At 47.0% G+C, this 130,394-nt stretch overlaps 1 protein-coding gene across 1 annotated transcript; it reads right to left on the bottom strand.

The window, feature by feature from the left end:
* Window positions 1–63,619: 63,619 nt before the first annotated feature.
* Window positions 63,620–126,984, bottom strand: Kcnj6 (potassium inwardly rectifying channel subfamily J member 6). Its single transcript, XM_038346227.1, has 2 exons — window positions 126,072–126,984; window positions 63,620–63,945 (listed from the first exon to the last, which is right to left on the bottom strand). The coding sequence occupies exons 1-2, from the start codon at window positions 126,967–126,969 to the stop codon at window positions 63,620–63,622; spliced, it is 1,224 nt and encodes a 407-aa protein (XP_038202155.1). The 5' UTR covers window positions 126,970–126,984.
* Window positions 126,985–130,394: the final 3,410 nt, after the last annotated feature.

Genomic DNA, 130,394 nt, shown 5'->3' with positions numbered 1-130,394 from the left:
CGCTGCCCTGCTCCGGCTTACTAAATGCACTGTGTGCTCTGACAGTGGGAAGTACACGAAGAGACAGTCAGCACTTCATTTCAATCAGTCCCCAGCTTTCTTCTCACTGGCTGCTTTTATTTTACCTGTCCAGGTTCCCACTTTGCTCTGTCTCTGTTCTTTTCTTTTCTTTTCTTTCTTTCTTTCTTTTTTTTTTTTTTTTTTGTTTTTCCAAGACAGGGTTTCTCTGTGGCTTTGGAGCCTGTCCTAGAACTAGCTCTTGTAGACCAGGCTGGTCTCGAACTCACAGAGATCCGCCTGCCTCTGCCTCCCGAGTGCTGGGATTAAAGGCGTGCGCCACCACCGCCCGGCTCTGTCTCTGTTCTTGTTCTGCTGACCATGAGCAGTAGGTTGCAGACACAGGACTGGGCCTCGGTGCCCTGTGTGAGGAGCGTGGAGATGCCTGAGAATATATAAGCTGTGGGACTTTGGTGTCCTGAGACCAGAGTTCTTAGAGTCTGGGGTCTCTGCAGGGCAGACATCCCCACACTGAGCAGAATCTGGCCTGTTTCCAAGCGTGTGCGCAGTCCTTGGCAGCGTGTGCACACTAGCTGTGAAGACCCATGCGGCCATCCATGCTTCTCTTCATACATTGCCTTCAGGTCCTAGGTCCCAGCTGCCGTCAGCAGGAGAAGGTAAGGAACCAAGCTGCCCACATCAGGACTGGGCTTGTAGCAATGTCAACACTGGCTGAGCACAAGCACTTACTTTGTCACTTTCAAAAATACTCTTGTCTTGATCGTGAGACAGAGCTCTCTCTCCAGCTAGACACTAATGTAAGCACAAAGTAATTGCCTAGATCAGACCCTTCAGGGATCAGATGACCCTTTCTCAGGGATTGCACATATGCTGCATAGCCGATATTTACATTGTGATTGATAACAGTAGCAAAATTACAGTTATGAAGTAGCAATGAAACTTATGGTTGGGGTCACCACAACATGAGGTACTGTATTAAAGGGTCGCAGCATTAGGAAGACTGTGACCCTTTGACCTAGATTTTTCCAGTATAGAGCTGTGTAGCAGCTTCTTCCTCCCCAGGTTCTCTCCTGCACCCCCTCTCCACAACCCCGCTGGGAGGACGTCACGCAGGGTAGAGCAGCTCTCTGGTTGGGTTCTGAAAGGAGTCACACTGTAATAGCACACATGTTCATACCTCAGGATGGGGCCAAGGCAAGCTCACAGTGTGGATGCTGAAAGCTGCTACAGACAGGGCTCTGGACATGGGAGGAGATGGTGGTGTCCACTGTGGTTCGCCAAGCCTTCTTGTAGCTAGGAAAACACTGGCATCCTTCAGGGCACAGTGTTCTAAAAGACAAAAGTAGGTGTTGCTGCTTATACCCTGAGGAAGAAGGAAGCTGATTTGATTATCTTTCCGATTAAACTAAGATTGTCACCTTTGGGTTTCTATCTTATACTTGTACTCATAATCCTACAGTTGTCCCTGCTTCCTTGGCTGAAACCAGTAGAGAGGAGCAGAGTCGGGTGTCAGGCACTGAGTCGTGAGTGGGCAGCAGCCTAGCCGCTGGGGCCTGACCAGGGTTGGAAACAGCCTTTGGGAGATGAAGTGGTCGTTTATCTGCCACCAGCCATTGTAGAGAATGGCTTTGTTTAAGGCCAAGGTCTGATGCAGAGAAGTAGCCTAAGGAGACAGTGGACAGTGAGGTCACTCCCACTTTGGGTGTCCATGGGCAGGAAGCAAACCAGGGGAAAGGGTGGTTTTGATAAACTAGTGAGCACCTACTGGTTAAAAAGCAGGCAGGTCTGGGATCTGTAGAATCACACATGCCCTGCCCAGTGTTTGACTCAGGAAGTTGGAATGGGGTCAGGTCATCTTTTGAGAAAGATTTGGCTAAGATGCTGAACCTGCATCCAGGAATGACTAGAGCAAGGAGAGATGTGAGCGTCCTAAAAAGGGTATGTTACTGTTATTTACATCCAGGGGAGTATTGGGTTTGACTTGTGTTACACAGTGTCCCAGCGAGACGGTGCAGTGCACAGAGCACTCGTCCTTTATGGAAGTGGGTGGCTGTGGCGGAGCTTCCTGTCGTGCTCCGAAGACCCGTGAGAAGGCATGTGTTCAATGCCTTTCCCAATAGTGATCTGGAATTTGCTTCCTTAAACACGAGTCCTGTGTTGGCCTTTGGAAGACAGTGGACTTCCCTCTCCCAGGGCCTGGGCTGGAGGTTTGTGTAGTATTTGCAGGTTTTAGTTTAGAATCCTAGATGGGTTCAAATCCTGACTGGTTTGCCCGTTGCCTCTGCCTCCTGGCAGATCCCTTCTTCAGCCTCACACCTGCATTACGACTGTCTGCCGTATACATGTGCAACATCTTGTTCAGTTCAGTGAGTGGATGCAGATCAAAGTCTAGCACATGCTTCCTGTATGGCTGGCTCTGTAGCATGAGTGGAACCTGCATTTTCCACATGAGCATAACCGGATTAGTTGAGTACTAAGCAGTTTGCAGCTACTTTTGGAGCCTGACCGGGTATTATCTTTATTAATTGCCTTTGCTACCACACAGTGCCACTGTCACAATTGGGAAGATCATTGGGTTTGGGGTTTTTGTAGTTCCTTAGGTCCTTCACAATCTGTGTGACTATAATAAGGGCCAGCAACGAGGTATTGTCATTCAGGAAGCGAGGGAAGGACGGGAGGAAGAAGGTAAGGAAGGAAGGAAGGAAGGAAGGGAGGGAAGGAAGGAGGAAGGAAGGAAGGAAGGAGGGAACGGAAGGAAGAAAGAAAGCACCGAAAGAGAGACAAGAAGGAAGGAAGGAAGTGAAGGAAGGGAAGGACGGAAGGAAGGAAGGAAGGAAGGAAAGGAAGAAAGAACCTCTTCCTCCCTCCCTCCTTCCTTCCTTCCTTCCCTTCTTCCTTCCTTCCCTTCTTCCTTCCTTCTCTCCTTCCTTCCTTTTTTTCATTAGAGTCTCACTACATAGCTCTGGCTGTCCTGGAACTTGTTATGTAGACTAAGCTGGCCTCAAACTCACAAAGGTCTGCCTCCCAAGTGGTGGAATTAAAGATGCATGCTACCATGCTAGGCCAGCACTGTTTTTTTTTTTTTTTTTTAAACCAGCACTGTTATCAGACCCTGGGAGTTCTGTGTCCAGTGACTTCTTACTGCCCTTCACTTGGTGCAGTCCAAGCCTTTTGTAATCTTCAGAGAGATAGGCCTAAGAGTGTGATCATGTCTGTGTGAGTATGGGATGTATGTGCACACACATCTGTGTGCAGGTATTAGTGTCTGTGCCTGCACAGGTGGAGAACTGAGGTCGGCAGTATTTTCTGTCTATTGCTGTACACCATATATTTGAGAAGGTGCCTTCCTCTGAATATGGGACTTGCTTTTCCAGGTAGGGTAGCTGGCCAGCCAGTTCGGTGATGCAGCTGTCTGTGACCCTACCCGTGAGAGTTGTGCAGACACCACTCTGCAGCTGGGGCTCACTGTATCTGGGCTTCAGGGCTCAGGTGCTCACGCTTGCACAGCAAGCACCTAACCCCCAAGTCCTCTCAGCCCTGTAGGTTTTTAAGTTAATGAACAGTGATATCAGGCAAGTTTTGGGGACTCCAAAGGCTATAACACAAACTTTAAAAGCAGTAAGGCAGCTGCTGCCATTTTCCATTCTGAAGAGTTTGCTGTGGAGACGTGTCCAGCTTCCCACAGGGTCATTTCCCTTCTTATTCTAAAAGTATCTTCCCTCTTAGAAATTGTGAGGACAAAGATGTCAGGATGAAAGGCTGCCCTCTGTTAGGAAACACAATTTCCAGTGGCCTGGGTGCATTGAGACCATCCTGGACTGATGATATGGTTAAGATGGGAGAGCTGCTTCCAGGACCAAGTTCTCATTCCAAGTCCAAACCACACTGACAGTTGTCTGTCTGAAAAGGCACCTAGACCTGTGCCCATAACATCTCCAATTGCCTCAGGGGGTTTGCACATCTCTGCTCTCTGGAGGAGCCTTTCATAGTGTGGATCTGGCCTAAGGAGTGCCAGGGCCAACTGTGGACTGGGGTGCAGCGGAGTGCAGGCCTGGAGGTGGCCCTCCAGGATCCTGGGTTACCCAGAACTAGGGCATTTTCACCTGGATAAGGTACACCGTCTATCTTCTGTGGGGTGTGGGCACTAGGAGAATAGGCCTCCTCTACAACTCATGGAATCACAGCGGTCCTTATATTTACAGAGACTGAAGGAACTTGATGTGTAGGGGTGAGCTAGGGGTTGTGTGGGTGGGGGTGTGGTGCTCCCATGTGGGCCACCAGCAAGCTGTGGTGGAAATCCCTGCCGAATGCTGGCTGTGTTAGAATTCCACCTGCTTTTTAACTGGAATCCATACAGCAAGACCACAGCTCACCTTTACTGGCAAGATTAAAAGGGAGTGAACTTGAAATATCTGTCACACTTAACTGCAGAAGACACTGGGAAGCAGAGAAAGCAGTGAGGGTTTAGACTGCCAGCAGAATCGTAAAGTGGAAGGGGAGACATGGCTTGAAAACCATAATCTTCCAGGCAAGAGCTCAAGGCCAGAGAAGCGGTCAGCAACAGCCCACAGCATGGGAGGCTCCAGGGCCTAGAGGGAGCCAAGTGCATCATCACTGTTGCCATGATTGGGGGTGGGGGACAGAAGTGAGTGTCTGTGTGTGCAGGGACCTGAGCAGCTGCGGGGTAAGCTGACACCAGGTGCCTGCAGAGTGCAGTTGCTGCCATGTTGCCAGGGGTTAAGCGCTGCTTAAGGGGTTAACAGACCGGGGAAAATGAGTGGGGGCAAGGCAAGGGGCCTCTCGGTGTCCAGCCCAAGCCGTGGAGGGAGACATCTGAGAGAGGGTGTGCTGCTGATCAGTTCAGCTTTAATGTTAGGACTTGAAGGGCGTTGAAGAGCAATTTTGGTACAAAAGAATGGAATAAAGAAAGGGGTTGGGCCCGACAGTAGAATTATGGATTTTCTTAAGGACAAAGGATGGAGGGCAGGAAGATTGGGGGGATATACTAGCTGAGAAGTCTTGATAGAGAAACTGTGTGCTCCAAACATGCTAACCTGGTACTTCCTCAACCCACGGAGGGACAGTGAATACCCAAGTCCACTGCCTTGGTTTCCCTGTATTCCCAAAGAGTCATGAAGCCAAACCAGAAAAGGAAAATGAGTGTATTTATGGTTGGACTAAACTTGGGAGAGAGAACCCAGTTCCTCTCCTCTGTGCTTGTGGCGAGTGTCGTGACTTACAGAAAACACCGGACAAAGGCCAGGAGATGTGTACCAGCTGTGAGGCCTCCACTGTGTGCCCCCATGGCCTCTTTACACAGTGGGACATCACCGTCATGTGAACGACTGTCCAGCTCCCGCTGCCACCCCAGGCAGAGCCTGCCAGCATGCATAGCTGCCAGCCACGGCCAAGTCTCAATGATATTTTACTGAACAGGGTCCCTTGTGTTTCTATAAACTGTTAGTTTTGTTTTTAAGGTTCTTTGTTTGTTTTGCTTTAAAGTTTTTATTGATTGATTGATTGATTGATTGAGACAGGGTACCCCTGGCTGTCCTGGAACTCTCTCTGTAGACCAGGCTGACCTTGAATTCATAGAGATCATCCTGCCTCTGCATCCCAAGTGCTGGAATTAAAGGGGTGCACCACACCTGGCTAAAGTTTAAAATTTTTATTATGTGTGCATCTAAGTGAGGACACAGGTACCATGGCATGTGGGGTCAGGGGACCCCAATGAGTTTCAGGGATTAGATTCAGGTCTTTAGGCTTGGTGGCAAGTGCCTTTACCCACCCAGCAGTCTCACGGGCCTTTGCATGTGGTTGAGAAACTGGCTGGTACCTTTCTTTAGATTCGTGGAAAGCTAAGAGTCGAGTTGTGGATGCCTTTTAGTCTCTGCTCATCTCCATGCACGCATTGACCTTGAAGAGCACAAAGCAAGCCCTTCAGGTGGACATTGCTTCCAGCTGCAGAGTTTGGGGTGAGAATGACCATGCCCATTAGCACAGGCTTTCCCATACGGGTAAAGAATGATATACAGGGTTCCTGCAAGGTTTCAATTTTGGAAAATCTACTGTAAAGTAGAATTATTGGAGAAATTTATCTCTGATGCTGTCTTCGTTTTATCTGTGATGTGAAAAGCACCTCCAGAAAGCTCTGAAGAACCCACACCAAGAGTCTCTGTCCCCTTTCCTTCTCCATTCTCTCCCTTTCCAGGGCCCTTGACTCAGGAGCGGCTGAGTCTGGCAGCAGCTCTAGGCCTCAGGCAGAGAGGCCTTTCATTGCTACATCTCCACCACAGCCCTCCTGCCTCCCTTCTCTTCCTCCCTGTGCTCCTTCTCCCTGCATTCCTCCTCCCTGTGCTCCTCCCTGCCCCTGCCTCCCTGAGCTCCTCCCTGTACTCCTCCCTTTGCTCCTCCTCGCACTTCTCCCTGCACTCCTGCTTCCTGCGCTCCTCCTCCCTGTTCTCCTCCTTGCTCTCCTCTCTGCTCTCCTCCCTGCACTCCTCCTCCCTGCACTCCTCCTCCCTTCACTCCTCCTCCCTGCACTCCTCCTCCCTTCACTCCTCCTCCCTGCACTCCTCCCTGCTCTCCTCCTCTCTGCTCTCCTCCCTGCTCTCCTCCTCCCTGCATTCCCACCTTTATCTCTTGTTTCTCATCCATGTGAATTTTCCCATAGGCCCTAATTGAGAGTGAGCTGAGGGCTGAGCCTCTGGGAATTCAGGGAGAAGGGGCACTGGATTCTAGATGAAGGTGAGACCAAGGGAGACTTTTTTATGCCCAAGCAGCCATCAAAGACCCTTTCCTTTTTTGTCTCCTTAGCATATCCTTGTAGGGTGGTGGGTCCTTTAAGAGTGGGAAAGTTCTGAAGGCCTAGGATGTGAACTGGCTTCAGCTTGCTTTTCCTGGCAACAGACTTAGAATCAGCAAACTATAGCACACCTTCCTGCTTTTGTATGGCCTACCAAAGTAAGAATGGGTTTTCTTCTGGATATGGTGGTACACGCCTTTAACTCCAGCAGTTAGGAGACAGAGGTAGGTGGATCTCTATGAGTTCAAGGCCAGCCTGGTCTACAGAGTGAATTCCAGGACAGCCAGGGCTACCCTGTCTCAACCCCCCTCAAATGGATTTTATATTTCTAAATGGTTGAAAAAAATACCAGAACAAATACTAGTTTAAACCTCACTGAGCAAAATTTTGTTGAAATTTAGTCGCTCTAGCTTGTACATTGTCTGTTCATTTTGGTGCTGATGCGGGATTCCCCTCTGTATGCTATAAATATGTTTTATTACCATTGGTTAATAAGGAATCTGCTTTGGCCTATGTCAGGGCAGAATATAAGTAGGCAGGAAAATGAAAACCGAATGCAGGGAGAAAGAATACAGAGTCAGAGACACCATGAAGCTGATGAAGGAGAAAGACTCCAGAGCCTTACCTGTAAGACACAGCCTCATGGTAATCCACAGATGAATAGAAATGGGTTGTTATGTGTGGTTGGGAAACACAGTCTCTGCTGCCATGGTGCTGCAGTTGTCACTGTGTGGTTGCTACAGAACCTGTGCCATCCTCTTGTTCAGCTGGACCTGCAGTGATACAGCTGTAGCCCAATGGCATCCAGTTGCCCGTGAGCGATACTACAACATGGCATTTGCATAAGCCCAGTTACGTGAGTTTTTCCTGGGGATACGTGAACAAATGTCTGGTCACCCCAGATGGGGCATCATGGTGGACCAAGCTCCACCCTACCCAGCTTACTGAGCCAGTGAGTTATTGGACCTAGAACATGGTGAGGGATCACCCACCTGAGTGCTCATCATCTTAAAACAGGTATGCCACAGCAGCCGTTCACTCCAGCATGGAGCCAGCCCTTTAGTTAGCTTTGTACATTCTTTATGGTCTAGACCCTTCCCACGTGGTCTTATGAGAGAACATTAAGAGGTCTACTCTTGAGGATGCTTGTGGGTAGTCATAGATGATCTGACAGGTGGCAATTGCCGTTATACTCAGGGCGTGGGGTTCTTCAAAATCAGAATGCTCACATAGCTTCCAGGAGTTGAACTGAATGTCACTATGCTTTGAAGTACAGTGCAGTATGGATTCTTAGTTACTGAGGTAGGTCACAAAGTCAGAGACATGTCAGCTATCATCTTAAACACTTGTCAAAATATTTTCAGTTTGGGGGCTGGAGAGATGTCTCAGTGGTTAAGAGCACTTGCTTCTCTTGCAGAGAAGCCAGGTTCAGTTCCCAGCACCCACATGGCAGCTGTTATGTGATATTTTGATTGTTTTCTGGCAAAGTTTTCTTAGAGTCAGAGGGCGGAGCTAGCCACTAGCCGACTAAAATTAACCACAGAGGCTTTGGAGGACTGAGGACAGGTAGGACAGGGAGTAGTAAGGCAGGGTAGAGAGGGATCTCAGCCTTTTGGAGGAAGGAGCAGAGAAGGTAGGAGAGGAGTGTTGGCGTCTCTGATCCTTCAGGTTCTTACCCTGATATCTGGCTCCTGATTTTGTTTATTGATAAAAGAATAATTAGAACAGTTCTTCATCCAACTTTTGGGCATGAAAGCACAAGGTAGCTGTTCACCCCTGGCTTTGCAGCTGCAGCTGTCAGAATTGGCTGGTTCTTCTTCTCTTACCTCTGAGCAAGTCTGGAGTTTTCCTGTTGCAGCCTTCCTGCAACAGTTTCCATAGGTTCCAGTCTCCACAGATGTCTGGACTCCAAACACCGCCAGAGTTAGGGGCCCACTACCAGCTGGCTCTGCCTCCAGGCAGCTCTATGCCTTTACTTCCTGGCTGACCCCTTGGCTCCTTTTCCCCACTGGTTGTGGGCTTCACCTGGACCCCCTTCTCAGGATGCTGCCTCACTAGGTCAGCAGCCTTGACACGTGCTCTGGCTTCTCTTGTTGCGACTGCCACCCACTCTCCGTTCACAACTCGCGAGCAGCTGCAGGTGCCCTCAGCCAGGCTGTCACTGCCTGTGTTCTCCACCCAGGTTTGCTACACAGCTTCCGGCAGCCTCACGCTTCACTGTCATCGTCAGCAGATCTGGGGAGTCACCTTGGAGTTCTTAAAGGGGGAGTTAGTTAAAAGGAAAAAGAGAAGAGTCTTCCCCCCACATTAAAAACGGAAAACCTTACAATGCACAGAATTAGGTCTCTGTATACTTCCACAATGGATGGTTTGAAAATAGGGCAATTAAATGAAGGGATAATAAACTTAGCTGGGATTGACATAATGTCAACTACCATTTTGGTAATTCTTATTTTATCCCTAAAAAAGTTATTTGATATCAGTGTCAACTATGAAATATTGACTGATAAAATCTTTAGAGAGACTAATGAAACTATGAAAAATATTCATACACAGAGGAGTCTAGAGCAGAAGCTACTGCACCATTGCATATGAAATAAAGAGGAGCAACCCAAGGTTATTAGAAAACCAACCTCAATTTATCCAGTTACCATTCAAGAATCCAATGCCAGAAGATAGGCCTCACCAGGGCCATTCAGTCTTTCCCTGTCAGCATTGGGGAAACTATTCCATGGAGCAGTTAAAAGGCTTAACACCTGTTAAGGAAATCCATACTGCTCTGGATAACAGAGCAGCTTTATAAGACAAATCAAAATTTTCAGGAGAAACCTTAAAGCAAATACTTTGGCAAACTTCTATAAATGATCAAAGACCAAAGTTAAAAATATGATTAAATGACAGTGTAATTGAGGATTAGGTAGACACAGGGGAAGATGTAACAATAATTGCACCAAGGTCATGGCATCCAAATTAGTCTCTTCGGGGGTAGATGTTCAACTTTTAGAGACTGAAGCTTTATCTCAAGTAAAAGAAAGCTCAAGATGGGCCAGGAGGACAGAGAGGAAAATTAAAATTCTATGTGGCTAATGTAGCAATGAATTTTTGGAAATGTGATTTGTTACAGCAGTGCAATACCCAGATTAGCATTCCTCCAATCTCAGAAATAAATCATAAACAAATGTAAGTTTATTGGAGAAATATTAAAAGGTATTATAAAGAGCAGTCACCACACATTCAGGTTGTGCATAAACAGGGCACAACAGCTGCTGATCTTTCAAAGGTACCAGCAGCCCTACCTTTAAAATGGTTGATTGACAAACCTGTCTGGCTTTTGACTTCAGAAAAATTACACACCTTAGAACAGCTGGTACATGAGCAGCAAAATGCTCAATACATTGAAGAATTGACCAGTCCTTGGAATTCTCCTGTATTTGTTATTAGAAAGAAATCTGGGAACTAGAGAATGGTAGCAGATCTAAGAGCTGTTAATACGGTGACTCAGTCAATGGGCCCTTTACAGCTTGGAAATCCCATGCCTTTTCTATTAGCTAAAGGATAGTCTGTTATAGTAATCTATTTAAAAGATTGCTTTTCTTTTTTTAACTATACCGTAGCAAAAACAGGATAGAGAAAATTTTGCCTTCACAATGCTGATTTATACTGATTCCCAGCCTGTTAAAAGATATTGATAGAAAGTCCTTCCACAAGGAATGTTAAACAGCCCTACCTTGTGTCAATATTTTGTAAACAGCCATTGGAAATAGTTTATAATCAGTTTTCTCAACCTATAATTGACCATTATATAGATGATATCTTATTAGCTGATTCAGATGCAGATGCCTTGGAGAAAATGTTTGAAGAATTAAAGAAAATTTTGCCTTGTGAGGGATTACATATTGCTCCTAAAAAAATACAAAGAGGAGATTCTATTAATTAACCTAGGATATAAGATAGGTTTATTCTGGGCTATGATGTATACCTTTAATCCCAGCACTTGGAAGGCAGAGGCAGGCGGATCTATGTGAGTTCAAGGCCAGCCTGGTCTACAAGAGCTAGTTTCAGGACATGCACCAAAACTACACAGAGAAACCCTATCTCAAAAAACAGAGAGAGAGAGTGGGGGAAGAGAGAAAGAGAGAGAGGAAAGAGAGAGAGGAGAGGCTTATTAAAAATTTAATAACAGAAAGTATAAATAGGAAGATATCAATTATGAACTCTTAATGATTGCTGGGAGACATTAACTGGCTATGACCCAAACTTGAATTGACAACTCAGGAACTAATTTACTTCAAACCTTACAAGTCCAAGAAAATTATCAGCTGAGGTTGAGAGAATTGCTTTTGGTAGAAAAGTAATTACAGGATGCACATGTGGATTATTTGGAACCCCAGCTTGCTTATATTCTCTCTATTTTTACCTTCTATGCATTTTCTACTGGAATTCTCATGCAGAGAGAAGATAATATCTAAGAATGGATATTTTTACCACACAGACAAAGTAAGAAATTAAAGACCTTATAAAAAAGGTTTTTGAGTTGATTCTGAAAGGAAAATTAAGACTTTACCAATTAGCGGGAATAGATCCAGCAGAAATTGTAGTACTTTTTATGAAGGCTGAAATTTTCTCATTATGGGCAGAAAATGAACATTGGCAAAGACCTTACAGTAATTTTTTCAGAGACATTAACAAATATCACCAAAGCAGGAGACTTCAGTTTATACAGAGAAATAATTGAATTCTTTCTTACATTGTAGCATAACTTCAATTGCTGGTGCCCCTATATTCTATACTGATGCAAACAAATCAGGAAAGGGAGTTTATAAGTCAGGAAATTTAAGAAAAGAGGCTCAAAACTCTTATGATTGGGTTTAAAAGTCAGAATTTTATACTATCTTCATGGTATTATTAGATTTTCCAGAACTTCTTAATATAAGTAATGACTCTCAATATGCAGAAAGAATTGCTGTACTTATTGAAACCCCTGAACTTATTCCAGATTATTCAGAATTATTTTTTGTTATTTATTCAATTACAAGAAATAATTAGAAATAGAACATCCCTTGTATATAACACATATCAGATCCCATACAGGTCTATCAGCCCTCAGGCACATGGTAATGAAGAAATTGATCAGATATTGGAAGGGAATGTATTAGAACCCTCAGAATCTCATATGAAGCACTGTGTTAATAGAAAGGGTTTGAGAAAAGATATTTCCATCACTTTGCAACAAGACAAGGAAATTATAAGAAAATATTCTACTTGTTCTTATTATAACCAAACTCTACTGCCTTCAGGAAGTAATCCAAGCATACTCAAAGAAATGAAGTTTGGAAAATGAATGTATTTCATTTTGTAGAGTTTGGAAAATTAGAATATATACACCATAACATAGATACATATTCAGGATTTCAATGGGCAACTGCTCTAGGTTCTGAAAAAGTGATTCTGTAATTATACATTTATTATAAGTTATGGCCATCATGGATATTCCTGTACAAATTAAGACTGGCAATACTCCAGCATATGTCTCTAATAAAATGAAATAGTTTCTTGCTTATTACAACATAAATCCTGGGCTGGGCAGTGGTGGCACATGCCTTTAATCCCAGCACTCAGGAGGCTAAGGCAGGTAGATTTCTATGAGTTCAAGATCATCCTGGTCTACAAGAGCTAGTCCAAAACTACAGGGAAACCCTGTCTCCAAAAACCAAACCCAAACAATATAAATCACATTACATGTATACTACACAATCCTACAAGGCAAACAGATATAGAAAGGTATAATTGCACTCTAAAATATGTGCTTAATAAACAGAAAGGGGTAATTAAGACCCCCCAGAGATAGATTGCACAGTGCTTTTATTAATTTAATTTTAAAATGCTAATGATTAAGTAATGACAGTTGTGGAGCAACATTGGACAATAGGAAAAAAACGGCTGAATTAAATCAACCTGTACACACTAAGGATGTATGGACCTAAGAATGGAAACCAGGATATATGTTATGTTGGGGAAGAGGTTTTGCTTTTGTTTCCACAGGAGAAGAAAAACTATGGATACCATCAAATTGATAAAGATTAGATTCGAATAGGAGAGAGCTCTTTATTAAAAGAGGTGACCAGAGTGACCATCCAGTTTAAACTAACTTATCAGACTAACAAATGCCTTTCATTGATCAGATATAATTTGCCCAAAGGGAACCTCCCCAAAGATAACCAAAGATAGAGGGTTTTTTTTTTGTCTTTCCAGGAGAAGGAAGTCATCCAAGTAAGGAATCTTAGGACCACTGGACAACTGAGACATTTGAAGAAAAAGGGCAAATCATCCAGAGAAAATTTCTCAAGGAAAAAGAGTGAATTGGCCTATGTCACATTTCCAACAGGGTAAAAATCTCATAAATCTTCCCAAATATTTCTTGTTGTTTTTCTCTACAGATTTATAATGCCAGTGGACTTTTTGGAATCCCAATTCAATTAAATTGTTGGAGGAGGCCATTTGTTGGTTCCTGGCTCCTTAGCCCCGAAATAATCACACAGAAACTGTTAATTAAATCACTACTTGGCCCATTAGCTCTAGCTTGTTATTGGTTAACTCTTAATTTAACCCATTTCTATTAATCTGTATATCACCACGAGGTCACGGCCTACAAGCAAAGTTTTAGCACATCTATCTTTGGTGGCTCCATGGTGTCTCTCTGACTCTGCCCTTCTTCCTCCCAACATTCAGCTTAGCTTTTTCTGCCTTGCTATAGGTCCAAAGCAGTTTATTTATTCATTATTGGTAATCAAAGCACACAGAGGGGACTCCCACATCAAAAATTAAAGCTGGCTTTGGGTTGGAATGGTGCTCTTCTCCTTCTCTAGACCCAATCATGTTTACTAAAGTAAAATCCAAAATCTCTGTCTCATATCAGAAGAGCCACCTATTATGGGATAGAAGAAAATCCAAAATTAAAGGACTACTCTGTTGTCACCAATCTCATAATTCTTTGGTTTTCTTTTGACTCTAAAGCTTTTCTTAAGGTATAAATATTATCTCAAAATTTATATGATTATTATATATCTATTTTAAACTTTTTGTCATGATATTAATCGTAATATAGAGTATGAACTAATTCTAGGAAAAGGCTTCATCTAGATTCTTGTACATGATCCCGGGTTTGAGTCTATATCAGGTAACTAGGAATTAAGTTTTTAAACTCTGGATGTGCGTAACAAATTGTGGTCCTTTAACCTCTTTGAGATCTGTTGCATATGGCATTTAAAATGTTTTAGTTTTCTGCAGTTTACTGTGACCATGCCTAACAGTGACCTTTGACATCTCCAAAAGGAGAATGGGGCCCCACGAGGACAATTCCGCCTGGATTGTGGTAATGACCCCAAGTTGACAAACAACCCCCAAAGATCAGCTTTGGACACAAACTGCTCAGGACAATTTCAAAGTGACTAGCTGAGGTGGTTCAGCCTTACAGACTACTCTAGCCAGGACTTTAGACAAGTCCTGCATGTTCCCATTACACAGAGATTGGACAACAAGTGATATAATAACAAATTGTGATAATTGTCAAGTCCTGGGAGAGGAATTGTCAGTTATCACAATTTCTCTTTCTGGTCCCATAAAGATGTTGCCCCCAGACTGCAGAAAGTAATTTGAAGAATATAATGCCCACATTTGTAAGCGGTGGGTTGGGTGGTTTTTGATCATTCAATGAGTTATAGATATTTGTCATCATTAAGGGGTTTGGTTACAAGTTGTTATTGGTAATGGTCAGGAAAAAAAGCTGAACAAAGGAGATTAGATTCAGGGATCTCATTCTCAAAAGAAAAAGGGAGATAAGGAAATGATAGGATAAAAGGGTAGATTATTGAATATACTTTTAAACACCAAAGCAACTATTCATCTTAAATATTTTACATTGGCATGAATTTTTGTGCATTTAAACAAATTTGAGATAATTTTTATTATACTGTATGTATGTTTCTACTCAAGATATTTTTGTATAGTAATATAAATTTAAGGGTTTTTTTAGAACCTACTGTACCAACGTTGTTTAAGGTATTGTCCCTGTGCAGCTTATTTAACAATATAATGTAAACTTCGAGTCCTTGAAAGTTATTAGTACAAACTATTTAGGGTAATGGTGATAATAAAGAAATTCAGGTTAGTAGTCAGTCACTTATGACAATCAAAGTTGTAGTCATGTTAAGTTATTCTCAAGTTCAAGCAAAGGTATATTTTAGATAAACAAGTGACTTTCAGATACTTCAGAGATCTACAGAATAGGCATTTAAGATGTTTTAAATAACATAAGGTTTTTGATGAGAGTGAAATATGTCTGTTTCTGCCAGCACCAGTATACTTCAGAGAAGATGGTAGGCATCGAAGAAACTTCATACTGAGCTTACTTTCTTTGTGGTAAAAGTAAACCATTGGGCAAGAAAGTGCCCTTGCCTCGACTGCTGACAGTGTGCTGTCCTAATGAGACAAGCAGGACACAAAAGAGAGTAACCGCTGAACTTTTCCAAGACAAGACAGGACAGTCTTTCAAAAATCCTGCTTCATAGAAAAGTCTGTCAGATATTCTAGGCCTGTAAGCCAAAGATGAATGTCCCAGTGTTATAGAGAATCCTTGGGTGACTGTCCAGGCAGCCAGCTGTCTCTGTTCTTTCTATAGTTTTGGAAGTTGTTTGCTCTGGACTTTCTGTTTACTCAGGTAATATTATAATCCTTCACACATCTCTGAGGGAGTTGAAGACTAGATATTTATAGTTTTTCTTGTTACCAAATTCGGAAAAGAAACTCACAAAAGAGGTATAGAGTGTATAAGGCCGAGAGACATAAAAACATAGTTTTTGGTTGGTAGTAAAAGTTAGGATAGAAAGTGAATTAGATACAACACTTTGGATTCATCAAGGTAGGATAGATAATGGAGTTTTTTCTCTGAATTTGTTAAATGCATATGGATTGGACATTGTTAATATAATTCTTACCTGTATATATTTGTATAGTTATTGTACTTATTGTATATAGTTTTACTATGTTAGTAAAATCTTCCTTTTTTTAGACAAAAAAAGTGGAAATGTTGTGTGATATTTTGATCATCGTCTAACAAAGCTTGCTTAGAGTCAGAGGGCAGAGCTAGTCACTACCAACTAAAATTAACCACAGAGACTTTGGAGGACTGAGGGCAGCTAGGACAGGAATAAAGCAGGGCAGAGAGGCTCTCAGCCTTTTGGAGGAAGCAGCAGAGAAGGTAGGAGAGGAGTATTGGCGTCTCTAATCCTTCAGGTTCTTACCCCATAGCTGACTCCTGAGTTTTTATTGATAAAGAATAATTGGAGAAGTGTTTCAGGTGGTTCTCACAGCCACCTACCACCCCAGCTCCAGGGAATCCAGTCCCACTTCTGGCTGCCTTGGGATTCTACATATACATGGCACACGGATATACATGTAGGAAAACATAAATAAATCTTTGTAGCAAAAAAATTATTTTCAATTCATAAAGCAATTGCCAGTAAAATTGGGAAATAAAATTATAGAATATAATTCTGCGGAGATAGTTCAATGGTTAGAACTCTTGTTGCTCTTAAAGAGAGCCTGGGTTTGGTTCCCAGCATGCACATGGCAGCTCACAACCATTTATAGCTACATTCCAAGGATAAGATTCCTCTGCCTTCCAAAGTCACCGCCATACATACCTACATTGCATAGACATACATGCAGTCAAAACACACGTAAAATAAAATGAATGAATCTTCAAATATTTTTTTAAATTAAAAAGGAACAGCCAAATAGACATTTGGTTTGTGTGTTATTGTTAAATTGTTAAGCCTGCACGTTGGGGAGCCAGAGCTAAGCTGAAAGGAGCTGAAGCCCCGGTCTCTACCAGGATTTAGTTTTCAAACCTGTGATCCATTTGGACATTGTCTTACTGTACACCAAGAGGCCCAGACTTGATCTTACTTTTCCTTGCAGTTGGCTGGCAGGTTTCTCAGTACTGATATTAAAGGAAGTCCATATTCGCCCTGGCAACAGCAGGCATTGCTGTCATGAGGCAGGTGTCATCATACTGAATTCTTCTGACTTCTTCGTGGATGATTCTTAAACCACAGCGACTCGTGCCAGCTCCAGGGATCAGGCAGGGGTGTAATACCTATCTGCCCAGCGCTCCCACGTTCACTTTTCCTGAGTTTCTGTAGTTCAGTGGGCTTTTCCGTATGAACCTGAGAACAAATACATCATTTCAGAAGGGTAATCCATAATGTGTCTTGATTTCTGTTCGACTCTGGAAAGCCACATACTCTGCACCTGCTAAGTTTGCTTCTGTGTCTCGGATGTTCGGAAGGGCTCTTACTTACCTCATTAAGGTTGCTCTGGGGTTTGGCTTTGTGTTTTTACCATATGAGGCACTTTCTCCCCACTGTGTCTTCTGTGCGGCTGTGATATGGATACACGAAAGCCATTGCTTTTTGCATCCTGTTTTCTTACCAAGTGCGCTCATTGTTTTCAGCCATCTGTCCCCTGAGCCTCTGGGTCTTTCTAGTAAACAATGATACTACTTGCCAACAGAATATGCTATGCTTCTTCCCAGCACTTCCTGCTCTGTCACCTGCCCTTGTCTGCTGACATTGGCTGATAAATCTGTGCAGTATTACGTGTAGTGAACTTGCTAGTAGATTAATCCTCTGAAGATATCAGCATCCCCCAAACCCTTTCACCTTCCCAAAGTCTCTGACACTGTTGCCTCAGTAACCTATGAGTCTTCTGGGGAGACCACTTCATATAGAACCATTACTGGGTGCTCATGAGGCAGAAGCAGAGGCATGGGGAGGGTGACTACAGGCGGGAGAGATGAAGACCTCAGTGTGTCCACACATGTGTCATCAAATGTCACCGTTCTTCATAGGACACACATAGAAGCCATGTGATGGAGGAGGGTCATCTGTCTATGTGTTACTTTCATTGGTTAATAAAGAAACTGCCTTGGCCCTTTAATAGGACAGAAAATTAGGTAGGCGGAGTAGACAGAACAGAATTTGTGGGAGAGAGAAAGTAGAGTCAGGCAGACGCCTCAGGCAGATGCCATAGCTCTCCTCTCCGAGATGGACGCAGGCTAAGATCCTTCCCGGTAAGACACCACCTCATGGTGCTACACAGATTACTAAATATGGGTTAAAGCAAGATATGAGAATTAGCCAATAAGAGGCTGAAACTAATGGGGCAGGCAGTGTTTAAATGAGTACAGTTTCCATGTAATTATTTCGGGTAAAGCTAGCCGGGTGGTGGGAAGCGGCCCACTGCCTCAGCACTACAGCCATGGTGAGCCACAAAGGGGTCTTTTCATTCAATCTCGTGTGGTCAAGAAGTCACCTACTGGATATCCACACTGACCGAAGTGGAGAGTGATAATCTGTCTGTGTTTTAAACATCTGCTGATTAACTGTGTGTTTACATGCACGGAGGTCAGAGGATAATTTCTGAGAGCACCTTGAGAGTTTTGGGGTCCAACTTAGGTCATCAGGCTTCATGGCAAGGAATTTCTGTGCTGAGCTAGCTAGCCAGTCCAAGAGTTGTTGGTTTTTATTGGTTTGAGAGATACAGACAAATGCAGTCTCCAGTGTTCTGGAGTACCCTTTGGACAACTGTTACAATGTCACTCCTGGAGTACCCTTTGGACAACTGTCAATAGGTGTTCTCCGAAGCAGAGCAGCAGAGGGCACAGCTTAGCCATGTGACCTCTCAGTGGCTATACAATTTCCATTTTCTGAAGCTATGGTGGACTGTGGTTTGCTATGGTCTCTGTGCTGGAGGGAGACACCTTGAACTCAGCCAGTCCACCTAACTCCACAGTGACTGGATAACCTTGAACCAGTTCTGCCAAACACTGCAGCCCCTGGTAACCAACATCTCTATATGTAACATCTATATAACGTCAATTTGTAGACTCCACATAGGATGGAATTATGTGGTGCTTGTCTTTCTGATTTGACTTATTTCACTTAGTCTTCCATATTCCCCTGCATTACTGTACATGACAAGATCTTGGTCTTTTCTATGACATAATAGTATTCCATTACACACACACACACACACACACACACACACACACACACACACATTTTCTTTATCCACTCATCTGTTGATGGACACACACCTTTAATCCCAGTAGCCACACTGGTTGCCATAGAGACTGGATGGTAGTGGTGCACACCTTGAATCCCAGAACCAGAGAGGATTATAAAATGGGAGGAGACAGCTCTCAGTCACAGTCTCATTCTGAGATGCCTGGAGGCAGGATCGCCATTTCGAACTGAGATAGTGGTAAGAGCCAGTGGCTGGCTATTTTGGCTTTTCTGACCTTTAGGTTGGACCCCAATATCTATCTCTGGGTTTTTATTAACCATGCTACAATATCAATCTCATTTTCTGAGATCCTGTCTTCCCGAATGCGTTCTGTACTCTTCCCATAGGGCTGCCGCATTCATCCCACCATTGTGTCCAGGGCTCCTCCTCTCAAAGCCTCCTGAGCACTTCCCCTCAGTTTCGTTTGCAGTAATTGTATCCATTGGGGTAGGCGAATGCCTCATTTTAGTTTTGATTTGATGATTGGCGGTGGTATGCATTTGCATGTGCATGCGTGCATACGTGTGTGTGCGCGAGTGTGTGTGTGTGTGTGTGTGTGTGTGTGTGTGTGTGTATGTGTGAAGCAGGGTCTTGGTATGTAGAGTGGTTTGATCTCAAACTCAGATCCTCAGTTTCAGCTTCCAGGGCTGGGATTATAGGCAGGTTGCCGCTACACCTGGATAATCTTTCCATATATCTATTGGGTGCCTGGCTGTGTGTCTTGTTCTTGGGAATATCTGTTCATATTATCTTCCCATTTTAAACATTTGGTTGGTGTGTGTTTGTGTGTGTGTGTGTGTGTGTGCTATATAGTTGCTTGAAAATCTTTTTCAAAAATAGGATCTTCTTGTGGGGTAAGGAGAACACTCCTCCATTGCTGATGGGAGTGCAAACTTGTACAGCCACTTTGGAATCAGTATGGCGATTTCTCAGAAAGTTAGGAAACTATCTACCTCAAGACCCAGCAATACCACTGTTGGGTATATACCCAAAGGGTGCTCAATCGTATCACAAGGACATGTGCTCAACGATGTTCATAGCATTATTTGTAATAGCCAGAACCTAGAAACTACCTAGATTCAACTGAAGAATGGATAAAGAAAATATGGTACATTTACAAAATGGAGCACTATTCAGTGGTGAAAAACAATGACCTCTTGAAATTTGCAGGAAGATGGATGGAAATAGAGAAAACCATATTGAGTGAGATAACACAGACCCAGAAAGACAAATAAAATATGTATTCTCTCATAAGTGGCTTTTATACATATAGCTAAGAAAAACCTACAGGCCACAAACCCAGAGAACCTATACAACAAAGATGACCCTAAAAGAGAAATACATAGGAAGGAGAAAAAGACAAGGTCTATCTATATCTGTCATCTTCCTTCTGTCTTCTGTCTCCCCCCACACACCTTTTTATCTGTTTGTAACAGTGTATTACTGTGTAGCTCCAGCTAGCTTGGAACACTTAACCTCTGTTTCAGTTTGTTTATTTTTTAAAGAGAGAGAGAGGCAGACAGACAGAGAGAGAGAGAGAGAGAGAGAGAGAGAGAGAGAGAGAGAGAGAGAGAGAGAGAGAGGGAGGGAGGAGAGGGAATGAGAATGTATTCTCTGAACTTGGGTCCTCAGGCTTGCTGGTAAGTTTCTTTACCCACTGAGCCAGCTCACCAGCTCACTTTATCCCTTTTCTTGCTCATTGTTGCTTCCCGCATCCCTAGGTTCTCTACTAAGATTATTTGCATTGCGTTCAGCTTTGCTTTCTTTCTTGTAGTTGCTGAGTGTGAAGTACTTAAGTGTTTGTAAATAAAACATTGCTTTTATTTCTGAATATTAATTTCTCATTACAAATAATAACAATACAAAAAATGATGGCAAAAAGAGTGTAAAAGGCTTCCACGCACTCTCCCCCTGATTTCCTGTGACGTGGACGTGCTGTGGAGTCCCAGTGTGCTCATGAAACTTCAACAAGACCAGCACTGATGCTGGGTGCCAGGTAATTGTCACCCTGCTGACATTTCTCCCGTCCAGTGATCTACGCTTCAGAGCGGGCTTCCATCCAGGACCCCGTGTTGCTCAAGGCTGTCCTGCTCCTCCTCTGCTCCTAGCTGGACATTCTTAGTCATTTTGTCTCATGCTGTTTTACGTGCACACGAAGGTTAAGCAGTTTTGACTAGAACATCACAGAGTGATGTGTTGTTCTCGCTGTGTGTCAGACACCTGCCTTGATTTTATTCTTTTGAATAAAAGGGTCTCATCATATGGCTCTGGCTGGCCTGGAACTTACTATGTAGACCAGGCTGGCCTCATACCTGCCTCTGTTCCTAGTGCTGGAATCAAAGGTGTGTGCCTGCAGACCTGGCAAGGTGCCTGCTTTTGCTGTGACTCTCTGCTGGTGATGGTGACTTTGGTTAAACCTCTCTCCATGAGAAAGTAACCAGTAACTCTGCAGTGGGTAAAGGTTCTGCAGAAGATACTTTGATACCATTGCTGTGTAACGAGTAACACCATTTTGAATATCAAGCATTTCTGATGTCACAGTTTCTGGGTTAGGAACTTGGGAGCAGGGGGAAGGGATGGTCTTGCTAGGGTCACTCAGGTTGAGGGTGTAGTCTGGGCTCCTGTCATCGAAGACTTGACTAGGGCTGGAGTATCATCACCTAAGACCTCCTCACAGACCGCTGTCTGTCTCCAGCAACCTCTGTCCCTCACCATGTGCTCCTGTCTTGTTTTGTGTTTTGAGAAGGAGTCCTGCGTAGCCCCGACTGCCTTTGAATTCCCTATATAGCTAAGGATGATCTCCTGAGTTTGGGGCTTATACCCAAGCCTGGTTTATGCTGTGCCAGGGGTCTCAGTGTGCAGCCAAGCACTCTCCTGACTGAGCTACATTCCCAGCCTGCCAAAATCTAGACGGTCCATCTTTCTAATCCCATCTCTGCCGGGTCTCTGGACCAGGGACACCACACCTCCTTGATGCCAGATGGGCTAATGTAAGAGCATGGGGCCCAAAGCCACCACAGTGCTGTGACTTACGCTTGACTCTGTCATTGCTGCAGCCCTGTTCAGTCGGGGAGGGGACTGCATAGTGACAGGAGCAGAAGCCACCACGGTTTGGTTCTCTGGGCTCTTGATGCTGCCTTGAGTCACCCTTCCCTTCACTGTGGAGTTCTGTTTCTCAGCGGGGGACTGGGAGGGGCATCAGGAAGAGCTGCCCCTCCCTGCCTACGCTCAGAGCCAGCCTTGGGGAAGTACGCCCTGGAGGGTGGCTCTTGAGGGCGGAGAGGGTCGTTTCACTCCAGTTCTGTGTCTCTGAGCCTGTTTATGTTTGCAGATGCGATTGATCGCTCAGCTTGCTGCTCCGCTTCCTGGTGCCACACCTCTGCTTCATTATGGCCTCCCTTATGGGATCCTATGCCAAAGGAAACTCTTCTTCTCTAAGTTACTTCTGGTTACAGTGTTTATCACAGCAATAAAAGGTAGCTAGTGATATTATGTATACAAGTCCCTGTTGAGGGACACTGATTGCTCATAGTTTTTTTGTTTTATGTGTGTATCAAAATGCTGAAAATTTGTTTATGGGGATGTGCTAATCTAGAATAAGTAAGGACAAAGTTGCTTTTTAAAGGTGCAGATGTTCTAGAGTGGGCGTTACAACTGACGCACACAGTATCTCCAGTGGCCCGAAAGCTGTCTGGTGACTGCTCGGCAGCCCTGTCCCTGCCTCTGCTGCCAGCTCTGCTTTAACTGGAAAGTGATAAGAATGTCCTGGGCAGCCTGACAGTTTCTGTCGGGTTTTTCTTTTTGATTTTTTATGCTTTCATTATTTTAAAATTATTGCAAAATATTTAGTACACATAGAAAGGTCGAAGACTTTTGTAGACACCCTTACTTATAGACACCGACGATACTGGTGCCCAGAAACATCTCCCTTCTGTTTCCCCACGGCTTTAAGTGCTGCCGTATCCACCTCATGCAGATTTGCTTCTGGTGTTCAGGTTTCTAGTTTTCCTTTGTTTACAGTATTTTTGTTTGTTTTAACGACAGGGTTCTATGTTTCCCAGACTGACTGAACTCACGGTTAGTGAGGATGATCTTGAACTTCTGATCTTCCTGCTTCTCCCTTCCCAGTGCTAGGGTTGCAGGTATGAGCCACCATCCCTTGTTGTGCAGTGCTGGGGACCGAACCTCAGGCTTTGTGTGTGCTCGGCAGGCCCCCAATGGCTGGGCCACAGTCCAGGCTCTCTACAATATCTTTCATCTATGTGTATTCTGCACTTTTACATAATTAGATGTCAGTTATTTCCTTCATGACTTTCGTCTTTTCTATATTGCTAAAACAGACTTTTGCCCTACTACTTCAGGGCAAAATACTCGTGTTTTTTTTAGATTTTTCATGAATTATTTGCACTTAAATATATTTATTCATATGTGTGTGTGTGTGTGTGTGTATGTGCGTGCGCATGCGTACGCGCATGCGTGTGTGTGCCATATGTGTGCAGGTACCCTCAGAGGCCAGAAGAGAACATCAGTTTTGTTGCCGCAGGAGTTTCAGGCGGTTGTGCTCTGGCCACCTGACTTGGGTACCTTGGGTGGTGGAAACTGGCCTCAGGTCCTCCGCAAAGGCAGCAAGTGCTCCTAACTGTCAGTTATCTTCCCTGTCCTACAGTGGAGTGGTCTGTGTGGAAGAGTTTACTAAGGAGAGCGGAGCATTGATGCTAGAGTTGGAATGTCACTTAGTGAGAGCACAGTGCTCGCTTGCTCGCTCCCCCGCCCCTCCCCGCCCCTCCCCGCCCCTCCCCGCCCCTCCCCGCCCCCCCTCGTTGAATCGGCTTGTCCTCTGTCCCCCACATGTGTGCGGTGGCACTTTTGTGCATGTGCACATGTACGCTAAATAAACAAATGAAATTAAGGTTGACCTAAAGAGAGTGCTATGGTGTGCAGATTGCTTGAAATGATCACTTTTCTCTCTCTCTTTTTTTCCCTACTTGATTTAAGGAGTCAACACAATCCCAATAAAATTCCAGGTTGCTTTTCTGTAGAGTTTGTCAAGGTGGCTACAACATTTTTATAGGAATGCAATTTTGAGAGGTGTTTTAAGAATGTACAAAACTGGAGTTGGAAAGATGGCTCAGTGGTTAAGAGCACTGGCTGCTCTTCCTGGGGTCCAGGGTTCGATTCCCAGCACCCTTAAAGCAACTCATAGCTGTCTGTAACCCCAATTCCAGGGGATCCTTTGACCTCATTGGGCACTGCACAATGTGTTACACAGACATATATGTAAGCAAAACATTCATACACATAGATAATTTTAGGGGCTGGAGAGATGGCTCAGTGGTTAAGAGCACTGGCTGTACTTCCAGAGGTCCTGATTTCAATTCCCAGCACCCACGCGGTGGCTCACAACCATCTGTAGTAAGGTCTGGTGCCTTCTTCTGGCCTGCCGGTGCAATGCTGACAGAACACTGTATACACAATAAATAAATCTTTAAAAAAAAAAGAATGTGCAAACTATGTGACACAATCCAATGTTGAAATTTTCTGTAGACATGCACAGAGCAGTTGAGATGGTGAGGATTGGTAGAGAATGAGGCAAACAGGTTGTTGGCGTGGAACGAAGATTCCAGAAATAGAGCCCACTGGCTCCTGTGTCAGGAATTGTTGCAAAGATAGTTGGGAAAGCAGAGAGAAGTGGCCGTGCCAACTGGGGCCACCGAAGCAGCTGGGTGGCCGCAGGACAGGGAACCCCAAGGTTATCTCCCTCTGGATAAACCTGCTTGGATTGGATTTTCGTCACAGAAGTATAACATGATAGAAGAAGAAAGAAATAAGACTTCCAGAAAAAGCTTTGAAATAAAGTAACCCAGCTTGGGGGTGGGGGGATACTTCATTGGAAAAATAAGGTAACACTTCGAGAAAAAGCTTTGACATAAGAAAGTAACTGAGCTGGGAAGGAGGTGGCAAGGGAGACTTCATTGGCCCAGTTCCAAGAGGAGTGCTTACAGTCTTCGAGAAGCCTGTAACAGCCCCCAGAGCTTAGGACGTGTTAGAGGCACTATTGTGACCTAAGAACTCCCCCGCCAAAATGAGAGCAAAGACTGAATCCGTCGTAGTCCACAGCTCTAGGAAAGTCCCTACGTGTATCAACTCTGCTTTTTTGGCTTCTGTAACCTGCGTATTGCTAACTTTTCTTGCTAATTGACATGTGCCATGCCAGGATATTGTTTTAGTGCATAAAAAGCCAGGAATGGCAAGGCTTGGGGCTACATGATTTGGTGAGAATAATGACTTTTTATCTGTGTTCTCTGTCAGGGATGCCTTGAAACAGCTTAAAGTGTCAGGAATTGTTAGTATGCAGATTTAAAGTACAATATGATGCTGCTTAAAGTTTTTAATTTATGATTCACTTGTTCATTGCTCATCTATTTCATTTTTGAGGCCTTTCCCAGGCTGATTGTGAATTTGTGGCTGAGGATGACCTTGAACTCTTGATTCTCCTGCCTTCATTTCCCCAGGGCTGGGCTTATAGGTAGGTACACACCATCACACTCAGTTTTTTGCTGTGCAGGAGACTTAGCCAAGGGCAATCTGTGTGCTAGGACAAGCACAGCTTCCAGTTAATCCACAGGCCAGCTCCCCTCCCTCATTAGGAAAGAACTTGAAATAGAGTCTCATGTAGCTCAGGCTAGCTTTGAATTCCAGGCCCTCCTGCCTCCCAAGTGTCTTCATTTGTATATGAGCAGTGTGTGTGTGTGTGTGTGTGTGTGTGAGAGAGAGAGAGAGAGAGAGAGAGAGACAGAGAGACAGAGAGACACATACAGAGAGAGACAGAGAGAGACAGACAGACACTATATCCTTTGAGAAGGGCTAGGATTAGAGACCACACCAGATGTTGAGGATGTGGTGGCCACACCTTTGATCTCAGCACTTTGAGGCAGAGACAGGAAGATACCTGAGTTCCACACTGCTCTACTAGTTAACCAATGCTACACCTTAAGACCCTGTCTCCAAAGAGAAAAAAAAAATCAGCAAAGGATGAGGCCACCGTTCTGACAGTCACAAGTGTGCACAAATATTGCTTGGTAACGAACTGGCGCACGTTCTCCAAGCCAAGTTAAACACTCGTCTATGCATCGTGATTTTATTTCATTAATGTACTCTTTTGTTGGTACTAGGGATTGAACCTAGAGCCTGGCACATGCTAGTCACGAGCCCTACCTCTGAGCTACACTGTCAACCATTAAATATGTGTCACTTACTGTGAAATTAACACAAACACACAGACACACAAACACCTACCTGTGAAATTACCAAAATTTTCAAAATTTCATGTCATACTCTGTTTCCCCACCCCCCAAGGTTAGGATGGATGGAAGCCCCTTTTTGGTCCAGGATGGCTACCTGGATCATCGCTGTGGATCTCATCTCTCTGAGGACTTGCCTCAGAGACGCAGCGATCTGGCCAAAAATAGGGTGTTATAGTGAGAGAAGCAACGAAGCATCCTTGCAAGGAACCGCAGCAGAAACATCCCTGCAAGGAGCCTCAGCTTGGACTTTTGGCATGATCAGGAGCCCACGCAGTTTCAGACCGAAGCCTTAGGATAGCACATGCAAATTGTACAGGTATGACAACCATCCCCTGGAAACCGGCAGCACCTGGGGCTTGGTACCTGCCACATACCCTGAACCTTGGCACACACACACACTCCCAACGTACCTGATCATCAGAACGGCAGCCCCGGGAGCCACGCCCTGCGAGAAGCACAGCGGAGGCCGCAGCGCCCCCTGGCGGGGATGCTGAGAACCGGCCGACTCAGGACGCAGCCTCGGCAGCTCGCCAGGGTCCTCTGCGCGTGCGTCCTGCTTGGTTTTGCTTTTCAGAGAAAAAGCAGATAGTTTTGGTTCATAGCAAGTTCCAGGCCCTTTGGATCTTGAGACATTCTCATGCTGGCACACCTTGGTCCAAAGGTGCTTTAGTTACGTAGGTGGGAAGGGCGGGGCCTTATTCCCAGCAAGCCAGGGCAATGCTAGCAATGCCAGGGTGGAGGTTTTTGGGTGAAACTGGCTCATGGTCTAGGTTGTTCTATTTCTTTTACCCCATACTTTTAATATCACTTCCTAGTTCATATACTCCATCTTACTAGTCTTCCAAACAACCTGAGTGTTTTTTTTAATTAATTTCATTATTTTCTGTGTATAGGTATTTCATGTGCGTGTCTGAGCACCATTTAGTGCCTTAGTGCCAGCACTCAGAAAAGGGCATCAGATTCCCTGCAACTAGAGTTACAAATGCTTGTGAGCCGCAGTCTGGATGCTAGGACTCGAACCCAGGTCCTCTGAAAGACCTGTCCCTCAATGCTTTTAACCACTGAGCCACCTCTCTAGTCCCCAGACCATCTGTTTTATGAATGAAGAGTCAAGAGCGGCCAAGAGGCTTGTCGAAGGTCACACGGCATAAAGAGCAAGTACCTCAGGGTCTAGACTGCCTCTCGAGGTCCACTCGTTGAGCCTTTCTGATAGGCAGTGGACATGGACCCGAGATGCCCATCCCCTGCCAGGGCTCCACAACTTCTGCAGCCTGATGTCTTCCGGAAGGATTCTCTACGGGGCAATGAGGCGGGAAATTTATGGCTTGGCCTGATTAATGGGCCAGGCCGTTCGGAGCTCTTTGCCGGGCTATTCACATAATGTTACATCACCAGGCGGGAGGAGAGGCCTCTCTTGCTTGCATCTGTCAAGGGCTCACAGAGCAGGGGCCACATGGGATTATTGAGACATCTCGTGCCAGAAAACGCTGACCGCCGTCCTCCCGGTCAGGTAACAAGTTATCTGGATGAATTTATGTGGGAGAAAGTAAGAAATCCACTCACAAACCGTCAGCCTATGCTCCTCAGTTGTCCCCTGTGAGCTTGGTAAATTCTCACTCAGCTCTAAACGGCCTCACAGTGGAGAGTCTCATCCCAGGGAACCGGAATTTCCCCAGGAAAGCGGTTGCAGTTCAGGGGTTAGCGGCACGAAAGGCACTGGTGACAGAGAAGGGCAGTCTGGGTCCTTCCTTTCCCCACCCGCTGACTTACCTCTCGGGCCTCAGTTTCCCCCTTGGTTCAGCGAAGGGTTTGGACAGGCTGTCCTCATGGTTTCAGAGTCTGTCAATTTTTTGCAATCATGACAATTATGTTTTACTGCTTCCCAGCATCTGGAATTAATAATCTGTTTTATACATTTTATCTCAGATTTTAGCTGCTTTTTGGGCCTCTTTCATCTTCCTGCACTAGGGAATGAATGCCACTGGCAGGGGCCTCCTCTTGCCCTCCCCTTCTCTCCCTCCCCTCTTCCCTAGTCTCTTCCTCTCCTCTCTCTTTTAGCCTGGGCTGGTCTTGAATTTGCTACACAGCCAAGCTTGAATTTACGATCTTCCTGTCTCTGCCTCTGGAGTGCGGGGATTGCTGGTGTGTGCCACCATGCCTTCCAGGATGCCAGGCAAGCTCGCGACCAGCTTGAAGTCCCTTTGAACCCCTCATTTCATAGGCCTGGCACAGATCTCCAGACTCCCACTCAACGTTGTACTATCACGCAAACAATCTTGTTACAGCTGAGCCACAGCCCTGGCCCCTCTTGCTCTTTACACTTCAAAATAATTTATAGCACAGCTTCTGAAAACATAGTTAAAAATGAACCCGTCCAAGGGCCAGCTCGATGGTTAAGGAGTTGGTTGCAATCCTGAAGACCTGAGTTCCCTCCCTGGGAACTCAGGAGAGAATGGACTCCTTCAAGTCATCCTCTGACCTCCACATGTGCACTGTGACACACACACACACACACACACACACACACAAATAGAGGTAAAGAAATTATTTCCTTGATCACATATCACATTATACAGTACTGGCAGTTTCTATTAAAACATTCCCAACACAAACATTTTATATAGAATTAAAAATTAAATGTAGACTTGAAGGACATCCATTGCTTCTTTGATGAAATTTGCAGACATAACACAAAGTCAGCTCTTTTCCATCTATGGGGTTCACCACTTTCCCCTTTTGGAATGCTTTGTGAAACCATGACCCAGGTACCTGAAGTCAGTGGGAGGAAGAGGAGGACAACGTGGGCAGTGGAGATAGACAGACAGTGGCGGAGGGGGTGGGGTGGGTAGAGGCAGCAGGCTGGAAGAGCAAGAGACTTTGCCAGCCCCAGAAGGGTTCTGTGCTGGGGACTGGGGCTGTGCTGACCTCCATTGCCTCTTAGCACCCGCTGAGAAGCCGGCCATTGCTTTCTGCTGAGAACTTTGGAACTGACTAGGGAGAGCAGAACTAACAATGATGAGGGGATTGCGTGTTTATTATGCATCTGTGTGTAGGGATCTCAGAGGCCACGAGAGGGCATCAGACTTCTCGGAACTGCGGTTACAGGTAGGTGTGAGCCACCTGATGGGCTGTAGGAACTGAATTGGGACTTGTGCAAGAGCAGTGTGTGCTCTTAACCACTGAGCTATCTTCCAGTCCTGTGTATAGGTGTTGGTAGTGTTAGTGTATGCTCATGTACATTCTGGTGTGAGTGCACCTGTGTGTGAGCACATCTGGATGTGAGGGCACCTGTGTATGAGGGCACCTGTGTGTAAATGCCCCTGCATGTGAGGGCATTTGTATGTGAGTGCACCTGAGTGCTAGGACACCTGGGTGTGAGGGCACCTGTGTTCCTGTGTGTGAGTGCACCTGTGTGTAAGTGCCCCTGTGTGCAAGGACACTTGTATGTGAGTGCACCTGAGTGCTAGGACACCTGTATGTGAGCACACCTGTGTACTTGTGTGTAAGTGCCCCTGTGTACAGGGCATTTCTATGTGAGAGCACCTGAGTGCTAGGGCACCTGTGTGTGAGGGCACCTGTGTGAGGGCACCTGTGTGTGAGTGAGGACACCTGTGTGTGTGTGTGTGTGTGTGAGAGAGAGAGAGAGAGAGAGAGAGAGAGAGAGAGAGAGAGAGAGAGAGAGGGAGGACACCTGTGTGAGGACACCTGTGTGTGAGGGCACCTGTGTGTGAAGGCACCTGTGTGAGGGCACCTTTGTGTGAGGGCACCTGTGTGAGGGCACCTGTGTGAGGGCACCTGTGTGTGAGGGCACCTGTGTGAGGGCAGAGGTTGACCACAGGTCTTTGCTTGATCACTCTCAACTTCACTGTTTTGGAAAAAGTCTCTCCCTGAACCCAGAGCCAATCAAATTGTTTAGACTCACTGGCCAATGAGCTTCAGGTGTCCTCCTGGCTATCTCTCATTCCCTAGTCCTGGGTTACAGACTCCCCATGTAAACTGAGGTCAGGAGGTTGAGGATTCAAAGTCCCTAGCGTTGGCATGAATTTAAGTCTCCTCTTTTTGCTCAGACTTGGAGTTTTCTCCTAACTTTTGTGCCGTACGTTTTCTCTTTGACTAGGGTGGCCCTGATTGGTGTCCTCTCATGGTTGGTTCACTGTGCCTTCCTGTGCCAAGCCCACCCTCTCTAAGCGTCGCTACCCCTGCTGGGACCATGGAGTTGGTATAACCCATGCCTAAGGACACACTAATGGTCTGTGGTCATGGTCCTGGAGACTCCTGAGTCCCCGAGCTTCTTCCAAGGCTTCTGTGGTGTGAAAATGTTTTCTTCATGGTAAAGCTGTTCTACTTTCTTCTTCCCTCTTGTGCATATTTTCAGGAATCTATGTCATGTGACAGAGGATGACCACAGAAGCAAGGCCTGGAATCCATCTGACAATGCCACGCTTGAAGCTTTTCTTCTGGAGATTGAAGTTATTTTTCATAGGAATGTCATGTATATGTGCACTGAATTTTTTAAAATTCAAACATATTCTCAGTTTCAATATGGCAGAGACCAAGTGCCATCTCTCATGTAAACAGGGGCTCCCTGTTGTCTTTGAAGGGGGCTCTAGGATGGGCTTCTCTGCATTCCGTCTGCATACCTGAGCTCACTCTGGTGGAGAGAAAAGGAAGATTGTGCAGGGGCTAAGTGGGTCTGCACAGACTTCATGGTAGAGTGATGTCACATGGAACCTTAGCAGGTACCTCCTCTGCTAGACTCTCTGGTCCTTTCAAGGCACCTTGCTAAATAGATCCTGAGACACACTGGAGTGGTCCACCCATCATGAGACGGAAAAAATGACCCACGCTGAGACTACTTCATGGCAATGGGCAACAATGGGTTAGGGTGGAGCCTAATCCAGGGTGCTTGGTCTCTGTAGCAGTGGGGTCTGGACATTCCAGGAAGGATGCATACGAAGAGAAGGCAGACACTGAGGATGTGTCGACAGCCACCGGGCCTGGAAGGCGAGTCTGGTGATTTTGAGGAGCACAGCCCTGCTGATACTGTCGAAGTCAGATGTAAATCCCTCGGAGCTGTTAAAGAAGACAGTGCTGTCACCTAAATCCCTCGATTTGTCACTTTGATGCAACAGCCCAAGGTCAGGAAGCCAGTGGATGGCGCTGCTAAGTTGCCAGCCGTAGAGAGCCAGTTCTGACTTGGTGGCCTTGTCCGTCATCCCACTCATTCCTGTGGTGGGAAGGACAGACGTCAGGTGGATCTGGTGAGACTCTGCTTTCAGTCCAATGCCTGAGCAGCTGTTAGGAGGCTCTTCTGTGCCATGGCTCCCTCTGACACAGCCCAGCAGGCTCTAGAGAGATGATCTACACACACGTCATGGCCTGTCCCCACAGACCCACCGGGAAGCAGCATGGTGGCCTCTGGGAGGGATAGGCCAGCCAGGATCCGGCCTCACTTTTGGGCTCCTAAGTGGGACACCGTCCCAGAGCTCTGTGTCTCTGTTTGTATGGCTTCGCGTAGGGCTCCTTCAAAGGCACGCGTTGGGTCTTTGTGTGCCGGGGCACAGGGGCCTCCCAGTGGGCTGCAAACGAGTTATTTTGAGCCAGCACAGGCTGTGCTGTTAGCAGTAATAGTATTTTATTGCTGGTGTCCTGGAGCAGCGCTGGGTTGGGGGAGAAGAATGGAGATGAATTTAAAAATAGAAACTGTAATTAGCCCAGCACGGGTTTGTTCTAGAAGGCATCAGTTACTACAGCAAGCACACACCCCAGATTGGGATTCTTTTCGGGAAAGGGGCTCTGGGGAGTGGCTGATGGGATTTAACACCACACCGGCCCATGTTATCGTTTACGTACAGTTCAGAGCAAGCACGTTGTCAGTCACCCTGTGCCTTGTTATGAGAATGTAGTTATTCGGGCGTATGCTCTGCACTGTGGTCCTGCCCCATGCCTGAGAACTCCCTGTGATGAGCTAGGAAGGTGTTTGTAAAACGCAGGGCCCTGGAAGACTGAGGTGGAGAGCCACACCTGAGTTTTTGGCTTAACATTTTGTAGGCAAAAACCCAAGGGGCTGGGTTTCCATTTTCTGCCACACTTGGTACAGACCATCTTCCCGAGTGCTGCTGGGCACAGGCGTGTAAGCTGCAGTTTCCGCTTGTGTCGGGTGTGCAAGCATGTGTCAGGTGTATGTCAAAAGGGGTGCATCAGAGCCTGGAGGACCAAAGAGATGGGGCGCCCTAGGTAGGGACACGAGGGTGGGCCTGCCGTAAACTAAACAACATGTACCGGACGGAGAAACTCATTTTCCATTTTCTGCAGATGACATAGAGGCTGTCTTAGTTAGAGCTTTATTGACTGTGAAGAGACCACAGCAGCTCTTATAAAGGAAAACATTTAATTGGGCTAGCTTACAGTTCAGAGGTTTAGTCCATTATCATCATGGTGAGAAGCATGGCAGTGTGCAGGCAGACATGGTGCTGGAGACGGAGCTGAGAGTTCTACATCTTGATCCACAGGCACCAGGAGACTGTCCCACTAGGCCTCCTAGCTTGAGCATCTAAACCTCAAAGTCTGCCCACAGTGACACACTTCCTCTACCAAGGCCACACCTCCTAACAGTGCCACTCCTATGGGTCAAAGGTCCAAACACATGAGGCTGTGGGGGGCATTCCTATGCAAACCACCACAGAGGCCAAGAATGTAGGCGTCAAGACTGTGAAGGTGGGGGCACCCACCTGCACTTATGGTCCCTTTAACATTAGAGATCTATATTTTAGAGAATATTTGTGACTATATATTCATAGTCACGATTCTCATTTTTCTCACGTTTAGTTTTATTGCTAATATCAGCTGATTGGCACTGAGAGGATAAAGAGAAAGGGACATTTGATCTAGGCAGTGGTTCTCAGCCTGTGCATCTTGACTCTTTTGGAGGTCAGATGACCCTTTCACAGGGGTGGCTAAGACCACTGGAAAACACAGCTATTTACATTACAGTTCATAACGGCGGCAAAATTACAGTTATGAAGTAGCAATGAAAATATTTTTATGGTTGGGGTCACCACAACATGAGGAACTGTGCCAAAAGGTCACAGCATCAGGAAGGTTGAGAACCACTGCCCTAGGGAATTAGAAACAGTTATTAAAAGTTTCTCATACAATATCTTTTGATTATATTCTTTTCTCTCCACCAACTTTCTCCCCACCTTCCTACCTAACCAACTTTATGTTTTCTCTCTCTCTCTCAAAAAACAAAACACTTAAATAAAATAACAACAACAAAAAAATAAACCCAGAAATCCAAACAAAATCCTAAAGAAAAATCAATAAGGTAAAAAAAAAAATACCAAAGCCAACAAACAAACAAACCAACAAACAAAAAAAAGCCACTCACCCACAAAAGACATGGAAGTCTGTTTTGGGTTGGCCAGCGACCCCTAGGCATGGGGCCTGCCCTGGAGTGTGTTTTCCGCTGGGGAAAACTGATTTGCTCCCCAGCACCTATCAGGGACAAACAGCTTCTTGGTAGGGGTGGACTCTCTGCTCCTCTCAGTGCTGGGACTCTGTCTGGTTGACCCTCTCTGACTTGTCTTCTGCATGCCGCCAGTCTCTGAGTTCATACATGCCTCAGTCCTGCGGTATCTGTCAGACTATTTCCTTCACCCACCTCTCTCTCTCACAGCCTCTCCTGTGGAGATTCCCTGAGCCCTGAGGAGAGGGCTCTGATGAAGACCCCGTTTAGGGCTGGGTGCTCCAAGGTCTCTCCCCCCCTGCACTGTCCGGTTGTGGGTCTCTGTGTTAGTTCCCATCTGCTTCAGGGAGAAGGTGATTCCCTGGTCCGAGTCACAGCCTGGTGTGACTCGGGACTTTTGATTGGCGTGGTGGTTCAAGTCCTGATGGACAGGAGTCTGCAAAGTTGACCCAGACATTGCTTAACCCCTTGCCTCTCAAGAATCCCCATCTACTCCTCCTTAGTAGCCTTCAGAGGGCTGCACTTTAGGTTCTGTGTTTGAGAGTATTAAAGTGTGTTCTGTGGTCCACCAGCACCCACAGCTGCAGGAACTGCTAATTGCAGAAGTCCAGCCCTTCTGATGGACACATGGTTTCCGACCCCTAGGTGGAGGAAGTAGGTTATCTGTATTTGTTAGCATGCATACTTCCTAGATTGTTTTTTATTGCTGCATCCTAGCAAGTGGAGCTGAGCTCTGAACCTCTCCCACTGCAGTCCCTAAATGGGGAGTATTATTTTCAGAGTTCTGAGGCAATGTGTCTGAATTCCTTTGGTCTGAGTGGCGTGGCCATGTGTGTATCTTTATAAGGCGAGTGCACTGCCCACAGATAACCCCAGGTGGGCTCGAAAGGCGCACGCTGTTTCCAAAGATAGCAGGGTCAAATTCTGCTGTTGACTATGAAGGCTTGAATGTGCTTGCGGCTGCACAGCCTTATATAGAGAGGCGAGGCCCCAGGAAGAACTGGTGCACACGTGCTCTCGGATGCCCCTGCTCTCAGAGCTCTGATATGTCTCTCTCAGCAGCTAATGTTGTGTGTTCTGTGGCTATTTTTGCAGAGTGTCCCGCCCTGTTCAGTGCACAGGTTGACAGGTGCTCATGGCAAGCGAGCCGGACAGCTGAACGGTAACTGTCGTAAAAGGCAGCACACATCTGGAGGGGACGCCTCCCCCATGGAGCGCACTGTGAGATGGAGAAGGAGAGCCACTGGGATTCTGTGTCCTGGGGAAGACGGACCAGCGATGGTATGGTGGATAGGTGCCCTATGCTGAACCACCACCCGGTCACGCTCAAGTGTGGCACTCTCGGAGTTGGTATCCTCTCCTTTGGTGTAAACGTCTGTATTTGCTGTGGTTTGGATCTCAGGTGTCTGTTGGTGGCTCACATGTTAAAGGTGTCAGCACTAGCGTGGGGCCCCTGTGAAGAGCTAGGGTACTCTCAGGAGGTGGGGCCCTGTGATTCTCTGGAAGGAGCCCCCTCTCAAAGTCCATTGGCTGTGCCTCTGCTAGGGCTCCTCTGTCTTCTGGGAAACCCACAGCCTAGGCTGGGGACCAGTAGAGAGCATTGGGGTGCTGGGGAGAGAAGAGGAGAGAGGAGCAAAGAGAAGTGGAGAGGGAGGAGCTAGAGATGCCTGATTCCACCTGACTGGTCAGCTGCCTGGGAGATGGGTCTCTGGGTGAGCTTGTGGGGGCTTATCCTGACTGTGCTGATGTGGGAAGACCCACCTTAACTGCGGGTGAGATGTTCCCTAGGCAGAGGACCATGGCTTGTTTAAAGTGGGCGGCGTGAGTTGAGCGATACGTCGATTCTTCCGTTTCCGGGTTGGATGCCGTGTGACCGGCTGCCTCAAGCCCTTGCCACTTCAGCTTCCCAGGCACAGCGGGAATCCTTCTTGAGCTGAAATGTGCGCCAGAGGAAACCCTTTCTTTCTGGAGTTGCCTGTTTTGCACACCAGTGAGAAAGATTACTGAGACCGACGTCCGGCGGGGGAGGGGGGGGGTCTCTTTTCTCGCTCCGTGACTCGTGCAGCAATGAGCACGTGTGTACAGTGTCTCCGCGACAGCACTGGAGTGGCAGCTGGGTCATACGGTGGCTCTACTTTTGGGTTTTTGGCCGCACCAGCGTGCACGTCACTGACTTCGTCCAAGGGCCCCTCTTTCTCTATATCTTCAGCAGTGTTTGTTGTCCTTTCCCCCCTCGATTTTAGCCATTCTGACTGGAGTGAGGTAAAAACCTCAACATAGTGTTGCCTTTCCCTGATGGGTGAGGGTGTTGAACACTGGGAACCACTCACTGGCAGCTCATATTTCTTCTTTTAAGGGCTCTCTGTTCATCTCAGGCAGCTTGTTATTGGCTGGAAGGTTTGTTGGGTGTTTAATTTTCGAAGTCCTTTATGTTAATCGTTGCCTGAATTATAGCTGGCAAAGATTTTTCTCCACTCTGTAGCTGACTCTTTACCCTTTGCTGTGAGGCGTTTCAAAATTTCACACAACACCACTTAATTATTGTGTTTCTGAAAGAGAGAGAGAATGAAAGAGAAAGAAGAAGGAGGAGGAGAGGGGGGGGAGGGAAATGCAGGTCGTGAAAGTAGAAAGGTACCAAGAAAGGGGGAAAAGAGTTCTTAAAGGGTGGGTGGGCAGAGGGTTCCAGAATTCACGTGGCTCCAAACCAGAAGGGGCTACTGGGAGAAGAAACAGGCCAACAGGAGGTGGGCAAGGAATGGGGGGCGGGGAGCCAGAAGAGAATCAACAAAACCGAAGCAAGCATAGACATGCCATACCGAACCCCATTTCTTCTAATGCACGCTGGAGACTTTCATGGCAACTTGAGAGAACCTAAAGCCACTTGAGAGGAGGGAACCTGAATTGAGGACATGCCTCCACAAGATCCAGCTGTGGGCAAGAGTGTAAGCATTTTCTTAATTAGTGATTCATGGGGGAGGGCCCAGCCCATTGTGGGTGGAACCACACCTGGGTTGGTGGCCCTGGGTTCTATAAAAAAGCAGGCTGAACAAACCCTGCAGAACAAGCCAGTAAGCAGCACCCCTCCATGGCCTCTGCATCAGCTCCTGCCTCCAGATTCCTGCCCTGCTTGAGTTCCTGCCTTGCCTTCCTTCAGTGATGGGGTACAGCGTGGAAGTGTCAGCCAAATAAACCCCTTCTTCCCTGGCTTTTTTGGTCATGGTGCTTCCAGCAGTAGAAAGCCTAGTTAAGACACTATGCTAATTTAAACATGGTAATTAACAGGGTATACAGTGACCTCTGCCAGTCCCCAATCCCAGTGGCGCCTGCCAAGGAGGGTAAGAAGCAGGTGCATTGTGTAAGATGCTTTGGCGGTATTCTAGAAAACCACAAATACCACAATGACCATTGCTGGGAAACGAGCCCACAGTAAAGCCTAACAGGGTCGCTGTTTTCTCAGATAAAAGTGTTGTGCTCTTAAGAAATAGCTACTTGCAGGATTAAGAATCCATTCCACTCACTATTGACCCAGACGTAGCCCCTCTTTCTCCCAGAGGACAAAGCGACTTTGTCATCTTTATAATGGACTTTGGGAGGCTTTTCTATCTCATCAACACCCACTAGAGTATTTTCACTAGATCTTATATATTTGCATATAATTAGAAAAACAACATTCAAAGAAAAGAACGGTTTAGAGAGAAGGGGTCCTGTGAGGAAGGCCTGTGTGCTGAAGGTTTGGCGCTGTGTTCAGAGGTGGGGCTTCAGTGGAGAGAGTGGCGCCTCTAGCCTCGCCATCTTCCTGGATGCTATGGGGATGCTCCGTTTTGCCCTGCCCTGTCCTTCAATGTGATGGTCTGCCTAGTCAGAGCCTCAAAGCAATGGAGTTGATTGTCCGTGGGCTGTTTATAGGTGCCACAGCGATACAAAACTAGCCCAGTTTTTTTCACTTCAAGGTTACACACAGAAGCAGCGGCACCTCCTAAAAGTCCTTCGGACTTTGCCGCAAGAGCCCCAGAGAAGAAGGAGTAACTCCGGGGCAGAAAGCCGGTATTGTGTGGACAAGCCATTGGGGGTCGCTTCCCAGCCTTGCTGCCACCTCAGCCAATAGAAGCCTGATTTGTACTGAATAGACACAGGCTTCTGTTGTCAGCGTTCCTGAACAGCACAGTATGATAGCGTCTACACAGCGTTATTGATCTCGAGACAGTCTGAAGTGTACAGGATGTGTAGATTACATGTAAACCCTGCACCATTTTGTGTAGGGGACTTGAACATCTCACTTTTGGTGCCCTGCTGTGGGGAATCCTAATTTCCCTGGGACCAAAGGATGAGAAAACATCACAAGGGAGTCGGGGTTGACTTCAAGCCAGGTGCACACGATGCTCTGTGATGACCCATGCAGTTCCTCTGAAGAGGACAGGGAAAGCTCGGTATACGGTACACCCTTCGGGTGTTTTCGGCCTGGGCTCTGGCTGGTGCTGGGAAGCCTCATGGTCAGTCAGCACCACCGTCCCTAAGGACCAGAGATAAGGCTCAGATTCCATTCTTTGAGGAGTAATCTGGGCTCTGTAGCTCCATTCCTGGAATTACAGGCAGATGGTGAGGGAGGTTCCCTGTGGTGTAGTCCCAGTACCCGCCCCTCCCCCCAAGCCCCGCCCAAGGACCGCCAAGTCTGACTATATCTAGCTACTGGTTTTCTTTAGACGGGGTGGATCTGGTTTGAACCCCTCCGTTGGAGAACTTTCTCTGGACTGCGTACATCGGTTCCTCCTCCAACTTCAGGGCCCGATAACAGCACCCAGGTCAGGCGCAAGGCAGGGGTGGGGTGAGATAGGGGGTAGGGTGGTGGTGGTGGGGGTCCACTGCTGCCACCTCCTGGACAGGGGACCAAGCATACAGTCCACTCGTAACAAGGTCACACACAAGGAGGGGTGTGCAGGTGAGGAGATGCCACATGCCTGAGAAGAAAGGTCTAGGTGCGGGCGGGGCAAGGCTCTCACCCTTCTGAGCCCCTAAGTCTCACCCTCCTAGGGGCGTGATTGCAAAGCACGCTGCAACTTGGACGCGGAGGCACCCAGGGGCTGGGCAGGGCGGGACCAAACCCGGATCCCTTTCACGTCCTGTTCCGTGGGTCTCGTGACAACAGTCAGCAGCTCTGATTGGCTGGGCGCTCTGATTGGCAGTCCCGGTGTCAGAGTGGACTCAGTGCAGGGTGGGTGTCGGTCTCCTTCCCCCGGGGCGATCGTGGGACAGAAGTCCCAAAAGCCTTGCCCTCTTGCAGAATGCCGATGGGACTTGAGTGCCCTGTGGGTCACCGAGGTGGATCTGCTCTGAAACTCCAGTGGCTTCCCCAAGCAGGTTGCTGTTTCCTTCCCGGAAGAAGGTGGCGGGCTGAAGGTGGCTAGCTGATGCTGCCCACACTCTGTGTGTGTGTGTGTGTGTGTGTGTGTGTGTGTGTATCTTGACGTCACAGCCCACTGAACTGGGGATTCACAAATACTTTTCATTTGATCAGATATAACTTGCCAAAAGGGAACCTCCCCAGAATTAGGTAAGGGTGTGTGTGTGTGTGTGTGTGTGTGTGTGTGTGTGTGTGTAGTCACATGTGTATCTTGACGCCACAGCCCGCGAACTGGGGATTACTACCAGCCTTCTCCCACTGTCTGCTTGTGAGTTTTGGAGTCCAGAGGTCTTGTTTGGAAAGAGCTCCCTGCCCAGAGGTGCTCCACCTGGAACGGAGAAGGAGGGTGTGGGTCACCAACAGAGTGCAGCGTCTCTTGTCTCTCTGGGGGGATACCTCGGCTCCTCTCACCCTGAGGACTGAGATTCAAGAGTTGGCTAACCCAGGTCACACAACCTGTATGTGATACAACTAGGGTTTGAATCCAGGTCGTTCTGATCCCAGGAGCCAGGACTTAGACATTAGGGTACTTGCCGTCTTTGCTGTCTGTCCACTTGACATGACCTTCCAGGCAAAAAGGAGTTGGTAGATGAAGAGGGGCGAAGCTGCCTCAGGACAAGCAAGAGCAAGCTTGCTTCCAGTGCCCTCCGACTCCGGGTGTTTTACAACCATCCCTTTGCTCTTCTTGGCATGACCTTTGTCCTGTGGGTACTCTGAGCTCAGCGTCTGCCAGGCTGCACTCCCGCGGGGCCAGAATGATAAGTCATAGCTCTCACCCCCATTTCGCTGGGATTCCATCCTTCGGTCTGGGCTGTCTTCGCACTCCTCTTTACCCAGTGGTTGGCTGAATTCCATCCGCCAGGATCTTTTTATTTCCCGGTCCCTTCCAGCCCCCACGGCCGCATAGCACGAGGGTCTTTACAGTAGCAGTAAATGCCTCTCTTTCTGCTCACATGTGAGCTACACCGCCGACGTTTCTGGGGTGTCAGGCAGTTTTCAGAGCTGCCCATCGGTTCACTGATGTTATCTCATCTGCGCCTGTCGGTACCCATGTCCTTCTGTATCAGCTGGCTCACGTGACTCGCCTTCACCACTAAAATATTATTACTTTTATCCTAATTATTCCACATCTCAAGTTGAAATCCAGGTTGTGCTCTAGGCTTTCAGCATGTTCGTGTGTGTGTGTGTGTGTGTGTGTGTGTGTGTGTGTGTGTGTGTGTTTGCGCATGCGCCTGTGGTGTGTTATACACGTGTGTGGAGATAGGAGGCTGACCTTGAGGTGTCTTTCTTCACCTACCACCTCCTTTGAGTCGGGCTCTCTTTCCCGCAGCCTCCATCACCTCTAGACTGCCCAGGCTCCGCCTGGTCCAGCCGTGGTGCGTGGACACAGCTCTTGCCCTCCTACATCAGGCTTTTCAGGACTCCTTGGGATCTGAACTCAGGCTGTCAGACCCACCCAGCGAGCGCTTTACCCAGCTTGCTACTCCGGGCCCAGGAATGGAGTTTTGATCTCTGGTCTCTGCTCATGTAAATGACAGACAGTCCTCTGGTATGCTAAAAATTCAAATATGTATATTTTAATTAAGTTTATTTACGTATAATAAGATGCATCCACTTTAATATAGTTTGATGGGTTTAAGAAATGTATATACCCACGCACCTATTATCTGAATCGACACATAGGATATTCCCATCACTTGTCCAGAATTCCCTGCATCCTTTGTCAGTTTCCTCTGCCATTGGACCCAAGCGATCAGTCTGGTTTCTGGTGACAGAGTGACTTTCTCCTGTAGGTTTATGTAAATAGGATCATTTGGTAGCTCTCTTCTTGTTTAAAAAAATTTAAATAAAAATATTTTATTTTATGTATACAGATGTTTTTCCTGCATGTATGTCTGTACACTTGTGTGCTTGGTGTCTTCAGAGGCTAGAAGAAGGTATTGGATCCTCTGGAACCAGAGCTACAGATGGCTGTCCGCTGCTGTGTGGGGGCTGGGAACCGATCCTGGATGTTCTGGAAAGACAGCCAAAGCTCATACCTGCTGAGCCATTCTGCAGCCCTAAGAGTTACGTTTTCTTTATTCACATGTATGGGTACATGTCTGCATGAGTGCATTCCACATGTGTGCAGGTGTCAACTGAGGCCAGAAGGTGTTGGATCCCCTGGAGCTGGAGTTACAGGCAGCTCTGAACAGTTCAGTGTGGGTTCTGAGAGGCAAGCCTAGCCGTCCTGGAAGAACAGTGAGGATCTTAACCTCCCAGCCACTTCTCTAGCCAGCGAGTGCTTTTCTGTGCTTTGCTTTTCTGTTCAGTGTGTTAGTGTGTATTTCTCCATGTCAGAACTGCTGTTAAATTGCTCAGCCGGATCCACTAGTCCCACTGACATGGCAGTTTGTTGACCAGCTCACTTACTGGATGAAACCTGAGTTGTTTCCAGTCCTTGGCTAGCAAGAATAAAGAGGACAGATCTTTTTGGAAGTCTATTATTTGGGTAAATAGCAGTAGAAGTAAGACCTCTAGGTTATATTAGGTGTGAGTGTGCTTTTGTGGGTCAGCCTGCTCTGTGACATTACCACTATCAAGGCATGTGTCATGAGAGTTAGTTTCCCCACAGTGAGCTTAGGTCACACACGGAACCCTGGGACTCCTGGTGAGAATTTCCCGAGAGCCTGGAAAGACCCAGAGTCCATAGATCTCATGAGGCCATGTGACCTCCCTGCCTGTGGTCTGGGAACCGGAGCTGGTGATAGCTAGCCTGTGGGATGAGCTCACAAGGTCGGACTTCAGCCCAAAGGAAGTCTTGTATTCTCATGTTTGAATAAAGAAGGCTTTGTGCTGGTTAGCTTTTAGTGTCAACTTGACACCACCTAGAGTCACCTGGAAAGAGGGAACCCCATTTGAAAGATCGACTTCATGAGATTGGCTTGTGGACATGTTTGTCTCCATTGATGATCGATGTGAGAGGGCCCAGTCCCCCGTGGGTGGCACCATTCATAGCATGTGAATCTGGACTGCACGAGCAAGGCAGATGAGCGTGAGCCAGAGCCTGAGGCGGCCAGCACATCCTCCGTGGTCTTTGCTCTGGATTCCTACCTTGAGCCCTGGCCCAGACTTCCTTCAGTGATTAACTATGATCTACAGGTGTAAAGCCAGAGAACCCTTTCTTACCCTAAGCTGCTTTTGGCCGTGGTGACTCAAGGGGCCCCAAGACTGACCAGGCCTGCAAAGATCACAGACACAGATAACACACTGGAGCCATCCTTGTTACATAGAGATTTAATTTTTCTGCCTGAGTGAGGAAAGGTCTAGTCACGACACAGACATTAGCTGTTCTAAAAGGGTGTAGGGTCTTTAGCTAGACGTCTATAAGGGAGAGAGAACTGTAACTGCAGAGGAGGCCATAGGAGCTGGCTGGCTCCCTTGAGCCTGGGGGACAGGCTGCATTTATTAAGATGAAGTTTAGAAGATTGGAGGGGAAAGGCACTCTCTGAGCTGGTCCTGGGGCCTGGTGATGGCTGGAGTAAGGCTGGCTTGGGAACTGAAGGGAAACAAAGCCTTTGCCGGATTAAGGAAACCCAGCTGGCAAAAGGCCAATGCAAACAGGAAGCAGTTGGCCTGTCTTCCTCTCCCAACCTTTGCACCCTCCCTCTGGTGTCCTCTTTAGTCAGCATGTAGAGCGACAGCAGGCACTCAGGAATGTGGTTGACAGAGTGTCTTAGTTTCTGCTGCTGCCATGAAACACCATGGCCCAAAAGCAAGCTGGGGAGGAAAGGGTTTATTTGATTTACACTTTTTTTTTTGTTTTGTTTTGTTTTTCGAGACAGGGTTTCTCTGCAGCTTTTTTAGAGCCTGTCCTGGAACTAGCTCTTGTAGACCAGGCTGGCCTCGAACTCACAGAGATCCGCCTGCCTCTGCCTCCCGAGTGCTGGGATTAAAGGCGTGCACCACCACCGCCCGGCCCTTGATTTACACTTTTATGAAAGTTCGTCATGAAGGAAGTCAGGACAGAAGCTCAAATAGGGCAGGAACCTGGAGGCAGGAGCTGATGCAGAAAACATACTTTCCTATAGAACCCAGGCCCACCAGCCCAGGGATGGCACCACTCAGTGGACTGGGCTGTCCCACATGGATCACTAAAGAAGAAAATGCCTTAGAGGCTTGCCTCGGCTGGATCCTCTGGTTTGTTGCTATTGTCCTATCTGGGACGGACAGACATTTGTTCATGGCTCCTCAGGAAAAGTCACACAACAGGTGTCCCCTACCTCTAGGAGGCTCCCAGACATCTGGGAATTGGTCTTGGGTCCCTGTCATCAACACCTGGTGGATCCCCTCATATTCATTGTTCAGAGCTCTCTGAAAATTCCTTGTGAAAAATCTAAGGGCCTTGTTGCAGCAAACTCATTTCTGAGAATTTGATTAAACACTTTTTGAGAAGAAACAGGCACATACATGCACATCTCTGCTGACTCAGGCTCCTGGTCATGGAGCTTCATTTCACACAGGGCTTAGGGAAAACTGATCATAGAAAGCAAGAAAATGGAGTAGCTGCCCCACAGCTTTAGGGGCAGCTACCGGGAAGAAAGGGTTCTGAGCACAGCATTAAGTAAATAAGCCTCACAGTTTATCAGCAGAAAACTGCTGGCCTAGGACCAAGAGGAAGCATGGATCCTGACCAATGAAACTTGAGAGACATCAGTCACTTGATGGAGAGGAGCCTTGAAGGGGCTTGAATTTGGGTGTCAGAGTAAACTGGAAGGTTACAGGCATACTTGGAATTCAGCAGACACAAAAATGAGCTCCCTTTTCTGTGTGCATTGGAGAATCCCCCAGAGTGCCAAGGGGATGTTGGCATCTTGCAAAACCTGCCTACGATCCTGCACCTGCAAGTGTGAGTGGTGTGTAGGATTCTCTTCCCCATCAGGAAGCTGCTCTGCAGCTCCTGGCAGAGTCTGTCAAACAGACGCCCACGGGGCTTCTCACACAGCCGGGAGGCTCAGCAAGGGCGGGCGCCCCGTCTAGTGAACACCTCCATGCCTATTAAGGATCCATGTCTGATCATTGGGGCTTGCCAACATGTTTGCATCTCTCTGTCAAGAGAGATTTGAAAGTAATTCAACAGGAAGAATGAAAAGTCATTCCTCTAGGTGAGAGGAGTTCTGAGACAGGAAATCTTTTCAGGCAAAGATGTCTGAGACCCCCACGGCACTGTACGGACACAGGCTAGGCTGATCCAGGGACATTCAGGCAGCTCTGTCTTTGAAGACCATTTAGGCACATGTAGACCTGGATGGAAATGTACAAGCACAGATATGTTAGTTTAACAAGCCTCCATGAGGGCCTGTTGATGGGATTAGAAAAGATTCTCAGTATAGAGTTTCTCACCTAGTGTGAGGTTTCTCACCCAGTGCCATCTCTCCTGTTAGATGTGGGGCCAGAAACTCAAGTCCGCAGGGCAAAGTAGCACATGGAAGGGTGGATCTTGGCTGCATGAGGGCCCTAGGTTTTGATGGCCAGGGGCCCCAAGACTGACCAGGCCTGCAAAACATCATGTACTCATTGTAAAGACAACTACAGCCACTGGAAGCAACAATTACTCTTTTTAAAGATAGGGTCTCACTGTCCAGCCCTGGCTGGTCTAGAAATTGATATTTAGACCAGGCTGGCCTGGAATCCACAGAGATCCACTTGCTTCTGCTGCCCAAGTGCTGGGATTAAAGAGGTCTGTCACCACATCCAGCTTTCTGTATACATTTTAAGATTTTTTTTCCCCATTTCTCTGAAGAAAGTTATTGGGACCTTGGTGGGATTGCTTTCAGTAATATGGCCATGTTTATAATATTAATTATGCAAAATGTTTGTTGCTTAAGTCACGCAATTTGTGGTAATTTATATTATATATATATTATATATATAGTGTTCATAGTGTTCTGTCTGTATGTCTGGCTGCAGGCCAGAAGAGGGCACCAGATCTCACTATGGAGGAGGGGAGGGCATGAGCTGCCATATGGTTGCTGGGAATTGAACTCAGGACCAGTGCTCTTAACAGCTGAGCCATCTCTCCAGCCCGCCTACATATATTTTTAAACACACTCTAAATTATTTAGAGGTTTTCTTTGTCTTTGAATCTATCTTTACTGTATATCTCTCTTTTTCTGACCACATGAGTCTCTAATTTGCTAAGCCATATGGCTAGGATTAAAGCCACGGTTTTGACAGTTGGATCCACCCCATTTCCTAGCTTTCTGAGAGTCTAGCTTCATGGTGGAGGTACTGGCGGTAGCGATGTTTATTGCCACAACTCTATGGTGTTTCAAAGTCCCTGACACCACCAAGAAGCATGCTGTCAGCAATTCATAAACACCAAGTGTTTGCTGGAGGGTCTTCTTAAAAAAGCTACAAGATTTCTTGCAGCTAAAGCTGAGTCAGGAAACCTCTCTTAAAGGAGCCTCAGCCTACCGCCAACAAGCAGAGCCCATCTGAAAAAAAAAATGTGGCTAAACTTTGTTTTTTAGTGTCTAGAATTCCTTTCCAAACTCCCTTAGATTTTAAAGTGGATTCAGTTGTCCACATTGGATGCCAATGATGGCAGAAGATACAAAATAATCCCACATTAGTTCAGAATTACATATAATAAAGGGTTATTATTTAGGGGAGACTCTCAGATCACTATCCTAGATAACAGTCCTCTGCATGAACGGGGAGCAGGAACAGAGTCTAGCAGCCAGAAGCGAGAGCCGGAAGCAAGAGAGCAAGCGCACACTTTACAGCTGCATTTATAGTATGAGACCACGCCCAAGTGGGCTGGTATCTTAAAGGCTATTGGCTGAAGGAGCTCCCACAGCAGACCTAAGATGCACTCACAGTGGCCCCAGCAGTGCATGCCTTTGGGACAGCCTGGTCTTCGGGAAGTCTCTTCTGGAGACATTAGCCCAAAATTTGAGAGTACAGGGTATATAGAGTTCTAGTAGAAGAATATTGTAACATAAGCAGCTAGTAGGGAGAGCCAAGACAGGGAAGAAAGATCGTGCTGTGTGTTGTATGTATAAAAGCCCCCATTGCTTCTGCGTTGGACCCTGGTCCCCAGCTGGTGGTGCTTTTCTGAGAGTTGGAAAGCAGGTTGTCAAGGGTGTGTCTTTGAAGGCTGTATCTCCCCCTTCCCTCTGCTTCGTCTTCAGTGATCAGAGAACCTCTGTGACTCCCCGCACCATGATCACAGGTTTCAGCACAGGCTCAGAGCCTCGATCTGGGAATACAAATCAACAGATCTGTAAACAGGGGCTCACCTGTGCCTCATAACCCGTCTGTGTCAGAGAATTCTGTCATAACGGCACCAAGTCTGATGGATACAGCAGACTAGCAAGCTTATGAAAAGATGTGTTTGTGTGATGCGGCTCAGGACAGCATCACCAATGGGAGTGCTCCCTGTCCAGACGCCCTCTCAGGTGTTTACCCTTTAGGGGTTGTACACAGACCTGAGGGACCCGGCATGTGCATCCTCTTGCTCATAAGTGACCGGGTCTCAGAGTGAGCAGTGCTTAGGAACTCACGATTTCACAGAAGTTCCTGCAAAGGCCTTCCAGGGTGTTAGCAGGGTGGTGTGTTTTTGTCAAAATGTCAGGCACACGCTGTGGGTAGACAGCTGTCTGCGGAAAGTGGGAGGAAGCACAAGACAATTCCTGGCTGGCGGGCGAGCGGCGTCTGCAGTTTAATGCGCATGTGAACTCAGTACTGGGAGTGAGTGTCTGTGGAATATTTCATCCCTCACGGGGGGGGGGGGGAGAGAGAGAGAGAGAGAGAGAGAGAGAGAGAGAGAGAGAGAGAGAGAGAGAGAGAGGAGGCATCACAAGCACAAGGCAGAGGGAATGAGAAAATATGGGGCCAGTATGGTGCAGGGATACCGCACAATTTCCATGCCCTCCTTGTATTCTGGGTGCAAGGTCCGCATTTTGAGTGACCCCGGGGCAGCTCTTTGAACTCTGAGATGAATTCCCTCCTCTGCCTGTAGAATAGGTTGACTTCTTTGGACACACACACACACACCACACACACACACATACACACACACACACACACACACACCACACGTATAAAAGAGACAAAGGCCATATCAAATTATTCTTTTATTGTTCCAGTCAAAAAAAGAGGAACGCCTCAATATGTAAACAGTTTCCCTAACACAGCAAGTTCTTAAATATATATATATTTATTCTAAAAAAAATTTGGCATTGTAGAGATTTCTCAATACATAATTTGTGCTTTCGCATTTAGCATGCTTCCGCCTCGTTGCGCGTGCGCAGACAGACTTGGAGTTGAGTAAAGGGAGTTACAAAAGGATGGACGTGTGGGTCAGGAGCCAAACCAGGGCCTGAGGTCTGCCTGGCTTTCGCTTTCCAAAAGCTTGGCAGGAGGTTGGCAACAATGACCTCAGATGCAGGTATCAGCTACTTTACTGCGAAGAAAAGTTGAAGCCTTTACGGGAGATTTCTGGGGAAGATTTTTCTCCCTGTGTTTTTTTTTTTTTTTGTGCATTTCTAAAAGATCATTGGTTTTTGCGTAAAGAAAGCTCCAGGGCGTGCCCAGGGTTCTCTGCGTAGGATTTTGCTGGCCTTCGAATTTACTGTCATGTGCCTCTGAAATTCCAATGTTTCCTGCTCCCCCGCTGCCCCAGATTCCCTGAATTATTTGGGAGCTCTTGGACAGTTGTGCCAAGGCCATCCTGCTTCGGTTCCGTAGAAACTGTCCTCTTGTTCAACCGTACAGCGCCAGGAGCTATGACACTATGACGGCTTTATTAATAAGCCCGTCTGTCCCTCCATTGTCCAGGATCATCTACAATTTAGCACCAGTTTGCACAATGTATTTTTATCAAATCCCCTGGGAGGTCATCTACCCTGTACAGGCCAGCCTAGGCACTGTTCCCTGGACCCCTCCTCCGCAGCACGTCTTTACGTCTCAATCTGGCCCCTCATTATGACACGCCTTTCCCCTGGAAAGCCCGCCAAGGCCTCAAGGAATATCAAGGTATGTCCCTTCCTGCCACGCGATCCTGTTGCTGACTGTTTGTATAGAGACTGGCTTGCTGTCTTTAAATTCCACTCAACGTGTTAAAGCTGCCCCTCTGATTAAGTATTTGATCGCTAAAACTAGACTCACTTGCTTCTTGTGTGATACGGGGATCAGGATTTAATCCCAGGGTTTTGTGTGGTCACACAGTAAGAGCTGGTGGTCATGGGTGGTGTTTGTTGTAGACAATGGGAGAGGTTACTATTTATTATCCTTCAGGGTCCCTTGCTTAAGACATTGTGCTCGCTGAGTGTCCATGACCAGAATGCCTTGTGTAGAGCCTTGTCCTTGTCTAACTTTAGCGAGCTGCTGGATCGTTTTGGCATGCTCTCAGCCTTGAAGACTGCCGCACACCTGACAATGGGAGCCTTCTCTGTAGGACATAAGCATTTTATTAGAGACTCGAGTTCTTAGGGAAACTGCTGGGGGCACAGTTGAAGACTAAGTCTATTTGTGTTCCTACTTTTTTTGGGGGGGGTGTTATGCTTGCTTAAAACATTTTAAAATTTAATTTAAATTTGTATGTACGGGTGCATGTCTGTGTGAGTGTGTGTTACTTGTGTGTGGGTGCCAAAGAATGTCAGAAGAGGGAGCCAGTCCTCTGGGGTTGCGAGCTGCCCTGCATGGGGTGGTGGGCACCAAACGTGAATCCTCTGAAAAGCAGTGGCCATTCTTAGCCCCTAGGTCTCGGCCCCAGCCCTTTGTGTTCTTTAGAAATGGATTCCAGTGGGGGACCTCATGACACCCCAGCTAAAGAGCCAGTTCCAGGGCTCCTTGGCTTTGCCTTGATAGGTCCGTGTGATGGTTTGGTGAGAGCTTTATGGTCCATGGAAGCACAAGACACCGCTGGACTAGGGACCCAGTCTTATCCTCGGTTTCATTGAACCATGATAAAAGGGTGCCGGCATTGACAATGGGCTTTTGAACTAGTGAACGTCTCAGAATAGTTTCTTTCCTATCCTAGCTCACAGAGAAGCCTCCTGTTTTACTCAGCACACAAACCTCTGGCCCTTTGCTGGGAAAGGCAGATAAGTCACCTTAAACCAATAATGAAAAAGATTTCTTCCTTCTTTCTGCTCTGGGTAAACTACTAAAACACAGCGGAAGATAAGCAATGCCTGCCAACGTGCGTTACAGCTAAAATACAGCAGGGGTCCTGAGCATCCCAAGGCTTCGGCTTCTGCTGTGCGTTTGGTTTAGACTCAACAGCTCTGGTGAAGTTCCTCCACGCATGTTTCCAGGGGTGCAGAGCTGGAGTCGCGATGAAATCAGCTTGCCAGTAACATGCCGGTATTTGTTGTGTTAGAATGGTCACGTGTGTTGCTCAGGTGCATCGGAAACCCTACAGCTGGAGTTACAGGTTGTTGTGAGTCTCCTGACACAGGTGCCTACCACCAAACTGGTCCTCTGCAAGAGCAGCACGCGCCCTTAAAAACTGAGCTGTCTCTTCTGCCCCCTGGATGACTTTCTCGTCTGATGTGCAGGCTTGTGTTTTTTTCATGTCACTGATGCTGGCCTTCCGTGGAGCATTTTCCTACTTTGGTGGAGGTCACAGTGCCCTAAGAAAACACCTACCTCATAATTGCTTATCTGCCTGCTGGGTTAGAGTGGTAGGAGAGGGGAAAAGGGTGTGGCTGGTGGTGGAGAGCTGGGGGTGTGGCTGGTGGTGGAGAGCTGGGGGTGTGGCTGGCGGAGGAGAGATGGGGGTGTGGCTGGTGGAGGAGAGATGGGGGTGTGGCTGGTGGTGGAGAGCTGGGGGTGTGGCTGGTGGTGGAGAGCTGGGGGTGTGGCTGGCGGAGGAGAGATGGAGACAGGAGTAGTTTTGGTAGCTGAATTTACAAAGGAAGAATTTCCACAGTTAAAAGTTGACTCGGTTAGGGACCATGGGTTTAAGAGTGCCGCAGACTTAGACTGATGGGGATGTAACTAGGAACTCACATAAAATCATAGAGACAGACGGTAGGGTCAAACACATCCTGGAAAAGTGAGGAATCGAACATCAGGTGACAGACTCTTCTCAGGGACAGAGAGAACATTCTTCAGGACACTGTTCTGAGCCGTTAGAATACCTTAACACATTAAAACTATAAAAATTCTGTAGTGTTCCTTTTCAGAGCGCAGTGGACTCAAGCTAGAAATCAGTAATAGGAAGAGACCCGGGAAATCTTTAAACACTTCACGATTAAACAACACAATTCGCAGTAACATGGGGTGCAGAAAAAAAAAATCTCAAGAGAAATTAAAAAAATACTTTGAACTGAGTGAAGATGAAATCACAATTTTAGACATAAAGTAAAAATAGAACCTGAACACAAATTGATAGCATCAAATGCATCAAGCAGAAAAGAAATTTATAATCAGTCATCTCAGTAGGAGTGGATTAAATCCAAGGGAAGCAGGGTCGTAAAGAAGGGCACAGGGCTGACAAAACTGTAACAGGAAGTCAAAAAACTCATGGAGCCAAGAGCCCAAGAACCAGGTCTCTGAAATAAAATAAAATAATTAAATTTCTAGCTGGAGAGAGAGAGAACTAGAAACCACTGCAGAAATGGATGGAAGGGCATATATAGCTACAGACCCTGTGGACTCAGAAGACACGAAAAGATGAATCCATGCTCTCGGCTTGTGTGAAGTAGACTCATTCCTGGAAATATGCAGTCTGACAAAGCTCACATGAGAGGAAACAGATGATCCCAAAGGTCTGTACATTAGAGACTTTAAATCTTGTTTATTTTTATTTATGTGTATGAGCATGAATGCCTGCATGGTTTATGTGCACCACACACATGCGGTAGCCCGTGGAAGCCTGAACCCAGGCCCTCTGCAGAGCACTAAGCAAGCTTAACCTCTGAGTCCTCTCTCCAGCCCCAACTTTAAGTAAATTATTCACAACCTTTCCAGCCAGAAAGCTCTAGGTCCAGATGGGCTCATTCTGGGTGGAGTCTTCCAAGCAGTTAAGGAGGGAAATATAGCAATTCTCTGTAATCTCTTTCAGAGGATGCAATTAGAAGAAACACTTCTCAATCCACACTAGGAGTCCAGCGTCACCCTAAGGACAAATGAGGAAAAGATACTTCAGTAATGAAAACTACAGGTCAATAGCTCCCACGAACATAGATCCAAATAGCCTCAACCACAAACAGCTCACGAATTGAATCTAACAATGCATGAAAAGAATTATATACTATAACCAGGTGGGATTTATGCCAGATAAGAAAAGCAGCTGAACATCCAAGAACAAATGCCTATAATCCACGGTAGCGGGCAGAGTCATACACATTATGTATGCTGCTATTGTTGGATGCCGAGGGAGAATTAGATCAAACCCAAACAGCCATCCTCCATGAAAGTCCTCAGTAGGTATCAGAGAGCTGAAATCACACAGTAGCATGGTCCTTTTAGAATTTTTTTAACTTAATAATTTGCACTTCATGTTGTTCTATGTTGTTCCATGATTCTATGGCTTGATTTTTTTCAGTTTTGGAACGCTTCACTGATGAGCTGTCTGCTTGCTCATTCATTTATCACAGGAGCGCATCTTGGTCTCTAAGCCTTCTGCAGTTATTAATAAAACTGCTCTGAACAACAAGAGGTTCTCTATAAAGTATGGCCGGAGGGATGTTTCTTTTTTATTTTTACTGTTTGTTTATTTTTGGCTTTTTTTGAACTAGGGGAGTGGTATTTAAAATTCCCTTCGGTTCACTTCACTTAGCTGATATAGACTTGTTTTCTGTTCAGACCCAGAATGGGAGCCATTGCTTTTGGATGTGATTCTAGGTGTAGATGATGCAATTAGACAAGAAAAGTTCATAAAAGATACGCAGGTTGGGAGGGAAGAAACAGTTATCGTTTACAGATGAGACACTCACCTCTAGAAAATCTTTAAGAAGTGACAAAAACCCCCATTTTTTTGTTTTTGTTTTTTCAAGATAGGGTTTCTCTGTTTTGCCCTGGCTGTTCGGGAACTTGCTTTGTAGACCAGGCTAGCCTCGAACTCACCTGCCTCTGCCTCCTGAGTTCTGAGACTAAAGACTTCAGCAAAGCCAAGATTAAAAAAAAAATAATTACATAAAGATTTTGGACACAAATTAGTATACAAAAACCAATTGTTTTCTTATTCACTAGCAATGAGTGATTAGAATCAGAAATAAAAATATAATCATTTAAACTAGCAGCCCTTGATATAAATATGCTTGGGTATAAGTCTCATAAACCATGTTTAAGATCTATGTGAGGAAGACTATAAGGAGTGAAAGACACCCAAGACCCAGATAAACAACAAAACCAGCCTTGTCAAGGTGTTTTCTCTTCTTATCTTGATCTTTAGAGTTAACGCCATACCAATCCAAAGTTAAATAGGTTAATTTGTAGATATAAGCTCTCTAAAGTTTACATGAGAAACAAAAGACTCAGAATAGAGAAAATGAATCATTCACTGTTGAAGAAACTGCAAAGACAGGCGGCAGATGCCGCCACGCTAGGTCTGGCAGTGAAGCGGTTGTATCGGTTGAGAGGGTGTGGTATTGGCAAAAGCGTCGGTGGGTGGGCAGATGACGGGCCTGACTAGAGACCCCAGAAACAGGCCGCATAAATCTGGCAAAGGGTCAAAGGCTGCCGTTTCAGCAAACTGTTAGACACATCAAAAACAAGATAAAAAACGAATCTGAACACAAACCTCACACCAAACAAACATCAGTTCAGACCCGTCATAGATCTGGGGGACAGATAAAAGGACAAGACTCCCAGGAGGCAGCAGAAGGTCTGGGTGACTGGGGACGATGACAGCTTCCTGGATACAGCTCCAAAGGGACATTCCACGAGAGATGGTGGCCAGGCTGGACTTCATGGAAATAAGAAACTTCTGCAGAGCAAAAGACGCTCTCGGAGAATGGCCAACAGCAAGGAAGTATTTGCCAAAGTCACAACTAATGAAGAACAAGAATCCAAAATATACAAAGAGCCTTTGCAGTTCAAGAATAGGAAAATAAATGCCCACCTACAGAATAGATGAAAGAATCCAGAGATGCCCCAGCATGGCAATCTACAGACAGCAGGAGTCTCTGAGAAGGTGTTTAATGTCATAGTTACCTGTACGGTACACAGCCATAGCATATCACACACCTGTAAGAAGGGCACAGGCCCATCAGACACCGGGAAGAGCAACCAGAGCTCTCACTCCTTCCTAGAAGAATGGAGAATAGTACAGCCCCCGGAAGACACCTTACAAGGGAAGCGTCTCACCATGCAACACAGGAATCATAATTTCTGATATTTGCCCAAATGAACTGAAAGCTTATTTCCATATAAAAATCACAGATGGATGCTTTTAGATGCTTTATCTCTAAAAAGGTGGGCAACCAAGCAACCAAGACACTTTAAGTAAGTAAATGGCTAAATAAATTCTGGTATGTCCGGAAAATGAATATTGTTCAGTAGTGGAGAAGGAAGAGCTAGGAAGCCACAAGAATCCACTGGAGGGACCTGAAGTGTATACTACCAAGTGGAAGAACGCAGCTTCAGAAGGCTTTCCCTGGGTGACTGCAGCCACAGTCTATGGAAGTGACCTCGTGATGCAGACGAGAAGGAGCAGGGGTATTAGGAAGGGGTGGGGGCTGCAGAGGAATTGTAGGGCTTCCAACCTGCTCTATAGAACACGACAGCAGTGGGAACCCGTCCTTACACAGCTGCTCAAACCCATTCGATGTTCACGGACAAGAGTGAGCCCTAACTTCACCTCCACATGTGGGTGATAACAGTGTTTTGGGGTGAACTTATGAACAGGAACAAATGGACAGTGGTGTGTCTTGTCAGGGTGAGGGAGGGCGGGAGGGGATGGGGCACATGGGGGCTCTGTACTTCCTGCTTAATTTTTCTGTGGACTTAAAATGTCCCTAACAATTGTAACTTACCACTAAGAAATAAAAAGGAGCATTGAGAGATGTCCAGTGATTCATCTAAGACCACATAGCTCATTTAAGGGGCGGGCAGGGCCAAGCTCCCAGTCTCCAACAGAACACTGATGGAGGGTTCGTATCCCCTTCTGCGTATCCTGTGTGTGGGCCAACGATGTGTGAGATCATTTAATAGCTAATGCCCCTGCGATGCCCTGGAGGATGATCCTCATTCATGTTTAGTCTTCCAGAAACCTTTCTTTGTAGATTTAACTTTTATTAAAGTGTGTGTGTGTGTGTGTGTGTGTGTGTGTGTGAACATGGTTGCAGTTGCCTGCAGAACTCAGAAGTGCCATTCTCCCCAAGCTGGAGTTACAGGCAGTTGTGAGCTGCCTGACATGGGCCCTGGAACCAAACTCCTTCCTAAGAGCAGCAACTGCTCTTAGCTGCTGAGCCACACCTGCAGTCCCACCTTTTGGGAGCTTACGTGGACTCGGTCATAGCTGATCGGGAGGTCTAAGAACGTGGTCTGTGTGTGCACGTGCATTCACGCACAAGTACTTATGAGTCACTGATATTTTCCAGTTGGCATGTTCGTTATGAAGGTCTGGGAACATTTCACCACACTGTGCAGCATTCAGAGAATTCTTCATTCCTTGAGAACACGGCACGCAGAGGGAAAGATGTAAATAAATAGGAGTGCTGGCGCCTATTGTAACAGAACTCGAAAACCAGCTGGGAGCAAGTCCTAAGGTGTGATTGTCTGGGTTGTGGAAAATTCTCACTTATCCTCTCCTGTCCCTGAAGATACAGCAAGCCCACTAGGTGAGCCCTAGGCACTGAAATCATCTGTGTAGATATACATCAGCCCTGGGTGCTGAGATCAGTTGCACAGGCATGCATCAGAGATCTCCGTGAAAGCAGATGCTCACGTCACACCTCCTTCATCTACAGCGCTACCACATCCCAGTTCTCTCCCTTCCTTGTCCTCTGCGATTGCTGTGGAATCGTCTCTGCCCAGCTGACTTCCTTTCAGCCTGCTCTAGGGGCCAGACTGGCTCGCACGCTGAACGTGTCAGTGCTCAAGCCTCCTTTCGCATGTCAGGTACACAGGAGCCCAGTCCCAGGCTCAAGCCAGAAGGAAACGCAAAGCTCAAGAAGAAACAGAATTCTGAGGGTGCTGAACTCTGGATAAAAATGAGTATCTTTAACTTGAAGTAAGATTTTCAACAATAAACTGTATGTCGATTTATGTTTTTCTCTCTCTCTCTCTCTCTCTCTCTCCCTCCCTCCCTCCCTCCCTCCCTCCCTCCCTCCCTCCCTCCCTCTCTCTCTCTCTCTCTCTCTCTCTCTCTCTCTCTCCTCTCTCTCTCTCTTTTGAGGTAAGGGCTCACATAGCTCAGACTGACCTTGAACTCCTGATCTTCCTCCATTCATCTCCTAAGTGCTGAGATTACTGGCCTATACCACTATACCCAGCAAATATGAATAATCTTGTATTGCTTTTGTTTGTACTTAGGCTTATTATTGAAACATTATTTGTTTTGAGCCTGTCTTAATTTGTCAGGCAGTGTTTACTTATTAAGAGAATGGCAATTCTTTGGACGTCTGTGAATGTAGTTTCTGGGGTTTTGAAAAGACAAGGTGTGTGTGTCTCTGTGTGTGTGTGGTGTGAGACACAATGTGATTACTATGTGCACACTGCTGTAAGGTGCAACAAGACCACCCCACACTTGGTTGCTAAATGAGCACACATGTATTGGGCCCTGCTCTCATTTCTTTGGGCTACCCCAAAGGCTGTCTGCAGGTGGATCAGCCCTCAGACAGGCTCCTGCTCTTGGGACCTCCCCTAAGCCTCCTCTAGTCTGCACAAGAGTGGTCCACACTCGCAGATGGAGGGTTGCCATGGCAGCAGCTGAACTGGAACTGGGTAGTAGTCTGGGTAGCAGTGATCCCAGAGTGCTGGGTGTTTGTACAGACTGTGAGCAAAGACCACCTTGCCAAGGGAGGCACATGCGTGGGTCACGTCGGAACCTGTGTGTGTGCGTGCACTGCTGTCATGTGTGCCTCTGGTTTTAGAGGAGGCATGCTGGGATGAACAAAGATCCTCAGGACTTCCTGAGAAGTCTGGAAACTGTCTAGGTAATCATAGGCTGCAAATGATGGAAATACCGGCCTCGCTTGACCCTGCTCTGGTCATTTGCTGGGCTGGGGTCAAAGAGGTCCAGATACCAGCAGTAAGCTCAAGGTGCGTAATGGCAGGAGCAAAATGGTCTAAATACTTTATCTCAGGGGCGGGGCAGGGGTAGCAGACGCCAATAAAGTTAGCAGGAGTGAAGAGTTAGCAGTAGGAAGTGGGCCTGTCAGATAAAGAGCTGCCCATTGTAACCGCTGCTCAAGGGTGGAGTTAAACAACTCTCCTCCTCTGGCAGCTCTGTCAGGGAAGATGTGTGGATGCTGTGACCTGGGTGGGTTCCAACAGAACAACTCTGAGACTGGCTTAGAAAGGGGACAGGTTCCGCTCTCCAGAAAGGGAACTGACATATCCTGAGTGACTGGCTTTCTGTCCTCACAGCTCTGTGAACCCCCAAAGTGAAATTTTCTCAAGTATGAAGCATTTGGTAAATGTAATAAAAGCAGAAACTCAGGATATCACGGAGATAATCATTCTGGTGAAATCAGAACTTGTGGGGATTTCTTTCGGTGTGCTGACTTCATTTTTGCTTTAAAATGTTATTGGATTTACATTTGGACAGGGTTCCCTGGTACCTGGCAGACTCCAAAGGTCTAAGTTCATTCCTGACTCAGAAGATGATATGTGGAGTCAAGAACGCCTCCCAGGTATTCTTTAAAAATTTCAGTTCCTTAGAAGACACTTCTGGGGCCATCGTCCAGATGCGCACGGAGCAGCCCCTTGGTGGGGACACTCACTCTGAGCGGCCTCAGCAGGCAGGCACGGAGAGCCACGTGGCCTGCCCAAGCTGAGCGGGGAGGGTCTTGCTCATCGTCACCCTCAGGCCGAGGCTCTGAGAGAGGGTGGGTCTGAGGACAGTGTCCTCCCTTCTCTGAAAACCCTGACTAAACATCCAGAGGTTTAGATGGTGCACAGCTGGAATCTGAGACTCCAGTTCCAGTTGGCCTGTTATTTGTATTTTATGACCTTAAATCTAGCACTGGCTTGCTCTGAAAGGGCTTTCAGCCTCACCTTGGGTCTTCTCTCAGACTCCTGGGACATCCTGGGGGCCCCTAGCTCCCCTGGTACCGCACTCTGAGTGCTGTTTCTCTTTGAGAAGCTCTGGTGATTGGGATATTTATTTCACTAGTGCTTGCTGGTAGCAGATATTTATGTCGCCTGAGAAAAGCAGCTCTTCGTGGTCTCACGAAGATCGATGGCATTGATATCACAGTTTTCATCATGGGGCCTGAGCCTTGATCTTGAGGCGGTCACTTGCACACGGATAGTAGGAACTTGTCTACCTCTGAAGCTGATACCTGTTGACCCTGTGGCCATTGTTTTCTGCCAACTGCACGCACACCAGGATCCCAGTGTAGGGGAAGAGGGGCCAAAGACCATGATGGGTACATTTCATCCGCGACCCCCCCCCCCACTTTCCCAGCAGAGGAGCAAATCCTCGAGCTAATCTTATACAGCACAGCTTCCCTTTCCCCGGGGCGCCTCCACATGAATTAGGTGGCTGTGTGAAGCTTCCTTTTGCTAAGGCAATGAGGCCAAGTAGGAGTTTGGCTCCTTTTACATTTATTTAAGTTTCGTGGTGTTGGACTTTGAGACTGTGTGACCTGGTTGTATCTTCCGAGTGGCTGAAGAATCGTAGAGATTGGCATGGTCCCTGTGGCAGACGGCATTACTTCCTTAGTTTGGGATGTGGGACACATCTGTCGTTTGTCCGTCCACAACACAACATACAATGGTTTGTCACAGAATAATTTCTTTCCCGTCTAATTTCCTGGAAATCATTCATAAGAGGACTTGATATAATGCTCTCTTCTGTCTTTTTCTCAGAAAATAGAACTGTTAAGAGAAAAACTGAACTTGGCTGACAGGTATGAGAAATGTTTCCTTAGAACTAAGGTGGGTCTAATTTGTGACTCCAGACAATGCCATTTTAATATAGCCATATCTAAAATTCCCGTCAGCGGAATTTGGTCTGCTTTGCCGTTACCTTGTCCCACCCTTCCACTCCCCTTCAGCTTGCAGAGACCTCGTGAGTTCCCAGAGAAGGACAGCTGGTCATCCGCAGGCTGAGCTTCTAGCTAAGAGGCCAGGAGAGCCAGGGCCAGTGTATAGAAATATTGACAGTGGCTCCAGGACCCTCTTCACCTCACCGATCCATCTAGAGTTCCAGACTAGAGGAAGCAGCAAGAGCACGTGAGACCCCTCAGCAACTGAGTCCTTCTCTGTGCTGGCAACTACCCCTGAGCAGACACCAGTGGACAGAACGGTCTGCGGAATTTAAGGCCCTTGGGCACCAGAAAAGTCATATTCGGTTGCTGGGCCAGTAGCTTTTGTTTCTTTATTGCTTGTTAATGAGTGGTTCTGCTCTGGCTGCTTCCGGGGTGGGCGCCAAATCCCAGATGGGTGTGTAGGAAAAGGAAGCCTTCTCTCTGAGAGCCCTGACTATATGACCTACTCTTAAAAACATGTTTTCCTGGAAGTGAGTCCAGGAGATTTGGGCTGGGAAAGGAGACCATTCTCTGAGAAAAACCCACAAGAATAGTATAATTCTTAAAACTGTGGTCACACACTTAATGGTAGTGTTGGTAATAGTACAGATGTTTGCCAGCCGCACAGGTCTCTCAGTTACCCAGTTCTCATACAGAGTCAGAGCAGCCAGGGCAGTACATGCACACATGGTATGCTATGTTCCAATGAAACTGTTTATGGACCAAGATTTGAATTATTTTCTTTTGAGACAGGGTCTCATGTGGTTCAGGCTGGTCCCAAATTCTGTATGTAGCTGAGGATGACCTTGAACTTCTGACCTTCCTGCCTCCACTTCCAAAAATGCTTCAATGGGTGTGTGCTAACATGCTTTGTTATACAGTACTAGAGCCCAAACCTGGGGCTTTGTGCAAGCTCAGGAAAAGCCCTCTGCCAACCAAGTTACATCCCTGGACCCTGAGATTTGAATTTTATATGTCCCTCAAATATTCTTGGTTGTTTTTACTCCCAACCATTTAGAAGTATAAAATTTAGTGTTAACTTGAAAGAGTGTAACAAATTAGACTCCCAGCATATTGGTGTGCCAATTTTTTTCTTAATAGCTTACAGCCTTGTGACCTGGGTTTGAGATCATGACCTATCATTTACTGGCCTGGAGTTTTGATGGCATGACTCAGTTTGCCCAAATTCTACATTCCCTGATGATAAAGAAGCCGGTTACAGTGCTCAGTCTCCGTGGGTTGGAGTTCCAAGAGGCAGTTGTGGGAGTGTTCTGCGTTTACTGCCCAGCATCAGGTAAGATATTGTGTTGTTGTCAGGTGTGCAGTGTGGAGATTGTTGTGCACATTGTCCAAGTCCCCTAGCAACCTTCGGGCTACATGACATTTTGAATCACAAATCCCCTTTGAGACACCGAAGGCAGACATATTGGGAAGAGGAAGGTTTCACTCTGGATTGCAAGGTGACATTTTCTTAGATACAGGTTGGACATAAAGTCTAACTCAAGATGATGTTACAGCTGTTCTGTAATATCAATCATCCTGTCAATGTGGTTTATGCTTTCCAACTCTACAGCTATCCACTGGACTGAAGTTGTCGGAATGAGACAGCTTAGCTGGTCACGAATGGGGGTCATTTCACTTGGCGCCACCTTCTTGGCTTCTGGGTTGTTTAGAGCATTTCTAAAGTCAGGGAAGAAATGGAAGTCAACTCTGAGTCAGTTGTCTGGGTAGTGAGTGGTTTGTCTTTTCATGTGTCTCTCAGCTAAAGGATCTGGTGTGTTTCCATGTGCTTATGGGATCTTCCAAAGCATCCTTGCTCTCCCTGTTGCACACCTTGGTCAGCCAGTCTCCAAACACTCCAAAGATACCATCTTACATTCACACAGAAAAGCAAACTGTGACCATCTGGGCTTTAAAACGAAGCCGCAATTAAATTTCAATTAGAGTATAATGAAAAAAATAAACCCAGGCATGTCAGAGTCCTATTTTGATTAAACCTGTAAGAGAAAAGTTGTGCTTAAGAAACAGGTCGACGTTTTGATACAGTAGCTAGATTTCTGCTAGGAAAGTTAGGTACTAAATGAAATCAACACATCTAGAATAGAGAGAGAACAAAAGGGGGGGACAAAGAGGAAGGGAGTAAAGGAAGAGGGGTTCCGCCTCATGGCTATGGGGTCACAGTCATACCCCTACACGATGTTCAGAAGGACCAGAAAAGGATGAACTGATTCTAATGTGTTAGCATGTGTTAGCGTGTGTTAGCCATGTGCCCAGGGGGCCGCCAGGAGCAAACAGCTGTATTGATTACATAAAGTCAATCTGTAAATGAATAGGGACTCTCCCTAGGAAGTTAACGGTAGGGGGGTCAGACTGTGAGGATCGCCTCAACCCCTCCTTTCCAGACGAACCTCAGGGAGCTCTTTTGCTCTGTCGGATTGGGGTCTACTGTGACAACTGTCCCCCTTGAGTTCCAGGGTCTTAACTGGACCATGAATCACACTGTGCTTTATGGGGAAGTAATGACTTGGAGACACCAACCAAGTAGTCCAAAATATCGAGGGGGGGGGGAAGGGTGAAGTGAGGGAGGGGAGGAGGGAGGGAGAAAGAGAGTGAGAGAGCTCTCTATTGGTTGTGGATCGCTTGGTTCATTGTGTATTTTCATAGCACTTGATCTACTGGCGGAGAGAGGGACTGGGGATCGTGGACTAGAGAGGAGAGGCATTGGGGGTCCCTTTTGTTGAATTAGCTTAATGAAAAACCCCATTGACTACTTGCTTAGAAAATTCAGTCGTAATGACCTTCTTTCAAATTTTAACAGTAGACACAAAATACACTGTCAAACCGTTTTCTTGGTGACTGTAGAAAAATAGACACATTTGATAAGGACATTCTAACAAAAGGTCCTTCAGGAGCTCCCATCTTTAAGGATTCTGAGCTCACGTCACACACAGGATTTTGCTCTTCTCGCGCCACCAACCACAGTGACATCAAGACCCTGAGAGGCAGAGAGAGACCTCCCATCAGAGTGTCCTGCTGAGGTTACAGCATGGCTGTGCACGGGGCTATTGTCCAGGAGCCCTGAAGAGTAGGGGAGAAGGGCAACTTCAAAGCTGCTCTTTCAGCCCATCAATAGGGGAGATTTTGTCCTTCAAACATCAGTCATAGATTTAAAAAGGCCCAATGAGTCTTCAAGAGCTAAGTCAGCAGACATCTGGCGGCTTTCCCCACCTTTCTTTGTGCTACACAGGCCCTGCCCTGGGCTGCTGCAGGCTGGTGCCCCAACTCAGGGCATCTTTCATAAGGCTAAGATAAGGTCAGGCCTTTTGGGAATTGGGCTCCCTCCTCCACCATCTCTGGCTTAGAGTGTGCAGAGAGAATGCATAACTTGATTGATAATAACCAATGCCAAAGGGAAATGCTGGCAGGCGGGGAAGGGCTGCAGCCAATAGCTTTGTTTTCCAGAGTCAGAGCCAAGAAATAGTTGTTTGGGTAGCAAGATCTCTGCAGATGGAGAGGAGCAGCCCAGATGCTGGATGGAGAAACCACTTCCCATAATTCCTGTCTCTTATAGACAAGGAACCCAGATTACAGCAAAGCCCTGCGCAGTCTGGTCAGGGGTGACAAAGGGGAACCAGGGAGCAGCTAGTTTGACCTCTTTGACCTCCGTGGGGCAAAGTCTCAAACTGAGCACATCTGTAGGAGCTGAAATAAATTTAGATCCTTCGATGCGTATCTATGATGTGCAATGGTGTTAGAGAACGAACAGTTTATAGGTGTAAAATCAATGAGAAAGATCGGTTACAGTGCAAAATCTCCACCTGCCCCTGACGTCTCATCCGAGAGTCTCTTTCCAGTCCAATTTTCATCTCATTTTGAATTTAGATTGTTATGCATGTTGCCTGCCTTCCTTTGTTCGTTCATTCCCTCCTTCTTTGAAGATTAAAATAAGCTAAGGAGAACGGTTTGATGGTTGTTGTTTGTGCTCTTTTGATTGAGAGGCCCTTGATTTTATTGCAAGTAGTGTAATACTCTCGTACTCTGGAAGGACCTTCGTATGCCAGACTCTGGCCATTTCATAATAATAGCAACAATAATGATGAGAGAAGATTTTTTTTTTAAAAAAAAAAAACCCCAGCATAAGAAATGGTAAGGACAGGCCCCAGGGAAAGGCTTGCCCGATGACATCAGAGGGCAGGGAGTTGGTGATGCAATATTGTCACCCAATGCATGACTTCCTGAAAGCCATGGCTTCACACCCAATTCACCTTTTGCTGACTTGCCACAGCCCACATGAAATGCCCGCAGTTTCTCATGACTACATAGAAGAGCAATCAATGGTTTTACAGAAAGTTTTCTTAAGCTGCTGTGCACCAAAGGGCTAGGGTTTATGGCGAGTGTCACGTGGGGGGCTGTGCTAGTCCCTGTTCCCCAGGCTAGTCAGAGAGACCCTTGCTATCTATAAACAAATGACATCCGTTTTGTAAATGTGTCACAGTAGTTCAGCATCTTGGATGGTGGGACTTGCAATCTGCTAGACCTCTGAACTGTTCTCAGACCTATGGCTTATTAGAGTCAACAGAAGGATCACAAGGGAACAGAACGGTACCCTAGCAGCTGTCAACCTGGGACCTGGAATGAAGGCCATGCATTTAGAGGGCCAGCAGTCAAGGGGATCAAAATAATCAAAAGACACAGATAACAAAATAGAAACACCTACTGTACATTAGGAATCTTTTTTTCTTCTTATTTCTAAAGTTATATATCTCAAGCTACATGAATGATACATCTATGTACATTATTAGGAGTTCTGTTCCACGGAACTGTTGTGCATGCTGAGTGTTGTTACTAATTGCCAAAAGAAAATAATTCCATAGGGCAGATCTATGTACAGTGGTCTATCCTTGGCTATCTGGGTCCTGCACCCACAGTGTCTGAGTGGGCAAGCACCTGCCCTGTGCTAGGTGAAATGAACCGGGTTCTGTAAAACCGAAGGGACTGTCCTGTGTGACCTATGGCCACGGTAAGCAGGTGACCTCTGTGACACTGGGTAAAACCCTTGACAGCTCTTTTGAGTGACGTATGTTGGACAGTTAAGTGGGTCAGTGGATAAGTCTCTCCTGAGGGTGGAGACCAGGCTTGGGCCACAAATACAGGTACCCTGACCCTCGACCAAATCCCTGTCTGCTCGTCCATCTGAACATCTGAGGGCAGGTAGGCATTTTACACCTTGAGGATTTGTTTTCTGGAAATGCCAAAATTAAATATAAATAAATCAAGATTAAAGTGAGAGAAACAGAAGAGAGGGACATGAGAGACAAGGAAGGGTTGTGTGTGAGGGAGAGGGAAAGGCTGACCCAGCAGGGCCTACACTTTGGATTCATTCTCTAGGTTTGCCACGTCACCATTCCTCTCTGTTTGTTCTTCCGGGTTCTTCTCTTCCTCTTCTGTCTCCAGTTCTGCATGTTGGTTCAGTTTGCTGGACACGGACCAACTCAGGGGCAGCTCTGCCCTGTTAGCCAGCTCGGCCAGCTCTTTGGCACTAAGGGACGGGGTGCTGGTCTCGTAGGTCTCATGGAAGCTGTTGTAGTCAACTTCGTAGAACCCGTCTTCCAGCGTTAGGACAGGGGTGAAGCGGTAACCCCACAAGATCTCACTGGTGATGTAGGAGCTTCGAGCTTGGCACGTCATTCCTGTGGAGAGGAGAAAAGGCTTTAGGATACATGGGCTTCCGAGGCCAAGGAGACTCGGGGACCTGAGCAGAGCTGTTGTGTGCAGACATTTATACTGTATTGTGACCTGTGGAGGAGGGTGACATCTCTGGTGCCATCTTTCACATTGTAGACACATGCCATGAAACTCCAGGGCTTTCTAAGACTGGCAAACTGAGTTCAATCCCCCAAATCCCCTGTAGATGTGAGAAATTACTGACTCCATAAAACTGTGGCAATGCATCCTCCCCACACACAATCTATCCACACATCTCCACAGACATTAATAAATAAAGCAAATCAATAAACTTATAACTTGTTAAATTGCACAGAATAAGTGACCATAGGGTGTTCAGTCACAAAAGGGACATCGATATCCCGAGACTCAGAGACCAATACAGAAGAGGGGCAGAAAGATTGTGAGAACCAGATGGTCGGGGAAGACTGGGACAGAGTATTCTGATCGTCACAGGATCTTATACCTAGGGACTCACAGACATTGTGGCTGACTGCACCAGACCAGGCCAGTTAATATCCTAGCGTGGAATAGAAGGGGTTCATGAGTCTCACCTCTGACTGAGGGGTTATGGACGGTTGATGACTTTGAAGTGGGGAGTTAGTTTGTTTTTCCCCAGAGAGTGGCACTCCTAGTGGGTTGACCACATTCTAGTGAATGACTGCACAAACAGAAGTAATGGAGAGAATAAATAAATTGAGTTGATGGGTTATTAACAAAAAGGGGGAGACATGAATTGTTGGTGGGTAGGGAGGATATGGGCGAAGTTAAGGGGGTGAGTGGGTGCTGAATATGATCAAAATACATTGTATGGCATTCTCAAAGAATTAATGTTTCTTGCAAAACCACAAACAAAATAGTTATGAAAGCCAAAAGGCTTGTAACAGCTCCCCCACCCCATGTTAGCACAACTGAGGCCATGATGATGTACCATTCAAGCTGTAACTCAGTACTTAGATGGTACCACTGGCCAAATAATCCATCTAAGTTTATAGTTCTGGGAAAGTTTCTAAAGGTACTAACCTTGCTTTTTAGCTTCTATAGTTCCACTCTGGCTAGCTGTCCTTGTTAACTGAAGTATGTCAGCTCAGGGTAGAGTTTCTGTGTCTAAAAGCTCGCCCTGTGAAAGGCCTGGTACACTAGGAGCCTGGTGTAGTCACCAATAGGCTAATAAAGATTTTCTATTGGATTAAACCCATGACTGAGCATTCTTCTCTGATGGATACCCCAGAACAGGCAATGAAGAGACAGTTTTCAAAATACTGAAAGCAGAAAGATTGTTAACCAAGAATTCTATACCCAGCAAAACTATCCTTCACAAAATGAAGTAGAAATGAAGACATTCAGTGAGTACAATTGGAGACCGGTCATTGCTGGCAGCTTCGCACTGCATGGGATTATGAAGGGAATTCTCCAGGGAAACAAAAAGGAATCCGGGTGATAACTTAAATCCACATGAAGAAATAGACGCTGGTGTAGAGAACTATGAAGGAAATGCATTTTTTTCCTCACGGTATAATTTTGTGCTGCGTCCATTATCTGGTAACAGTTCTACTGCATTATGTAGACTAGAATAGTTTATTTCCCCAGCAACAGTCCTTCAGAGGTGTGTGGTCTGTGCCATCCTAACAGCTCAGCCCTGATGGTGTAACTATCACGCCTGCCCAGGCAGACCCAGCCACATTCACAGGTTTCCCTGGTTGAATCTGATCATCCCCGCCCCTGTAACTGGAAATCAGCAGAGGATCTGCAGTGCTGCCTGTCAACTCTTTGTACCTGATCAACAGAGATGGGAAAACAGCAAAAGCAACCGAGCTTTTACTCAGCACAGTAGGCTGGACTCTCACATCAGACAGACAGTCAACAAAAGAGGTCTACATGTACGTGTGTACATGGATACCAATAACAATTAAAGAGGTAAGAATTTGTGAGGGGGTGGGAGCACGGTAGGAGTCGCATGGGAGAGGGGAGGATCAGAAGTACCACATTTCCATCTTACTTTACGAGGCAGGGTTTCTCACCAAATCTGGCGTTCACCAATCTGGCTAGACTGACTGCCAGCAATCCTCAGGGATCCTCCAATTTCTGCTCCCCCCACATGGGGACTACAGGCATGCACTGCCATGCCTGACATTTTATCTTATTTTTCCTGTGACTTCTGGGGACTGAATTCAGTCCTCACGCTTGTGCAAGAAGCACTTTACTGACTGAACCAGCTCTCCAGCCTCATTTTTCTAAAAATTATTTAATCTTACAGTTTCTTTACTGAGAACTTCTCTGAGTCCCTAGTGGGTTTCCCAAGTGTTCCAGAGAAGTACGTGGAAACAGCCTGTCTTTGGGCATCCACTTAATTTCCAGATAAAACCACACGGATGAGCAGTATAAGCTCACTCCATCTCAGAGCCATAAAACCACACAGACATGTAGCTAAGGAGTCCATGGTCAAACACGGGGTAGACCCTGCACAATTTATATTTAGCAGGCGAGGCTCTAATTTTAGATCCAGCGACAAGTTACGGTGGGAGAGATCTGTGCGTAGACTAGCAATGCTTAGAAAGCCATCCGGAGACAGCCCCTCAGGGCACAGCCAGAGGTGTCAGCGGCAGACAAATAATGCTTCAAGTCTGCAAGATCGCAGTAGAATAGACGGCTTCACTATTGCCGACATCCCACAATGAAGGGGGTTCGTCACAGACGCCTTGGCCTTCTGCTTCACCGACCAGGCTTTGTGACAGGCCGTTTGCTTTTCCCACTTCCCTCCTGCCCATCTCAGGAAGAGCTGCTCCCAGTCAGCACAGCCGGAGTCTCAGCGCTGGGCTGCCCACTGTGGGGGAATGGCACTGGGGACTCGCTGAGCCCGGTGTCAGAGGGAAGCAGGGCAGTGTAATCAACACAAGGCTGTGGACAGCTGAATCCATCATGAGATACAGTCAGCCCTGCTTATGCTCAGGCTCAGAGTCCCTTCGATGCGCACTGCTGATGGAGGACTCCCATTGGCTAATAAAGAAACTGCCTGGCCCATTTGATTGGCCAGCCCTTAGGTGGGCGGAGTAGACAGAACAGGAAGAAGGAAGTGAGGTAGATGGCTCAGTCAGATGCCACACCTCTCCTAAGTTAGGCAGTGCCTCTCCTCGGGGAGAGAGATGCGATGAAGCCAGCCACCAGGTCAGAGGTGCTGAATCTTTCCGGGTAAGACACCATTCATGGTGCTACACAGATCATTAGATATGGGTTAGTCAAGATGTGAGTAAGAGGCTGAAACTAATGAGCCAGGCAGTGTTTAAAAGAATACAGTTTCCGTGTAATTATTTCAGGTAAAGCTAACCAAGAGGGAGCCGGGCGGGACGAAAAGCAGGCCTGCCCGCCGAGCTCCACACTACACACTGCGCTCTCTCAGGGCCTTTGAGGCAAACCACTCTTTTTCTAACCTGGGGGTCCATGGTGGCTGGTTTACACTATGCAGAAACAAACCAAATGCATGTCTTCAAAATGACCCAAGGAAAGACAATTCTGCTTCCGCATTCTTACTCTGAGAAAGCCATTGGTACAGTCATAATCTGAATACTGAAGCAAGTGAGAACGCTATTGGTTGGATGCTGCTGTGTACCGGGAACTGGCCGCCGTGAACCGATGTTCCCTGACACCACATCTGGGCTGCAGATTCTACAGAATGACTGCCTGGCTAGAACTGCGTGATTGTTGGGAGTTGGACTACTGCAGATTAAAAGCCTGTATTATCTCGGACTATCTTGGTCCCCATAATAGCCAATTATTGCCAGCCTCTTTTTTTTGACCAGATAACTTTGCAGCTATTAGGTAAAGCTTTTGGTTGTATTAACTTAGCAGGCCACTAGTTTCTACTAACTCAAAAGCTAAGAGCATTATCAGATGGCCTCTGAGGACTGTAGAGCTCCCCTGCTTGGTTGATACTCATTCGGCCACTGTCCCGCTGCTGTGCTTGGTGGAGCTTTGGTTTCCAACTGCCTTCCAATCTTTAAAGTTCCTATAGACACTTCCATGGTGGAACGTGCCATGCAGGGAAACTCGAATCCAATTCCTGGGCCGTGGCCACTCAGACTGTGGCTTGATCCCTGGGAGATGAGCTGTCTTGCATGCATGAGTCATCTGATCCTTGTAACAGACCCCTGAGTGGATGCTGTAGCCATATTCAGTCTACAGGGGAGCAGACTAAATAGAGAGAGGTTAAAGAGCTGAGGACAACCTAGCGCTGTGGGCTCAGAGCTGTGATTCTAGACTTAGTGTCTTGAAACCCTGAGTGTATATAGTGATTGGGTCTTGCAGGATTGGTCCACTACCCTTATCATCTCTTTAATAGAGGAAAAGGCAGGCATTCTGGCACATGTCTATGATTGTAGCACTTGGGAGGTTGGGGTAGGGGGACCATAAGTTCAAAGTCATTCTTTACTATACTGTGAGTTCCAGGCCATCCTGGGCTACACAAGATGAGACCCTGTTTAAAAAATTAACAGAGAAAAAAAGGAGAGAGACCCCAGAACGTGGGCATCCTCTTCCTGCCCAGGCATACAGGGAGGAGGTTGTGTGAGGACCCAGGCAGTGGACACAGTAGCATGTCCGCAGCGGTGGGCACAGTAGCATGTCCGCAGCGGTGGGCACAGTAGCATGTCCGCAGCGGTGGGCACAGTAGCATGTCCGCAGCGGTGGGCACAGTAGCATGTCCGCAGCGGTGGGCACAGTAGCATGTCCGCAGCGGTGGGCACAGTAGCATGTCTGCAGCGGTGGACACAGTAGCATGTCTGCAGCGGTGGACACAGTAGCATGTCCGCAGCGGTGGACACAGTAGCATGTCTGCAGCGGTGGACACAGTAGCATGTCTGCAGAGGTGGGCAGACTGCAAGGATCAGATTAAAGAGGAGGGTGGCACCTTCCCATGTCTCCTTGATGGGAGATTTTAGAGTAGGTGGTGCAATGCACAAGTGTCTCGCACACACAGAGCGGTTAGTATCTTCAGGATGTAGTTAGGAAGCACAGGTGGTTGTCATTATGCTTATTCGAGCTTGAAGGCGCTGATTTGAGCCTCAGGGTTTTAACTCCCTTCTCTTTGAGCTCGTAAAGACTCTTGGTCTTTCTAAAGACCTGGTTGAGGTGTGTGTGTGTGTGTGTGTGTGCTGTTGGACTAGAAGTCTAAACATCAGGGAGGAGTTGCTCCAGACACCACTCACATAACCTCAACTGATGCAAAAGCAAGAGGATTTTTATTCTGTCATGACAGGGCCCTTCAGGTTTGGGATATGAAGGACACCCGATAGCTGTTACAGTCCATCTTTTAAAGCAAAAAGCCACAGACACAAGGGGGGACCTGTAGGTTGTTTTCCAACTTGTTGGATTGGCTTATTCAAAGGTTACTAGCAGTGATTGGTTTATTCCAGGGCAGGAGAATAGCTGCATGATCGGGTAGATAAGGGAGAGCATCTGTAGTCCATCCTGACCTTGGTCCAGTGGCTAAATCAATACATCAGGAACTGAGTCAACATCTGTGGGTTGTCTTTGCCTCAATTCCCAGAATGGAGTTATGTTTGAAGATTATTCACAAGGACACAGGAGGATAAGCAGTCCAGCATGTGTGTGTGTGTGGGGGCGACTGTCTCGTTTCCAAGAGAGAGTGAGTGTAAGGTTTTAGAAACATGTCTTAGGGTTGAGGGGGCTTACAATTGCATTTAGGGTCTTTCATGCCTGTGTTTGTGTGTACTGGACAGGAGAGCAGTATTTCAGAATAAGCTTGTGTATTGGTTACATCTCTGCTGCTGTGAAAGGGCAGCAGGACTGAGGTAACTAACTAAGGAAGAGGATTTTTATTCAGAACTGGAGACCCCCCCCCCCTTCCCCCAAAGCTCACCTCACCATGCTAAGACAGCTTAGACAGGGAGACTCATTTTTGAAACATGGATATTTTCCTTGGGACGAGGCCCTAGTTTCTGTGTGTGTCCAAGACCACCATAAGCAGGACAGAGCTGCTACCGTGCATTTGGAGCAGGGGCAGTAGAGCAGGGCCCATGGCCATCTGTAGTCAGGGCCAAATTAACCGATTTCATAGCGGCCACAGCAATGACTGAAACATTCATTTTGCCGATTAAGTGGAAAATAAAAGTGAGTTCGGGGCCAGTGCCGGCGTCTGACAGGGAAGCAAAGCGAATTTAATGGGGAGATGGAAGCATTTGGTCCCTGAAGATAAGCATGACATTGTAATTTAGTAGCCATGAGAAAACTGAGGCCTCTTGGAAACACCGACGACCCACGATCGCCGGCTTGCTCTGTAAATTTCTGTTACCATGCAGCCGCAGCCGTTTAAAACCCATCCGAAAATATCTGCAGTGCAGAACATTGAGAAGGGTTTCTCATTTGCTGGGACGCTGCAGCAGGCAGAAGGGCTGTTTGTGTGCGCGACTTTCGATGGATTTAGAAAGCCCTGCAGAAGTGGGTGGTGACGATAGAGATTTTTCTTTCTTTTTTGGCTTGTCTGTATAATGGATAAAACAGGAACACACACTATGTTACTGTGCCTTCCCCAGTACACCCGAACGCAAGCACCAGAGACCGGACCCACAGGTAGAGAAAGCATGACCCGGCCAAAGGCTGCCAGACGCACAAAGCTTTCCTTCAGAGGCAACTCCTGGCGCAATGGGGAAACAGAGGCAGCAGTCATATGTGCTGAGCCTCTCAGCTGCCTGGGAGCAGAGCCCAGTACATGTCCAGAACTTCCACTGCCCAGGCCTCCCCCTTTCCCTTCTGTCCCCCAGACACAAAGTCCCTGCCTGGAAATGTTGGCGCCCACATTCAGAACATAAACCTCCTTCCTCCTCCCCTCAGATTAATCTGTTTTCAGTGTTTACATTAGCTAGAAACCAAGCAGGGAATACTCCTAAGTCACTTTTCAAATCAGTTTTTAAAATAGTTTCCCAGCACAGGCTGCTTAGCTGCTCTGTTAGAGCTGAGTTTGCCCTGATCTCACTTCAACTACTTCAGAATGCTGCTCGCAGGGCCCCCTCGGGGGCCCTCACCGTAGTCAGTCATGCGCAGTCCTGGCTTTCCGTTTTTTTTTCCCCAGGAATCCTGGAAACAGCATCAAAGACTGGACTACATCATTCCAAAATGAGGCTGTTCCCAACCATAGCATAGAGTTGAAAGGGTGTGAAGCAAGGGGCGCGGGGAACGCAGAGGTGCCTTTAGGACAGCTGCGTGGCCACAAAGCTCTTGCGCTTGGCAAGTCCTGGGACAGTGGCTGCCCCTACCTCAGAGCAGGGTGCCTGGGACCCCACGTGCTGCAGATGCTGTCTTCTGTTTGAGGTGCGCTGGCAGACTAGGACGCGAGCGAAAATCAGGTAAGCGTGTGGAAAAAGAATGCAGACGCAAAGGAGTAAAGCGGATGACCAGAGAAGAGACTAAAGAGAAAGGCTGACGGGCTAGTTTGCCTGTTCTAGCCTTTGCCTCAGGGTCCTGCTGTGGAGTCTGGGGAGGCTGGCTGGGCACAGGCCTGCTGCCTCAGTTTCCTAGTCTGTTGCTGGACTCAAAGGAGGTGACATCTTCTGGATTTGACTCTGTGCCTGGGCTGTAGTCGTATGGAAGGCATCAGAGCCACCTTGGGGATGAGGACTCCTCCTGAGGTTTGCAGTTCAGGGCTCAGCTTTGCTACTTTTGGCTTCCTCCCGTCCTCTCTGACGGACAGTGGCTTGAAATGTTTTCCGAAGCAGTTGAAGCATTTTACCATCTGGAAGTGGCACCAGCAGTGTGAGCATTCTAGTTCACTCTCTCTAAAATCTCGTTAATAGCTGGGCTTTTTTCTTCCTTCCTTCCTTCCTTCCTTCCTTCCTTCCTTCCTTCCTTCCTTCCTTCCTTCCTTCCTTCCTTCCTTCTTTCCTCCCTTCCTCTCTCTCTCTCTCTCTCTCTCTCTCTCTTAAGATTTATTTATTATGTACACAGTGTTCTGTCTGCATGCATGTCTGCATGCCAGAAGAGGGCACCAGGTCTCAGGACAGATGGTTGTGAGCCACCATGTGGGTACTGTAAACTGAACTCAGGACACATCTGGAAGAGCAACCAGTGCTCTTGACCTCTGAGCCATCTCTCCAGCCTTCTAGCTCTTGTATAAAGATGCAGATGTCAGAACATAGTGACACCAGAAGGAGAGGGATATTCCCAGAAGTCCAGAGAGGAGATGGGAGAAGGTACAGAAAGCTCCAAGGTCACTGGGCAGTGCAGCAGAGTCCCCTAAAGATTCCTGCAAGCCACTGGGGGCTGCTTCCTGGGGCTCCATGTAGTGACTCACATACAAAGGTCATCTTCTAGATAGCCTTTCCCAGATGTGCTGTGTGCCAGCATGTGCTCCTTTCTTTCTCCTAGTTGATCTCTTTCTACTTAACCAAGGGTGGTCACAGGTCCAGAACCAACCAACTACCCAGAGTACAGGAGCCTCCTGAGCCCAGACAATGGGGGAAATGTAGGAGGAATTGGGGCCCATGGATGCCCCCTTTAAAGGAAACAAATGATTATTATTATTATTATTATTATTATTATTATTATTATTGTGTGTGTGTGTGTGTGTGTGTGTGAATGCACGTATGTAGAGGTCATAGAGGACAGCTTGGTGGAACTGGTTATTTCCTATCTTTACATGGATTCTGGGCCTTGCACTCAGGTTGCCAGGTTTGTGTGGTGAGCACTCTTACCCTCTAAGCCATCTTGCTGGACCATGGACCTTCTATTTGTGCTGCAGAGAGGGCCGGTAGATGGCATGGCCACTTGCCCTTTAAGCACCTTGTCTCTTCCATGGTTCTTCTTGGTCCCAGAATGTGCTGTTCCCAGCAGGACACAGCAAAGTCTCGTATGCATGGTGCTGGCCACGACTCAGGCTCCGAGTCTCATCTGGTTTCCTATGTCAGAAATGTTAAGGTTGGGCCGAGACTTTCTAGGAAACGTCATGAGGTGTGGACTTGCCCCTACTCCTGTTGCCATCCTCCAGAGAGTTACCTCACTGTGGGGTGGGAGCTGCCACAAGCCAAAAAACAGTATACCTTCATGATGCTCACCAATCTTTGTACATCCCGTGATTCTCTGGTGTCCCAGCCTGTCCTTAGGTTGGCTCTTTACAGCTTGAAGGTTGAGGATGAATGATGATCACATGTTGTAGAATGACAGGCCCCCTCCTAGGGACATCGACATCACACTTCTCAAAGGCACAGGGAACATTATAGAGGAGGAGACAGAAAACCCTACAAGAGCTAGAGACTGAGGAAGACGGCCGCAAAACGCTGTCTTCTGGACATGACAGGACGGTTGCACTCATGACCCTCCTAGTGTGGCTGCCTGCGCAAACCTACCCAAGACCACTGCAGCCGAAACTCCTCCATGGCTAGGGACTGGTTCTCAAGGCTCCAGCTCTAGCTCAGGAGGTCTTGGTGGTTGGTGGTGCTTGCGGAAGGAGAGCCATTTGTCTTCAGGGGCGTGGCTCCTGGTATCCATGCTCTGGTGTGTGGCCCCATCCTAAACCCGTGTGCATCTGGGCAACACTAATTCAGAGGATTAAAAACAGATGATACGAGGTTGGGAGCAGGCCATGGCCATGGTCTGAGAGGATTTGGAGGGGAAATTAAGGGGCAGATATTACCAAAATATACTGTATATATGTAGGAACTTCTCAAAGAATAAATAGAAATGCATTGAAAGGAGTAACATAAATTAGTAGTTGTTTGACAAGTCATAATCAAGCCCCGCCCCTTGACAAGTCATGATCAAGCCCTGCCCCTTGACAAGTCATGATCAAGCCACGCCCCTTGACAAGTCATGATCAAGCCCTGCCCCTTGACAAGTCATGATCAAGCCACGCCCCTTGACAAGTCATGATCAAGCCCCGTCCCTTGCCTACATCTTGGTTTAAATCCCTTGGGAGGAGAAGGTGACTTCGAGATCAACAAGCCCTTCTGTAAGTTGAGTGGCATATGACTATTTCTTTTCTACTAAACTTAAGTAGGACATAATACATGCATCAGATTTCAGATCATTTAAGATTCTTTCCCATAATCAATATAAAACTAATCATGACTCCAGTGGTGTGACTGTCAGTAAGCTGTCCCGTGCTCAGGGGTGGATCCACACCACACAAGTATGTCAGTAGGCTGTCCCGTGCTCCAGGTGTAAACTCACAACACATACGTATGTCAGTAGGCTGTCCCGTGCTCAGGGGTGGACTCACACCACACATGTATGTCAGTAGGCTGTCCCGTGCTCCAGGTGTGAACTCACATCCACACACATATGTCAGTAGGCTGTCCTGTGCTCCAGGGGTGGACTCACACCACACATGTATGTCAGTAGGCTGTCCCGTGCTCCACGGGTGGACTCACACCATACACATATGTCAGTAGGCTGTCCCGTGCTCCAGAGGTGGACTCACACCACACATGTGTGTCAGTAGGCTGTCCCGTGTTCCAGGGATGGATTCACACATACACATATGTCAGTAGGCTGTCCTGTGCTCCAGGGGTGGATTCACACCCATACACATATGTCAGTAGGCTGTCCCGTGCTCCAGGGATAAACTCATACCATACACATATGTCAGTAGGCTGTCCTGTGCTCCAGGGGTGGACTCACACCACACATGTATGTCAGTAGGCTGTCCCGTGCTCCAGGGATAAACTCACACCATACACATATGTCAGTAGGCTGTCCCTTGTTCCAGGGATGGATTCACACATACACATATGTCAGTAGGCTGTCCTGTGCTCTAGAGGATGGACTCACACCATACACATAAATCAGTAGACTGTCCTGTGCTCCAGGGGATGGACTCACACCATACACATATGTCAGTAGGCTGTCCTGTGCTCCAGGGATGGGCTCACACCCATACACATATGGGCAGCACTTGTTAGACTCAGTGTGTTAAAAAATGATAGAAAATTGAGAGAGTGATATGTTGGGGGAGGGGCCCAGGAGAAGTGGAGGGGCGATGGAAGGCATATATGATCAAAATACACTGTATTCATTTGTGACATTCACAGACAATAGATGAAAATAGTATTTTTTAAGAAAGATTCCGCTGGGCGGCGGTGGCGCACGCCTTTAATCCCAGCACTCGGGAGGCAGAGGCAGGCGGATCTCTGTGAGTTCGAGACCAGCCTGGTCTACAAGAGCTAGTTCCAGGACAGGCTCCAAAGCTGCAGAGAAACCCTGTCTCGAAAAACAAAAAAAAAAAAAAAAAAAAAAAAGAAAAGATTCCTAAAGACTAAAATAAGCTTCACTAAGGAAATGAAAGATTCCCACACAGAAAACTGCAAGGTAACGCTGAAGATAAAAGATCTAGGTAAATGGAATGATAGTCTGCGTTCACAGACTAGAAGACTCCATACCGCTCAGATGGCAGCACTACCCAGAGACTACGGCTTCAAAGCAATCCTTGTGACAGTTCCAACAGCCAGTTCAGAGGGGATCGCAGGAGCCCCACACGGCTGAAGAAGAGGGGATCACAGGAGCCCCACACGGCTGAAGCAACACCGGAAAGGAAGAGCAGATGTCACATCCTGACCAAGGACACAGTGGTCCTCTCAGGCTTTTAATGTGTGTAGCAATGTAATAAAGTTGAGATCCTGAACATAGAGACAGTTATCCACGGTCATTTAGTTTCCAGCAAGGATGTCACACAATCATTTAATGGGAAACAATAGCCTCTTGGCAAGTGTGCCCCTGTAACAAGTGGTGTCCACATGCCAAAACATAAATAAGAATAAAAATAAAATTACCCCTTACCTCACCCATATATAAAAAGGCATCTCTGCATGAGAGGCGAAGACATAGAACTCATAGAAGAAAATGGCACCACGAGAAGAAGCAATAGGACTTGGTCAAGATGCGGGCTTATCAAAAGAAAGTTCTCTGCAGTAAAGGTCAGTATCAAGAACGTGGAAAAACATCAGGCAGTGGAGAAAATTGTTGAAATGATCTGTCAGCTAAGGGTCTAGCATCTAGGACATAAGCAGAATGCTCACAATTAAAAAACAATTATCTGTGGCTGGGGAGATGACTCAGCTTTTTCAGGGGATCTGAGTTCAGGTCCTAGCATCCATGTCTGGTGGATCACAACTGCCTGTGAGACGCCCTCTTCTGGCCTCCATGGGCAACTGCACTTTTGTGCACATACGCACAGGCAGGCAGGCAGACAGACACAGACATACAAAGGCACTCTTAAAAGTAACAATAATAATTCACTTTGAAATAAGCAAACCGCCTGAAAAGCCAAAGCACACACATGAAAACACCTGAAATCTCAACGAGCTACTGTTTTTCTACCTCGCCGCAGGGCCTGAGGCAATGAGATTAAATAACCGTGAATTGAAGCCTCAGAAACACTGGATCCGCAGGAACTTCTTCCCGCTTGAAGTGATTTCCCCCGGCATCCCGTCACAGCAATGGGAAGCCGGCAGACTAACATGTCTTCCTCCTGGCACTTTTTGGTTATGTAAGCCACAGGGCCCTTCATTATTTCTCTCTTTTCCTTTGCATACATTGGTTTGGGTGCTGATATTGCTTTTTGATTAAAAACATTTTTCATAGAGTTCCAAGATACATGTTCTATCATCGCTTAGTTTAACTTTACTACCCCTTGTCATTTCCTTAGACTTTTTATTTAATCAAAAGACAATGCAGTGTGTGTGGTCTTTTAAACGAGATGAATGCTTTTTTTTTTTTTAGTTACATTACTTTTATAATATAATTTTCTCAAGACATCTAAAATGACTTGTGGTCATTATCGAATATGAAACGAGAAGAGGAAATGAGAGGGTGGAGAGGAAGGGGAGACACTGAGGGAAATGGAGCTAAGGCAGGAAGAGGCTAGAGCTGCCTGCTGTGCCCCCATGGCCCGGCTGGTGCCAGGCTGCGGTTTCCGGGAGGGCTGGATGCTGTCCCAGTGCTGCTTGGTGCCCTGTACCCTCAATGGACGCCCACAGCTCTGGCTCAAGGCCAGGCATTCCTCTTCTGCCTGAGGTCAAGATGGGTGCTTAGGTGACAGCCTCCTTCAGTTCCGCCTCTCTTTGGGGAGCGGATCCTTGGGCCTTCCCATCTTTACGCTGGGAGCGCTATCTTGTGTGTTAAATCTGACTCATCCCACACCCTGCGCTGCGCAAAGACAGGACCCACACAGAAAGCCTGTGGGAGCATTCAGTTCACTTTAGAGACACCTTTAGAGTCAGAAACGGGAGAGCAAGGAGGGAGGACTCACAGGTGGCAGCGATACAAGAAAGAGCTTACAAAGATGGGCTGGGCTTTGAAGAACGAACTGGAGTTTATTAGGCAGACCAGGGAAAGGCACAAGAGGACAGGTTCTCTGTGGCAGCGCTCATACCTGAAGCGGCCTCTAGAAAACTCATGATCTGCTCTGTCTCACAGGGCTCACCTGGCTGCTTTCACGGTGTGACTTGTGTCTGTGGTGGCCCCCGCAATGCAGCCTCTTCCTGTCTGGCTAGAGGTCACTGGGACAGTAGGGGCAGGTTAGTCTGGGTCTGCCGCTAGGGAGAATCTGTCTGTGATACACCCCAGGGGAGACCTCGGGTTTCCGGGAATGCTTTCATCTGCCTCTCATCCCACCCACTCAAACAGTGACCCGTGTCATGGTTGACCAGGACAACTCCAAGCTTGGCCCTGAGCATCCCAAGTCCCAGAAACCCCTGAGTCCCCACAAACCAGGATGCTGGCTAGCCAGGCACAGACTACGTGCAAAATCCCTCCTGGATACCCTTACAGTGACCATCTCAGAGCAATAGCCAGGTCCTTATGGAGGACTGCGAGTCTCCCTACAGTGTGGAGCTAATAACCTGGTGCCCCTGTAAGCTGCTCATTCCCTTCCCAGACCACCCTTCAGTCCTGGTCCCAGGTGCTGTCTGCTCAGAACGCCTGCCCCTGCAGCCTACAGGGCTCCCTCCTTCTCTCCAGTCTGCTTTAGCACTGCCTCCTCAGGGGCTCTGTCGACCTGCCCACCCCCACAGGGCTCCCCTTTGCTCCTGCGGGCTTCCTGCTCAGCCTTCCTCTGCTCACTGGGCTGGCGGCCTCCCGCCCGTGCTGCCCGCTGGATGAAACTTCCTAAAACACTGTGCGGTACATAGGGCTCCGGGAAGTTGATGCGAGCAGTTTGGACAGCTTCTGATGTGGGAAGTCCGGGACACGAACTAACAGTCTCTGCCTACAAGTTTCAGGGTGGCTAAGGGGAGGCGAGGGGTGCTCTTCCCAGAGAGCTCCCCATCTTGCCCTGTCCTCCAGACTTTCTGGTAGACTCAGGAAACCCTGCTGGTTGGTGCTTTGCCCACATGATCTCTCTCTCTCTCTCTCTCTCTCTCTCTCTCTCTCTCTCTCTCTCTCTCTCTCTCTCTCTCTCTCTCTCTCTCTTTAAATTGTGTGTGAGTGCACATGTGTGCTTGTTGTGTGTGTATATGTGTGTATATGCACGGAGGCAAGCCTGTGGTGTGCTTAGCATTACTGTCACTCTGAAACTACCCAATGCCAGTTATTGCCTGTGTGTGAGTGTGTGCATGTGGTGTCTGTGTGCATGCCTGTGTGTGTGCACGCGTGAATGTGGTGTGTGCACATCTGTGTGCGTGTGGTGTGTGCACATCTCTCTCTGTGTGTGTGTGCATGTGGTGTCTGTGTGCATGCCTGTGTGTATGCACGCGTGAATGTGGTGCGTGCACATCTGTGTGCATGTGATGTGTGCACATCTCTCTCTGTGAGTGTGTGTGTGTGTGTGTGTGTGTGTGTGTGTGTAAGCGGAAGGAGGAGTCAGACTCCCTGAAGCTGGGATTCCACGCATTTGTGAGCTGCTCACTGTGAGTGCTGGGAACCGAACTCCTGGTCCTTTGAAAGAGCAGCAAGTGCTCTTAGCTGCAGAATCTTCTGGACACCCTCTTTTGTACATCTTCCTAAGTACCCCCTGGGCTGGGGCCTGGAGCTGCGAGCAGACTATAATTTTTAATTGTATCCCAGCGCCTGTCGTCAGGCTTGTTGCTCACTTTGAACTACTGGTCTCTGAAAACCCAGTCTTCCCTTGCATCTGGAGTTTCGTAGGTGGTGGCTACATTTCAGAGACCTGCTGACCGTGCAAATTTAACCCTATCAGAGAGGGACTGTTAGGCCTGCTCTATGAGGGACCTGCCTGTAGTGTAAAGCGGTCTGTTCCATCACAGGGCCGGCTGTGTGGACGCTGCGCCGCCAGGTGGTGCTGGCGCCTGCGCATCTTTCCTCCCTGGTCTTAAGCTCCAGGTTGCTGCCTGGCTAAGGCTGCTGGGAGAACTGGAAAGCCAGGGACTGCTGTTTGTATCTTTGCTCCTTGGGGGGGAGAGGGGGCTTGCACCTCTGGGAGGGGCGGTTGTAGTGCCTTTTGCTCCAGGGGTGTGCTGACACCATAGTCTCTGGATGCAGCCAATTCTGCCTTGCCTAGGCAGAATTATCTAATTGCAGAAGTCTGGAGTGCCTAAGGAGCTGAACTCCGAAGACTATCCCTAGAGATCTTTGAATTCTTCTGCAGGCAGCACCAAACAACAAGCTCCCTCCTCCATGACTTTTTCTCCCTCAAAGGACTGGAGGTCCGTCGGCTACCCTGATTCCCAAATTTATATTTCTAGAGCCATCAATAAGGTGAACAGCTGTCTCCACGCCTGTGTCTTCAGAGGCAGTGTAGAAACTTGCTGGTAAAGTTTCTAGCTAAGGCTTGGGACTGCCTTCCTCACAGGAGGTCTGGTCATGATGCTACCCTGGGGGCTCCTGCCAGCTTGCTAGAAATGAGTCTTGATTGGTTGAGTCAGGACCAGTGTTTCAGCCAAATTCACAGGTGACAGGCTCTGCATGGCTGCAGAATTGCTGTGAAGGGCCATTTGGGGTCTGTAGTCTCGGACAGTGACCTCTGGGCCAAGGCTGAGAGAAAGCACAGGAGCCCACCCTTCTAGAAGGTTCTGGCATCACAAGGAACAAATGCTAGGCAAAGTGGGTGCTGAGCTAATGTGAGAAGCCATACACTTTGCTCACCACTGAAATCTGCAGCCGAGAAATACCTCTGCGTGAAGTGTGAACATCTGTGGAGAATCCTAAAGCGCTGTGAAGGTGCCGCAGGGAATCAAGGAGGGTGTGTGTGGGTGTATGAGGTGCTCAGAAGCCGGGTTTGCTGTGTGTGCGGATGCTGGCACCTTTGTACAAAGGTTGTATGCACGATAGACACTATTCACCTTTAAACAGTGCCCAGGGCCAGTGTGTTGAAAGGGTGGCAGGTGAACAAACTCTAGGTCCCTCTTCAGTGTTACAGAAGAACCAGGGGTGAGAAAGGGGGTGACATTCAGGTCACAGCAGGCATTCTAGGTAGGGGGTGGTGACTCACTTGGAACATTTTTGATGGCCACAATCCAGGGGTGGGGGACATTACTGAGTTTAGAGGACAGATGTCAGGGACCTGCAAGGACACTGACATATAGAGGATACCCCTGTAATGAGGACGATGAAGCCCTGATATCATTAGTGCTAGCTCCAGGGCAGGAGAGAAAGCTGTAGGCCCCATAGCTTCCCAACCTCTGTCCTCAGTGCGAAGGTCTGGGACCTCGTTAGCCATGACTGCAGCTCTGGTCCCGGATGACCGTAGGAACAGGGCTCCCAGCCAGGCTGATGCGGTGCTCAGCAATCAAATTGACCAGGGCAGAAGCTGCTCATAGCTTCAATTGCTTCCTCCAAATCCCAGGCATGCTATGGTGCCCACTGCCCCCCCCCACCACCACCCAGCAGTGGATGGCAGACTGTTGCCTCTGGCCACAAAGACTGGGCCCCCAGTGGCAGCTGCTGCGATGTGCTAGCTAGAATGGGGGAGGGATGGGGGAGGATGCAGTAAACAGCTTTTCCACGGTGACAGCACAATCTGCGTGTGCTAGGCATGGACAGGTATTCCCTACCTCCCACTCAGAGGCAATCTGGGTAAAAGGATTGGTTTCAATTCTTTAGAGAAAAACAAGGAAACAAACCCAAATAGCCTTACTCGACTTGAAAGAACAAAATTTTATTTGCCTTTTCTTCTTCCCCTCCCACCTCCCATCCTTTTTCTCTTCCCCTTTGCCTCTGTATTTAAATTTTAGACCTTTTCTCTCATATGAGTTTATCCTGATCAGCTGTTTTCTGTAGCATTTTCCTTGGTAAATGGCTCCAGACTCTATAGCTAATAGTAATTTTACTTGACTCCTGCATGGTCCATGAGATTAGAACCTCTCCTTTTGTCTTCTTGTTTCTCTACTTGCTGACACTTGTATGTACCCATCTAGTCATATATTGGGGTGTCCATTCATCTATCTATTGATCCATCCATTTGCCCCACCCCCTCATCACCAACCTATTCATCAAACTGTTCATCCACCCACCCACCCACCCTCCATCCATCCATCCATCCACCCACCCACAGCAAACACTTACAGTGCCTCTTTTTGGCCCACAGAAGTATTACCCAGACATATCTCTCCAGTGGAGGATAGAATGAGTACAAATTATTGACTAATTCGGTTGTTGTATATGAAGTCCTAGGGATGAAAGAGAAGGAGATGGCTAACTTGGGGAAGAGAAATCTGTCAAGAAAGCTGTCCTAGAGACTTGATTTCTCAAGACAGCTGTGGAGGATAAGCCCAGGGAAGTAGGTCATGGGTGACTCAGGCAGGAGGCAATGTGGACAGCAAGTCAGGACTACATAGCGACAGGCTTTGGGGATATGAAAGGTTAAACCCCCCACAATGGAGTGCTATTGATGAGTATTAAGGTCACTTTTGGGAGCAGGGGGTTACTACCCAGAACTATGGCATCAAAGCAAAACCGTCTGTCTTGAATTTCTCTGGTAGGTCTGGGACCTCTGCCCTGGGCATTAGGCCTGTTGCACAATTCTTAAGAAACACCTCCAGGAGACTCCATGGCAGACCGCAGTGCCTGACTTGCAGCTCTGGGGAAAGAACCTAGAAGGCAGAAGACAGCTGCTTAACGTCTATATCTGTGTGCATGCGGCCGTCAGAGCATACTACTCAGTGAATTCAGGGGTGCCTCCCATGATGGTGAAGGGTTAGCCCTGGAGTCAGGCTGAGCAGGCCACATCCCACTGCCTATATGCTGAGGGCTATGAAAATGTGTCCCCCAGTTTTCTGGTGCTCTGCTGTGAAGAGGCAGAGCCTAGGCCCCCTCTCCTAGTGTGGGCTGGACTTGGCACTCACTCTAGTGAAGTGCAAGGGATGGTGGGTGTGCAGTTTCAGAGACTAGGTTGGAAAAGGCATTGCGGCTTTTCCTAGTAGTCGTTTGCACTTCCTGCTTTGGGAAGCACTAGCTGGCAGGTTGGGAGGGGCACTCAACAGTTTTTATAGAGAAATGAGACCTCCACCTGATAGCCGAGGGTGGGGGGTGGGGAGAGCTAGCCCAGCATAGATCTCCAAGCTGGCCAAACCTCCACACAAAAACTTCGCAAGAGCTCCAGAGCCACAGCGACTCAGCCCAGCAACTCTTGGGTTGTGATGGATGAAGGTACAGGACCGCACTGGCTGCTTTCAGCCACCAGGTTTTTGGGGCAGCAGATTGATGATGTGGTGTGTGCCCTTGGGCAAGATAATTAGGTCTCCTGCGCTTCTGTGTCCTTACCTGTCAGGGGTGCTAGAGGTGAAGCCTACATCCTAGAGGAGCTGCAAGGATTTTTGTGAATCAATGCATGGGCAACACTCAGAACACAGCCAAGACAGGGCAGCGGGAAAGAGATCGAGTTCCTGCCAAATGAGTGGAGGATAGGGATCGGTTGATGACCACTCGGCAAGTGCTGCCTGCCCTAACGGCCTGAGGATGACCACTGGCCAACAGGGGCAGAGGGCCCTGAGCGTCACCGGGAGGGATATTCTGTGTACATCAAGGACTATGGGAAGCCGGGAACCCTTCTGCTCTCCGACTTCTCTGTCTTGGCACCACCCCGCAGGTGTCTGGTTCCGCAGACGCGCCTGCGTGACCCCGTAGAGGTTTGCCGAACTTCTGTAAGCCTCAAGTGTGAGGTAGGCAGTCGCATCACAGAGCACGGTGCTCAGGAGGCCCCCGTCAGCAGGAGGGCAGCCACTGCTTTGGTTCACATTGGACACAGCCAGACACGTGTAACAGAGAGAAAACTGCTCAGAAGTTCCGTTCCCGAATCTTCGTCGTTCTCGGCTGGCTCCCCCATTGGTAGGGGAATGTTTAAACTGCCATTTGCTCATCTGTTTTTTTTTTTTTTTTTCCTTTTAGAAGGGAGAAAAGCTATAAAGTTCCAACTAGAGAAGAACTTTGAGAAAGTAAGCTTTCTCAAGACGACTAAGGGTGACAGGTGGGGACAAGTGTGGAGTGGAGATGGGGCCCCTGGAGCATCCCTGAACCAAGTCTGACTAGCCAGGGCCCAGGCAGACACTGGTTACAGTGAATGCCTTCCCCAGCTCTTCTTCCTCCCTCCCTCGCTCCCTCCCTCCCTCCCTCTCTCCTCTCTCCCTTCCTCTCCCTTCCTACACTGCTCTGTGTACTTTGAGGTATAGAACATGGTACCTGTCTTCTTTGATGAGGGTTGGACATATCAGGTACTCGGTGCCTCATTTATTCCTCCATCAATGGGAAGGTCTCAGGGTTACCTGGATCTCCTGGGAGGGCGCCCTGCCTGCTGCTTTCCTGTGCTATGGGTTTCTCACTTCACAGCATCCCTTATTCAGACAATCACTAGGTGAGGGGCCACTCTCAGTAGAGACCATCAGTCTCCTGTGCTTGCTGACGGCTGGAGGACTAGCATGAGTCCGAGACATCTCAAAGGGGTCAAGAGGCAGTAGGTGTGGAATCAAGGCTTGGTAGGGCTGTGTTCCCCATGAAGGCCTTGGGGACTCCTCCGCCCTGGTGCTAGCTTTCAGGTAGCATCAGGCAATCCTGTGTCACTCAACCTTCACGTGGCTGCTGCCTCCTTGGGCTTTTGGCTGCCTGTCACTCAGGATAGCCCTGAGATCTTTAACCTCAGTGAGTGTGCAAAGATGCTTCTGGGTAGGTATGGAGCTTATAGTATATGCATAGCTTTTTGGTGGTCACCGGCTGGCCTGCCACAGATGGGGTGTGTCCTGGTAGTGACCAGAGTAATTTTCTGTCCACCCAAGAACAACTGAAGTATATTCCTTGGGGAGGATCCAGAGCTGGTCTTACCTCCTGCCCTGGGCTGCCTGTCCCTAAAGCCTGGTAGCAAGCTGCTGTGACAGGCAGGCAGGGACACATCAGGGAGCAACAGGGTCATCCCCACCTTATGTGGAGCAGCAGGGTCACCCCCATCTTATGGGGAGCAGCAGGGTCACCCCCACCTTATGTGGAGCAGCAAGGTCATCCCCACCTTGGGGAGCAGCAGGGTCATCCCCAGCTGGGGGAGCAGCAGGGTTATCCCTACCTTATGGGGAGCAGCAGGGTCACCCCCATCTTATGGAAAGCAGCAAGGTCATCCCTACCATGGGGAGCAGCAAGGTCATCCCTACCTTATGGGGAGCAGCAGGGTCATCCCTACCTTGGGGAGCAGCAGGGTCACCCCCAGCTGGGGGAGCAGGCTCTGGTCAGATTAGAACTTGAATTTCAAGCTTGACTTTGCTTTTCCAAGTACACAGAGCCTGCCTCTACCCACAGCTTCAGGCTCTAGTGACAAGCTAGGGAGGTTCCTAGCTTGTGTCCAGTGTGTTCCCAGGGGAGAAACTGGCTGCAGGATGTCACCAAAAAATTCACACAAAAGCACATGGCAAGCCTGGAAGAAAAGTTCTGTTTACAGGGAAGAAGGTGCTCATGCCCCATGTGCCTTCCCCTCCATGGCAGGGGCTTTGGGTAGAGCCTCTGTGTCAGGGCAAGCTTCCTTCCTGGGGATTTCAAAGTTGCTGCCTTTGAAAACACGTTCAGAGAGGGACAGTTTTGACTCAGTCCTGAGTGTTCCCTAAAATGTCATCTTTTTTCTATCTCTGCCTACACCTATCTCTATCTGTCCCTTCCTGGTCTTTTTCTTTCACACACCGAGAGGAATCCTGTCAGGTCTTCATGCGCACTGTCTCTTTAAGGGTCACAGTGGTCTTTGCTCAGTACAGACAAGGGAGGAAAGGAAAGACAGGAGGACAGGACCTAGGTGGTTCAGAGGAAGTAGAGGAAGCCATAGGTTCCAGTGGGAAGCTGTCTAGCTCTGGGCTGATGGTCTGGAGCTTGGGCCAGGGCCCTTGCTGTTGTATCTCAGAGAAGGCACAATGACCAGAGTAGAGAGAGGCGCAGGGTGGCTTTGCAGCCTGTGAGGAACTGGCTGCCTGCAGTGCCTGCTGAGCAGGGTGGGCATGAGGCCAGGAGTGAGTTTTCCTGACTGCCTGAGCTGCTCAGTGACTGTGTTCTCAGGAGGGGAGGACACAGAGGAGGAATGTGCACACTGACCCCATCAGCAAAAGACGAAGCTTCAGAACACATAAATGTCCACCTGCAGGGAGTGAGGACAGGCCACACTGAACCACATCGATACCGAGCCACACACACCAACCATACCGCTCAACTTGTAAAATTTAGCACACTGTGAGATTAATACTAACTCACCACACATCTGAGTACCTTGGACACATACTTCTTAAAATAAAACCTCTGTACAGTTAGTTTTTATTGCTAACCTTGTACATCTTAGAATCGCCTGGGGGAAGAGTCTCAGTGAGGGATTTTCTGTCTTAGGTTGAATGTGCTGTCTGTAAGTGGATGGGAAGACTCACCTGACTATGGGTGGTGCCATTTCTTGGGCCTTAGCCTGGGTAAGAGAAGGAAGCAAGCTGAAAGCAGACAAACAGAGGTGTTTGCTTCTCTCTGCTTTGGCTATGGATGCACTGTGGGCAGCCTTCTTAAACTGCAGCGTCTACCTTCCAAGTGTTGAGGTTACAGGAGTGTGCCACCCACCCGGTGTCTGCGGTGCTGGGGACTGAACCCAGAGCCTTGTGAGCCGTGGGCAGATCCTACCAACTCAGCCACATTCCTGGGCCTTGGCGCCATCGTTATCTGGTCATTAAGGTGATTGGGACATAAGCACGGTGGTACTTTGGCATTTGGTCTGATCACCAATAGCTGCCCAGTGCGTGAGTGGTCCACGTGGCGTGGATGCTTTGGACAGAGAGATGATTGTAAGTAGAATCGCCGAAGGTTTCGTCGTGCTACTGGAAATGGCACACAGTTTAAACTTAGGAATCGCTTATTTATACAATAGTCCATTTAGTATTCTTAGAATGTGGTTGACCATTACCCAAACCAGGGAAAGCAAAGCCATGCACGGCAGGGGAGTTGCTATAATGAAATGCTGTGTTGGTCTCTTGGGTCTGCCATAGAAAAGTCCACAAATGGAGCAGAGCGGCTTAAACAACGGCAATGCTGTGGTCTCCCCGCTCCGCTGTGGGAGAGGTCTGAGGCAGGCCTCCCTCCTGGGTTCTGGTGTCACCGGTGACCTTGGGTGTGGCGTTATAGCCTTGTCTCTGTCTTCATTCTCACATGGTATCCTCCCGCATGCGTGTTTGTGTCTAAATGACCCCTTTTCATAAGGACACCAGACACCGGAGATTAGTGACTCTGGGGTATGTCTTCATCTTAACTAATCACATTTCAGTGATTCTGTTTCCAAGCAATGTCCCATTTTTAGGTCTTGGGAGTTGGGAGGGTGTGTGTTGGCAATAGCAGCTATGAGTTGTTATGTAGGCATGGGCGGCTTTTGGGAGCTGAGGCTCACACTTGACACACTCAGTGCAGCCTAAGCAGTAGGGTTATTTGACCTTTTTCTCTGGCTGAAGAGGGTCAGGTGGAAGGAGGAAGCGCAAAGGCAATGGCCACTCTGAAGGGAGTGGAATTGTCTTAGTGAACGTGTTAGGACAACTGGCTGGTCATTCAGGAAAAGTGCTGGTTGCTTTGTTCAGCCAGCTGGATCAAAACTCACAGCCCGAAAAAACCAAAACCAAACAAAGCAAAACAGGAAACAAACACCCAAACAAAACACACATGCATGCACACACATACACATGCACACATACGCATGCACACACGTGGCATACATACATGCATGCACACACGCATACATGCATGCACACGTGCACACACACGTGGCGTTCATACAAGCACGCACATGCACACACCCCAGTAAAAGCACTGTAAGGAAACAGGACAGTCATCTTGTGCTAATGAGTTAGGAGGAATATGGGAGGCTGTCTGCTTGTTTCATAAAAGGTGACCACATGAAAAAACATGTCAATAAAATTAACCCCATAAGAGAAAATTTTCTATAGTCAAAAGATACGAAAACAAAAAAATCAATTAATAAAGAAACCTGTGAGGCGAAGAACAGACTATGAAAGATGTTTGCGGAACGCGTAACTGGCAGGGGGCTGATTGGCTTTATAGTGTGTCAATTAGATGAGATAAAAATCCCCAAGAAAAACATGCAAACAGCAGCAAAAGACATACATCAATATATTGCCAATTACACCCCGAGAAATACAAATGATACCCAGCCTTGTCTTATTGGCAAAGATGGATGTGCTGTTCATTTTCAGAGACAGCGGCTGTGCTTGCCTCTGGAGAGAGACTGTAAACTGTCGCGGTGCCGTATAACTCAGAAATCTTCCAAAGCAGTACACGCAGGCCCTTTATAATCCCATGGATCTCCTAAGAGCCTACCCTGAGAAAGCTGAAGAGGCTCTTTGTTGCTACCGAACAAAAAGGCGGCTCGCTAGCCTACCCGCCAGGCGGGGCAGTGTTGTGCGTCCGCATCCAGGAAGCAGGCCTGGGATGGTGGGTGAGATGTGAAGGAGAAGGACAACGAAGGGATGGGAAGAACGCCGGGGACCAGGGATGGAGTCGGAAGGAAGGAAGTGATACAGGGAAAGGCGGGGCAGCCCGTGGCTCCCTGGTGGGGGCGGGGACGGGAGTCAGAAGCTTCCTTTAAATGGTCAGCAAGGTGTCCCCTGGTGAAGGCAGACTGGCCGTCCTACCCACAGGTCTTTGAGCACTTGCTAAAGTAAGATCCAGTTGGAGGGTCGGTGAGGTCTCAACTCATTGACAGGGAAGGAGGTCTATTCTGTCACCGCTCGAGTCCCCTAAGGCTGTGGCCAGGTGTCATGTTAGGAGCATGTCTACTGTCTAAGACTGGACTGTTCTGGAAGCCAGAGAGGCTGGAGATGACCGGCCACAGCTCTCAGGCAGGAGACAGTCAGGGGCGAGAGTTGCAGGGCGCGTGGAGGGACAGGCGCAGATGCTGAGAAGTTATGAGGGTGAGAGGCTTAGTTAGGGGTGCACGGGTGTAGGAATAAGTCCTGTCCCCCCAGGCCAACTGCAGAGATTGACAGCCTGCATCCAAAGCTTTCTCTCATATGTAGACTCTACATGGTCACATGTATGTGTCATACAAAATCAGAGGAGCATGAGGGAACAATGGAAGGATGAGGAGAAAACGGGAGATGATGATGGGGCAGGAAGGACACGTGCTTCATTTTCCCTGGCATGTAGAATAGAATGTGTCTGTGCACACACATGTATTTATGTGTACGTATTCCAGCAGAAGGTGGGGGCTGCATGAGGGGGCAGAAGCATCAGTGAGAGAAGGAGGAAGAGGGTGAGGGATGGCAATGGGGGGGAATATGAGAAAATGTGTGTGTGTGTGTGCGCGTGTGTGTGTGCATGCACACATGTGTGTGAAAATGTCATGGTGAGGGACCAGAGAGATGGCTCAGCTGTTAAGAGCACTTGCTTCTCTTGCAGAGGACCTGGGTTCAGGTCCCAGCACCTACATGGTGGCTCACAACAGCCTGTAACTCCAGTCCTGGGGATCAGCTGCTTTTCTCTGGCCTCTGCTGGCAATGGCATATGTGGTACACATGCATATACATAAAATTTAAAAAGTACTTTAAAAATTTATCTTAAATACTGTAATAAACCCATTATCTTATAAGCTGACTAATAAAAACACGTCACCTCTATTTCTGAAAACTAAAACTAAAAATAGCTCGTCAGTGTGTTAATAAAACTCTACTGCACGTGCAATGTTTTGAAGCAATTAACTGAGGGCAAATGTATGCTCCTGTGCAGAAAATACATGAACATGCATTGATGCATGTTATGGGTGTTCCAACAAGAAAAGAGCATTTCTGATGACATTCATGCACCTGTGTGCATGGGTTCTGTCTGTGTGGAGGAATGAGCACAGCATGCCCCTGTGTGCATGGGTTCTGTCTGTGTGGAGAAAAGAGCATAGCATGCCCCTGTGTGCATGGGTTCTGTCTGGAGGAATGAGCATAGCATGCTCCTGTGTGCATAGGTTCTGTCTGTGGAGGAATGAGCACAGCATGCCCCTGTGTGCATGGGTTCTGTCTGTGGAGGAATGAGCACAGCATGTCCCTGTGTGCATGGGTTCTGTCTGTGGAGGAATGAGCACAGCATGCCCCTGTGTGCATGGGTTCTGTCTGTGGAGGAATGAGCACAGCATGTCCCTGTGTGCATGGGTTCTGTCTGTGGAGGAATGAGCACAGCATGCCCCTGTGTGCATGGGTTCTGTCTGTGGAGGAATGAGCACAGCATGCCCCTGTGTGCATGGGTTCTGTCTGTGTGGAGAAAAGAGCATAGCATGCCCCTGTGTGCATGGGTTCTGTCTGGAGGAATGAGCATAGCATGCTCCTGTGTGCATAGGTTCTGTTTGTGGAGGAATGAGCACAGCATGCCCCTGTGTGCATGGGTTCTGTCTGTGGAGGAATGAGCACAGCATGTCCCTGTGTGCATGGGTTCTGTCTGTGGAGGAATGAGCACAGCATGCCCCTGTGTGCATGGGTTCTGTTTGTGAAGGAATGAGCATAGCATGCTCCTGTGTGCATGGGTTCTGTCTGTGGAGGAATGAGCACAGCATGCCCCTGTGTGCATGGGTTCTGTTTGTGAAGGAAAGAGCATAGCATGCCCCTGTGTGCATAGGTTCTGTTTGTGCAGGAATGAGCATAGCATGCCCCTGTGTGCATGGGTTCTGTCTGTGTGGAGAAAAGAGCATAGCATGCCCCTGTGTGCATGGGTTCTGTCTGTGGAGGAATGAGCATAGCATGCCCCTGTGTGCATGGGTTCTGTCTGTGGAGGAATGAGCATAGCATGCCCCTGTGTGCATGGGTTCTGTCTGTGGAGGAGTGAGCATAGGGGCCCTGGGATTTTCATTACGTATTCGTGTGTACTATTAGAACAGGGTGTCATGTGAAAGTCTGGATTTTGTATAAAAATGTCAGAGTTAAAGGTGAGAGGATGAGATGAAAGCAGTTGACCTGCTCGCCAGCACGGAGTTTGCTTTGGGGCATCTCATGTGCCCTTTCATGCTTAGTTGAGCACAGTGATCAGGAAAGCTTCAGATGGAGACAATTGAAGGGGGACTATCCTAGTGAGAGTGGGGTGCTCTGCTGGAGAGGGAAGGACTCCTGTGACTTTGAATATGCTCTTTTTGACCTGTGGCCCCAAGTGTTCACTCCCATGGAGGTGCTAAGCAGGACACACCTGTAGCCGGGCTGGTGTGTAGCTCAGGGACTCAGCTAGTTCCCCAGGTTCAAGGACATGGATTTGACAGAGGGAAGAGATGCACTTGAATATGAACGCTGGATGGTGGCCCCCGGGGAGAGAAGCAGCAGCTCGTCCCCAGGCACAGAGGAACTCCTGAGGAATGCTAGGGCTTGTTTCCAAGAAAAGTGGGGACCTGAGCAGGATGCTCAGATGTTAGCTGCTCACAGGACTCCCTCCTCAGACCCAGGAGCCTCTCTAACCTCAAGACCACGACTGCCAGTGGAGGCTTGCACTCAGCATCCTGCAAAGACCCCTAAGACTGAGAACTGGCTACTCCTAGCACTTGGGACAGTAGCTTCAGGCCCTGACAGTTGTTCCCAGAGTTGACTTGGGTTAGGGCAGTATTCCAGGGGCTTCTTAACTTGGAATGCCTGGGCTGGGAGGGAGAATCTCGAGAAGTGGCTGTGCTTGAGCTAATATCCTTAGTCATGTGGTTAGGTCTGTTCCCAGGACGGATGTTCCCGATGACAGAGGAGATTCTGAATAGGTACACACGCTGCCTTGCACGGATGGCAAACACTCCTTTTTATCAAGCAGATTATGCAGGCAGAATGAGCTTGTCTTTGAGTCCTGGTACCATTGGGTGGAAACTGCAACTATTGTTTTGTATGCAGTCCAGATAAGGCTACAAGAGACTGGAAATGGGACAGGGATGCTGGTCTCTCACTAATGGTTCCAGACAGCTACCTATTTGAGCTTTCCCCTTTGCTTACAACTCTGGCGTTTTCACTCACTGTTTGGAAGTGCTTCTTGCCATTCTCAATGAAAAATCCCCTCCTCTCTATTTGTTGCTTCTTGTTGGAGGACGTAGGCTTTGCCTACCCTCTTACCAGTCTGATGTGGTAGTGCATGATCTTTAATGCATTGGCAGTGAAATTCCTCTTAGGGAGGGGACTGTCTCATGAAGCTCAGGCAGTCCTGATCCTTCTGCCTTCTCCTTGCAGTATTATGATTGCATGCATGTGTTGACATACCAGAGTGGTCCACAATAGCTCGGAATGGAGTATAACAAAGGTTTATTTATTTGGGGATAAACTCACAGTAAGGGTAGAAACCTGCAGTCCTCTGTGTGTGCTGGGAACTGGAACTGAATCCAGCAGACAAGAGGGCCACACCTGCTTTTTGTCTGCATTTATAGTACATGAGACCATGTCCAAAGTGGGCCAGTATCTTAAAGGCTGTTGGCTAAAGGAGTTCCCACAGCACCTCCCCCTTTTGTCTAAATAAGAGAATTCTAAGCCTAATACAAAACTATATACAATAACAAATATCAAGTATTGTCCAGGTAAAAGAAGAGGCAAAAATATAATATAAAAATTAGAATTACAACCAGCATAAACATCAAATAAGAAACATATGCTAAATGTTTCAGTAGTTATCCTATCCTAAGGAATCTAAGTCTTGTATTAAAAATAGCTTGGCTAAGTCATAAGAGGAAAGTAACTCTGACTCTCTGGTCTTCAACCCCATCAAAGAGAAGGGAGATAATATTACTTGAGTAGGCAGGAAATGCAATCAAGCAACTTCCAAAAGGTGCAATAGATGACAGAGACAACTGGCTACCTGGGCAATCACCCAAAGTCTCATTTGCTATGTTGGGGAAACCAACTTTGGCTAAGGCCTAGAGTATCTGACAGACCATTTCAGAGGCAGGGAAATTTGTAAAACCATCTTACCCGGTCTAGGCAAGGTTTGGCAGTCTATTTTCTTGTGTCCTGCTTGTCCAGTCTGGACGCCGTGCATTTTGTCAGTGGTCGAGCTGCACAGTCTTTTCATCTGTATTTATAGTACATGAGACCACACCCAACGTGGGCTGGTATCTCAATGACTATTGGCTGAAGGAGTTCCCACAGCACCCATGCAGCATCATACCTGGCTGACAGTCTCTCTCTCTCTCTCTCTCTCTCTCTCTCTCTCTCTCTCTCTCTCTCTCTCTCTCCTCTCTCTCCCCTATCTTTACATGTAGGGGTCAGAGGACAGCCTTGGGAGTCATTCCTCAGGTACCAAGCACCTTTCCTTTGAGACAGGGTCTCTCACTGGCTTGGAACTCACCAAGAAGCCTGGACTGGCTGGTTAGGAAGCCCCAGGGATCCTCCCATTTCTATTTCCCCAGCACCTCTCGAGGGTACCAAAGTCTATATATGCACAGGCCCTTCTATAAATTGGTAGAGTATTTCCACATAAGTGATACATTTATTCCTGTATACTTATATTATAGATTACTTATAATACCTAATGCAAGGTACATCCTGTGTAAACAGTTATATGGTATTGCTTAGGGAATGATGAAAAGCTCTGTGCATGTTCAGCTCTGATCCATTTCTCTTCTATTTTCCATCCGTGGTTGCTTGAACTGCCAAATGTGGACATGGGGACCTAGGCGGACTGCTCTGCTCTGTGTTTAAGCTGGGAAAAAGCTCAAGGATGGCCTTTTTCATAAGACCTCTATGGAACGCCCGTTTGCACGGAAGTGGACAAGTGTCGTGTGGGATGAGCACCTGTTGTTAGTAGCTGTCTGTAGTGGGCTGTGCCAGGGCAAAGGGAGCTTGCCTCAGGAAACGGCAAGATGTTTGAACTTGCCAGAGCCCTGAAGGGTCTTCCCGATGTCTAGAGACTACAGTGCCACTGGCCTGGTAAACCCACAACTCGTCAAGTTAGGGATGTGAGCGAAACTTCACAGAGCAGTTACTTTTTCACATAGGAGAACGGACATGAGCAGAAATCAACCAAGGTGATGAATCCCTGTAGCCAAGGAAGCTTAAGTTGGCACTTTCAAGGAGGACTATAGCGATGGAGGGTTGTGTGTGTGGTACCAACAGTGCAGGTTTGCCAGACTAGAGAGCTCCCACGGAGGGGGTACTGGTTAGCCATGGACCAGAAAGCAGTTCCCTGAGACTCTCAGGCTCTACTGGGTATATGGCAGACCTTTGAGGGTGTCTACAAGGGCTTTGTTTACTGGCTTGAAGAGAGAGATGTCCCCCACCATGGGGACTGCGATGGAGGAGAGAGATGTCCCCACCAGTGGCTGTGATGGCCCCAAATCACACTTTAGTCTTACTGTTAAGATGATGCAAGGCCAATGTGGGTGGTGAGTTTGGTGTGTCCTAAAACTTGCTTTCTGAAGCCTGCGTGGCCCCTGGGAACCCCTGGGGGAAGGTGGGAAGTGTGGACTTGCAGGGATGGAGCATCACAGAAAATGACTTCTGAAACGCTCCCTCAGGCGTCTTGTTCTGCTCTGATTCATCATTTAGCCTCTGGCTTGGACAAGCCCCAGGAACAGTGTGAGCCTCCTGCTCAGCGGTTAGGCTCTGCTTCAACTTTGCTCAGGTTTTTTGACATAATCTGAACCCCAACAATGCCAACAGGATGTAGAGGGACATAGCGGGACACCACTCGGCAGGGGTAGGTTTGGTGTAGTAGCCAGCACAAATATTAAAGCAGCGGTTCTGATCCTGTGGGTCACGACCCCTTTGGGGGGCAAACAACCCTTTCACAGGGATTGCCTAAGACATCAGAAAACACAGATATTTGCATTATGATTCAAAACAGTAGCAAAATTACAGTTATAAAATAGCAACAAAAATTTTATAGTTGGAGGTCACCACACCATGAGGGACTGTATTAAAGGATCTCATCATTAGGAAGGTTGAGAAGCACTGAATTAAAGCATCATGGGCCCCGAATGCCCCATTAATTAAGCAGTGGTGGATTCATTCATTCATTCATTCATTTGTTCATTCATTCATTCTATGTGTCTCAGCTATGGTCTTCTTCTCTGGGTGACATACCTTCATTGGTATTCTTGATAGTATAATTAGAAACATTTCTCTAACTTCAGCTTATTGATTACAGGAAGGTCCTGATGTTGGTGGATACCAGACACTCTGAGAAGTCACTTGGGTTTGCTGTGGTTGGATTTGATAATGGTTAGAAAGTGTTGGGTGATTCCCATAGTCTCACAGTCTCACGCTGTATTTCAGCTGGCTCTCCGCTTCTGAACAATAAATACACTTCCCCTCTTAGAGTGGTTTCAGAGGAGCAACATTAAGGGTGTGAGCCATGTTTACTCTTGTTGGCTGAATGCAGACTAAGCCATCAGTGTAACCTCTGGCTCTTCATGCTCCTCAGAACCACAGTCTATAGTTTCAAGAATAGCACTCATCCTGAGCCCAGGTGGTCAGAAGATTCTGGAAAATGGTGGATGTATGAGGACCAACCTGAATAGTGTGCTGGCTGGACACTGCAATCTTATGATCCTGACATGACCTTGGTCCAGTGCTCAACAGCTCCTCCTGTGTAAATTTAGACCCTCCCCCTTCAGTGGATCACAAAGATGGGAAATCACTTAAAATTATCTTTTAAAGAGATGAACCATAGTTCTGATCCTCAGGAGACTGGAGTGTCTAAAACACTCCATGGATGCTCGAACCACATGTAATACCGAATCTTTTTTTTTTTTTCAAGACAGGGTTTCTCTGTAGTTTTGGAGCCTGTCCTGGAGCTAGCTCTTGTAAACCAGGCTGGTCTCGAACTCACAGAGATCCGCCTGCCTCTGCCTCCCGAGTGCTGGGATTAAAAGCGTGCGCCACCACTGCCCGGCTGTAATACCAAATCTTACATTAATATTTTATTTAGTTTATAATTATGCAAGTAAGAGCTTAATAACAATGACCAGTAATAAAATGTGGCAAATAAGACAGCATTCTGTTAGAATTGTTTCCTCAGCTACACTTGTGCTGGGGTCATTGTTAGCAAGTGCACACAGCACAGTAGGTTATCTGATAGCTGAGATGGCTTTGGGACTGACAGGCAAAGGATCATTCAGATTCCTAAAAGAGAGAGATCAGAGCATACCTCTACAAATGCCATCTAATTAAAAACTTAGGGGTTATTTTTTAAAACATTTTTTTTTGAATTGTTGAGTGTTTGAGTTTCACTGGAGCATGGGCAACTGAGGCCAAGGGAGGAAAAACCACGGATAAGTAGATCTACTGCAGAGCAGTGAGTGGCAGCTTAATATTCTCTAAAAAGCAAAGGCTGCCTACTGAGACCCATAAATTGCTGAGGGAACTCCACTGATTTTGCTAAATTCTAAAGTCACTTGCCTCAAATAACTGGCTACCTAGTTAAAGTTAGAGCAGAAGGGTTGGGTTAGGAAGGTAAGGCTCACTCTTAAACAGATACAAAGACTAGTGATATTTTGTACAAATCTTTGTCTGGGCTGTAAATAGCCACCAAGAGCTGTGTAGGCAAGCTCTTATGCAGCCTTGTTAGCGACCTGAACCTCCATTATGCGCCATCTTTGTTTTTAGCGTTAAAGAAAAGGCTAATGGAAATGGGACCATTGTTGGTGTAAGCTCTGTTTTAACATTAGGAGGAGATGAACCAATCACATAAGCCCCATTTGAACCCATCAGGTGACCTAATTAAATGTTGCATGAGGGCTGGAGCGGTGACTCAACAATAAGAGAGCTTGCTGAGGACCTGGATTCAGTTTCCAGAGCCCATATGGTGGCTCACAAGTGCCTCTTCTGGCCTCTGTGGGCACTATACACATATGGCATGCACACATTCATGAAGGCATACATAAACTCACATATAAATAAAGTATTTAAATGTCTTCCAGGACAGGCTCCAAAGCTACAGAGAAACCCTGTCTCAAAAAAACAAAAAAAGTATTTAAATATCACACATTCTTTCAGAGATCATACTTTTCTTGCCACCTTCAGACAAAATGATGTTTTAGGAATGCTGTTCCCAAAGGCTCATCTGGTAATTTTTTGGTTCCTAGTACCAATACATACTGGGAGGCTATTGCTGTAGGAATTCCTACCACCAGTAGCCTTTAAGTTACCCACCCACTTGGGTGTGGCCTCTTATACTATAAATGCCGATGTAAAGTGTGTGGGTTCAGCCTCTTTCCTGGCTACTGGATTCGGTTGCTGTTCCCTTTGAGCAGAGGACTGTGATCTGTGAGTCTACCCCTACATAAACAACCCTCTGTTATACTAAATTCTGAAATAGTGTGGGATTTCTTTTAAGCGTCCTTCTTCATTTAGTGCCCACGTGGATCCAGATTCCACACCTACTGGCTGGATCAGCTTAAAGACCTAGGTCCACAGCCCAGCACCCCCCCCCCCCCGCCTTCCCTGCTTTGTGGTGACTTGCATAACTTCCGGTTTGTGCTCTGAGCCTGTGAGTTCTTGGATTTTTTGGGGGTATGGAATTGATTTAATTGCTTTTAATTTGTCAAGCAAAGCATATTTCTCAGTATTTAACCAGCACCAAGGCGGGAAACCTAAGAAGCTCAGGACTGTTCATGGCACCAGGTTGCACAGCCATTAGTCATAGCTCTGCAACCATGCCACCTGCTGGACAATAAAGATTATTACACCTAAAACAATTTACCAGACCTCATACCAGGTAAATATTTTCTTAATTAATAATTAATAAACTTGAAGTTATATAATTATGGATATTACCATTGAAACTTTCAGTAACTTTTTTGCTAATACTATGGATTGTACTCTGCAAGGCTTATATGGTTATTGTGATACATCCATTTATTGGATATTGGGACTCAGTTTTTTCTTCATATTATATCCTTAATAAAATGGTTTGATAACAGAGCCAAAATGAGGCACTTTTAGAAATGATAGTTTTTAAAGACTAATAATGAACAGCTAGCTGACAGGATTAATATCATCAAAAATCAAGTTACCTGAAAAAAATTAATACTATTGAAAAGGGTAACATTAATATGACAGACAAAATTGAATCCTTGTCAAAGAGTACTGAGAAATTAACTGAAAGAATTCATACTGTTGAATTTAACAATCAAAATCTTTTAAAAAGTTATGATAGGTTAGCAAATAGAGTATCTCTTCAGGGAGGCAATCTGCATGCTATCCAAATAACATCCAAAGATGAGATGTTATCTTGAAAGGAAAAACTTCAGACCTTGGAATCACATGTGCAGAATGAGGACCAGAGGCTAGGTGCCTCAACGAAATCACTAGAAATATATACAGGCCAGGAGATTCAGGCTTTTAAAAGACAGCAGTGAAAAGATTTGAAATAATTGAGGATATTATTGGAGCGGATGAACAGGGAAAGAAGGCACAAGGACAGGATTCAACATCACCAGTAGCTGTCAGAGATGACTTACCCAGGGTTTTAGCTTCCTATGCTGTAATCTACTCTGACAAAGCATCAAGTTCTAAAGGCCCAAAAGGATTCAAAGAAGGTAGATGGATATCTATAGGAATAAATGATCTAAAAGAAATTAAACAAGCTGTCATAACTTATGACTTGCATTCTGCATTTGTTAGGGAGATGATAAAGACAATGGGCTTCTAGCATTAAGGCAACACCACATATCTGGCTTCAGTTAGTTTCAGCATTCCTGGATGACAGGCCTCAACTGATATTTAAATCTTATTTCAGGGAAGAGGCTAAAATTTTAGAACAACAGGGAAAAGCAAAACAACTTGAGATTTTCCAAGATCAAATTCTTGGTGAGGGCACTTATGCTGACCCACAGGCTCAAATTCTTTAAAATAAACAAATCTTGTCCCTATGCCACAAAGCAGCCTTCAATGCTTACAACGGAATTCAAAAACTAGGAAAATGGATTGAATCATATACCAGGGTTAAACAGGACCAGAGAGAACCCTTTAGTGACTTTTTACAAAGATTAACTAAGGCTGTACAAATAGGAGTAACAAACCCAGATGCTGGATGAGTACTTATTGAGTCTCTAACTTTTTAAAATGCCATCTTAGAATGCAGAAAGATACTTGAGCCTTTAAAGGTTAGATCAGCACCAATGGATGAATGGATCCTGCATACAATGAACATTGAGACATTTGACTATAATACCGAATCTTGGGTAGGAGAAGCAATTTCCAAAGGATTGAGGAGACACCAAAATGCCAAATGTTTTAATTGTGGTAGAACAGCACATCTGAGAAGGGATTGTAGACAAGGAATTCCTAGGAATAATATCTCCTCTGGGAATGGCAAAAATAGGAGGACACAGCCTTCAGATGTATGTAGAAGGTGTGGCAAAGGCTGACATTGGGCCAATGAATGCAGATCAACAAAAGACAGACAAGGCAACCCTATACCATTGGGAAACTCCTTGGGAGGCCTCTTGCAGGTCCTCAAATAAAAAATGGTCCAGTCATTCCCAGTCTTCTGTAAAAAACCATGATGTTCTAGATGATGGAATAAACATGGAGAGTAAATCAAAAATTCCAATAGGAAATAGGAAATGTATATTCTGGAAGACTTCTATAAATACTGTTAAGAGCATTGCCTGCTCTTCCAAAGGTCCTGAGTTCAATCCCCACCAACCACATGGTGGCTCACAGCCATCTGTAATGAGGTCTGATGCCCTCTTCTGGTCTGTAGATATACATACAGACAGAATATTGTATACATAATAAATAAATAAATAAATAAATATTAAAAAAGACCAAAGCTAAGAGTGCATATAAATGGCATTGTAATTGTGGGTTTGATTGGCAAGGGTACAGACGTGAGTATCATTACTCCAGAATTTTGGCATCCAAATTGGCCTCTTCAAGAGGCATATGTTCAGTAGGAATTGGAACCATATCTCAAGTGAAACAAAGCACAAGATGGGTTGACTGCATAGGGCCAGAATGAAAGAGAGGAAGACTAAGGCTGTCTGTGGCTAATATTTCAGTGAATTTATGGGGCTGTCTGCTGCAGCAATGGAATACCCTCATTAACATTCCTGCAGTCTCAGAAACTCATAATTCTGGAAAGGATATGATACGGTACTATACACAAAGGTCACCAGACATTCAGGCTGCACAAGAACACAAAGCAACTAGCAAGCCTTTAGAGGTACCAACAGCCCCACTTTTAAAATGGTTAACTGAGAAATCAATATGGGTTAAACAGTGGCTGTTAGCAGAAAATAAACTGCAGGCCTTAGAACACCTGGTACAGGAGCAACTAGATGCTCACCATATTGAAGAATCAACCCGCCCTTGGAATTCTCCTGTATTTGTTGTTAAAAAGAAATCCGGTAAATGGAGTATGGATATAGATCTAAGAGCTGTCAATAAAGTAATTCAACCTATGGGCCCTCTACAATCTGCAATTCTTCTGCCTTCCCTACCACCAAAAGGATGGCCTATTATAGTTATTGATTTGAAGGGTTCTTCACTATACTTTTTACAAAAAAAAGACAGAGAAAAATTTGCCTTCACAGTGCGTACTTATAATAATTCTCAACATACTAGGAGTTACCAATGGACTGTCCTTCCACAGGGAATGCTCAATGGCCCTACCCTATGCCAATACTTTGTAAGTCAGCCATTGGAAATAATACATAAAAAATTTCCTAAATCTGTAATTTACCATTACATGGATGACATTTTGCTATCTGATTCAAATAAGGATACTTTAGAAAGAATGTTTGAAGAGGTAAAAAAAAGTTTTGCCAAAATGGGAATTACAAATTGCTCCTGAAAAAAATAAGAGAGGAAATTCTGTCAATTACCCAGGTTATAAAATAGGTTTACAGAAAATTAGAACACAAAAGGCACAAATTAGGAGATACCGATTGTGGACTCTGAATGACTTTCAAAGATTGTTAGAAAACATTTCCAGTCTATGGCCAGCTGTTGGGATAATACCTGATCGAATAGTTCATTTAAATAAAACCTTAGATGGTGACAAAGACTTAAATAGTCCCAGAGAATTAACAGCCAAAGCAGAAAAGGAATTGATTGTTGTTGAAGAAAAATTACAGGAGGCCCATGTGGATAGGGTGAATCCAAATCTTAATTGCATTCTAGTTATATTGATTCTCAGAATTTCCCCTACAGGAATTTTAATGCAAAGGGAAGATATTGTCTTAGAATGGATCTTTTTTACCACATAAAACAAGTAAAAAATTAAAAACTTATGTGGAAAAAAAATCTCTGAATTAATTATAAAACGAAAATTGAGATTTCATCAACTAGTAGGTACAGACCCAGCAGAGATTATAGTGCCTTTTATTCTGGTGAAATTAAAAAATGATGGGAAGACAATGAACCTTGGCAAAGAGCTTGTGCTAGTTTTTAAAGGAGAGATTAATAGCAATTATTCCAAAAGTAATAGAATTAATCTTATAAAGGGAACTACTTGGATCCTTTCCTACATTGTATGTGACAAACCAATAACTGGAGCCCATATATTCTATACTGATGCAAATAAATCAGGGAAGGCAGGTTACAAATCAGAAGGTTTAAGTAAGTTGGAACAAAACCTTTATAATTCTGTCCAAAAGGCAGAATTATATTCTATTCTCATGGTGCTAAGGGATTTTTTAAAGAACCTGTTAATATAGTTACTGATTCACAATATGCAGAGAGAGTTGTTTTGCATATCGAAACCACTGAATTTATACCAGATGATACAGAATTGACTTCATTATTCATACAGTTTTAAGATATAATCAGGAATAGGCTTTGTCCTATATACATAACACACATCCAATTCCATATGGCTCTTCCAGGTTCTTTAGCACAAGGTAATGCAGAAATTGATCAATTACTGATTGGAAGTATGTTTAAGGCCTCAGAATTTTATAAGAAACATCATGTCAATAGCAAAGGTTTAAAGAACGAGTTTTCTATTACATGGCAGCAAGCTAAGGAGGTTATAAAGAGATGTTCTATTTGCTCTTTATATAACCAAACACCACTACCTGCAGGAACTAACCCAAAGGGTACTCAAAGGAATTAAATCTGGCAGATGGATGTGTTCTACTTTACAGAATTTGGAAAATTAAAATATGTACACTACACCATTGACACTTATTCAGGTTTTTAGTGGGCAACTGCTTTAAGCTCAGAAAAGGCTGATTCGGTAATCACACATTTATTAGAAGTTATGGCCATCATGGGTTTACCTGCAAAAATAAAGACAGACAATGGTCCATCATATATGTCTAAGAAAATGAAATAGTTTTTTGTGTATTATAATATAAAGCATATTACAGGTGTACCACACAATCCTACAGGTCTGGCAGTTATAGAAAGGTCAAATCGTACTATAAAGGATATGCTAAACAAACAGAAAGGGGTGGAAAATACCCCCAGAAATAGATTGCATAATGCTTTATTAACCTTCAGTTTTCTTCATGCTAATGAGAAAGGGACAACAGCAGCAGAGAGTCATTGGATAATAGAAAAAAAACTTCTGAATTAAATCAGCTGGTGTATTTCAAGGATGTGTTGACCTCACAATGGAAGCCAGGAGATTTGCTACATTGGGGAAAGATTTTGCTCTTGTTTCCACAGGAAAAGAAAACTATGGATACCATCAAAATGAATAACGATTCACTTTGAAAAAGAGAAACCTTTTTAGAAAGAGAAATGATGCCTCATCCACAACAGTAACAACCATACAGGTGGTAAGGAAAGCATATAGGGTTGGGGCAGAGTTCTTATCTTTACAGGAAAATACACATCTCTGAGAATTCAAGAGACCCTGGATGTTTGGATGCTGACAAAAGGAAAAATAACTATTCAATAAGGAATATCAAGAAAAAGGAATATGACTTGTAAGGACAGGTGATAAAACACACACACACACACACACACACACACATTTCTGGCTTTGGAGTTTGACAACAGCTCTGTCCTTCTCTAAATCCAAGCATGTTGTTAAAATAAAAATTTGGTGTTTCTGTCTCATGGCAGGAGCCATCTGGTATGGGACAGAAAGAAGAAAGAATTTAGAAAAAATTTTACTTTTCTTCATACCTATTTTTTCTCTATCATATCTTTCATTGAATATATATGTCTGTATATGTCTATATTAAAAATGTTTAAATTTTCCACAATGAACAATGAATTTTCCTGAAGTAATCTTTGAAGTTTCCAGGAAGAAGATTGGGCCCCACAACAACAACTCCACCTGGTTGATATGACGTCATGATGCTGATAGCGCTAATATAAGACCTGTTTTGGGCACCAGCTGCTCAAGATGGTTCTGACTTGGTTAGGTAAAATGGTACTTTTTTTTACAACGTTCTGGTCAGAACTCCAAATAAGAACACCAGAAAAACCTTACTGAATACTGAATACTGAATACTGAGACTATTTGCAATTATACCAGACAGTAATCTTAAAACTTAACAATCATTTTACTTTCATAGGATCCCATAGAATAAACATTGCCCCCATGACAGCTGGAAGTAATCCTAGAAGACAATGCCCCCTCTCCCAACAAAGTTTGTCCTAGGATCGGGGACATTATTTAGGGGTTGATTATAATTGGTGTAGGGTTGAGGGTTGTTGGTGAAATTATGTAGGCTCAGGGATCTCTTTGTAAAAAAAGAGGAAATTGGATGGGATAATAGATAATTTACATTGGTATAAATTCTTGTATATCGATACAGGCTTAAATTATATTGAATATGTTCCTATTTTTGTCCACATATTTGTATATCTAGGCAAAGTTATTTTGTCATATTATATGCATGCATGCTTCTACCTCTAAGACATTTGGTATATTGATACAATTTTAGGATATATTTATCATATTGTAACATATTTTTACCTCTGATCAAGGTATTTATACATTGTTTACATTTTGATGTCATTGTCTTCATTTGTTGCAGAGTTGTTTATTATATAATATTCTAATATGAAATCTTAGCCTTTAAGTTATATAGGTATTAAGAATTATACATCAATAGTCATCTATGTTTGTCATATTTATAGTTAGACTAATCAGGTTCTTTAGACACATAGATTGTACTCTGCATAGATAGGTAATCTTCAACCACTTCAAAGATCTGTAAAATATAGCATTTAAATAACTTAGGGTTCTGTTGACATGAGACACAATTACTCCTGGCAGCACTGATCTATTCCCAAGAGAATGTTGAGCACTGAAGACACACCACTTAGAGCTTGTTTTCTTTTTGGCAAAACTGGCCTTTGGGCAAGGAACTGCCCATGTTATCAACCACTGACAAAATGCATGTTGTCCAGACAGGACAAGCAGGATACAAGGAAAAAGACTGCCAAATCTTGCCAAGACAGGGTAAGATGATTTTGAAAAATTTCCTGCCTCTGAAAATAGTCTGCCAGTTTCTCTAGGCCTTAGCCAAAGTTGGTTGCTCCAACATTGCAAATGAGACTTTGGGTGATTGCCAGGTAGCCAGTTGTCTCTGTCATTTGTTGCACATTTTGGAAGTTGCTTGATTGCACTTCCTGTTTACTCAAGTAATATTATTTCCCTTCTCGGGTCTTTGATGGAGTTGAGACTAGATAGTTGTAGTTACTTTCCTCTCATGACTTGGCCAACTTATTTATATACAAGACTTAATCTCATTAGGATAGGATAATTATTAAAACATTTATCACGTTTCTTCCTTGATATTGTTTCTGCTGGCTGTAATCCTAATTTTTATACCTGATACTTGTTCTTATTGTATATAACTTTGTATTAGACTTAAAACTTTCTATATTAAACAAAAGGGGAGGTGTGTAGGAGTTCCTTCTGCCAGTATCCTTTAAGTTACCCTCCCACTTGGGCATGGCCTCTTACACTATATATGCCGATGTAAAGTGCATGGTTTTGGCTTCTTTCTTGGCTACTGGATTCAGTTGCTGTTCCCTGTTTGAGCAGTGGATTGTAATCTGTGAGTCTACCCCTAAATATAACCCTCTATTGTACTCAATTCTGAGCTAGTGTGGGATTTCTTTTATGCATCCTTCTTCAGGTTATTATGGGTGTTTATGAGCAATGGGACATTATTGAGGATGGCTAGGACATTGATGTGTGTCCTTGAATGTAGAGAGGTGATGTCCCTGCTTTTCTTCTTTACTCTGTGGTTTGTGCAGTAAGCAACTCTACTCTACTCTGCCACACTGAGCCACTCCACAACACCCAAGGCAGCAGGGACAAGTGATCATCAAACCAAATCTCCAAATCTGTGACCCCAAACAAACCTTATATCTTTATAAATGGTTCACTCTGGGTATGTCATCATTGTGACAGAAAGGTGACCAACTCAGTTTGCTACCCAAGCAGTGCCCTGGATGGTTTTACCTGCTGCTTTGCTTTTTGAGACAAGGTCTCCTGTAGTCTAGAGTGACCTTGAGCTTGCTATGTAGCCGAGGATGACTGACTTTGAACTCCTGCTTCTCCTGCTTCCACCTCCCAAATTCCAGGATTGCTGGTATGTGCATCCTTACCCTGCTTCCAGGTGCCTCTTTTACCAATGGAAAGCTCACACGCTCAAATATAGGGGGAATACAATATTCAAAGTATAAATATTGAAGGGAGCAATAGAGATTTTAGTATTCTTAGGACTGCCAGGTGGGATAAAGAGCCAATACGATGTAGTCAGAATGTGCTTGAGGAGTTTACCAAGTTATAGGCACAGTTTTGTCTCGGCTGCAAGCATCAGGCTGGCTGGCTGGCTTGGTTTCACTACTGTATGGGGAGCTGATGTCAAAGCTCAGAACCCCGAGTGACAATGAAAACATTAGGGTCCCTTTCCTATTACCCTAACTTGATCCAGAAAGAACACAAGCGATTTCTAAAGTATCGCGGACTGAACGATGTTTCCCCCAAATCCATATACCAAAGCCCCAGGCCTTGATTGTTTGGGAATGGAGATTATTTGAGTAATTAAGGTGGAGTGTGGTCCTCATGCAGCGGAGGGAGCTGGTCCAACAGGATTGATTTCTTTGTGGGAAGAGAAGGTCCATGGAAATCTCCATCTCTGCCTAGGCAGAGGCCATGTGAGGACATGGAGAGGAGGAGGCGTCGTCCCCAAGCTAGGAACAGAGTTCTTACCAGGAACAAAATCAGCTGTGCTTCGAACTGAGACTTCCAGTCTCCAGACTTTGGGGACATAAATGTTGTTGGTGACACCGCCCAGTTGGTACTATTTTGTGATGGCAGCCCAAGTCAGCATGGCACACAGCATATAGAATAGCAAACGTCACTATGAAGGTGTTGCTTAGGAGAGAAAACTCGTAGGATAAGTTCCTAAAAAGCAATGGGAACTGAAACATCGTGAGGACACAGAGCATGGCAGCCCCAGACTGCTGCCCATGAATCTGATGCCAGGTTAGTTCTGAGGACAAGGAAGCTTACAGTATCTACTGCCACTGAGGAAGCCAACTGCTGTCAGTGCTGTAACGTGAATCAGCAGGGAGGCCGGGATGGGCGTCAGAATTTTCTAGGAAATGAAGGCTCAGTTCCATGATATCAGGCAGCTCCATGAAGATGTTCCCTGTCATATTTCCATTGCTTGCTTGCATGACCACTGTTGGACTTTGTTTTCTATTCTTTGGCTACCAAAACTGGGTGGCCACACTCTGGAAGGATGGAGAGACTGGGGCTTCTGGCCATCTCAGGCTCTTCTCATAGATACTAGAGGGGATTTCCCCAAGAATAATTCCTAGATGGCCATGAGGATGGTAATGACGATGATTAGAAATGGTGGGGCTGGGCCGCAGGGCCTCACACATTTTAGACAAGTGCTCTACTACTGAGCTATATAACCCAGTGCAGCAGAGAGCCAATATAGATCTCCCAGTTCAGTCCAGATGTGCCCTTGGCAGAGGCTGGCTCTTCTAAAAAAAACCTTTAGATGTTGAAATCTGAGGTACCTGGTAGTAAGGCTTGCTCAGCATGGACTGTGTTGAATCCTGGCTTCTAAAAAGCAGTTATGACTTAGAGGTACAAGGATTCTCCATACCTGTCCAGGGAACTGGAGCGGGGAAAGCCCAAGGTGAATCTTCAGAAGGGATGGGGAAATCTGATGATGGGGAAATGCTGGGCTAATCTGAGCATCACAAGTGAGTAAAGAAGGCAGCAGGTTAGAACGACGGAGGAGACAATGTCATACTGATACACGTACAAAGACAGGGAAGCAGGAAGGGAAAGACATTTCACAGCTAAGCCAGGATAGGTAGGTAAGTCAGTTGAAGGCTGCCACTTGGTGACCATGAGGGGCAGAGCCAACATAGGCTGTATGAACCATCAATAACTACTCAAAGAACCTTCTAGGGGAAGCCTGGTATCACCCAGGATATTGCCTCCATCTCAGATGGAGTCAGGTGGTGGCCTTTACAAAGTACGAAACAGTAATTTGGCAGGAAAACCCTTCATCCACCTTGATGGTAGCAAAGCCACAGATGCCTCCTGGTACAATGTCTGCCGTGAGCAAAGCATCCTTTCCATTGAGTTTCTCCCCAAACACGAGGAAGCATAAGAAAGACACAGGAGGAATATTCTAATGTTCTACCACTCAGCCAACCTGGACCCCGAGGAGAGCAACAGCCTGAGAGATGAACTATAGAGGGCTCCATAAATGGCATAGAGAGGACAGCGAGGGTTCCATATCCTGTAAGAGAATTATTGAGGAAACTGGCAAAGCCCAAAGAAAGCACCTGGGAAGACAGGGCAACCAACAGCAGAGAACCAGATGGTGTATTTTCCAACCAAGATCCCCAGTAGGGAAAACTGATTTGTCTTCAGGCAAGTCCAGGTGTGTTGTGTTATTTAAGAGTTTGTCACAGTTCCTGTCATCTAAGATCCCAGGTCCTTGTGAGCGTCTTACCTGCCATGTTTGGCTTCGCTGGTATCTTAGCTGGCGTTTCTATTGCTGTAACACTGTGGCCACAAGCAAAAGGGACAAGAGAGTTATTGCGTGTTACAACTCTCAGGTCATCACTCCACCACCAACAGAAGTCAGGGCAGGAACTCAAGGCAGGAACTGAAGCGGAGGCCGTGGAGGAATGCGGCTTCCTGGCTTGCTCACAGGCCATCCTAGTGGGAGCATTTTCTCAGCTGAGACTCCTGATTCTAGAATGACTCTAGCTTGTGTCAAGTTGACATAAAACTAGCCAGCTCAGTCAGTGACTAGAAAGTTTGAATTACGCCATTGGATGCTGTGTTAGCAGTAGCTGCTTTGTAGATGAGAGATATTGCCACGGCATTAGTAGGGGATGACTTTCTGCACAGTTCTCATACTGGCCCGATCGGGGTGAAGGCCTGCAGCATGAACATGGAATTCATTATTTTACTTTTATGTTGTAGATTTATTTATTTATGTGTGTGAGTGTTTTGCCTGCATGTGTGTATACCAGGTGTGTGCCTGCCTGGTGTCCTTGGAGAACAGAAGAGAGCATTGGATCCCCTGGAATTTGAGTTCTGGATGGTTGTGAACCACCATGCAGTTTCTTGGAACTGAACCTGGGTTCTCTGCAAGAGCAGAAAGTGCTCTTAATCTCTGAGCCACCTCTCAAGCCCTCGGGACATGTTCCTTAAGTACAAGGTGGCGTGTGTCATTGATGAAAATGACTGGAGGATCTTCAGCCTCCAACACACTCTGGGGTGCCGGCAGAGAGGGGCTGGACAAAGAGAGGCTCTCTTAGGTTGGGACAGAGTTGAGGACTTTCAGTCTCCAAACGAGGATAAATGCCATGAGGAGAAGAGCTGGGGAGACTGAAGTTGGGGGAACAGTTTCTGAACAAAGAAACCGAAGCAAGTCAGAAAAGGAATGAGTCAGTGTAAAAATCCATTAAAAGTAAAAGGCTCATGTTCTTTAATCTCTTCCTTTGAAAATGCAATATTAATAACAGCGCTGTTTACTGACGGAGCCCTGTTTCTGCATACGCGCTCAATCAGAGCTCTGCAAAAGGTCAGGGACCCTCTGCTTCCTGTTAGATTTCCACTCAGAGGCAAATGCAAATGATTCAGACTCTCCAGGCTCCAGCCACACTGCCTGCTGCTGGGTCTCAGCACTGATCCAGATCAAGCAGAGCCGGTCTGGAGCGGGGTGTTCTTGGGGAGGGAGGGGAGCTCCTGATCTTCCTGGGCACCCCACCCCTCCATGTGTGACCCTGTTCTGCACCGCATGGTCCTCCATGTTAAAGAATAGGAGAAAGATGGATATGGCTTTGACACTTTTAAAAGGGCCGAAAACAAAAATAATAATGTGTCCATAAACAAACTTCATCATGATGCAGCCCTGTTGTGGGACAACGGTCTGTACCCTGTCACTTGCTTGAATGAAATGCTGATTGGCCAGTAGCCAGGCAGGAGAATTCTGGGAAGAGGAAAGACTGAGTCTGCAGCAGTAACCCAGTTGCAGAGGAAGCAAGATGAGAATGCCTCGCTGATAAAAGGTACCAAGCTGCGTGGCTAACACAGACAAGAGTTATGGGTTAAGATGTGGAAATTAGTCAATAAGAAGCCTGAGCTTCTAGGCCAACCAGTTAAAAATTAATGTCGACCTCTGTGTGTTTTGTTGGAACTGAAGCGCTGCAGGGCCAGGCGGGACAGAAACCTCTGTCAACGTATCCCCGTTGGTTTTCCCTCTTCCTGCCTGTGGCTGCTTCCACAACTGATGATAAAGCTGACGACTTTGGTAGAAGCTGTCCCCAGCACACATTTATGCTCTGGCCTGTTAGAGAGGAGGCTTAGTTAAAGCCCTGCTCTGAACTGCCGGCCCCTCAAAGGTGGGACTGGGTCTTCACACAGAGCCAGGTATGTGGACATTGTCACCGAGGACCAAGCATAACTGAGCCTGACCCCTTGCCCCCCCCCACAAACTTAACCATCAGAATGGTCCTGTTAGGGATTGGGGATGCAGCTCAGTTTGTATAGTGGACGCTTAGCACGCATGAAAACCTGGGCTTGATCCCAGCTCTTAGGAAGTAGGTGCCGTGGTCCATGCCGTGTTTTCAGCAGGAAGATGATGAACTCAGAGCCACGTCCCTCTCTTCAGTGGTGTAGCCACTGACAAATTGCCGGTGCTTCTCTGAGGGACTTCCCATCCATGCTCATGAAGGCGCTCCAATTAAACTCAGTGCGTCACACACAAAACAAGACTTGGAAGGAGGAGAGGGACTTGGTGGGAAAGAAGGGTGTCAGTGAGTGAGGAGCAGAGAAGATGGGGTTAAGGGGGGCAAAAAGAGTGAGAAATCCTCAGGCAAACGTCTAAAACTGTCAAAGATAAAAGCACAAAGCAAATTTGAGGAAGGAATCAGGAGATTTGCTGTGCTAGCGTATCGTATGTGTGTGTGTTTAAAATAGTGCGCTATACATTATAAATACAACCTTCTGATGTTAGAAGTTGGGTCTTTAGAAGGTGGTGGAGGCACTGTTAGGTGTCCTGGCTCACAGTCTCTGCTGTCGTTGCTGCAGTGGGAGGGTTCAGTGGTGGCCTGCTTTCGACTTTAGCTCGGAAACTATGTCCAGACCCCTTCCCCACACCTTGTCTCCTGAGAGGCTCACTTGTTGGGACCTGGATGCAAATCTGGGTGACATCAAGGACCTCCTAATGCATGGGAGTAAGTGGGATGAGGTCCTAGCGACCGCTGCTCCCCCGGGCCAGCTTCCTTTGTGACAATGAGGTTTTTATCAGCCTGGATGGGGCCACCCTCTGTTCTGCAGAACCTTGTGTGAAATTCTGAGACTGAGTGTTGGGGACAAGTTCGCTTTTTGCATTTTTGCTTTGAACAATCTGTCGTGTCAGATGGAGTCTGTGGAATGCACGGCCACGCCTGAGTGGGAGAAAGGACGGAATGGCAGTCAGACTCGCAGCAGAACACTGTACACTTTTCTCACCACTGCGGGGAGGTGGGCAGCAGCAAGGGAGAAGGCTTTGCTCTGGATCACAGTGAGAGGGTGCAGTGCACAGGTAGGCACAGCCACGTCTGCGGCCGCAGAAGTGAGTGGCTGCGACACCCGGCACCTGGCAGATCAAGGAAGCAGGGCCTGGCTCTACCTCTCGTGGTCTGCCCTTCAGTGACTCATTTCTTCCGGCCAAGGTTCCCCAAACTTCCCAAACAGAGCTACAAGCTGTAGGTACCAAGTTTTCAACAAACGAGCCCATCAGGGCCATACTGAAAACAGGACGACCATGCACAACATGGCACCTCCAGAGGAAAACCAGGTGTTGTTTGACTCTGGGTGCACGCTGCCAATGAAGAGGAAACACTACTGGCCTGAGATGCAATTAAAGAGCTCAGACCTTGTTTGTAAGAAATCATGGATTTTTATCTCTTTTATCGAGCACCAATCACAGGCCAGATTGTAGTTCTTGCTGAAAATAGAAAACAAAAGGCAACTTTTATCCTAAAAATTATAGTCAGATGGCGCTGCCCACACGTGGTCTGTCACCTCTGTGGAAAAGCACACGGGGAGCTTCTGAGTCTGCCAAGGCCCCCGAAAGGCAACCCTAGGGGTTCTGGGGGTGAGTAGTTACCAGAAAGGAAGCAAGGGCATCTCAGGCAGCCTAGTGTCACGGTGAGGTCAGATAGGAGCCAGCTCACCGTGGGCTCAGGTGAGGTCAGATGGGAGCCAGCTCACCGTGGGCTCAGGTGAGGTCAGATGGGAGCCAGCTCACCGTGGGCTCAGGTGAGATCAGATGGGAGCCAGCTCACCGTGGGCTCAGGGCTCAGGCGCTCATGTACAGCAGAGTGAGAACAGGTTGCACGCTGTGACATGAAAAGTGGTCTGTTTTGTTCTTTAGCTCCACTGAAGAGACCATGGATGCCTGGTTGGGGATAAAGTGGGGATTTGTTTCAAGGGTTGTTCTGCCCATCATGCAGGGACACCCCAAGTAAGACTACCATCCGTGAAGCCAACTTGGAAGCAGTGTAAGAGTCCTGGGAGAGGACACAGCGCTGTGTCCCCAAGGACTGGAGACGTGAGGGTGTCTGGGTGTCAGTGACAAGCATGGGATGGAATGGACAAGCTCACCTGGGGTCCCCATATATGGTCGTGTAGGTTGTTTACCGACCACCTTGCAGCTAAGAGGCCGATTTGGATGTTTATGACACGAGCTTCCCAGCAGGTGGCAGTGGAGAGTCCAGAGGAAGCAAGCTTTCCATCAAGAAGCCCCATGAACTAGCCACAGCTCAGGGCTTGAGGAGCTGATGGCCCACAAAGGGTTAAAAGAGGGACGAATAGAGGAAGGGATGATGTATCTGTGACACCTGAGAGGCCAGGGTTCCCTTCACGGAGGTGTAGACTATCAGAGGAGCGGGTGGGAGCTTGGGACCATAAGCCACTCTGACGGAGAGAGATATCAGGGGAGTTGTCTGCAGCTCAGCTGCCCCACCTGCCCCACCTGGTTCTCAGCAGTGAGCCGCACGGAAGACAGAGGCTCAGCCTGATCTTTGTTGACTTTTGGAAACTTAAAAAAGACTCTAGACTTATTTTTTTCCCTGTATGCATAAGGAGCCAAGCTGGTTTGTGACCACACAAGATCTTCCATTCATTCATATTTACTTGGTCCAGGACTCTGAGCGCACAGCACCGAGCAAGGCAGGGCACGGTGCTTGCGGAGAATATAGCTCGACTGCTAATAACTGAATGAATGAGGGATGGTCTCCAGCGGCCTGTGCCCTGTTCAGTGTGCTGGAAGTGGTTCCTAGGGGCAGGTTCTGAGAAGGCTTCCCTGAGAAAGAGCTGAAAACTCATGTGGCTCAGTGTGAGTCAGACAAGCAAGCGACTGGAGATGATTGGAGCTGGCACACAGGCTGCAAGCAAGGGCTGGCTGCAAGGCCTTGGAGGCTCACAGGAGGTATCTAGATTTTCCTGGGACTCTCTGGAAGCTTTTACATCTTTTTAATATCTGACTGAATTGTTTTCAAGACAAGGGCTCCCAGCTCAGCCCTGACTGGCCTGCCCTCAGACTCACAGAAGGCCACTGGCTTCTCTTCTGGAGTGCTGGGATGAAAGGCGTGCACCCCCACACCCAGCCTTCTGGTAACTTTTCAGCAGGGGGAGTGATGGTATTTGGTTAGGGGTTTCTTGGCTTCTGTAAGCGGTCATCCGCAGAAGGACTGGGTAAAGGCCCTGGCCCCCTCACCCTGACGACTTGGTCTGATGTTGGGACCAATTGAGTCCTGGCCTTCAGCTGCTCTTCCCTGTCTAGAGCCTTCTAATTGAAGTTACTAAAAGCTGTGCCTTCCCTGGAGGATCAGAGGATGGGATTTTCACCTGTTGGCCATTGACTGCTGGGTATTTAAGCCTCCATGGTGCTATTAAAGAAGGGCTTTGTACCAGTGATTGGAGGTCCGTGTGTCTGTCTGTCTCTCTGTGTGTGTTTCCTCAACCTCCAGCCCCTTGCCCGAAGCTCGTGAACTGGATTCTAGCACACAGAGCGCAGACAGGGGGCTGGCTGAGGAGGGTGAGAGGGGACGTGTCCTCCCTGTGAGGAGAGAGGTATACCCAGGAGGTTGCTGCATTTTGGCCTATGTCACCGTGTAATGATGTCATGATGCTGACGGGGAGGATGGCAGAAGAGCGGACTGGTGAACTGAGCAGGCTCACCTCCTGCGTTGGGTGAAAATCCTGAGTTTGGTGGGTGGAAGAGGAGCAGGTGAAACTTTAAACGTGTCCCCGGATCTGTCCGTGGGCTCATAGGAAGAGACCTTAGGGTGAGACAGGTGGTAAGAATCTCTGGGACTCTCTCCCCTGTGCCCTCGTCCTGGGTCGTGGGTGGCCATTGGTCATAAGATTGTATTTATTTTATCTGAAGCCACTGTGTCATTCCACCTGCTTATGTGACGGCACTGAATGCTTTGCTCTGACAAATGGGGACATAAAATATCAATAGTGTGTCTCTTCCCTACCAGGGATGGGTGTGTCCAGCCAAGGTGAATCTTTTGCTAGCACTAGCGTGTCCACCAAAAGCTGGAGGACATCTGTGCCGGACTCACGATGGCAGGAGAATCTGGGGCTGCTGTTGGGACTCACTATAATTACCAAGCTTGTGCCGGACTTGGTGTCCTCTCAAATGGTCGTTCCTCATCCGTAGTGGGTCTTCCCCTAGCCTAAGGGCCAAGTGTCATTGGCAAACACAATCTTTATTATCACTTTAGTTTTCTGAATTGTATTAAACCTGCTTAATTTTGGGCCAACGGAAATGTAACATTGGCCTGCAGGAGAATCAGGTTTGTGGTCCTGTTTCCTCGTATTTTATGTGTTATTCTGTATGTTATTATCCACAAATCTCCTATCATAAATATAATGTTACATAAAAATGAGAAAACATAAAAAGGAAATGTATTTAATTAATAGCTACTTAATTAAAGTCTTCTAGGAATGACATTGTGACTAGGGAATGGGCATCACCAGTATCGTCACCACCATCACCATTACCGCCCTCCTCATCATCCCCACCCCATCTTCTTCACCATCACCACCATCACCACCGCCGTCCTCCTCCCCCTACAAAGGGCTCTTGCTGCGGTGTCAGGTGAAGTGGGAGCCTCAGCCAATCTGAACTAGGCTGGCCTAAATTGATGTCTTCACTCCTGTACTCTGGCAGGGAGTCCAGACTTTTACAATTGATTCTTCTTTTTTAACATTAGATTTTTATTTTCCCTTCCCTATGGCTGGTCAGCTGGCTTCTTGGTTACACTTGGGTTACACTGTGGGTTACACTTGGCACGACACTGGGCCACATTGGATCAGGTTGGCCCAGTGCTGCTGCTGGAACAGTATCCAGTGAGCTAACATGGAGCTGGTTAGACCTGGAGAGAAGAGGCCGGCAAACTGTCCTTTTTAAGTACATTGTTATCTGTATGTGCATGTTCCTCTGTGCATGCGTGTGTGCTCATGTGCACATGAACACAGAGTTTAAGACCAACTGTGGGGACGCCTCATGAGCTTGTCACCGGTGTTTTTCCCCAGCAAGGTCTAGCATGGCCTGTAACTTGGCCCCTAGGCTAGGCTGGCTGCCCAGTCAGTCCCAGGGAGTCACTTGGCTCTACTTGCCATGTTTGGGATCTCTCTCTCTCTCTCTCTCTCTCTCTCTCTCTCTCTCTCTCTCTCACACACACACACACACACACACACATGCCACCATGCTTTTAAACCATGGGTTCTGGGGGGATCAGTTCCAGGTCCTCACGCTTATGGGGCAAACACTTTACGTACTGAGCCATCTTTCCAGTCCCTCTTGGTCAGGTTAGGGAGGGCAGGGAGGTTAATAGTCGAGGATAACCAGCATCAGGTAATTTTGCAGCTCAGCCATGAGTTGTGGTCAGTGCCAATATTGTTGCAGTCCTCATGTGCGCCTGGTGTCCTAGGCTTCTCTGCAGAGGCAGATGGGCAGGCGGCTGGGAGCTGGGCAGCACTGAGGTTGATCTTGGCTTTGCCACTTCAGTTATGTGCTGGGCAAGTCATTTCCACCCTACCCCCTCCCCCAGAGCCAACCTTTATTATGTGTCAAATAAGAATGGTCTTAACCTTTCAAATTGTTGTCAAGGTTCTGAAAATAAGCCATGAGGTACATCTTTGGAAATAATTAGTGGGCCAGTGAACTGACTCCCAGCACGTAAAGTGTGTGCCACTAAATCTGGTGACCTGAGTTTGATTTTCAGGATCCACATGGGAGGAGAGAAAGGACTCCTATGAGTTGCCCTTGGACTTCTGCCCATGAACCACCGCATGTGCACACAAATGTAAAAACTGTCAGCCAGGGGCTGCCAAATGCTTGACAGTGATAAAGATAGGAAAATATGCAGAACCACATAGTTGGTCTCTACATTAGTGTGCCCCAGGTCCCATTATAAATGTTTGCATGTGTAATCCCATAGGATAAAGATACACATTTCTATAAATATTAATATAAAGATATAAACCCTCCCAGATATATGTAATGTATGTACACACACACACACACACACACACACACACACACACACACACACAAATTGTCCAGGCACACCAACATGCCAGAATAGAGACAGATTGAAATCAGCCTGTTTGGCATTGAAGTCTTACCAGGGAAGAGAATTGCGGCAGGAAGAAGACATTCTGCAAAGATGCTAGCTGCAAACTCACTTCCTGGCGAGTCTGGTGTGCTTGGTGTGTGCAAGAGCCCTCTCGTCAAGTGTCATCGTGACATTTTGTACCAGGCAAGGCAGGATAGGTTTTACCATGGTAACAAACAACCGGCATCCTGGCTGCTCTGCTCAATGTAATGTCATTGCTCAGTCATGCTTCATGTCCTCGGTGACTTGGCAAGGGGTCGATTATACTGAGCCAGGCAGGATTCAGACTGGCAGAGGGCTCACTGTGCCATGAGGACCCAAGGTAGGTAATATTGTCACACACTGGCCTGTAGGTTTTCCAATGGCCTGATGCTCACCACTTCTGCTCTATAGATAGGACTGATCCCTATGGCCTCAGTTCAATAGGAGCAGGAAACGTAAGCCTACATCCTCCTCTGAGGGCTGCGTGGTTTTGTGGGATGAACCAATGACCATCATACATCTTAAACTGTACCTCACAAGAAGTTTTCAGTTATGTATCCATTTTTCAAATTCTAAGGGGATCTATGGTAGATTAAACCATTGATCTCAATTATTTATTTCAAATCCCCGTAAGAGAATTATATTGTACCAGCCTGCTGACACCAGGCTCTGTCACATAACTTTCTACAGCTAACAAACTGAAAGCAGAAGTGGAGGGTTTTTCTGTGTCTCTGTTTTCCCCTGACGGGAGAATGGCATGTTCCGTGTGTGACTGTTCACCTGCATCTTGGATGCAGGCAGAGCCTCAGAGGTCATGTCTAATGGACGAGAACTAAACCTTCCCTATTCAAAGACCTTAGGTGTGTTTGTTGTTGCAGCACAACACAGAAAGAGCAGACGGACAGAGTGTCACGATCACTCTTTCTTAGGAGAAAGTTGAGCTTGTTCTTCACAGTGTAGAATTAACTCTGTGCTTTAGAGGTTTCTGGAAGTCAAAATGATTTGGTTGGGTTGAGTCAATGGCACAAAGGTGACTCTTCCAAACGGGAACAAGGGCAGGTGTCTCAAAATCTCATGAGACATCTAAACGAGGGATTGGGAGCAGTGAAGGACTGTTTTCAGATGCTCACTGGCCTTAGAAGAGGAGAGGGTCATCTACATCCATGGCCGCCTTCAGCAGGCGTTGTAGTGAAAAACGTTGCTATTTATGGGAATGCAGAGTCCTTTCTTACTGGCTCCAGTATTCCTCCTTATTTCAAACACCATCAATCTATAATTCACAGGAGGTGACCAGGGCAGAGGCCACTCCGGCTTGGGCACAGGCACACGTCGGTAAATAGTGTCCACGTCGGCTATTCAGAGCACCTTCAAGGGGATCCTCTAACATTCCGTGCAGCTTCAAAGTCCCTGGGAACAATGCAGCCACCGTGAGGGCCGGTCTTCCCCTTTCCTCCCCACAAAGCTTTGCTCCTCATTGTTTCACAGGGCGGCCCATGAGAAGGAAATGATCACAGGGCGGCCCATGAGAAGGAAATGATCAGCCCTGGAGGGATTCGGTAAGTAGGAAGGTCACCAGGGTGTGAAGTAGCATTCCCATTCCCATTTTAGAGCTGAAGACACGGAGGCAAGCCAGTGAATGATGCAGTTATGGGTTGAGATTAAGAGGGTGTGGATGAGCTGGGCTACGCCTGAGAGATTCCGTTTTTGAGAAAGAAGTTGGATAAGTAACTGATAGGACTGACAGGATCCTAAGGGGACGCTTGGGCATGGCGCAGTCCTCACTCTTGAGCTGTTGTGTGGGAGTGTGTGCACATGTGTACACATAGATAATTCACGCGGTTTTCCCCGGCGATCCTCTTCTGGGTGATTAGACATCATCAGGTCAGATGGCTTCCCTGGTAAGCTGCTGCCAGCTCTCATAGGAGATAACGGAGCTCTCCGACTCAAGGATGCAGTCGTTGGCGCCACTGTCTTCTAATGGGAACACTGCTGTTTCTTTGTAAACTAAGCACAGTCTGTGTCTGGAGTGGAGCCGACTCTCTGGTCCAACGTGGCCTTGAGTTTGAATCCCTGTTCTGTATATCATGTGGCCATTACTAATGGCGTCTGGGCGTTTATCTGTGGATCTCCCCATGGTCCATTTGGAGAAAGCAGTGCTATCATTTTCAGGTAAGCGTATTTTAATAATGAAATATGCAGTATTTTAAGCTTTCAACAAAAATTACTGATAGCCTTTTGAATTATGGAATTCTCTCAGTGCCTTCTGGAGTATGAGAATTGGCTTTGTTTCTATGTGGGAATGTGTGTGTATGTTCATGTGTGCGGGTGCTTGTGTGTGTGAAGGTGTGTATAGAGGCCAGAGGTCAACCTTGCCTGTCATCCCTCAGGAGCCATTCAGTTTTCTTTTGCAGACAGGTCCTCTCCTTGGGACCTAGTCACTATGCTGGCTTGGTGATTCCCAGGAGCCCCCCCATCTCCACACCCCAGATCTGAGGTGAGAAGCTAGACAACCATCCCTGGCTTTTTATACAGATGCTAGAGATCTGGTCAGGTCTTCCGGTCAGGTCTTCAAGCACTTCACGGACCAAGCTTCCCCCCAGCCCTTCCCATGTTTGCAGAAGTCATGTTAGGTCTCTTACAATGCTTTGCTTTTGGAAGAGGACGTGGGCAATCTAAGTCTTGGTGTGGGCACTCCACAGTGTCAGCCTCATACAGGAGCCCTGGGTTGAAGATGGGGCTTACTCTGTTCTGGGCAGTGCCATTGGTTTATTGATTGCCAAAGCTACTCCTGGGATAGCTGATGTCAAGTGAATATCTTGGGACGAAATTGTGGGTCAAAGAGTTGAGCCTCACACTGAAAGAACAAGGAGAGGTGGGTTTCTCTGTGAATGGAAGTGGGATTCTGACGTTCCCATAAGTCTCTCCGTAGAGACTCAACAGCGTGTCCATCTCTGCAGGTTCTGACTGTTGAGACGTTCCTACAAGTCTCTCCGTAGAGACTCAACAGAATGTCCATCTCTGCAGGTTCTGACTGTTGAGACGTTCCCACAAGTCTCTCCGTAGAGACTCAACAGAATGTCTGTCTCCCCAGAGCTCTCCACCCGAGCGCTTAGCATTTCAGATCTTATCATTTAACTTTTTCCCCAGATCAGGTAACTGAGCTTACAACTCTTAAAAGAAAAACGACAAAACAAAACAAACCAAAAACCAAATGGAGATGATGGCTTGCCCGGGGTGGAATAAATGTCGATTATCAAAACTAAAGGAGAACTAAGGTTGGGTGCCGCAAGGGCTCTACCTCCTGCCCCGGGAAGAGCCTATGAGGGAGAGCTGCCACATCAGCCCTCAGCCCCCTTATCCTTCAGACTCTGAATTTCATATCCTCTCCGACAGAGCAGGCTGGCATTTTGATTACAGCAAATAAAAACAGCTCTTGAGATGGGCCTGAGCCTCGGCATCACCAGGGCTTCCCAGGGCATTCTGGTAGACATCACTTAATTTCAGTCTCGGAACTGCTATACAACATCACATCCTGTTTAGATACATGGTTGGTACAAATCTCATCTGGGATTTTAGAGAGAATTGATTAAGCTGGGAAACCAACAAAGGAACCTTCAAGAAAAACTGAGGGGAAAATGAGAGCACATGGATTGGAGCCTGAACTTTACACATTTAAATACGAGTTCATTGTTCTGGGTGTGTTTCTCTGCAGAAGTGCATGAACCACAGCACTGAAGATGCCCAGAGACGAGCCAAGAGAGTTCACATCCACACCAGCCCTGCGAGCCCCACAGACCCACCCTGCAAGCGGCTACTTAACCTTGCCACGCCATTGTCTTGGACTTGAAACCTTCATTTCCTAATCCTTCATTGAGAACTGGGTGAAGACTTTATCTCAAAAGTCCCATGGTCTGTGATGTGATTTGTGCTTACACAGTCTTTCCACATGAACACGACATGAGGGACGGAACAGCTCTCTTCTCCCATCTCCTGGGCTCGCTGGCCTCCCTGGTAACACAAACAGCAGTTTCTGCTTCTGGCCCACGCATTTCCCTTTTGTTACCCACGAGGAATCGCTTCTGGAGGTCTTGGAGCTATCTCATAAATATGTTAATATATGTGGTGGTTTGAAAGAAAATGGCCCCCAAAGGGAATGGCACTATTAGGAGGTGTGGCTTTATTGGAGTAGGTGTGGCCTTGCTGGAGGAAGTATGTCACTGGGAAGGTGGCCTTTGAGGTCTTTTCTTTGCTGTGTGTCACAGTGGACTTCCTGTTGCCTGCGTATCTAGATGGAAGAACTCTCAGCTTCAGCACCATGTCCGCCTGCATTATCATGATGATAATGGACTGAACCTCTGAAACTTTAAGCAAGCCACCCCAATTAAATGTTTTCCCTATAAGTTGCTGTGGTAACAGAATCTCTTCACGGCAATAAAAGCCCTAACTAAGACAACATATAAACGTATTTTGGTATAGAATTTGCATAGAACCCTACACATATCTGCCCATGTGTTAAATATTCTCTAGGCTGCTTAAAATATCTTACAAAATGTCAATGGCACAAAAATAGCATCTATACTGCCTGGTGTGTAATCATAGCAAAAATTGTCTATATGTTCAGTACAGATACATTTTTTTTCTTAAATACTTTTAATCACTGTGTACTGACTCTTTAAATTGCAGGGCCTGCAGACATGGAAGGACTGACATGGGGTGGTGTCCAGTTAGCTCCTTCCTGTGTCCCATTTTCTTCAGTTTTCTATTCAGCGTTTAAATCTTGCATAAGTTCTCTTTGCTGGAAAAAGCTTACAGAGAAGAAAAAATATCACAGATGAAAAAAAAAGTAAAAGACTGGAGGGTTGAAAGAGACCTTACCCAACCACATGGAATTAACCTTGTTTAAATCTGCGTGTGCACACATGTACACACACGCACGCACGCACACACGCACGAGCGCATGCGTATTCATGGCACAAATGCGGGACAACGTCTGGTGCTTGTCCTTATTGCCTATCTTGTTTGAGACAGGTCTTTTTGATGTTTTTCTACTACTGTACAGAGTAGACTGGCTGGCCCTCCAGCCTCCAGATCCGGGAATTCTCCCCTCTCCCATGGAGCAGCCCGGGCAGTAACAATGCACGCCACCACATCCAGCCTCATGTATGTTCTGAAGATCTGAACTCTGGTCTGCACACTTGCATGGAAAGCACTTTATCGCCCAGGGCCATGCCCCTCACACTCATGGTTTTATTAAAAAAAAAAGAATCTTGTGCCAGAGAGATGGCTTAGTGGGAAAGGTGTCTGCTCCTGAAGCCGATAACCTGACTCCTGTACACTGGGACCTACAGGTGGAGAGGAAGAACGAACGCACATAGATATTCCTCTGATTCTACACCTGTGCTGTTGCATACACACTGCCTAGCCCAATCAATCAATTATTAATCAGTCAACCAAACCACAATATGTTTTTTTTTTTTGTTTTTTTGGAAAAATAAAGTCCTTATCTTTTGTGAGAAAGGACTAAGGCATTTATAGTTAAAAATCCTGCAACGCTGGTGAATCTGACAATGCAAACAAAGCATGTTCAGTTCTGAATTGGCAATTATCACAACCAAATGACATGTACCTAGGGAGTCATGATATTGTTTGGTCTCTTTTCTCATTAGTTGTGTGGTTTTCAGAATAAAAAGTGTAAAGCCGAAACCCAGAGAGGCTTAGTGGATGCTTGTGCCATCGAGGCACACACTTGGGGGTTGGGGGACACTGAGATGCACACTTGGGTCTGGAGGGGCACCAAGGCACACGCTTGGGGCTGGGGGGCACCGAGGGCTCACACTCAGGGGTGGAGGGGCACCGAGACACATGCTCCAGGGTGGCAGGCACCGAGGCACACGCTCGGGACTGGAGGGGCACCGAGGCGCACGCTCGGGGGTGGAGGGGCAACGAGGTGCATGCTCGGGGGTGGAGAGGAACCGAGGAACACGCTTGGGGCTGGGGGGGCACCGAGGACTCACACTCGGGGCTGGGGGGCACCGAGGCACACGCTCGTGGGTGGGGGGCACTGAGGCACATGCTCGGGGGTGGGGGGCACCGAGACACACACTCGGGGGTAGGGAACACTGAGGCACACACTCAGGGCCGGGGCAGGCTGCCTGCATAATCGCTGGGGGTAAATATGGAAGTTCAATCAGAAAGGCTCCAGTGCGGCATTGGTTGGCCCAGGGCCCGGTGCTGGGTGGCTGTCATCTAGCTGCGAGGCCCATGTGCCCTCTATAAATATCAGTCTGGATGAATGCGCTACTATTTTAACGCATCTTTGCCACAGCTGCTGAGCGTGTTTGTTTACGTAGCTAAGAAACCTTCTGTAAACACCACTACCTCAAAATTGCCCATGTGTCGGGGACATAAAGACCCCTTCAAAAATATATTTGCAGATGACACACAGCCAGCTCTGGGGTGTCTGGGTGGCTGAAGCCAGAATTTTCCAGGGTTTGATTTATGTTCAAAAATAGAATCACATGACTGGAAGGTTCCTGAGAGGTCACCACAGCCACCCCTCTGACTGAGGCAGGGCCAGGACAAAACAGTCCTTGGAGAACGCATGCCTGTCCGTCCTTTATGGTGTCAGTCTGACTGACGGGATCCCTTCAAGGCACCGGGGATAGGCAAGGTTTGCTTCCTGCCTCCGAAGGGCTTTCTTTCAGTCCCTGTCTCTGAAGACAGGTTCTCCTGTATCCCATGTTGGCCTGGGGTCCACTGTGCCACCGTGGATGACCTTGAACATCTGATCTCTCTGCCTTCACTGTAGGAGTGTTGGGGTTACGGGTGTGTGGTTGTATGTGTTGCTGGGGTACAGCCCAGAGTCTCTAGTGTGATAGCCACATGGGCCACAACCCACGACCCTTGATTTCGTTTTCTAAGATGGAATTGGAGTCTGTAGTGTAGCTGGTATTGGAACATAAAGTGATCACTGTTCGTGCTGCCCCCAAGGTCTGTTCCCTGAGCTGAGCTCCCAGAGCCCCCAGACCTTGGTGCCTAGGTCACTGCAAGACAACTCAGCACTGCAGAATACACGACTGTCGGGGTCACCGGGAACCTATGGTGCACATTATGGAAAGGGGGTGCTGATGGTCCAGGAATACACGACTGTCGGGGTCACCGGGAACCTATGGTGCATATTATGGAAAGGGGGTACTGATGGTCCAGGATACACGACTGTCGGGGTCACCGGGAACCTATGGTGCACATTATGGAAAGGGGGTGCTGATGGTCCAGGATACACGACTGTCGGGGTCACCAGGAACCTATGGTGCACATTATGGAAAGGGGGTCCAGACACAGGGAAGAAGTGACATGGTGTGTTCTGCCGTAAACGGGACATATGTTTCACCCCCTGCATCATCAGATCCCCTGCAACTGAAGTTACAGATGGTTGTGAGCCACCACGTGGGTGTCGGGAATTGAACTTGGATCCTACGGAAGAGCCGGAAGAGCCGTCAGTTCTCCTAACCACTGGGCCTCCCTGCCCCAGTGGGGACAATTCTGAGAGTAGTTGCTCCAGCTCTCGACTGCCAGCCCTGCACTCCAGGGAACAATCGGGTCCTCCCCCATCGGTTTTTCTCCAGTTTGCCACTGTTTCTCTTTCTGTGGCTTTGAAACATTGAAACTTTTTTTTCCCTTTCTTTAAAATTTCCCTCCCTTTTATTGCCAGTAAATCCCATCTGTGGTCTTAATTTCCAAAGAAGGTGTCCTGTTGAAGTTTAAGAACTCACTTGTTGGGCGGGAGGATGGTGGGAGGTACCGAGCTGTATGAAACCCATGTGGACAGGACAAAGACGTGTATCCTCCAGCTTCTGGACACCTCCAGAATGTTCTAGAAAACCCTTCCTCTAGTAACCAGAAACTGTATCTATGCATATATGTAGCAATCTATCATATAATATATTCACAATATTTTATTCACAATATATTTACTATATAAACATAATAATTTATCATAAAATATACTCACAATATATTATATAATATATTTTAATTATATATGGTATATTAAAATATATACTAAAAAAGAGAATCAACAGTGGTTGTGTTTTCTCAGGAACGGTAGAGAGTTTGTTCTTTCTGCTGGCAACTACCCAGGTGTGGCTAAGAACTCTCAGAGAGGCGAGGATGCTCCTAGGCAACTATCGCGGTTAATTATCATAAAAAGGATGCTTCCCCCCGCAGAGAGTCTTGTTCCATACACGCTGGCATCAGGAAGACAAGGTCTGCCCTGGGGACAGTGCAAAAATGATTTTCTTGCTCAACTTCATTTATATTCTGAGACTGGGCTTGGGTGGGAGGGAGTGTATGTTGTTGGAGACGGGGCTAGCATCGGGAGCCAGAGGCTTGGATTTCTGTGTGCACACTCCAGGAATAGGAAGATTCCCCAATGGGCCATCCTTAAGTCTTCCCAGGGGCAGGGGACCTCTGGGATGGTCAGCACATGTTGTGTGCGTCTGTGACTGCAGACACCACTAGGGGGCTTCTGAGTCCCTGTGCTCTGCCAGGGTGCAGAGGTTCAGGTCCCTTCGAAAGCAACAGTGTTCCCCATTCAAGGGAACTTCTGTCCTCACGGCCTTTGTTCCGTCCACTCTCCTCTTCTACTTCATTCTCTTCCCTCTCTCCTCTCCTCCCCTTCCTTCTCTCTCTTCGTCTTCTTTCTTTTCTTTTCCTCCCTCCCTCTCTCCTCCCCTTTCTCTTCTCTCTTTTCCCTCTGCTACAATCAATGACTACCTCAGGAGAACATAAAAACCTCAAGCCCAAGGTGCTGATAGCCCTGCTGCTATCTGCAGTTTCTGTTTAGAACTTCACAACATCCAGCCAATGCTCCAGTTCAAAATACAGACCAAAGTCTTTTAGGACCAAGAACTTGTGACTCAGGAGTAAGCAACAGTCTTTCCCATCCCGGTGCTGGCTGGACGTGCTCCCTGGAGAGAGTCAGTTTCCCACTCTGTTCTGCATCCCAGACTTAGAGGCCTGTGCCTGGCTCCAGGGATGTGAGACAAACACAAAGCTGTCTCTCATATCCAGAGGGCATCGATCCCAGGACTCCCCAAAGATACCCAGGTCTTCAAATGCTCAAGTCCCTCTTACAGAATAGTTGTGTCTTCATAGACAGACCTTACCCCCATCCACATGTTTTAGATCGTCTTGGATTGCCCATAATACCTAATATGACATAAATATTATGTAAACATTTGTACTGTATTATTTAGTAAATGATGGCAAGAAACGGGAAAACATTTGATATTAAATGCTAGAGCCCCCACCATGGTGGGTAGAATTCATGAATATGGGCTCCTTAGATGCAGAAAGCCAAGTGTATTTTGTTATTCTTTAAAATCCTCTTGTTCTGTGGGAAGGGGTGTACTGGACCACAGAGACTCCACATTTTCAGTTTGCTGAAATTTAAAAACTTATTGGAAAGTTTCCATCTCCCCCATAAGAACTTGTTAGGAATCATGACTTTGCCTCCTGTTGGTGCAGGGAGACAGGGAGACAGAAGCAAGAAGCAAGGGACCAAAGATTTTCCTTTGGAAAAGGATCCCAGGTTAATGAAGACTTGGGCCAGCTCACAGACTATACATTTTCCCATGACAACAGACAACGTAGAGTTTGAGGCTGGAAGCTTCCAAACACGGGACGGTTTGTGTGTCGGGGGTGGTGGGGAGGGAAGACCTGTGTAGTAAGGACTCGGAACTCTGCAGTTGGTGAACGGGATCGGAATTATACACTTTCTGGGAGGTCTGCAGCTCTGCTCGGGGCTTTTGACTTGTGCACACTGCCAGTGAATGTGGGCAGAACCCACTTGGCTCTCAGAATTGTAGAGCACATGTGTAACTTAGTTTCCTAAGTTTCCTAAACCCTGAGAACAGGTCAACTCTCTTCCCACAGACTCGTGACCAGCGCTGACCACCAAAGGTCTGCAGGGTTACCAGGAACAAGTCTTTAGTTCTTAGTGCGATGTCTGCTGAGGGCTGGGTGGGTCAAGTGTGGAGAGATACCTAACACAAGGGGAGAAACGAACAATCCTATGGGTTTTATGAACAAGGGCCAAAGAAGGGGCGAAATTAGCAGTTATGTTAAATCACATTTCTCACTTCTTTTTTTGAAAGGTCTAACTCTTACTGTTTGACTTGCTAACAAATAGCTCCAAATATTTAAATGAGAAACACTTTAAAATCATTCAAAATGAGCATTGAACATAGATCAAAATCTAATTTCTTTAAGTATTTGGAAATTTAAGAAATCATTCGTTTGCTGTCTACATGCTCTTTAAAAAGTAAGTGTGGTAGAGAGGTGGCCTAGCAGCTCAGAGCACTGGCTGCTCTTGCAGAGGACTTTGCCTCAGTTTCCCGGCAACCACTTGGTGCCTGACAACTGGTTTTAACTCCAGCTATAGGGAATTTGGTGCCCTCTTCTGGCCTCCATGGGCACCAGGCGTGTACATGATACACATACATACATGCAGGCAAAACATTCATACACACAAAATAAAAGAAACATATTGTAAAATTAAGAAAGCTGAAAATTGAAACGGCTAACCATGTCCGAGCGCAGACTTACGGTTACGGGATGCATAGGCACACACAGCCTTTCTCGCCAGAGAGTTTCAGCGGAATGCACTTCTAAGAGGATGGGGCGTGTCTTACCTGTGGCTTCCACCATTCCCTCCAGGATGACCACAATCTCCAGTTCCTCTTTAGGGAGCTGTGCTTTGGAGATCTCCCAGAAGGGACTCTGTTGGTTAATCTCATGGCTAATAATCAAAGGCGACACTAGAAAGAGACGATCATCCCCGGTGTAGTACCCCACGTTGATGTCCGTCTGATTGAGGGGGATGAACTCCCCCTCTGAAGTCTGTTTGGACTTGATCAGCTTGGCTCGGATGGAAGCCTCCACGATGTGGGAATTCCTCAGGTCCCCCACTCGAAACATCAGACAGAGTTTCCCATCCCTCATGGAGATCACTGCGTGGGTGGAAAAGACCAGGGTCTCTGCCCTCTTCTTGGGTTGGGATATTTTCACAAACATGCATCCTACCATGAATGCATTGACAATGGACCCCAACACGGATTGGATTAAGAGGAGGATAATTCCCTCGGGGCACTTGTCCGTGATGACCCGGTAGCCATAACCGATGGTGGTTTCTGTCTCTATTGAGAACAAAAAAGCAGAGACAAACCCGTTGAGGTTGGTGACGCACGGAGTCCACGAGGGGTCCTCTATGTGGTCCATATCTCCCCGGATGTATGCAATTAGCCACCAGATCATTCCAAAGAAGAGCCATGTCACTGTGTAGACCATGACGAAAATCAACAGGTTGAATCTCCACTTGAGGTCCACGAGGGTGGTGAAGATGTCCGTCAGGTATCGGTAGGTCTCCCTCACGTTGCCATGGTGGACGTTACACTTCCCATCCTTTCTCACGTACCTCTGGATTTTCCTTTTGGTCCTGTCTCGGCTGATGTGTCTTGGCAGGTCGTCCCTGGCCTGCTTAGGCAACTTTGGCTGATGAATGGCCACTGGGCTCTCCACATCCTGGTCCATGGAATCGCCTTCCAGGACATTTGCTGGCAGTTTGAAGAAAAGAAAAGAGAGTTCAAATGAAAGCCTGTTTTATTTTATTTCAGCTGATAGACTCACACAATACCTATGGCAGGAAACCCAAATATACCGCGTTTGCACTTAGGAACCAGGTTAACAAAGCAATTTTCTCTCAGCCCCATCTGGACAGGTCACTGGTTGATTTGCACTTCTGGGTGCCGAGTCTAGCACTGGCTGGCACTTTGCCACCCAGCGCACCAGGGTGAAGCTCAGTGCCGTGACATTGGGTCTCTGCTAGCAGCTTCCGCTGCACCCACTCCCATGGTGGCATGTCTCCTGACTCTGCCTGAGATGGTGAAGCATGGGAGAGGCGGTGTCTCGGGATTCAGACAGCTCTGGCTCTGCCACTCACTGGTAGGAATGTTCACTGCTGCTGTGAACTGAACGGTGATGTCTCCAGGCACGGGTGAAGCCTGAACCTCCAGTATGACTGTCTTCAGAGATTGGTGCTTCTGATAGTTAATCTGGTCAATTTGGTTAGATTTAGAATTACCATGGAAACACATCTCTGGTTATATCTTTACCAGAAAGATTCTACTGAGGAGCAGAGATCTGCCCTGAACTGCCCTCCATTCTCACAGACTGATACCATACTGAATTAGGAGGAGAAAGGAGAAAGCAAATGGGTGTCAGCATTTGTCTCCCTCTGCTTCCTGAGGGGGATGCAAGTTTAATGTCACTGACCACTGCACACTCCTGCCACCATGTCTTCAAACCTGGAGCCCAAACAACCTTCCTTCCTGAAGTTGCCTTCCTCGGGTGTTTTCTGCCACAGTGACGTTACAAACACAAGACTTGGAAGAGGTGGTTGCGGGGTGAGCAGGGTCTAATCTCATCCAACTCCCGTCTTTAGAAGATGAGACACAGGAATACATATGAGCAAGTGGAAGGCCAAATAGAGTGAAAGACACCATCTCAGAGAGAGAGAGAGAAAGAGAGAGAGAGAGAGAGAGAGAGAGAGAGAGAGTAGCAGAGAGACAAAGACATCTCCAGAAACCAGCCTTGCAGACAGCTTGAGCCTCGGCTTCCAGCCTCCAAAACAGAACGGTAAGACAATGAATATCTACTGTCTGTTATAGCAGCTTGAACTGGCACATACATGATCCAAATTCACACCTTCAGTTTCTCCATTCACAAAATGCCCATTGGACCAACTCATGGGGTTGTCCCAAGGGGAAATGAAACCTCACTGGTGACACGGACCTACGTGGTATGTCACCAAACATCCTGTTGTAATAAACGGACTCTTTATTACTCTTTGTATTTAGGGCAAGAATTTCGAACAAGTCCTTTGAAGTACTGCTCAAATTTTAGGGCTTAAACACTTTCCTGGGAAGGGTGCATGCCTTCTCCTTTAACGGTTGATTGGGTGCCAAGGTTAGAAAGGAAGCGTGGAGAAGTGTTCTCTCTCCACGTGGTCACACATCCGGTGCGCTTTCTGCTCCAGCCTTGAGCGTCTGTACCGTGGCATGTGGAGTTCTTTCTTTCTGACAGCCTTTGTGAAGAATGTACCAGTTAGTAACGCATTAGGAAGGCTCCCTGAGCTGCTGAGCGCAGAGGGAATTTTAGCAGGGGCTCTGCTATTAAATGCATAGAAACCGTGATCTGCAGCGACTTGTTTAGCCAGTGAATTCAGAGCTGCTGAAAGTTTTATGAGCTCTTTCTTCCCCCAGGCTTTCACGCTGGTCCTTCAGTTGAGCTAGGCAGTTGCTCGGTGGTGGTGGTGGTGGTGGGGCTGGGTTTTCCTCTTGGTTCAAGGAGAAGTGAGGTCTAGGGACAAGCCATCACTCATTTAAATAAGAAAACAGCCAGGGCTGGGACTTGGTACCCTCTTAACTTACGAATCAGCCTTGCTTGTGGTTGGTTAGTCACCTTTAAAATCAATTGCATGGATCTGTTTCTCGGTTTCTACCCAAGGAAGCACCCGATCTATAGAGCCTACTGTGCAATCGGATAGCCTTATCTTTTAGATCATTGGCTTCAATGAGCCTTCGATTGGTAAGCAAGAAAATTTGCTGCCCCCATCAGAATTGATGCAGGGGCTGGAGTGGAGAAGTAGGGAGGGGCCACAGGTGGATAAGATAGGTAGGTGGAGCCGTACCCCCATCCCCTGACAAAGCCTTTACATAGGAGCGTGCTTTTGGTCCTGGGTGGGTTCCCCTGAGCTTTTTCTCCTCTTTCCTCAGTGGTCTCTAAAAAGGATCCATCTGGATGACTACGGAGATCAAACCATGGCAGTCTGGTAAGCTCTTTGCCTGCAAGCTCACAGAGACCCCAGCAGTCCCGAAGCTTGCTGAGTTCTGGACTACTGGCGGGTTGTGTGATGCATGGCCACTCTGAGCCTTGGTTTCTCAGAGTGAAACCAAGAGAAAGGAGAGGGTTTGTACATTCGCCACCTCTCAACAGCGTTCTGGGTATTTTATACTTTGCTACCCTGAGGAGGGAAGCAGAGCCCCAGGGGAAGCCGCTTTCCTCTAGTTTCTGACTTGGTGGCTTTGCTGCAGCTCCAGGTGTTCATTGTGAACGGAGGGACCTCTCTGAAAGGCTGAGGAGCTGACGACACTCAGATCGTCAGCTGATTCCTTGGGGTGAGGTCCACATGTCTGTCCTCTTGGCATCCGAGGCTCAGAAGGGTAGAGATGTGAGGGTCACTGAGTGCTGTGGCTGGTGGCAGGAAAGTCTAGATGCTTGTTAACAAACAAGCAAAGGGAGCTAGGCCTCCCTGGAAATGTGACGAGAAGGTGGTCTCGGTGGCACGGCTTGATTTGAGGCCATAGCTGCCAGCCGCACACACCATGGGAAGATGGGGAGTGGGCAGAACAGCATGGAGCTGGAAGAAAAAGCCCAAGGGGAAGATACTGGGGGAGTGGAAGACCCTGGGTGCCAGAAAGGGCAAAACCAGCCAGACGAACACGGCATGGGGTGGGCTAGACGGTGGGACCAGGAACCACGGGGCTTCCAGACAGCCTCTGTGACATCACAGGAATCATGGCCAGAGAGAAAGGACCACTCCAGCTGTGAGCCGTGAGCAGCTCCCCTGGTCCGTGTGCAGATGTGTTCGGGGAGTCATGGAAGGGAAACGGTGTCACTCAACAGTTCTCTCTCGCAATGCATGTGTGAACTTGAGGAACGGTCTGAGTGACGCTTCGAGAGCATCCCAAGCTGTGTGGGCGGCCGCACAAGCTGCCGCTGGTTGGGGAATGTTTCTTCTGCGTCTTTGCGCAGAGCTGTGGTAATTTGAGTGAGAAATTGCCCCGCAGGCTCACGTGTTTGGACACTTGGTTCCCAGGTGTTGGCGTTGTTTGGGGAGGTGTTGGGACCTTTAGGAGGGGCCGATTTGCTGGAAGAAGTACATCACTGGGGATAGG

The sequence above is a fragment of the Arvicola amphibius genome, chromosome 10 (assembly GCF_903992535.2).
Source record: "Arvicola amphibius chromosome 10, mArvAmp1.2, whole genome shotgun sequence".
Taxonomy (NCBI): Eukaryota; Metazoa; Chordata; class Mammalia; order Rodentia; family Cricetidae; genus Arvicola; species Arvicola amphibius.
The sequence above is the reverse complement of the archived record's forward strand: the minus strand, read 5'-3'. Positions and strand labels throughout refer to the sequence as shown.

What these genes read in the sequence shown, in the direction of transcription:
- Kcnj6 (XM_038346227.1), bottom strand. Translation starts at nt 126,969, where the DNA reads ATGGACCAGGATGTGGAGAGCCCAGTGGCCATTCATCAGCCAAAGTTG. An exon ending in GGGAATGGTGGAAGCCACAG is followed by an intron (nt 63,946 to 126,071) that starts GTAAGACACGCC and finishes TCCTCTCCACAG; the next exon opens with GAATGACGTGCCAAGCTCGA.